This window comes from Alosa alosa, chromosome 2 (assembly GCF_017589495.1).
Source record: "Alosa alosa isolate M-15738 ecotype Scorff River chromosome 2, AALO_Geno_1.1, whole genome shotgun sequence".
NCBI lineage: Eukaryota > Metazoa > Chordata > Actinopteri > Clupeiformes > Clupeidae > Alosa > Alosa alosa.
Genome location: NC_063190.1, coordinates 30,933,091 through 31,077,269, shown reverse-complemented (window position 1 = coordinate 31,077,269; position 144,179 = coordinate 30,933,091). Strand labels below are relative to the sequence as shown.

Below are 144,179 nucleotides of genomic sequence, written 5' to 3'. Positions count from 1 at the left end.
ATGGTATGGATCAGAGGCTTTACTATGCATGCAAAGAGTAACAACTCCACCAAGCCATGACTTTCTTCCTCCTTTACTCTCTATCTCTCTCTCTCCCCTCCCTCTCTCTCTCCTCCCTCCCTCCCTCCCTCCCTCTCTCTCTCTCTCTCTCTCTCTCTCTCCTTTTCCCCTTTCCTCCTTTTTCCTATCCCTTTCATTCGTTGCTTCCAGTTGTAGGGTCGTATTTTATTTATAAATTCCACCCTAAAGATAGGAAATAATTGTTGTGTTGTATACTGTGTGATTCACTCTAAATGTCACCTGCCGTCTTTCATGTCTGTCTTTACGATGAGTGATGTGAAGGTTTCTATCATCCCCCTTGCCAAAACTCAAAATGGGGAATTCTGTTGGTCAGGTCATATTCTGTTCAACCACACAGAAATTGTTAGTCTGATTTCAGAACAAGGCAAAAATGACATCCCAAATCTCTCTCCGCCACGTGGAGTAGCTTCTATAGGGAGGTGATTTGGTCTCCCTTGTGTCCAAGAAGCACTGATATGCAATAATAGACAGCGGATCTGTTGCCGAAGCACAGATGTTTTGCCAGCCAAACCCATTTGTCTGTTTGTCTAGTTGCCCGTCAGCTATGGTCTCAGTGAGCACACACACACACACTCTCCCTCTGTCACTTGGTCTTCCTCTGCGTGTGTGCACTTAGTGGATATGTGAGTGTGCACTCGGCTCATGTGTGTTGTTACACTTAGACGGAGACATGCAAATAAGCACACACAAAATGAAAGCATGCACAGATGCCACATTCTCTGGCCCTACAGATGGGCTTGCCCAAGCTCTGACAGAAACATCTGCTTCTCTGTAGGATTGCTTTCGGAAATATTTGGAATGAGATCAACCTCTTTAAGTTAATATGGAACAATTTTACCAGATGATTCAACTCTTACTCCAATTTTCAGTTTGCTTAAATCTGGTAAACCCTAAACTCTACTCTGTGATGTCATTTTGAAAGCTGTACAGCACATACATAATGTTTCGGATTCCTGAAAGTCATTATTGATACATAATTCACACCCATATACAAATTCACCACAATTCAAAAAATGTCTTGCTGTGGCAAATATTTGCAAAATATTCAAATAGACTACTGTATCTGGTTTTAATGTATTTTCTCACACCCTTGAAATGGTTAGCTTTTATATGTCTAGAATCAATATTCCTGTTTACTCAACCCTATTTCATTTCATGAAGTAAAGCATTTTGTGTGGCCATCTCTCACTTCCACAATCTATGTTCACTCTGCACTTAATTTTTACAGGGCGAGCTGTAATGGTTTAATTGTCCCCCACGGCACATTCAGATGAAATGTGATAATGCCTCTTTATTTCCCTCGTGGCCCCGTCTGTGTCACGGCTCATGGAGAGAGAGATGGGGGTCTACCTACTGGGCCATTTCTTAAAAAGCCCTTAGCCTCTACACATATGTGTGTACAAACATGTGGCCAGAGTTCAATTGTGTGAATGAGTTATGGTTATAAAATGGCTCCCTTGTTGGTTGGTTGGTTATCTGTGGAGCGTTAAGTATATCGAACAGATTTACTGTGAAATATTCCCTGTTCCTGTCTCCTTTTACACATTAGGAGGAGTTATGGATAAACGATTATCAAGTTACTTCAGAGTTGTAAAGAAAAGGACATAGGAAGGACATGTTTAAAGCTTGGCATCCTTGAGTGGACACCCAATATTCAATAATTCAACAAGTGTAACTGTTTTCTGTCTAGTCTGCAAATGTCTTTATGTGGAAAAGAATGTTGACAGCTGATATCTCAAGGCTATATTGTTAAGTTCAAGTATTCATTATCTTATGCTGGTTCTTTATAGCCCACCCTCTGATGCGTTCTGTAATTGATGGAGCTCTCTGTCTCCATAGTTCAAGTGTAACACCTAATATGTGAACCTTTGTTTGCATGATAAAGAGACCAATTTGGTGATGTTGATTAAGTCAGTTCCGGTCAAACCTACAGCTTAGGTTAGCCTACTTTGACAAGGTTAATACAATCCTCTGGGGTTGACATGTTTAGATTAATTACATTTATTACATTTTACATTTTGTAAATATTCTTTATTTATTCAGAAAGCCTATTATTCCATCATTTTGCTTCACTGATTCCAACACATAAAGGCCAGGACACTTTAATATGTGTGTTCCTGTATTGTACATTAGAGGCCACTGGTAAATTATGCTAATTTACAAGCTATTATATTATTTGAGTGTAACCCACCAAAATAGACAGAAGGTGATAGCTGACCTGAAAAAACAAACATCGAAAGGTCAACTGTTTTACCTTATTAAGTAGGTTAATTGATTTGGTGACCCCACTGCTCCCCATCTCTGTATTTTCTGTCCCTTTCAAAATTACCCTTATTACCATTTTCCCAAAAGCCTCTTTCTCAATAGTTTTGTCATTAAAACACAAAACAGTCAAGGGATTTGGCTTACCCTTTCTCTGTTTTACATTAATATAAAATTCAGTAAGGCCTGTTGAAGATTAAATTATTATTTTCAGTCATGTAATGAACTGTGGTTTAATCACCTGAATTTTAACTTGAATACCGTGACAACGATAAAACACAATCACCATGTTGCCCCCTGTAGTCCGGTTTTACACCTAATAAGGCTTAGACCCCCTGACATTCTGTAGGTAGTCAAGAGTTACAACCTAAATATTGCCATTCTTTGTGATTATCTCGCTCAAAGGTTTATGAAAGTGTATTGAAATGTTGGGATTTATTGAGCCCTGTTTGATGTAGTTCCATTTCATATAACTCTTGCCCCCCTCCCCAGTTTACAGCAGTAATACTAATTCACAGGAACGCCAAGGGGTCTTCCATGTGGCCGGCATTTGTAATAGATTACTAAACACCACACTTTCCTCAGTAAATACTCCAGCACTGCACCATGGGTAATCTAACAAATGCCAAGGTCTCCCAAGAGTGATGGCTCCCGGTGTTTTGGTCAACAAAGAAGCATTCATTTTTCCTCACACTCCCTGCTTGGCCATTTGTAATCATTTGCTAGGACACTGAGGTAATGCTATAATATATTGCATCTCGCTGCCATTTGAAATACATAGTGTTTTTCTCGCACCCCCGCCGAGCCCCTGCTATAAGACGAATGTGAGTCATTTGCCACATTATTGATCTGGTGATTACGGCAAATGAAAATAAATTGTGGCGTGACTCAGGGAAGAACTGCTCATGATATAGAGTAAAGGGCCATGGAGAGACTAACAGTGATGTAACATGCATTGCCGCTGTCTCGTGGAAACTGTGTCTCTCCAATTTAAGAGGCCTGCATTTCTTCCCATAAATTACAAACTCTGTGACATCAGAATGCCAGCTCCATCACACACAAGTGAACAGCCATTAAAGCCAGAGTTGGAAATACATGTGAATATGAAAGTATGCTAAAAATTATGCATTATAAAGGCATACAATAACGATATACCTCAAGTTGCAGTGGTGTTACTCATTTCACTGCAGCATTGAAAGGTTTATAAAGATCACTCTGAATATACGTATCACAACATATTTACTCTGTGGGCCAAATAGTGTACCTTAAGGTATTTGACATCCTCAAATTCTGTGGGTGTATAGTAAATTCAGGCTGGCTTCCAGGCAAGGTTGAAACACACCCCATTATCAAATCCAAATGACATGTTACCAGGCTCAAATTCTGATGAGAATATTCTGATAGAGTTTGAGCCTGGCTATGCCAGGCTAATTGCTTACACTTGCAGTCCTCAATCCGTGAACATATATTGATAAATGAGCTCTTGAATTTCCTATCTATCTATCTATCTATCTATCTATCTATCTATCTATCTATCAATTGCCAAATACAACGTACCCTTCTATGCTAATGAGGCAACATTGTTGATTGTCTGGAAGTATTTATGGCTCTGTCTGCACTTTGTTTCCCATTCACAGAATTATTATAACAGGACTATAAATACCCCTTTTGAGTGACAGAATGGACAGCTAGACGAACCTGAGGAGAATTTCACCGTATTCAATGAAAAGTGTGATGGGTTACAAGGACTGTTCCTTTAATACCTCTTCTTGTGAAATGAAACAGGACTGACTTTTTGACACTGTTTTAATTAACAGTTTTGATGCACATTTTTGTTCATATGTTATTAATACCACTGTCATACATTTTACACTATCTTCCTACTTTATATCAAGGGCACAGAGTCTCAAACTTGTCAACCCTTACACAACAGGTTTGGCACTCATTCAACTCCCAACCTAGGCATTCATTTTGAGTTCGGCGATGGGTGAGTGGCTTGCTACATTCTATAAGAGTTCATTTAAGATCACACTTACTTATAAATCTGCAGCTCTCTGTTTTATCAGCAGAGTTGTAATTGGAATTGGCTTGTTATGCACATTTTATCACTTCCCTAATTCCGAAAGTAAAGTCTCATGTTCTGTCTTCCCCTTTTGCCGAGCAGGCAAGAAAATAAAAAGAAGAAGAAAGAAAGCTTCAAGCCTTTCAGCACATGAAATATAGCACCTCCATGTATTGAGTTTATTGCGGAGGACATTTGCCACATCCCACCAGGCCCATCTAACCTCTTCATCTGTGGCAAGATTGATATGGCTCTGCACCTTCTGCACCCTTCAGGGGACTCGGTAGCACAAGTTCACTTTATGCCTGAGAGGCAGCTGCTGTGTGTGTGTGTGTGTGTGTGTGTGTGTGTGTGTGTGTGTGTGTCTGTGCCTCGACCAGGCACTGAGAAGGAGACACAGTCAACACTGTTATCAATACCAGCCAACGCCTCTGTATGCCCAGAGAGACAGAGCAAGGCTTAACCAGAAGCCTAGTCTAGCACACCAGAAGGAGTTGCTACAACAAAGGTACTGGAGTTTGATCAATGTTTACACATAAAACATTCCTGAAAGAGAATGCAGAAATAAGATAGGACTTTATTTGAACCAGGTATTCACACAGAATTATGAACATGTTCATAAAGTATTCAGAATGCATTACAATGAGTGACAAATCCATAACTATTTGTACAAACTAATAACTGTACAGCAATATGATGTATTAGCCATTACAGCTTGAAGCATCAGAGTGTAGCTTCTTCTACCTCTTGATCATAGTATTAATGACATCTTTGCCTTATGTTTTATTCACCAAATTCTCTTTATAGCCCCATATGTGACTCTATACAAGCTCTCCTAATAATGTATATGATTCCTCAAGCTACAAAGGCTTATATTATAGGCTATACAATCATACTGCATTATCAGTGTTATCATCACCATTTCTATTGCTGTATAAACATGAGTTTATGATGCATTATGGAAATTGGGTTCAAGAAAAGTGTTACCTTGGTACCAAGGTATCTTGGTACCATCTTGGGTGCCTTGTTTCGTTTCAGAGGGTCTCGATTGATTGCACAGTAATACGGTGTGTCTCTAAAACTCTCAGCTGCAGTGCTGTTGTGATTTTGACGATCCTCCCATGCATCATTCATGTGTGGCAGGCAGGCAGCACAACATGGAGTGGTGAGTTTCAAAACATCCCTTTTAAGGCTGCTGCCATTTCATCTGGGTGCTAAGCAGTGGCGGGGGCTTAGAAAATCCTCACAGAACATTTGGTGGTTAAATGTGCCTGGGCGTCTTTCGTGAAGCATAGGCGTTATATAGTAAAAACAGCACGGCTCAAGTCACCAGATCCCGCTCGCTGCTCAGACTGGGGAGAGACTTTGATGAAACAAATGAGTCAGTCTGAACCATGCACAGAAGAGCCTGTCCTGAATACTTCATTCTGAGGTAGTCTCTGAGCGCTGTCATTTTGATCCACTCTGCATTCACGCAATACACAATATGGATGAGACAGGAAAGGGGGATTAAATGCACTATTTGATGTGCCATCTGGCAAAGGATACTGCCAGCTTATTTTAAACTGAACATAAACTTATTTGCTAAGTAGCAAGATTGTTTAAACATTGTTTGAGTTCAAATAATGAAGGCAAAAACCTTTACCAACCCCACAGATGAAGACCAGATCTGTTGTTTGTCTGTTTTGAGTGCATGGATTTATTGATTATAAAATATTCTGCAAGCACAAATCAAACTCCATAACTTTGATTTTCTTAACTTTTAACTGTAAAAAGCAACATGAAGAGCATATCAGTATTGACCAGATGGCATTGTAATGATGCCATGTTTTAGCCTGTGACACAGTCCCACACAAGACTCAAGATTGCAGCCTCAGGATGGCCAAGCTAGCATGGAGGACCCTTGGGTGTTAGCGAGCTAACTCATCTCTTAAGATATTGGAGAGTCGCCTATTTCACGCCGCCATTTTGAATATCGCTAGGGGGTATTCTCAATTCCGGTTAACAATAGTTTATGGAGAATCCAACGTAGGTTTACTCAGTGTTGTGAGCCTACTGGCTATCGTTACACATGCACATGTCATTCGCAAGCTGTGTGAGACGGCAAACTGTGTGTAATATACCTTTGTTAGTTTGTTTGTTTTGTTTGTTTGTTAGTAGGTAGCCTTGTGTACTTATTCCACCAAGCATCATTTTGTGAGTACTAATATAAGATCTTCATAAATATATGTATTTATGAGTACTCATAAGCTATTCAGTGCTTATGGATGTGTTAAAAAAGCCTAATGTGAGGCCACTGTAGATAGGGCTAAGTGTCTGGTGTATAGAGATATTTGTTGCTTTGGCCAAACGTGTCTGCTAAATACCATAACCATAGCCATATTAAATTGGCTATTGTATTTTGTCAAGTGGACATTTTTGTTCAAAAGTGTTTAGTCCTTTATATGATTAACTAGTGCCATAGGCCTGTTTTGTTTTGTTTTTTTCACCTCTGCCTAACCTGACTCCGCTAGATGGATTGCTTCGTATTTGCTCCGCATATCCATCTGAAACTTTCCGTTGGAGAACGTTTGGGAAGGGGCGAAAATATTGGTTAGCTGGAGTGGGGCCACTTTTCAGCCCGGGAGTTTCAGGGCCAAGACCGGCCCACTTTTTTAGTGGTGGTAGAAAATTGGCAACATTTCAGCTCTTATCCTGTAGTTTTTATTATAGGCTACCAATATTCCACTATTCCACAAGGATAGGTTGATAAGTTAACAAAAACAGGAAGGAAGAAATAAAGCATTTGAAATGTATCCCACAATTCCACTAAGAGGCATATTGAACTACTGTATTGTTTACATGTTTTTTTCTGCATGGGTCAGCTATCATGTTGTTGTTTGGTGATTTGCTCCTTTACTACACCCACTTCTGAGCAAACAAGGCATATACGTTGATCATGTAGCCTACTGCTGTCATATAGCCTACTGCTCTTTCTTACATAAAATAACTTTAATTCATATGGTTAACTATTATCTCACTTGTCCCAGTCTAATTTCGGGCTCATCATTTTCAGCGGGGGACTGGCTGATCTGCTGCTCAGAGGCTACTTTTGTTTTTATGCCTAGGCTATACACAGATCAAGCTTGAGTTGTGTTATCAATATTTGCATAATATTTGCAAAGTCTATGAATCGCCATATTGGAAGATACAAAAAGGCTAATATTTTAATTCATTTAATATGTTACTTGCGAATAGGTTGACAACGCTACAACGTCCAGTAGGTTATTAGCCCAATTACGCCGTTATAATCATGGTTATCTCTCTTTAGTTGCCACTTATGTCTGTCCTCTTCAAAAAAAAAATGGAAGTTTGGCACATTTGGCAGCATTTTCTTCCAATACTTTTCGTCTTTTTTTCCTGGCCTTTTCAGTCCCTCATGGCGTCTTTCTACCATCCATCCTCCCTGACACTTATCACTACGGTAGGGCCGGCCCGGCTGGTAGGCTATCTGAGAAAACTTTTTAGGAAAGACGGGCTATTATGGACCCAACCAGTTAACTTTTCTTGGGAGGGGAGAACAACCCATGCAGAGGCTGCGGTGTTAGGCATAGAATGCGAACGTGTGTAGCCAACTTTAAGAGAAGATAGATTAACGTGACAAATGTCAATATTCTCCCCTCGACCGGCCCAAAAGTGAAACGGCCCACCGGGAATTCTCCCGATTACCCACTCCGGGCCTGCTTAAAACCAACGCTGATTGGACGTTCGTTTGGCGAACTGCTCCAAATTTTCTCTATCTGAGAGATGCCAGACTGATCTGCAAGTGAAAATCTGAAGCTCGCGAGATCAGGATGGTCTCACAAGGCTAACCACCACTGCCCACTTCAACACACAAAAAAAAAGGAATAATCGGTATGGATTAGGGCTGGGCGATAAAAACGATAGCGATATCAATAAAAAATGCTTTCGATAAAACATTCGATAATTAAAAGCAACACACACCTCCCGCCTTACGTTGTCCATAAATAAATAGGCTAAATATATCTTGCATTGTAGCTAGTATGTGCAACTCTACCAGAACTCTACTACCTCAACACAGACTCTCAATGAGTCCTTGCCCTGTGAGCGCTCTCTCTCTCTCTCTCTCTCTCTCTCTCTCTCCTCTAGGTGCATCCCTCCTCAGCATGCGCATGTAATCCAAACATTCACAATCGTGCAAGACGACTGAATTGCATTTAAATCCGGTTAGCATCATTAGCACGCTGCACGAATTTGTTCAAAACTGTTGCATTCAAATTGACTGCTAAATTCTAATCAACTCAATCCCGATGCAAATGGAAAAGTATTTTCCAAGACTCAAATGGGCCTGTCCCAAGGAGAAAAAGTATTCATTTGAAACTTAAACACACGTGGGGAAACTGAACAGTCTAACCAGTAGACTTACTATAATAAACTAGCAAATTACTTTGTTTACAATATTTCCAGGCTTCAACCAGTGCTGCTCATTCAGACTTATGTGCACAATTATTTATTTGAGTGTTTTTCATGATTGTGTTGCTATTTCTTTCCCCTGTTTGCTTTGATTGATAAGTGATTCAAATCAGAGGTTAAGTTTAAAATACAAGTGTTTAAATTGAACTTTTTTCCCCTTCTGGTCCTTATCTGATCAATAATTGAAAAATCAATAATTATCGATATCGACTGATATGAAATACTTATATCGTGATACAGTTTTCAGCCATATCGCCCAGCCCTAGTATGGATATGCATCATGAGCATGTCAAATATTTAGTATTGTCCTGTAGTGATTTAAAAATGACAAAAAAGTCATTTGTTTACACAGTTTAAAATAAAAGACAATCCACATTCTGGAGCGAATGATGAGTTGTCTCTGAGGACAGACCCTGACTCAGTCTGAAACCCTTCTAGCCTCTGGCCAGCCCACAGGGCAGAGGGTGGTAGGGGCCAGCAGCAGAGCAGGCTGACAGCTGAGGTGGTTCAGAGTAATGGCAAAAGAACTGCGCTATGTGTCTATTGATGGCGCTGTGTTATGCTGGTCTAGTGGTTGGTTACTCGTGTTTTGGCTGGAGGGCAGTGGTCAATTGCTTGGGTTCGTGACATAAAGACATTGGTCATGCGATTATAGTTTGAGTCAGCTGGAAATGATCGATGACCTGGAGCACTTTGGAGGACCAACCAGGAGTGCCCTTACTGCAGCGCCCTGAGGAGCAGTGAAAGGTTAAACCGAAGACTGATAGAGTAGATTAAGATGAATCACGATCAGGCTAACATTATGTTGCATTCAAACACTAATAATTATTATTTGAAAGCAAAAGAAACTAAATTACAGGCTACTTCTTAAGAGGACTCATATGAGAGAGTCAGTGTATATAGAAGTTTAGGAAAAATATAAAACCCTTTTATGCAGAATTAACACTGAATTACATCTGATTTGATTTCACTGTTTATTTGATAAACCATTGTCATTTATGCATCAGAAGTGCTTTTTGAGTCTGAAAAAAACCAAACATATACATCACGATGGAAAATACTTAGTTTAAAGGACTATCTCAGATAACCTCAGACTTCAAGAAATACATACCAGCATCACAGGATTCAAATGGACTAATGGCACAAGGCAACAGACACTGCTCAACAAGATATGCTTTCAAGCATATTTTATACTATCTCCTCATCTAGAGAAGGCACATAGTTGTGCTCTTCCTCCTCCTCTGACACACCTTACTTTATGCCCCCATGCTGACCTCCTTGGCATGGGCATCCTTCCTGGGCAGCGCTGCCATCACATGGTGCCAGTGGTCAGTGGTGCTTCCTGCTGGTGGATGACAAATGATACTGTACCTGCCACAAGACAGTGGTCATCCTGAGACCAACAATCAACATGATGAGGCATTTTTGGCCTGAGGTCAGCAGATGCATCTCAGATTATGCCAGAACTTGCTTTCAGTGCATATGCATTTTATGTTCAGATTGTTGTAAAGATTAAATAGTTACTATACTTTGTCATTTTTTTCCTTTTAATCATAATATTAGTAGCTCACAAAATGTAGGAAGTGCTCTAGAGAAGATCTGATTATTAATATTATCCTTCTGTTGGGCAAAACTTTGAGAAGTAATGCCCATCAATTCTGATGTAATTTGCCCTTTATCAGTGATACAATCTAAACATTATCATAGTTGTTCCAGGCTTTTTAAATGCTGAATTCACACCAGTGTCTTTAGTGTAAATGAAATGAGGGAAAGCGTTAAAAATCTGATGGCCATGATGATATGACAGTGGGAAACTGTTTCAGTGTCAGTTATCATGGCCGCCGCGCTAGTGTTTCGTTTTTTTCTTCTGGATTTTTATTTTTATTTTTTCTCCGGTAATTTTGTGTCAATGATTCCTGGGACACTGAACGACCGGGCTGCACGAAACTTGGTGGGCATATAGCCCCACAAGGATGACATGGAAACATTGTTTTTCGTTTTGATCCATCCCCGAAAGGAGGGTAGCCGGACACAGTTTTCTGTAAATATATCTCGAGAACCGTAGGGCCTAGGATGACCAAATTATTTTAGTATGTCGGTCTCTAGGGGCCATGTCAACACATCCTATATCCACTCATGGGAATGGATATAGGATGTCCGGTATCTTTGGCTGACAGATTCAAAACTGCACAAAATGTAAAATGTAGGATCATTATGACACCCTCATTATGACACCCTCACCCTCAAGCACACAAAAACAAACACACACGCACCCATTTACAAACACAAAAGTTGCAACAGGGGCTGGAGTAGGAGATGGAGTCAAATTTACAAGTGTGATTTATTTTTGCGGAGAGAATGTGCAGGACTGAGCAACGATCATATGTCGTACTGTTTTGCGGTACATCTAGTTTATGCTTGAGTAGTCAAGCAACACTCTTGGGGAAATCACATAAACTTTGTCGCTTGTGCCTTTGACATGCCTGGCCCTTTCATGCACAGCGTCCACTACAGTGGACAGATATTCAAACATAGCTTTAAACCACATTAAACTCCTAAGCATATTGTTACATGATAGATATCTTTACTAGCCTGTCATATTACATGATTCATTTTAAAATGGTTGATGTCAGTGGACATGACTTGTGACCTCTGGAATATGTTATATAATTGTATTCTACAAAAACATATATAAAGACAAATATATTTTCTGATTAACTAAGTTAGAAGGGCATTTATCAATACGGCATATTATATATATGGCATATTATGGCATATCATATATTTAAATACCATGTGTCAGTAATTAATATTATGATTTATTTATTATTTAAATACTTGAATGTGAATGAACATATATTGTATGGTCACAAATATGTAACATTTTCGAATTTTGGCATAATTGATTTTATACCAGTGGTGTCCACTGCAGTGGACAGTTGTGTATCTTGTTTGAGGTAAATAAATCATTTTTCCTATTCAGTTATCTAATTATTCATGCATGAAGTGCTATTTTTCACACAAACGTCAGCTCACTCACATGAGTGTTTGCAGGCACAACAAAAAAAAAATATGGAGGAGTTGGCAGAGTGAGTCAACAGAAAGAAAAAGAACAGAAAACAGACACTCTCAAAACATGGTTGATCACTTAGCTTATCATAATTCATACTCAGACTTCTAAAGCTAAAATAGATGGGAGAATTGCTTTTCCCTTTTGAAACTTTTGAAACAGACGTACTGTGTGTATATGCTGGAGAACTTTTCCTCTGAGTGATCTGTGATCCGTGCCAAGTGCAGGAAACACTGTGGTGCCCTCTCTGTATGTGCCACTTCACAGTGTCTAGATAGAGATGCCTTGCAGTTCCTCTCTGCTGTCGCTGGATGGACTTCAGATAGACCAAGACAGATGGTGGGGAACAAAACCGGCAAAACGTCCTTTGGATTTCCAAACAAAAGATCTAGACTGTACCCTTTCAAGTCCTTCCATCTGAAGACCACTCTCAAACAATGATCCTGTCCTCTAGCACACACATAAGCTTTCGCAGTCATAGAGAGAAGGCAGAAAACAATTGGTGGTTACACTTTACTTATCTTATCTTATCTTATACTTATATCTACAGTATATAATAGTGACATGACATTGTCATGAGCGTGTCATAAACATTATAAACAAGTCATAAACGTTTATACTGTATGACATAACGCTTGTTCTGTACTGTTCTGTAAGTGTCATTCGGTTTTTGTCATGACAAGTTAGGGTTAGGTTTCATGTGTCATGACAGTGTCATGTCACTCTTATGTAGATACCTTTAAGTAAAGTGTTAGCCAATTGGCTAATTTTGATATAATTGAAATCGCAAATGAATAAAGCATCTGACAGGATCCAGAGTTTAAAAAAGGCTCATGCTGCTATCTGGGAGACGGAGTCGGCTTCTTAGTGTGACGCAATAAAACGCTGGGTGTAGGGAACATGATAAAAGAGTGTAATAAAAAGCTGACTGATGATTGAGCACACGGCCTACAAGGTTTCTGTGCAGGTTTGAGCAAATTTATGTTGGTTAAGAAGAAGATTGCGATACCAAGGGTAGATCCAAAGCATTAGATTCAGAGCATTTTTTTTTAGTCTTTTTCCTTTTTTCAAAAGGTTGGTCTAAAGCATCTATGCAAACAAACATTACTGTGGAGATTTGTGGCTTGGATCCTTCACTTCTGTGTTGACGGTGATGACTTAACTTCGATGGAGATTTTTTGTGTGTATTCTATATGCATATTACACCAATCTCATCTGCCGTCAGCTAAACTGTCCAAGTAGCCCGTGCATTTCTTTTTTTCCTATGCCTTTTCCCCTTCTCGTCCCTCTGTGGTGTGGCCCCCTGCCGCTGCTGCTGCCACTGCTGTTCCCCCACAGGACACTGTGCGCGACGCGCGGGTCCAGCGCCCTTTTTCACGGCGCACTCATGCATGATGCATTGCACACGGTGCGTAGCCTGCGAGCAATCCCCACAAATACACGTCCAACAACGAGGAAGCCACCCCTCCCCCCTCCCATCCCCCCTTTCCCAGTGGCAAATTCAATCACTGGATCCAATCACTGGCAGCAGAGCACAAGGTAGTATTTGTTTGCCAGAAAATGTATTTGTCAGTGTGCCCTGGCTTTAATGAGAGAGGAGACTCAGTAGGCTGAGCTGAGAGAGAGACTGGATCTACAGTATATGACAGGCTGCTAGTTTCCTGGGCAATAACAACCATACGCAACAATGAAGGAATTTTTAACACAATTGTATGTGTTTTTTTTATTTTGGTCTTCTATTTTCTATCTACACACACACACACACACACACACACACACACACACACACACACACAAATTGCCGTCGTCCAGAATTAGGCCAGAAGAGCTGAACTAACCTGAACACACGGTTCATTACCCCCTTTGGAGCTTTGCAAAGTCCTCTCCAGGGAGGCCTGGGTAGTCTCAGAGTGAGTCCTCCTTGGGGAGACCCTTGAGTGGGCAGATCGCAGACACCCCTGGGTCCAGGGGGACTGAGACGATAAGGTGGGTGGAAGCCTCTAAGTGTAAGAACTGTGGTTAACCCTTTACAGTGCATCCACTGCGCCAGCACTCGCCTAAATGATCTGTGGCACATTAGGCCTTTTTTTCTGAGGGTCAGGAGACGCCCACACATGCAAGTGATGGGTGGATGTGCATTTCATCCACACTAAGGCACTAAGACAGAAAAGACATTAAGGAAAAACACTGCAGTGAAATGTGTTGGCTGTGTAGGGTCTACTGATTATCTGCTGGATGAGAGTGGGCCTTGGTCTGACACTGCCAGCCTACGCTCAATACTCTTTCTTTGAGGTTGGGAAACTTCCTACTGTATTCCAATTGGGCTGTGGGCAGGAGCTATGAACACAGAGCCAGATGGTATTGAGAGAGGTCGAATCGGCCACGAGTTCCCATCATATACACTTATAGTGTGAGGCTAGATGGAGACACACTTGTTAAATCAACACTGTTGAACACTGTAGTTAGAGGAATCGAGGCATCTTTCCTTAGAGAAGAAAATACCTTCTGCTTAGTTTTGCATGGTTTAGTCCACAGAACTTCTGACAAAACAGAACCAATTTTAAATGGTTTTAAAAAATCGTTGATTCGAGTCATATACTGTACTACCATGGTCAGATTTCAAAGGAACATTTGTTATCACTCAAACCACTCTCCACAGCTCATTGGTTGATAGTCCAAAAATCAGGTCTGAAAAGCTCTTCTCAACAAACTTAAATCTCCAAAAAGCAAAAGTGAACTGAGATGTAATTTGTAGAGTTTGAGTTTGGCTGAAATTGACAGGGCCTGAAGAGGTGCCGGGTTACAAGTCCCAAAACTGTAATTCCTCTGTGTGGATCCTCCGCAGTATCGAAAAGCCCCGCCAGAAGAGTCATGTGAGAGGGACGAGAACGAATGATTAGATGAATGATGAATAAATGATGAGAATGAGGAGAGACTGGAATAAAATCATGTGAATTAGGAAGTCAATAATTCAGTAAATAAATGCTAGTACCAGTAAAAAAAAATATACAATGAGTTGTCTTTTGTAAACATATGAGTATAAACACCCTCTTATCAAATACATATGGTTGGCATATTTACAATCTCACTAAATGTGATTGACCTGAATGGAATTAAATCACTCAGTGGAGGCTGTGCCTGTATTAAAATAGCAAAGCTATTACATTTGTGGAAGGGCTGTCTGTGATTTTAATTTTGCGATTTTCCAGTGGATTCATAGTGAGTCATATCCTCACACCCCCCCCCCCCCCCCCCCCCCCACACACACACACACCACCACCACTACATTCTCTCTGTATCTTTTTAAATGCTCTGACACCTGCTTGCACCACCAGCCAAAGAGTACTTCTACAGCTGTTTCAGGGCCCGGCACCCCTTCGGGAGACAAGACTGCCATGCTCACACGCTCACATTCAAGACACGCCGGCGGTGCCGTGGGTGGTGTTTCTGTGGACAGCAGTGTGCAGCCGCCGGCAGGCATGACTCACGGGCACCACGCTGGAGTGGACTGGACTGGAGCGGAGCGGAGCGGAACGCGGAACGCGGAACGCGGCTCGGGCCGCAGGCATCAGATGGGCCTTAACTCAGGGAATGTGCTGAACATGATTAGAGGCCTGAAGGAAGGGGGAGAGAGGAATCAAATTAAAGAGACCAGAAGTAGTTGAGGAACATGAAATGCTAATTTTTATGGAGCAAGATACAGCGGAGAGTGTGTGGTGGTGAGTGTATCCTCAAGAGTGATTCGACCTCATGAGTAACTGTCTAAATGGCTGCTTACGTTTCCATGAACAACCACCCCCCAATCCCCTTCACACACACACACACACACACACACCCCTCTCTTTTGGTAGCTTTTAAGCATTTTCCCCAATCAGGGGATCCCACAGAAAGGCTTAGAGTGGTGTGCCGACGCGGTGTAATTCTCTAAATGCAAATCTCGAAGCAGTTCTCATCCTACCAAATGTGGGACACAATAAATGTGAGTTCGGAGCATTTATATCTGGATACACTAATTTAAGGATAATCCCTTTTAAAACCCTTAACTGATTCAGTTAACGTTATTTCTTTTTTTTTTTTTTTTTTTTTTGTCACTGTAATGATCATATAAAAATGTTGAGAAAAATATTTTTCAACTCTTTCTTGTTTTATGCATCTCCTTCTCCAGAAGAAACAAACACGTCAACAAATATGTACACTGCACCGAAGGGGACCACTTTTTCCGCTTTGCAAGTCTTTCCCAAGCTCCAGCACACTAAAGGCTTGCGCGGAGAACGCCCTTGTAGTGCTCTTTGTGCTGCTCTTAAAAATACATGAGAGTTCCAAGGTCCCTGCTCATGAAATAGTAAAGGGCATGTACAACCTGTTTACTCCCTTTGTTTCTGTTTTCCTGCCTGCTGCACTGAGGTCATCCTGGCGCTGGTGCTGGTGCTGGTAGTAGTAGCGGCGATGGTCGTCGTGGTGATGGCACTGGTGGAGTCTCCTCTCATTTGTCACTTTCACATCTGAGCATCAATCTAGAAAGCACCAAGCCACCTCTAGATGTCCATGTATGTATGCATTTATCAGCCTGACAACATGCCCTATCAGCTGGCACTGTAAAATGAAAGTTACATGTTAATATAAATGCATCTCATGCGACTCAGACCAGTTTATTTTCATGTGACTCAAACCCAATTGAAGGATGACAAACAGCCCAGTAGTCACTGTCTGTCATTCCCATTGCTTTAATAATAAATTGTTGTTTTTCCAACATGTTTGGAAACCCTCCAGAGCCGCATTATGCGTGAGACCAACCTGACTGCAGAAATAAACAAGCAGCCTCATATCCCTCTGTATGTCATTATTACGGCTGAATACAGACCTGAATTCACCTCAGCTGACAATCTCGTTGCCTTGTCATGCAACAACTCTGTTGCATAGCCACATATTGTATTTTTTGCAGTTTACATGAACTGTTGGTTTCTGTACATTCCAGAAAATGTCATTACATCTAGATGATAGAGAAGCTGTGCTGTTATGACTGTCTTTTATGAGACAGGGTGTACTGTGACATGCATACAAAAGATATTCTTAAGATATAAAAGCTGGAGCTGAAGTTATAAAATTAATAAAAAAGGACAGTCCATTATATACTCTACCAAGGCACTGCCTATTCATGTGACATCAGTGAAAAGATGGAGAACACAAACTAGTTTTTATTGTTGTTTGCTTTTATGTACATTGTACATGACCATAAATATAGTTCAACACTGTAGGCTGTGGAATATTGATTTATAGATATTGCTCTATGTTGTGTCTAAGATGTAATATGAAACTATTCCATGTTATTAGAAACCCTTTGCAGAGGTTCACCATTACTATATCTTAATAGGGATCTTTGCACAGAGCAATAAACTGTCAGATTCCAGAAGCATTGGACTTCACTCATCATGCTGGCCGTAATGGTAAGTGAATTATCTCTTTGTAAACGTCAGCCACTGGAGAGATGAGTTGTGTTTCTCCAGCCTATTAGAAGCCACTGTGATATACTGCCCTTTCACCCTGTCAGTTTGCACAGAGAGAGAATGGCAGAGGCAACATAAATGTACATGTAGTTCTTAAGCACACACACACACACACACACACAGTAATGAATGCCTCTGTCACACTACAGAGGATCCATGGCACATTACAGTGTGGAATACCCTCAGCAGTCATTTTCTGCTGGTGAGAGCTACGTAAAAGAAAGAAAGAAAGAAAAAACACTTCGCATTTGCATCCCTCCAAGTGCTCCCCCAGGACGCTCGCACGGGTGGAGCTGAAAATGAGCCGGTGTATGAGAAGTGCCACGTGTAAATGATATTACAATCACAGGTCCCTTTGAAGAGCATCCATCCGTGAAGGACGCTCTGCTCGACCATGCTTCCGTGGGAGTGGAACGGCGAATCTGTCATAGTGTTGTCTCTATGGCGCTGTGTGACACCTCTCTCAGCTTGATTACATAGCCAACCTGCGGCTACTGGCTTCAAAATTCCCCCCCTTTCCCCTTGGCGTTGCATGGGAAATGAAGTGAGAGTGGAGGGAGGTGGGGCGCACAACTGTTAAAAAGCATTAAGTCAGTTGGTGTGCAGAAACCAGGGGCCCTGAATGCATGAGAAAGACGTAGCATTTTTATTGACAGCACGGCCCCTAATCAGAGCAGAGAGATTTGCTTAAGCGCAAGTAGTCAGCCTGGCTTAACAGTGCACACTATGAACACTCTCACATGTCCGTATGTACAACCCCCATCACACTCACACACACACACACACACACACACACACACACACACACACACACACACACACACACACACACACACACACACATACATACATGCTTTACCATGGACCCCATCCACCAAACACTCTCACACAAACAACTACCATCACACACACACCATGTATTACCATGGACCCCCCTCCAACAAACACTCTCATACATAACACATACACCCCTATCTCTCTCTCTGTCTCTCTCTCACACACACACACACACCATCACATCACACACACACACACACACACACACTCACACACACACACACACACACACACACACACACACCATCACATCACACATACACACACACACACACACACACACTCACACACACACACACACACACACACACACACACACACACACACACAAACACACATCACAGCCTCTCCCCTTCTATTCACTCTTCCCTGCCCCGGATAATTACCCTGTCATGCATTGCTATAGTGATGATCAGCTGTGATTAGCGGAGACAGATTTAATTATAGGGGGGTCTTGAAACCCGTAATGGGGCTTTGGACATCTCCTTTGCCCCCCTCAGAGTGACAGAGGACCAGGGGGTTCTCTCCAATGAGGTGTCTGGTACAGTAGCGCCATCTTCCCTCACCTCGCCTCGCCTTCGCTGAAGAGAAGAGGGCCTGAGAAAGGGACAATTACACCATAACGAGGGACGCTGTCAGCGTCAGGACAGAGACGCCTTGAACCAGACAACACAATGTAAAAAGTATATTACAACCCAATGAAGATCAGTTTGTGTGTGTTTCACATTGATGCTGATTGTCTATTGTCTATGTGTGAAGATACCGGAGGCACCTGTTTCTGTGAGAGTTGTGAGAGCTTATTAACCATTAAATATATACATATATATTAGGGCTGTCAATCGATTAAAAAAAATAATCGAATTAATTACATACTCTGTGATTAATTAATCTAAATTAATCGCACATATATTTTTTGCTGTGAAAGTATTTTAAATATTTAAATTCAAATGAATCATTGAATAATCAGCATTAGTGACATTAAAGTTCAAAAACTCCTTTTATTATTGTTTTCACTGTTCAAATAATGGCCATAATAATCTACGATATGACCTGAGGAAATAAATTCAAAAGTGCTTCGGAAGTTTCATTGCATTTCAGGCCACAGATATAACCTAGGGGACACAATGAAAATAAATTAACACTCCCCTCAATGTCAACACTATTTCTTTGCATTGATGTGCGACTTTAGAGTTGACAAAATCCGGTGATATACAAATTCCTTGCTAGAGACATTGCAGAGGACTTTATTTTAATCAACACCATCAGGCCGTTTTTTAAAAGTAAATGTTCCAATCAATGATCTAGGCAGTACATTTTTTTCTCTCTCCTTCATTTTACAGTCTAATGGTTACTGACTAGAATGGCTTAGGGTCAAAGGTCATACGGAATCGATTAATCTGCGCTATTTTTTTTAATCAGTTATTTTTTCTCAAATTAATTCATCGAAACTAATCAGTTATTTTGACAGCCCTAATATATATATTTGCCTTTCATGTCTCCATTCATTCATTTATTCAGTCATTTTATTTGTGGGTCATTCCGTGTCAAATCAGATAAAGTTGTTGCTACACCGTCTCAGATTTTGTTCAAACCTTGTCTATATGTTTTCATATCTTTTTTCACTCCTTGAAATTCTTTCATTTTCACCCCTTGAAAAACGCATGCCATGTTTGGGCATTAATATCTTCCCTAGCTAAGCTTCCCATAGCTAAGTATATGTAGCCTGGCTAACGTCAGACCTCATCTCATTGAAATGGGGTCTGGGAACTACACGTTGATTTTCTCGTATTTGAAACGTGGTTTACGAATGCCCAGAGCCGTTTATTGGGCGCTAGGAATGTCTATCAAATGCGTCTGTACGTAGCTCATAACCGCTTCGGTGTGTCGTCATTGTCTTGCTGTCCCCCCTCCTTTCTGTGATTAAGTCCATGGAATCCAGGCTGCCTAGCAGCATGAATCAAATTGTGCGCAAGGCAGCATGGGAAAACCCAGACTTAAGTATATGGATATTTAGTGTGTAAAGTACCAATATTGTACCAAGTCCCATTCACAGAATAAATGTGTGTAGTTACAGGTGTTTTGGGAACACCAAAATAAGGTGAAACACAGTCAATGCATTGTAAAAGGAGTTAAAATGCTATGCTGTGTTTCACATGAGGGGCGCTAAAATCTATTTGTGATTGTATAAATGTTTATTTTGGTGTTTTCAGTTGCATGAAAATGACAGGATTTTGTCTGATTTGACAGGGAATGACCCATGTTGTATTTTTCACATTTATGCCAGAGAAGCCAATGCAGTGCAATACATACCATATAAAAACAGCTATACAAGGCAGTGACACTCAATCTATCTCAACTATAAAAACGACATCTTACACCATCTTTTTGGTGCTGATGGTGATGCATCATTCTTTCAAATGTTCAGCAAATATAGCTGTACTACATTCAGTTCTTCGTGACATATGACAAGCACACTGTTCGATATATTTTCTGTGACTAGGGGTTTCACATGATCCATTTCTGCACCACACTATGCACGTCAGTTCCATCTGTTATGTGAAGGGGATCAGGAATGAATGGACTCCTGCTCTGGAACTGATGAAAAACATAGCACACATTTCTGCAGCTCTATTATCTCTCTCTCTCTCTCTGACTAGCACGATAGGGCTATGGATCATTACCATACTGATCACAAATGTACCAGTTCTCTACAATTACATATTAAAATCTCAGCAATGGAGCTGAGTCATCTTCCCCAATTACCAGCTCAGGAATCTCTCTCTCACTCTCTCTCAGTCTCTCTCTCTCACTCTCTCTCTCTCTCCCTCCCCCACCCTCTCTCTCTAAGGGTACCTGCAGTCTAAGAGCCTCTGGAGCTGGATGGCAATATCAGCAGCCCGATCAGCTGCTCTGGTGTCATGCACAGAGCCGCACAGTTCCAGATGAGAGGTGGCAGTGCAGTGGTCAGCTGAAGGATTGGGCTGCTTATGGCCTCCAGTATCACCTGCTCTCTCTCCTCCTCTCTCTCCTCCTCTCTCTCTCTCTCTCCTCCTCTCTCTCTCCTCCTCTCTCTATCCTCCTCTCTCTCTCCTCATCTCTCTCTCCTCCTCTCTCTCTCTCCTATCTCTCTCCTCCTCTCTTCCTTCCCCATCTTCTGTCTGTGCAAGATTACGAACAATGTAGTGTGTGTTTGTGTGTGTGTGTGTGTGTGTTGTGTGTGTGTGTGTGTGTGTGTGTGTGTGTGTGTGTGTGTGTGTGTGTGTGTGTGCGTGCGTGCGTGCGTGCATGCGTCTGTCTGTCTGTGTGTGTGTTTGTGTGTGTGTGTGTGTGTGTGTGTATTGTTTTGCGAGACCTGTAAAGGAGTGAAAATGAATGTGGTTTAATGCTGGCAACATGTTTGGTGCTCATTAATTCTCCTCTGGAAACCATGCCTTCCTTAATCTTTGTCACATAAAATGTGCAAAGATATTTATACAAATACAAAGAGTGGAGTGTTTATGGGCGAAAGTGCCGGTTAGTCTATGAACATAAACAGTCAATCCAATACGTAACTTTTAGGGTACTTATGGAAAGCTAGCAATGTCAGTAAACTCTATTCCATTTCAGATCAGGTGTATGACACTGAGGCTTTGTAGAATCAGAGGCTTTCATTTTTATGTCAGCAGCTTGCAGAAAACAACTTTATTTTGTTTCTGTGCTGGTATCTAAGAGGATGATGCTGAGAGAGAGAGAGAGAGAGAGAGAGAGAAGGCAACACAAACCAAGGGAGAGAGAAAGATATGTAAATATGTCTATGTATACTATCCTATGCGACAGAGCTGGTTTGACATTGATGTCTTATCGTGTACTAGCAGAGGCACAAGAAGGTGGGGTAATTCAAACCTTGAGTGTGTATGTTTATTTCATTCAGAACCTGAGTATAATACTCTCTCACTTTCCCCTCTGCTCTCTTTCCTCTAGTAAATGTGCACAGTACAAAGGAAGGCGACACAAGGCCGAAGAAAGCACAACACACAAAAAAGAATAATATAAGCAGTAACGGCAAAATGATCATATCAGCAAGATTGTGTGTGTGTGTGTTCTCACAAAATTGTAGTAATCAGGGCTTGATGACTGGAGGCACACAATAATTTTTTTCTTTTTTCCTGGCATACAGGAGCGCAGTTTTAAAAGCATTCTGGAATGCCTGGTAAATTATCACATCAGCTGCGTTGATTATACACTTCCATTAAAAATGAAACAATCATATTTTGTTTGGGCAAATTGAAGCCTTAAAGGAGAAATCCAATGATTTTTCACATAGATCTCCGTTTCTCCGAGTCACGTATTGTCGGTACGAAAACCCCCCCGAAAAACAATTGTTTTCACCTAGCTGGAGTTGCTAGTTCCAACAGCTAAAGTAGCCAGGCAGCTACAGCGCTACACTCTCGGGGCATGTTTGTAAGCCCCCATGTTAATGCCCCCAGAGTGTAGCGCTGTCACTGCCTGGCTGCTTTAGCTGTTGGGCAGTTCCAGCGTTATGGATGTGACAGTTGGACTCATATTCGTAAACAAAATGCCTTAAAGCATGGACAAAATTAGTGTATCAGTGAATTAATTTGCATAACTTTTGATGTAACCTCTGTCCTGAATACTGACAAACCCTCAAATTTCATATAATCCTGTACATCCTAAGCATACATGGCATTTTATCAGCGTTATGGATCTGACATGAAATAGACACACTTTTATGAGAGATTACAGGTTTTCTACAAACTCTTTTAAGGAAACTGCCGAAACCATGATATATGTAACATAAAGGAGACTTGAATGAACACAAAAAGTGTGTTTTTGAAACTATGCGTCATTTTTGTAATGCATAATGTGGGAAAACTGGTGTTATGGATGTGACGTTTTCACGTTATGGATGTTTACGTGTCTAAACCAGTCCTGCACAAACTACATAAAACACATGCTTAAGTAGTGAATTTTGATATGAAACGATTGAAATAGTAATTATGAAAAACTAGCAATAAAATGATTGCATCCTCAGTGCCCACTAAGATCCAGAGGAAGAATCAGGACAAGTAATTTAAAATATATGAAAAATATACATTTTGGTCAATGATTCCTGGGTTACTGAAACACCAGGGAACATGAAACTTAGTGGCCACTCCCCCGCCGCACTAGGCCCATTTTTTTGCTAAATAAGTACCTGAACCTTTGCACCCAAGATGACAAAACGTTTATGGTATGTTAGTCTCAAGAGCCCGCATCAACCTAGCCCATTTGTGATTTGCACACGTGCATGCACGGACACACACACACACACACACACATACACACACATACACACACACACACACACATACACACACACACACACACACACACACACACACACACACACACACACACACACACACACACACACACACACACATACACACACACACACACACACACACACACACACACACACACATACACACACACACACACACACACACACACACATACACCATTAGCCCTCTAACACACACACACACACACACATACACACACACACACACACACACACACACACACACACACACACTCTTATGCACAAATGCAACCTCACACATGCACACTCATTTACAGGCACATGAGTTGCAAGAGTAAGAGATAAATTGACAAGCGTGATATATTTTTGCAGAGAAAATGTGCAGGACTGAGCCACTGGTGATATTGTAAAACCGCTATGCGGTACATCTAGTTTATTGCTGGGGTTACTCATGTTACTCTGTGGGTATTACAGTTTTTCTCAATTGCTTTGACCTGCTTAAAGAAACTGGGATCCACTTGGTCCTCATGAACATCTTTGCACAGAAGTCAGAACAGCACTCTTAGCACTCAGGTTAGCACTCTGGACTTGTAACCGGACGGTTGCCGTTTCGAGCCCCGACCAGTGGGCCGCGGCTGAAGTGCCCTTGAGCAAGGCACCTAACCCCTCACTGCCCCCCCCGAAAGTGCCGCGTTGTAGCAGGCAGCTCACTGCGCCGGGATTAGTGTGTGCTTCACCTCACTGTGTGTTCACTGTGTGCTGTTTGTGTTTCACTAATTCACCGATTGGGTTAAATGCAGACCAAATTTCCCTCACGGGATCAAAAAAGTATATATACTATACTAGAAATCATCTCTTGCAAATGTGTCCACACCTTTTCATTGGGTTCACATGTTTCTCACACCCTTTTGCAAAACAGTGAACACAGAATGTCATTCAAAGACTCCAAACTCTATTGGTTTCCCTGTGCTAAACAAAAGGAAAACATCTATCAGTAATCATTCATTATCCATAAGAGATACCATGTTTGTTCTGTGTTGCTATTTGCAAGTATGGATCTAGGGCACATTTAGAAAAAGTACTGTATGAATGACATCTGTGTTAACTGTTTTGCAAAAGGGTGTGAAAAATGTGTGAACCCAATGAAAACGTGTGAACACATTCACAAGAGATAACTTCTGCTGTACAAAGAAGGTGTTCATGAAGACCAAGTGGATCCCAGTTTCTTTACGTGTAAGCAGGTCAAAGGATTCAAGAAAAACTGTAAATGTGTTGACAATGTGATGTCAGAGTTAACGCAAGCATTACAGTGAAGCGATGGAGAAAAACTGTAGCTACAGAGGATCTGACACAAATACTGGCATATCGTGTTGTAAACCTTTGTAAATAGTAGAGCACATTTCAAATTACAGATTTTCTCAGATCAGAATTGAAATTCTCAAAACTACCTGTTCAGTCTTTACATCATTGTGTCACTTGTGCACATCAAAAAAGCAGTTTCTTTTTTCTTTGAACAAGTGGCAAATGCTTTGGTACATCCATGCAAATGATTACAATTCTCTGCTGTTTCCTACATTATCAATTATGTCATGTTGATCAAAATGTATTATAATGGGTCTCTGTTGAATAGCCTCACCCCCCACAACATTTAGGCATTAGTTCATAGCACAAGTCTTTACATGCAAAATTGTTGAACAGGTCATATATGTCAAGCAAGATGATGATGATGTGGATGAGAATTTGTGGCCCAACAGGCAGGAACATCAGGAGGTGTAGGAAGACTGCACAGTACTGTAATTCCTACAGCACTGCATGCACAGTTTTCTCCTAAGGAGATTGTGCTATGTTCACATTTCTATTTTCTACTTTCTGTTTTCTGTGCTGTCTTTTTTTTCTGTATCGCAATGACATGGTCTGTCAACAAATGACAGTACAAACAGTAAAAGCGTAATTGTGAATCTTGTCCAGTCACTTGCAATCAAACTCCCATAAGGTGTAACCTACAATTTACAATAATTGTCATCAAAACTTTAGCCATAGTTCACATCAGAACATCCCTCCAGAGTATATTGACAACATGACTAAGCAATTTTACTTATTCGTACACAATGACATGAGGATTTGTCATTCTGATGGCACTGACATGTTCATTGACACAGATATTTACTTTTGAGAGATAAACTGAGGATTTTGAGCAAGAAAGTGGCTTTTGCAGGTAATCCATTGTGTTTTGCTATTTGTAAAAATTGTTTTGAGAAATGCACTTACTATTTTGCAAATGTCCAGGATGATTCGAGAAATGTACCAAAGCAACTGAGAAAAACTGTAAACTATGTTAAACCGACACGAACGGCAGGCTGAACATATCATACAACAGAACAGATCAGTTACAAACAATATAATATAGACCTAAATGACCATTTTCACAACAGTTCTATTTGTGCGTGCACAACATTTTTTCCATGGTAAGGATGACCTTTGCATGGAATTGCCCTGTTGGAACTAACAGCTCCAGCTAGGTAAAACTGAATATTTTCGTTTTGCTTTTCATACTGACTCGGTACTTGGTGACCTCGAGAGATGGAGGTCTATGTGAAAAATCGCTGGATTGCTCCTTAAAGGTAGCCTGGGTACCATTCTGAACTTAGTAAGTTCGGTCTGGCATTGTTCCATTGTGGTGGAAGTATGCTCGCCCTATATTGGGCGGACCAATCAAATCAGGCTTTCCCAGCTGTTTAACATGTTTGTAGCATATCACTGTTCAACAGAATTATTTTTAAAAATGGAGGGGATATAGGAGAAAAAGGATGGTTCATGTGTTTTCTTCCTACACCTCACGGTAAGCTATTTTGTTGCTCTGATTGGTTAGGTCTATCCATTCCCCCCCTGTATCGGTTGAAACAAGCCCCATAATTACGTCCCAATGGAGCAGTATCAGACTCATATTCTGACTAGAATTGAGTATAACTACATCAGGCTACCTTAAAGGCCATGCGAGTTTTGAATCTGAATTCTGAACATTCAGCAAAACAGATAGCAGTCAATCCAACAACTTTGAGACACATGCAGGTAGGCTATGAAATTTCTTCTATGTGGATATGAATACTGTGATTTGAATCTCATCCTTATCTCTCAGCATGACTTCAGGGATTTCTTTCGGTCTGTCTTTCCAGTATCAATATATTGATGGCAGACAGTGTAAATAGATTAACTGATTGCTGCTGCTTGTAAGGGATGCCGTTGGTGTTAAACACTACACATGCACTTAAAAAGACTATATGAATAACATCACTATTACTGAGGTAGGTGACACAGGCTGCTTTAAGAAGATGTGAAATCATACCCCACAAGTTATCTGCTGTGCAAATACGATACAACTCTAAAGTAGACTTTTGTACACAACAAAACAGGCTTCATGTGGACAAAAATTGTACTGATCAAAATCTTCCAAATGAATTATAGATAGTATTGTGCAGCCTACAAGCTCAGAGAAGTTTTGGGGAACTGCTCCTCCCAGATGGAGCACTTTTGTGTTGTTGGGTACACTTTCCTCAAGGAGGCCTTGAGCTGTTCTACCACCGACTGTTAAAAAAGAAGGGCCTGGTGAGCTCCAATCTAAAATTTATTAGATGCTACTCTTTATCCTTCCAAAAGTGTCCCTTGACAAATACCTCTGTATGCTCCTAAATGGACCCTGATGACCCCTAAGAACTGTCTGACGTGGTTGATATCCCTCTATAATTTATGGCGGAATGATGTGTCACCGCACAGAGGCTGGGAAATTGTTTCTTTTGCTTATTTTATCTATTTGTTGGACCCTTTGATGGATGAGTCACAAGAAGCTGCATTGAGACTTACTCATGGTAAATCAGCGTTGCTTCCTCATTAGGCTGTGGATCGTTCTCGGCGCAGCACTTTGTGGATCTGTGTGTTTTATTTCCCACGGGGTTGAGTCTGATTGTTTCCTCTTGCCCTCTAATGTAATTTCTGTTACCGAGCGCATCCACCAGTGTGTTTGTGTTGATATTGTCACTTTCACAACAACATCACAAACACAAGTGTACACTGCATTTTATTCATGAAGTATAATTCATGAAGTAAACACGTTCAAAAATATAAACAGTAAACACGTAAAGTAATAGAGATACAACCAATTGTAGTTAGTGTAAGGATTATTATGATATCGGTTGTATATGGTATTTTTTATGTCAAAGTTTTTTTTTTTTCCTTTTTCCTGTCATCTACTTCCTGAATTTTTGACCAACGATACCCGGGACACCGAAACACCGGGGCACATGAAACTTGGTGGGCATGTAGCCCTACTAGACTTTTACGGAAACATTTTGTTTGCCCCCTGCCCCCAAAATGCAAATTCCTAAATAGCTACCTGAACCGTGGCACTGCATGAAGACATTTGTATGGTGTGTTGGTCTCACATCAACCTGGCCCATAACCACTCATTTGTGATTTGCACCCCTGGTAAGAAATGAAAATGCAATATTATTATACAACAATTGGGTTCTATGGAACTATTTATTTGTTTCTGATTGGCCGAGAGACGTTCCATGAGTTGGAATATCCCTGGACATTTCAACTCAGACTTTGCACAGCTAATAATAAATCACTCCGCGATACAATGCGAAGATTTGACACAATGTTCTCATCCCAGCTCTCCACGATTTCAAGCAATGGGTTACTCCTTAGCAAACCATAACGAAACAGTACTTCACCACATCTGTGGATTAAGCCACACAGTCAACTCAATGTAAGTAAGATAAACGAGGATGCTAATTGTTCTTAGCATTGCCAGCATTGTGTATAATATGATTGTCACTTGAGGAGACTAACGTTAGCATAATTAGCTAACCGCTGCTAACGTGCTAGCATCGCCACGCCAGGCTGTGCACAGTAATATAACATTTATTCACCATAAATTAGTAAAGTTGAGTGGTTCTGCAATGTAGACAATGTTTCCCTTTTTTGCAGTACCATGTCCCTTACATGACATGGCCCATTGTCCTTGTAACATGCATTCAGCAAACCTAGATATGAATGTGATTTCAGCCCGACTTTCAACATTTCTTTCAAAAAGACATGTAAACCACCAAGACCAGAACGAGGGATCTGGAATGTTGGTTACCTAGCAACCAAGATGTTGTCTATTGAAAAGGGAACTATTTTTTGATGCGTAAGAACCATGTCGAAATTAACATTTTTAAACAATAATGGGGTGTTTTTTCGATTATTTAGTTTGTTGTAGAATTGTTGTATAAAAAGCAATATAGCACTTTCGGATCGTGGGATTGTCATGGATATTCCCCACTGTTGTTGCGCCTCCAGCCTCTATTGGCTCGGCCGAACAATACCCGTGGGAATATCCATGACCAACCCCACTCTCACTCGTGCTATATTGCTTAATTAATTCATGTGTATGATTAACCTGACATCCTCTGGATAAATTACTCTGGATGTAATTTATGTGTACATTTAGTGACTGTACAGCCATCGGCCTGTAGATGGTGGTGTTGAGAGAAGGGTTGCTGGTAAAGGATGATGAGGAGAGGAGCTACAAGGCAGCTCTCTCTCTCTCTCACACACACACACACACACACACACACACACACAAACACACACACAAACACATATACACATATTCGCACACACACACATGCACACACACACACACATCCACATGCACAGACATGCACAGACACGCACACACACACACATAAACACACACACATACACACACACAGGCATGCACATACAAGCGCACATACTATCGGTATCAGCAATTATAACGGCCGATAGATGATTTTAAATTGGGTGAGGCTATTTACACCCCTGGTACAATTAGCAGTGTATGCTATTTATACCCTGGTGCAATTAGAAGTGAATGCTATTTGTACCCCGGTGCACACAATAATGTGTTCTGTAAGGGATAATGTATAGAATGCCGGTCATTATTGGGAAAATAAGTCCTTTACACCAAAGAGTTTTTTAAACCTTAAAATAATGTTTCCAAAATCGTTTAAGTGGTTCATCAACTCGTAACAGGGTGAACGGCAATTCTGCATCCGCCCTCTATCGGCTATAACCGCACTATGTAAGTTTGCCAGATCGGGTAGCGGATCTGTAGTTCGATGGAATGAGACATACGAAACTACAAATTTGACTTGCATGATGTCGCAATACATCATACTTTCGTAAAATCATGCAACATATTCTACCTTGTCTGTGGACATTGTTATTTGCAAAGCCGGAGCTGGATAAACAAATGGTGTGCGTGCGACAAAGGAAAAGTTCTTTGGTGTTGCTTTAACTTGGTTCCACTTCACTTCTGAAAACGATGACGCAATGGTAGCTTTAGGGTTTCACAGCATGTGTATTCATGGTAGGATGATTTTCATTTCCATTTCTTCTTGAAGCCGAAATAAACCTGAGAATGTTTATCAGACATTTTCTGCAGGTACGTTAATCTTGCCCCATGTAGTACCCCATGCCAATGTCTATAGGTATGGTGAAGGGTATGTGATGATGTGGGGCTATTTTAATTCCAAAGATCAAGGGATCTTTATCAGGATGCATAGTATCCTGGATCCATGAAATAACTGGCCTTTAAAAATAAAAACCTGCCTGCCCTTATGGGAATTCAACATAGGGGGTACTTACTTATGTCTTTTTTAATTAAGGCATTAAGATTCATTTCCAAAAGATGATTTTGTATTCCTCTTTTTAGTCCACTTTAGCATGGGTGTGCTAACTTTGTAATGTGACTGTACAAGCATACACAAAAGTGGCAAGAGTAGAGTAGGGGATGGGGACAAATTGACAAGCGGGATTTATTTTCGTGGAGAGGATGTACAGAACTGAGCGGCAGTCATATTTTGTCTAGTTTTATGTTATGTTAATGTTAATGTTACTGAGTGTACTATGGATACTGTGATTTGAAGTTCTCTTTTAGCGCCTAATGAAAAACATAAGATGTAAAGTTCACCCCCACTCCAGGTTTCTTCTTTTACAGGCAAATGGATTGAGTAGGGCCTAAATTGGGTTGTTTCTCTATTATTAAAGCAGTATTGTATTGTTACAGTAAGAAGTAGATATGCACTGCTCAAATCACTCTGAGGATATTTCTCTGCCTGCCAGGGATTCATATGTTGGCTGTGTGTGTGTGTATGTTGGCTGTGTGTGTGTGTGTGTGTGTGTGTGTGTGTGTGTGTGTGTGTGTGTGTGTTCATTTGCCACGTCTCCTCCTCACCTCTCTGCTGTGCAGTGATGCATGTGGTGAATTTTGGTTATGGCTTTTATAAAACTTAATCTCTCTTGATAGTCTAGGCCTACATTAAGGCTGCATTCTCAGCCGTAGAGGGACCCATCTTTGGGTGCTTGTTGCCATGGTTACCACTTCCTTGTCTCCTTCCCTCCGAAGAGAGCCCAGCAATTTCCCTTATTTACTAATGGCAACTGGGTTTCCTCAAAACAAAAAAGACTCAGGGTTCACTCACTCCTACAATTTGCACACCTGGCAACATAGATTAATCACATTAATATGCACCTACGCACAAAATGACATTTCAAATAAATGCTGTTTAGAGAAAGAGCAAATTAACTTTTTGAAAGAAAAAAATCACTTGCATTGACCTAATTTGAAGCTGTATTAGTATCGGTTCATCTGGCAGATACCTTTGATTTAAAGGGCCATATGCAAATATATTTTGAAGTGGCATACGAACACACACACACACACACACACACAAAGTGTCACTTGAGTTGTTTTATACTGTGTAGAGCTAACACTTCCAGTTTACAGCTAACAATTCAAAGCAATTATAAACGGCATGGATTATTATTGCTTCACTTTTGTGAAACATCAAAAGTAGGGCTTTAATCAGATTCATAGTAACATTACATTTTAAAGGACTGGTATTTTACATATTTAAAAAAAAATCATATTCACATATTTTAGTAATTGAGAAATCATCTCTCTCTCTCTCTCTCTCTATCAGATCAGACACACACACACACACACACACAAACACAGAGAGAGAGAGAGAGAGAGAGATTTCAGAACTAATGCTGACCCCTTTCCTCTTTGCATTTTGAGTATTAAGTCTTCTGCTCTGCTCTGTTCCTTGTCAGCTTACTGTCTTGAGAAGAGCAATCTCCATTCCTCTCAGAGGAAGTTTTCACCTTCTGTCAAACTCAAAGCCACGTCTCAAGGCAAAACATGGAAGCCAACAGGCCCCGTTCAGAGGGACATTTCCATATTTTCAATCATTAAAAACATATTACATTCACCAGTATAAACATACTGAGTTTGATTTGAGCCCTGCAGGACGGAAAATGATGCACGGAAATGATGCACACTAATGCATAAATTAACCCAAGAAAATTATTCCAAGCACTTTTTGGATAGTTGTCTTGCCTTTTTCCCAAACAAGTGTAACATCACCAAACATCACTTATTTTGCAGTGGTGAAAGAGTGGAGAAACACAAATTCGATTCACTGAGATACACGTCAGTCTTTAAAATCATTGTATTGTGCATACTCTTCTGGATATGTTAAAGAGTTTTTTTTTTCACTGCTATGTGAAATTGAAATTGATTCACAAAACCTTGAGCTTTCAAGTCACACAGTTATTGAAAATCTTATCCCTACCTTAACTGTGGCTTAGTTGAGTGTATAATTTTAAACAAGTGGCATTTCACAACCTTTTGTAAAATATAGTCCGTTTTAGAGTGGTCAGTGCTGGGGGACAATGTGCCCTACTAAATAATGAGCAACAGAAAATAATTATGTCTCGTCTGAAAATGCCAAATCCCTTTATGTCTGCGTTTGGGCCTTCTGCTGAACAGGGAGAAGGTTATAAGCATTTAGGCAGGAGTGAATTAATCTTCATAACCTCTCACTCTCTTTGTCTCTCTCTCCCTCTCTGTCTGTATGCCTCTCTCTCTTTCTCTCTATCTCTCTGTCTGTCTTTCCCCCCTCAGGTTGAAAGTATCTATTGTTCAAATAAATTCAATACTTGAGGCAGAATTCCAGGGGCTAAACACCATATTAAGTCAACCCGCCACCTCCCCACCCCTTCTGGTTTGTATGCAGATACTCAATCACTGTCATCTTACGCTCTCTCCCTCTCTCTCCCTCTCTCTCTCTCTCTCTCTCTCACACACACACAAAGGACAGACAGCGATAGAAGCATTTTCGCAGTTTACAATGCACCCAGAGATCAGATAAAAGTATAACTATGCCATTAGTTATTTAAAACCCTTTTGGAGATGGAGAAAAAGCCAGCACAGAGCCCTGGCTCATGGCCATCTCTGACAGTGGAGTGAGATGTGGGACTGCACTGCAGAGTCGGAGGATTTTCCTCCTTATGTCGTCTACCTCTCTCCTCTGCATGCCTTCCTGTTCTGTAAAACAGGATTTGGGCTCGATGGTGGCTTCAGTAACAACAACAACAACAACAACAACAACAACAACAACAGCAACAACACATTGCATTTATGTAGCGCTTTTCTTGACACTCAAAGCGCGTCACATGGAACATGGGGGGACCTCACAAGTAACCACCACCAATGTGTAACACCCACCTGGGTGATGCACGGCAGCCATTATGCGCCAGAACGCTCACCACACACCAGTAGTCTGGATGTTTGTGATCAGTTTGTGTACGATGTTGCAGAGAGAACGTGCTGAACACAGGAGAGTAGTGTAACTGATGCCAGCTAGCTTAGCTGTTCTTGTGGAACGTTGGTAAACCTCACTCCCCGACGCCTCAAGAGTGCCGCTGGCATGCGAGCCAGTAGCCTGGGCTATTGGCTCAATTGTTAGCCGCTTCTCAGCCCTCCGATCCGAGGTGCTGCTGTTACTGCGGGTTCGAGTCCGGGCGTGTGCAGGGCTGAATCGCGCAGGTTCAACACAACGCAGGTTACAGTAGCACGACACGCACGGGTTGCAGTCCAAACGCTCTGATCTGGACCGAGGCATGTGAGTGTAACAAGAGCTGATGTGAGATAGATATAATTCTCTCGTCTTGGTTTCCCTCGCTGCCATTCCAGCAAGCAATGCCAGTGTCAAATGATGACTTTTTATGAGACAGTGAAATGAGATTCATACAATATGGAGAATCTTTAATAAAGGAGGCCATTACTGTATTGTAAAGATCATAATGTCTATGTGCTTTTGAAAATGAGCAAATTATGGAAAAAAGCCCATTGTTTTATGGCAAGTTTTACAATCTAGTGATTTACTTCCCAGTGAGTCTCTTAGTGCCCTTAACACTATCCAATTTCCTTCCCTGAGAGCCTCTGTGTGAATTCATAGAGGAACATAATAAGGTTAATGCATTGCCATCAAACTCTATGACAACACTACTAAGAAGGTAATATAAATATATACACTAATAATGTATTGAAACATATTAACAGTGTCTGCTTCATCCTTGCCTGTCTTGACCACAAAGCAACAGAAAAGTGATAACTATGCAACAGTCTGAAACTATGATTTAATATCTATCTTGACCACAGCGCAATAGAAAACTGGTAACTATATCTTCATAACAACAAAACAACATACATTTTGAAGAAAATAAAACAGCCAATGAAATTGTAACTTGCTGAAAAAACTGCAGATGAACGTCCGTGAATAGAGTCTGGTAATTTTTGTGAGAGATCTTTTTATTCGTGCATTTGTTGGTGTGTGGACCTCTGGGCAGGTTTATGAAGAGCAGCAGCATCCTCAATTACTTTTCATGATGTTATCATCATTGATTGAAAATGACCCCTTAGCGTTGCCCGTGATTGGAACTCCATTCACTCGGCACAATAAACGTCAAACTGCTTTTTAATTGGCCAGACAGCCCATATTATAGACCGTTGCATTCCACGCATCTCTTGTGTGCCAATCAATAGTATTTTGCTGCAGACGGCAGCCAGGAGCATCTGAGAGGTTGCCGTGTGTCTGGGCCATTGTTTCATCCATCTGGGCCATAATTTCATCTAAAAGACCACCAGAAGCAGCCAATGTGGTGCCCGCTCACACACACAGTCTCACAGAAGGAGACAAGTGGAGCAATGGAGAGAGAGCGATAGAGAGAGAGAGAGAGAGAGAGAGAGAGAGAGAGAGATAGGGGGTTGGGGGGGGGTGGGGAGAGTTGTTACATATCCCACAGAACTGGAGAGGTGCTACATATGCCAGCAACTGGGCTAATGATGACCCAAACATACTGCGCTGGCATGTCGACAGCAAGGGTGAGGGATGCACTAGAGACAACTCTCAACAAGGGACTGTTGGTCTACTTAAATGCCACATCCACACTATCCTGTTTTCAGTTTAAAATGCCATTTTAAACCAAATACTATCTCCGCTCAGACCCATGCTTGCCATTCCAGCACCGAAACAATCTTTTTCACACTGGACGCCCGAAATGTGGATCCCATGACCATTCCCACAAATGACTTGACCATTATAGTGTGGAGTGTAGACATGGCCTAAGTGACCCTTAAGGGATATCTGTCAGGTCAGAGAGGTGAAGAGAATATTCCAGAACAAGCTACAGGGCATCTCCACTCTTTTATCAGGTGTTTACTTCACAGCTTCTTGTCTCGTGGGAGTGTTTGACCCACAGCACATGGGTTTGCACGCTGCTTTGTTGATTTCAGGGGGTTTTTACAGTGGTGGAAAGAGCTGCTGGACTTTCAATGTGGTAAACCAGGTCAGACCGTCAAAATTCACGGTGTGCTAGTAATGATCAGATGCTGGCTGTTCAATCTGGCACTTGGGGAAGCACAATCTTGGGAAACCACAACTAATGACAGAGATACACTGGAGACTGCTCCTCTCTTAGCCTGCCTCGTCTGCCCTGTGTGTGTGTGTGTGTGTGTGTGTGTGTGTGTGTGTGTGTGTCCCTTGGGAACCTCTTTGTCACAAAACCAAAAAACTCTGTCATGTAAGCTGCCAAGCGCATGTCACTCATCAATTCCCTGTAAGCAAACTGAAATGTCAGTGTTTTCAATACTTTTGTTGTTTTTCCTGCTGCAACATGATCTCGGCCTGGCATGATCCAACAGTCAGGGAAACATGCCCTAACAAAGACAGACAGAGGCATGCCTGTGATAGGTGTGACATAAAAAGTGATGGATTGAGAGGTGTCAACATGACAAGCACATTCTGCACACCATGCTCCAAAACCAGTGAGTTTGATAACACTCTGCAGTGATTAACAGAAGAGAATGCTAACGCTAGTGATTTACAGAAGAGAACGCTAATGCTAGTGATTTACAGAAAAGAACGCTAACGCTAGTGATTAACAGAAGAGAACGCTAGTGATTTACAGAAGAGAAAGCTAACGCTAGAGATTTACAGAAGAGAACGCTAACGCTAGTGATTAACAGAAGAGAACGCTAGTGATTTACAGAAGAGAACGCTAACGCTAGTGATTACAAGAGAACGCTATTTTCACAGTGAGGTGAAGGAACCTCTAGGCCTCATGCACTCCACAGTCGATGAGCACATCGTATGACCTGTGAAGTGGCTGTTCAATACGCTTACTAACTGGGTGACCTCTTCTCTTTTACAGTCGTAGATTGGCCATCATCAACTTAGACCTCAGGGAGATTTGGGTAAGACCGGTAAGACTACCACATAATTATTTACATAATTATACATATATAATTGTATATTTACATATAATATTTACATAATTATTTACATATATAATTATTTATGCATAATATAGTAATAGTAGTTGTTATAATGCCTTATTAATGCTTTATTAGCATATAAATGTGTTCATATTGCACTGTTGGTACTAAGTTTAAGTGAACTGTGCTGAAACTTGCTGTTAATACAGACCAAACCCCCTTATCAGTGATAATCCCCATGAAAATGCCCTAGGTGGAATTATTCTAAGTGTAACAATTAAAGCTCAATACCTGATAGAGAATTTATTTAAACTTTTCATCCATTTGTCTTTTGTTGATGGGTTATCTGTGTAGCCAGAGAAATCCATTACGTTTTAATTTTCCATCGCATGAATCTTTAAGTGATGCGTAAATTTAACATGTAACATGCTGTATGTTTAACATGTAACAGATCCCAAGCTGGTTTCAAATGCAAAATCAGTGCAACTTGTGCCTACACAAGTCAGAGAATGGGGCAAATAACATAAGCTTTGAATGCAATATGCTGAGGGAATTGCCTTTACAGAATGATATAACATGGTGTTCATAGAAGGGTAAAAATGAGCTTACTGAAATATTTAAGGCCTGGGTAATGATGATGTCATGGGGAGCTCTCTGCTCCATATCTCTATAATTATGTTCACTGCTGAACTTAACCTGAAACCCCCATTTCATTCACAGATTCAGCTCTCAGATCTCACCGGTGGTCTATTTGCTGTTTATAGTACTCTCACGTGTGGATCTCATTTGACCTCCATGTGAAGCACACATCCTCTTTGGACCAGTGCGCATCAGTCATGTATGTGTTGCACGAGGAGTGCCATTTATCTAAATGACATAATCTGGACTGCTCTGCTCTGCTCTGTGCGGCTCTGCTGTGAGTCTGGCTGCACTTGCTGGCAGGAGCTTGACTTGTTTTTCCAAGTGCAGGTGTTCCTGAGGCAGGAGAGTGGAGTGACTCTCCTCCTTCCTGTCTGCGTGCCTCTCCACGGTGCTCATGGCAACTGGCAGCGTAGGCTAAATGTCAAATGACTAGCGTACCACATTCATCCCCGACTGTCTCTGGAGATGCGAATGTTGTTACCCCCCCCCACACACACTCACACACACACACACACACACACACACACACACACACACACTACCCCCTTCCAAGTATGAAACAATGTGCCGCTAGTCCTGTAATTATGCCATCCACCATATCACTGAGGATCTTATGATTATGTGTTTCCAATGTTTCTAATGTTCACCATCTGGTGTTTCCCTTTAAGGATTCGATTGAATGAGCCAATCACTCATTTTCTCAGTCTTTGTGGAGTATAATGCCTTTTATTATATGCCATTGTTCAAGATAGCAAAAGGCCATTTGTAGTGAATATTGATTGTACAATTGCTGACACTATAGGAATTCAATTCTTTTTTGTTTGTGATACTTAGGGAACTCAGTGTTGTGAACTCAGAATTATGCAATGAGCTAGCATAATTTGCGTTACTCTTTTTCACCGTGCCATCAGGTGTTTTTGGCCTTCACTTTGTATTCTAAGCAGCTGATCATGGGAAGCCGCTGCCATCTGTGCAGAACCGTGTCGCGCGTCTAAATAAAAACGTGGGAAAGCCATCGGAACGTCTCCGCAGCCTCTCCTATATCCGCCTGTCCCTGATCCTGATATATATAGAGCGCCGCACTGCATTGAACCTTCTGCTCGGTACTGATTCAGCGAGGCTGCATGCGCGCCTCTCAATCTGCTCTTTTCTCCTCTGCTCTCTTTGCTCATCTTTTCTCTTGACAGTCTTGCAGAGGGCTGACGATAAGGAACTGTCATACTGTCAGCACATGTTCCATTTCCTGTTGTGTTCCCCGCGTTTCTAACTCCATCAAAGGGTTGGCGATGGGGGTGACAGGATGATGAGTGCCCCTTGTAAAAAAAACACAAAAAAAACACACACACACACTACTACAGTACTCCCTGTGAATCGATCTATTTATGAAGTAAGGAAATGGGGAGTCAATGCTAGAGATTTCATGCTCCATAAAGATTATTGATCGTGGAACATGCATGGCCGCCTACAAGACTGCACTTTTGTATTTCAGAAGGTAATGTGCCAAAACAAAACATTACAGTCCACAAACGTTTCACATTTTTAACGTAGCTGGTCAGCCGAAACCTTTGCGTGGTGGAAATGGCTGTGGATTGTTAAGAGAGAGGAGTACATGTTCAGGCATGCTTTCATGTTTGGATTGCGATGGTGGGCATTTTTCTCCCGTAGGTGTTCCGTGCGCTGAATGGTGTCTCAGTGGGGTTGTAGCAGAGTGGCATTTTGCAGGTGGGGCACTTTGTTGCATGGGAAGGAAAATGCTTTCAACAACACTTCCTCGATTACACTTTCCCCCATTCCATCAAAAAGAGCTTGGGGTGGGGATGGCTGGAGGGGGGGGTTGGAGAACACACACATGCACACACATCACTTTTGCTCTGCCTCAAAAAATGCGAATGAAGCTTTGGACCAAGGCCGCTTCATGGTCCATGGAGTATAAAAAAAAAAAAAAAACAGTGTGCAATCACAAATGACATAGAGGGTCTCTAAAGTGCACCATTTTCGTATAACATACCATTTCAGTCACGTGTGTTCTAAAAGTGTGGAACCAGAATGGTGTGCTTTGATTATGACTGACATGAATTTAAAAGGCTGCATATTTGTTGCACCTCACACCTCCACCAAAGTCATACATCAGTTTTAAGTGGCATGTTGAGAACACTTCCGTGTAAAGAATGGGAAACAATGCCCACCCACCAGAATGGGATGAAAGTAACCAACGGAGGGTTCAGGATTTGATTTGTTGGTTAGGAAAATGCCACGAGCGACTCTCTGCCAGCGCCCACATATATTCACACAAAGGGAAAAATAATCCCAGGAAAAATATTGCTGTGAACAAAATAAATAAGTAAACAATAAATAAATAAACAGTCTAAAATGTGACAGCCATAAAGCATGTGTAATAACAACATCTGGTTGCGAGGCTTTTCGCACTTGCTTCATGGTGAGGTCTGACTCACCGTTAAAATAACCGCCCGGCTTTGTAGCCATGTGCACCGCTGGTAAACCCTGGTTGTCTCCCATGCAACAGTAACCTCATCTGACTGCGGAGGGGAGGAAAGTGAAGCCCTCTGGCAGAACTCTGGCAGAACTCTCGCGACGGAAAAAGTTTAGAATCTGCTCCGAGGTAGAATAATCACCCCAGGCACATCCACAACACGGCAAGCCGCCACGCTTGAGTTTTTCTGCTTCCTCCGAGCGGAGTGTGTGTGTGTGTGTGTGTGTGTGTGTGAGGACTTCTGTCACCGTAGATGATCAGCAGCACTTGTGCAGAGGATATATGAATAATGATATAACCTCCCCATAACAATTGTAGCTTAGTTTTGTTTTGTTTTGTTAAGAAATTAATGAAGATGAGATTTTTGTTTGAAGTGTGATTCCTTTCAAAGACATTCAGCTGTATGCTTTCCAAATACACATCAGATGGTAGACCATACAACTTCCAAATAGCACCTTAGGTGTAAGAAGTTGATTTTGGAGCATATAGTGTGTTCTTGCATATTTAACTGTATGCCTCCATATGTATGGAAAAGAGTAAGATGCCTTTTACTGGATATCCATGTATTAGCATATTTTCATTTCACTCTCCTCATAAATAGGTCTCTTTTGTTCTACCCATGTTGAGGGGGGTTTCAGCACCATGGACAGCGAAACTGCAAGCCTAGCAGTAGGAGCCACTTTCAAGTCCATGGGCAGAGCCCTCAGCTCTGTGCTGGCTGCAACGCACTCACTAATTTGGGGTTTGGGGGATCAGCTCCCCGACTCGTCGTTGCCTTACCAGAGAGAGCCTTTGAAAAAGCAAGCAAGCAAGAATTTAGATGTGGGTAGGGGGGGAAACTGTAGGAGAAAGGCCAAAACAGGCACAGTGCCTGATTATCATTATCTTTCATTATCTTTTACACCTGCCCTCTGAGTGACAGGACAGATTATATGTGATGCAACAAAAACTGATGCCTTATGCCACTGATTCAATTTATGGATTTTTAAATAAACTAATTGCTTTAGAAAGATTACCATCTGGTTGTATTTAAAAAAGTGACCCTCAATAGTCTGTGTATCTGTGCCGGTGTTTTGCAATAAGCAGTTGATTTCATTTGGCTGCTGCAGAACACTTTCTCATCCCAACTGGTTTCCTCTCTGTCTTAATGAGTTTCATAGAGATCATATTTCCTACTGACTCTCCTATGGCATGTGATATAACTGCTTTCACAGGCATGTTTGGGTTTTAATTTAAGACAGTCTTTGTGGGATTTGCTAAACAGTGGTTTCAAAAAGTTTGCCAAACAATAGTTTTCTCAAAGGCATTTTTTAAAAGTATCATGAGTTTGTCAGTGTATAAGAGAACAACAGGGCCAGATGAGCCGTACACTTGTGAGGTCCTTATTGACCCAGGCTGTTAATGGTGCTAATGCTAGTCCGGGAAAGGCAGTGCCTATGAATCATATTTTGTTTTGCAAAGCGCAGATGAGCAGTGAAGGGGAATGTCTCTAGTGTTCAAGCTCCCTCCCTTAAACAGTGGGTTTCAAGACACCCCAGACTGTTGCACGAGCACCCTTTTGAGTGATTTCTTCACCTTGAGTTAAACAGCTGTTTCCTGAACCACCGTGCGTTAGGCAGAACAGAAAATCAGCCATTTTCTGTCCAACCCCTCCCATTGTTCTCACATTTGCCATTTTCTCCAATATGCATGCCAGTTACCCCACATTCCATTCATGCCTGAATTGAATACGTTTAATTCCTGATTTAACGGCTCGAGGTGGCATGTTTACACCAGACCTGATGCTTGCGGTGTTTAAAATGGAGCTCAGGATGAGGACCCAAATCATGGCTGCTTCATTTGCGTCTCCAAAACTCCTGGCGTACGACACCTTTGTAGTTGGGTTTGTTGTTGCGAGTGACTGATGTTGGTCACCTCAGGGATTTGAAACGATGGCATTAGCAAGTCAAATGAAATCATTTGAATGAGTTAGTACAGTATATTAATGAAGTGACAAGGTGTTTGTCAGGGAAACTAAACACGCTCAATAGCACTTGTGTGTGTAGGGTTTAGAATATGGCATCCAGACATAGCGATGTCAAAATACCCTCTTATTTTATGGTAAATTGACACTATCCCCCTGTCCATATTGAGTATATGGTGCTCATTCCCATGCTGTTTCCACTGATGATTGATATCATTAATTTCACCCTGGCTTTGTGTACTCGGTGAGAGTGCTTATTTCTTTGAGGTGCATTTTCCAGGTCAGTAAAGCGGGGTAATGAACGTTTTGGCTTTGTGTGCTTTCACAGATCAACACGCTAATTTCAAAGCTACAACACTCAGGGCTGACTGCAGCAGTGCTTCTCACTATGAACAAAGTGTGAGTATTAGTCTTCTGTAAACCAGCTACGTGCATTTGGAGCTCGATGGTGTTTTAAGCCCCCACCGTCGACTTCAAGGCAGTGCTGCGACCATCGACTTCCAGGCACCTAACCCTAATGCAGCGCTGCCTGGAAGACGACATTGGGGGCTTAAAACACCATTGAGTCTTTTTGGACAAGCTCCTTTTAAAATGTCTGGATACATAATCACTTCATCATGCCCTTTTAAGGTGGGCGATGTCAAAAACACTTTAGGGCATGTCCTATCCTGTCCGCTTGTCATGACCAGCTACTTGAAGGTTATCGTGTTACCATTATGGATAATTGTCTTGACATCTCAGAATTGTACATGTCATAGCTGCTAGTCAAATGTTAGTAAGTTGTCACAACCTCATTTTTAGAGTTGTCACGCCAACTATCTATGATGATAGCATGGCACTGTTATGTCACCAGGCACCAACTGTCATACTGTAACTGCTTATCACATGCTTTCATGTATTCTGTGTAATGCTTATGGGTTATGGCATATGGCATCTCATTTACCATGACATTTTTACAATGTGCTTATTAGTCTTATAAGGGAGGGTTCAACTTAATGTGATGTGTGACTATCAATAACTCCTACCCCAAGGCCTTAATGGTAGGCTATAACATGGACACGCTTTATCTCTCTTAAATACTTTGTTTTGGACAAAGGCGTCTGCCAAATCCATAACCATAACTAACTATATGCATGTGACATAACTAACATAAGTAACTATATGCATGTGACAATAAACTTCCTTGTAACCATAACCATAACCAAATACACACAAGGGAAACACTTCATTTCAAAGTACCCTTGTTACAGAGAGGGTTGAAGCTGGTCAGTAAGGATATTTGCTTGTTACAGTGCAATACACTTAGTGCTTAATAGCACATTTGTGATCTGATTACAGGATCCCAGTGCTCTTTACCTAACATAACTACAACTGATGCACTGATCACTTCATTATTAATTGTGTAATAACAATGAAATGAATGAAATTAAATCAGATGTTACCCACTGCAACATAGTAACATTGATGACTAATCTACTGTGACTAATCTACTGTTCACTGTGTAAGAGAGCTGTAACAGATGATTCAAGGAGTCTCCATGAACAGAGCGAAGCTTCAGTCTGAGGCAAAGAGCTTGTTAAGCAGATAGTTTCTCAGCTGTGCTGCAACTCTGCTGCATGGAATTGTGCTGGAGCATAGCAGGGTCAGAAGAGATTATTCATGAGGCAAGGCTAGCCTATGGTTACAGCTTTCTCACTCCTTCCCACTCCGCTTTCATTAACAATGTAGATTCCCGTTAATGATTTTTCCAGTAGCACTTGATTACTTACTATCGACTGTTTTTGAAGCATAAAAAACATATTGGATGGCCTCAGCGAGATATAGCATTTGGTAATTCAGGCCAAAACATTCTCAACTAGCTTTGATGTTGAGTGGGGGTGGGAGGACTATGGCAATGACGATATCATTCCAGAGTTTACAAAATGGCCTTGTTAGCCCCTCTTATATATGCATCAACAACACAGGTGAACAGATTTGGCTTTTTATCTGGGAAACATCTCTCAGGGTCGGACATCAAAATCCCAAAGTTTTAGTCTTCGGATAGTAATAATAATGTTTGACTCTAGACTCTAGTTTCTTTAGTTCAGTTCAGTTCTGTTTGTCAACACCTTCAGATGTTGCTGAGAGATGCTTCTTGTGTCCTATCCACTGTGCAAGTGCTACCTAGTGCAAGGAACACGTGATGCACTCATGTCTATTTGCGACATGAAAAACAGTAGCAAAACTGAGAGAAAAGACTGAGACCCATCATAAAGGCTTGCAACTTTCTCAAAGCAACAACAACAACAAGAGGAGCGAGAGGGGCTTTTACCCTCTTTCTCTCCATTTTATGTATAGCTTAATCCAATTTGCATGCTCAGCTGTGCATGAGCGAACAGGGTGCGGAAAGCAACCACACAACATAAGCTTTCTTGTTCTTTAATTTATTTAAGCTTTCTGCTTTTTCTTTTCCTTCTCTACCCCAGCGCTGACGAAAAAACGCTACAGGCAGCCCCTTCTTCTCTCTGAACTTTGACAAGGGAGGGGTAGAGGCAGCAGCAACTCAACCCTCCCTGTCTCCTGATCTGCGATGATCCGGCCCTGATTCTCAAAGGAGAATGCCTCTGCATAAAGAAGCAGTGGAGAGAGCAGCTTGAATTACTGGGCTGGGAACAGTCGTCAAAAGCTTGCAACAGTATAAACAATGTCAAATCCTGGTGTCAAACACTAGACAATGGTTTCTGAGATAAAATAAAATAAAAAGCTAGGAGAGAAGACAGGGGAAAGGACACCATTATTTTGGTGATGGTTCAGTGAAATGCGATGCCTTAACACTCTGACAGAGAGGAGGCTTTTCAAGCGCGATAGAATTGCATTACAATGCCCCAGACCCCCATCACCATTCAATTATTTACTGCAACCGAAAAGGGGCGATGAGTGAGTTGTAATTGCACATGACCGGGGCTGGGTATAAACGTTTTGTAGACCTTCTTCTCACAATTGACTCCCAGCAAATTACAGGTGAAATGATACTGTGTTGCGCTAGAATAAAAAGCACTGTGGCTTCTCTCCTGCACACACTTCTCTCTGACACCCAATCATTTTCTCTCTCACATTTTTTTATCACTGGAATCATACTTAATAAAGAACATCTCTGGTGTAATAATGTGGTGTCCAGGCAAAGTGGCTAAATGTTTAGCCAATCCCAGCACCCTTTCTTTCCCAGAAGAGATCTAAAGATCCAGTCCCAGTTCTCCGCGCTGTGGAGCTTTGACTCCGCAGCTACTGTAATTATGCATCAATGAGCAATGGATTTGCCTCTTTTATTAGTAAAGCAGCTGCAAATCCTTGACTTGAAGGCCAGAACGAATGCAAGATGTGGAAACCACATCAAATATGAAACACCTTAATGAGTTTATAAATAACGTACCATTTTGTTTCATGTGGCAGTTCTCTAATCGGTATTACAAGTAATGATTTTACCTTTTTACCTTTAAATGCATTAATTGTTGGCAACAAGAATGGCCCTTGCTCAGGAAAAGCATTGAGCTCTATTTTCCAGACAAATCACAAGGACTGGCGCAACAGCATGCAAGAACATTTCTATTGTCACACTGCACACATGGTTGTTTACCACACATGGTACATTGGTGCAGTCACTTGACGGATGCTATATTTGTAGCATCACATTGAGTGCATGGTAAACTTGTTCCCCCCATACATCATATATGTCATGTTGGTGGGAGTCTTCATGCGTCAGTTCTCAGATCAGTGCTTAGATCAGTGCTCAGATCAGTGCTCAGATCAGTGCTCAGATCAGTTCTCAGATCAGTGCTTAGATCAGTTCTCAGATCAGTGCTTAGACCAGTTCTCAGATCAGTGCTCAGATCAGTGCTCAGATCAGTGCTCAGATCAGTGCTCAGATCAGTTCTCAGTGCTCAGATCAGTGCTCAGATCAGTTCTCAGATCAGTGCTCAGATCAGTTCTCAGATCAGTGCTCAGATCAGTGCTCAGATCAGTGTCTGATGAAAATGCTGGGCACTGTCAAGGGGCAGCATGATTGCTATGCAGATGACATCCAATTATACTTATCCATGAGGCCAGATGAAACTATACAACTAGACAAGGCTGCCTTAAAGCCATGAGGGTGCTGGTGACTCATATCATCTTGCTCTAGAGTACAGATAAAACTGAGGTTAGGCTAACAGGCCTTAAGTATCTGACAGACACACTGGCTCCCAGTTTTTTAAATTTAATGACAATAGCGACTGTTATTAAACATGTTTGTCTTCTTGACGTTTTCACATGTGAATGTATACTAACACGCACCCATTCAGATGCTTATCCTGTGTCCCTTGAGTCTCTTCCTTTCCCTGTGCTACGTTTGCCCCTCACTGTCCTCATTACGCCAGTATTCTCTCTCAATAGACCCCCCCACCACACACACACACACACACATAAAACACTTTTCTCTCTCAGTAAAATTCAGATTCAGTAGGAGTTTAATGCACCAATTTCAGTTCCATTTCACTGCTGGTTTAACTCTGTGTTTAGCCCTTGCCCTCCTCCCCTCCCCCCTCCTGTTGCCGTGCAGCCCATCACACTCTGTAGGAGCTGTCACTCGCCTCATCGCTAGTGCCCTGTCTGAGGAATCTCATGTCACGGCGTCTGGCTGAGTGACAGCTGAACATCATCGCAGTACGAGCGCATGCAGCACCAACGCTGGCACCGGAGGCTGCCACGGCACGACACGACGCGGCACGGCACAGTACGCCGCTCAGCAGTTGCTCTCTGGCCTCCTCACACCCACAGGAGCAGCGTGGCACCACAACCCTCGTCTATGATATGTGGAGCTTCTCCAGGCACTTGCTCTTGTTTGTGTCAAATCTCACGCTGGTTATCAGGGACAGCAGTGGAGGAAAGTTGAGTGTCAGCAGGCCAATGGAGTTCCATCTACTGTAACTAGGAACTGGGAACATTCCCATGCAAAAGTGTCTATATTATCTGAAACACACAATCAAGAGTACAACTGTTTGTCCCATGGTCTCTGTTTCTGTTTCTATGTGGAGTTTCTCCAGACACATGTTCATCTTCAAAAGAACGTTGAGTTTCAGCAGGTGATTGGACTACCACACTGAGTGTTCTCAGATCAGTGCTTGAATCAGTGCTCAATCAGTGCTCAGATCAGTGCTCAGATCAGTTCTCAGATCAGTGCTTAGATGATTTCTCAGATCAGTGCCAGAGCCAGTTCTCAGATCAGTGCTCAGATCAGTGCTCGATCAGTGCTCCAGATCCAGTGCTCAGATCAGTTCTCAGTGCAGATCAGTGCTCAGATCCCGGTTCTCAGATCAGTGCTCAGATCCAGTTCTCAGATCAGTGCTCAGATCAGTGCTCAGATCAGTGCTCAGATCAGTGCTCAGATCAAGTTTACTCAGATCAGTGCTCAGATCAGTGCTCAGATCAGTTCTCAGATCAGTGCTCAGATCAGTTCTCAGATCAGTGCTTAGATCAGTGCTCAGATCAGTGCTCAGATCAGTGCTCAGATCAGTGCTCAGATCAGTTCTCAGATCAGTGCTTAGATCAGTGCTCAGATCAGTTCTCAGATCAGTGCTTAGATCAGTGCTCAGATCAGTTCTCAGAAGTGATTAGAGCCTCATGTAAAGCATGCGTACATTTCACAACACTGACTAGTGAGCCTTCTCCCTTTCCAGCTCTCCGGAGATCGGTTGAGGGGATGGAATCATCATCATCATCATCATCATATATGAAGCAGGCTCTCAAGACCCTCTCCTAGGAGGGAGGAAGGGGAGCACCGTAGACCCTATATGCTTGGATGCCTCTCCATCACACCTCTGCCACTCGACAGACACCCACACACCCACCCGGAGAGACCAATGTGCACACTTTCATCTCGCAGGTTTTTGCCAGCCCAAGGAGAAACTAAATGATTAAATAAGCCCTTCGGTGTGCCTAATCAGAATAATTGGAGCATGTGTTGTATAATCAAGTCATTAATCCTATAGATCAGCTGTCCGCTGGCTCCCGTCTCCCAATCATATTCGGCGTCCTAATCTCTCCATCCTCAGCACTTTTGCACTGATAGTTTTGCATGCCGGGGAGTTCCTCATTAACCCTCATTAGCTATCTAACGTTGACTCTAATTACTATTTCAGCGATCTGCATAGCTAACATCCTCCTTCTGTATTTTGTTCTGTAAACACGTATGCGTCTGTCGGCCGTGATTGACGTGCAGTGACTGGGACTGTATAGTGGAGTTGTTTACATTTATCTGCCACAACAAAAAAATGTATGACATCTTCATAATTGTTTGCGTGTTTGATGATATCGGTGCACAATAAAGAAACTAATTCCACCATGTTAACAAGCCTCTATCTGAAGGTTTCTGTGAGAAAAAGTTAATTTTACTTAATGCATTCTTTGCAAATAATTATTATCATGCAACCAGTTTTCTGTGTACTACATCCTGTAAACAAGCATGTATGATTCTTGATATAGGCAATAGCACTGTCAGAATGTTGGCCAATTAGTTTTGTATTCGCCAGATTAGCTATTGGTGGTCTTATCAGTCAATTATCTAGTTTCAGAGTTTCTTACTGAGTTGACTGCCACTCATTTGGGCACCAAAACATAATATAAACAGCCAGATGTACACAAATGTGCACATAGAACAATGTGTAATACAGAACAAACATGGAAACAGCCTACATCCATTTATGTTCTTACAGATATAACTGAACAAATATAGCATCCTCTTTCTACCTGTGAAACTACCTTTCTCACTCTGTGTGTGTGTGTGTGTGTGTGTGTGTGTGTGTGTGTGAGAGAGAGAGAGAGAGAGAGAGAGAGAGAGAGAGAGAGTGAGAAAGAGAGAGTTTTGTATTTTCAGTCAATTATCTAGTTTCAGAGTTTCTTACTGGGTTGACTGCCACTCATTTGGGCACCAAAACAAGATATCAACAGCCAGATGTACACAAATGTGCACATAGAACAATGTGTAATACAGAACAAACATGGAAACAGCCTACATCCATTTATGTTCTTACAGATATAACAGAACAAATGTAGCATCCTTTTTCTACCTGTGAAACTACCTTTCTCACTCTGTGTGTGTGCTGTGTGTGTGTGTGTGTGTGTGTGTGTGAGAGAGAGAGAGAGAGAGAGAGAGAGAGAGAGAGTGAGAAAGAGAGAGTTTTGTATTTTCAGTCAATTATCTAGTTTCAGAGTTTCTTACTGGGTTGACTGCCACTCATTTGGGCACCAAAACAAGATATCAACAGCCAGATGTACACAAATGTGCACATAGAACCATGTGTAATACAGAACAAACATGGAAACAGCCTACATCCATTTATGTTCTTACAGATATAACAGAACAAATGTAGCATCCTCTTTCTACCTGTGAAACCTTTCTCACTGTGTGTGTGTGTGTGTGTGTGTGTGTGTGTGTGTGTGTGTGTGTGTGTGTGTGTGTGTGTGTGTGTGTGTGTGAGAGAGAGAGAGAGTGTGTGTGTGTGTGTGTGTGTGTGTGTGTGTGTGTGTGTGTGTGTGTATGTATGCACATATGTGTATGTGTGTGCCCATATATGTATGTGTGTGTGTATTGACAGAGTGGTCATGTATCAATTGTAATGCCTCACACACTTCTCCATTTGACCACATCGTTTCACCTCACCTCCCCATGCATCAGTCAAATTTGATTTATTTCTCCTGACCTTAAACAGCTTGCTTTTTACCCCAGTATTTTTCCAAATATCATCTGTGATGGGAGCCCTTTTACTTCAAGTCTGGCAAAGCGTTTGTGCACTGAAAGTTGATGTTTCTTTGGGTTTGTATCGGGCACAAACTTCACCCTCCAATTATCGCTCAGCACGTAGCGCTGGCAGCGATATGTGGAGGAGAAAAGGGAGAGGAGAGAGGGGAGAGGGGAGAGGAGAGAGGGGAGGGAGGAGAGGAGAGGGAGGAGAGAGGAGAGAGAGGAGAAAGGAGAGAGGAGAGAGGAGAAGAGAGGGAGGAGAGAGGAGAGAGAGGAGAAAGGAGAGAGGAGAGAGAGGAGAAGAGAGGGAGGAGAGAGGAGAGAGAGAGAGAGGAGAGAGAGGAGAGAGGGGAGAGGAGAGGGAGGGAGAGGGCTAAAGTGGGTCTGTCGCCTACTGCGTTCCTCTTCCTGTCTCCCTGTTAGTGGAGGAGCGGGCTGGGGCACTGCTGAGAACCTCCAGGAGGGGCCCAGGGGTGAGCAGACGCGCCTCCCAGCTGAGACCCCTGGGGGCTGGGGAGCAGAAGGAACGCAGAGGCCCTTCTCTCCTCTCCATTTCTCCTCTGATTTCGCTATGGGAGAACATCCTGTGCTTTTTGCTCTCAGCAGAATCTGAGAATGTCTACATCTAAATCTAAACATGATACATATGATACAATACAGCAACAGTTTTATATTCATAAGACAATGGAAATTATTCAGTCATGTGTGTGTGTGTGTGTGTGTGTGTGTGTGTGTGTGTGTGTGTGTGTGTGTGTGTGTGTGTGTGTGTGTGTGTGTGTGTGTGTGTGTGCTCTGTGTGTCTGTGTGTCTGTGTGTGTGCATGTCATAAATGCCTGTGTGGGGACACAAGGTGTAAGACTTGTTATCTTGTTACTGTAACTTCACTATTTACTTAAATGTCAACACTTGGTCTAATGACCAGGGTTGCCTCTGAATAGTCTTGAGTGAAGTCATTTCTACTTGGATTTGATCTTGCGGCATTTAAAGCCCTTATCCTCATAGCTCTTCATTATTTTAGAGTCTCCTCAGTGCGGTCAAAGTGAAAGTAGAGAAGAACAGGAAAAAAAGGAATGAAATTGTATATTATGCATGTCATATCGTGTATATGCCATGACAGGGAAAGAAGACACATTCTGCATTCTCAACACACACTCCTCTCATGTTATGTTGCATTTTTCATAGTTCATTAATATGAAGTAGATGTGTGAGCATGACAAATGTGTGGGATTGCGAATGTGTGAAATGTAATCTATGGGGATCCCAAGAATGATAAAATAAAAGGCTAATCACTGCTTGAAAAATTGCCTGCCTAAATGTTGATCATATTAATGCTTGTGAGATAGTGTAGGTGTCATGAGCTCTCTCTCTGCCTGGTAACACGCGCTGATTGAAGTCTGATGACCTCCACCTGTTCCTGCTCTGCTCTGCCTCACCCTCGTTTACCTACCAGCTGCACTGCATTCACCACTCATCATGCCCTGTATATAAAGCCTTGCTTTTCAGTCCACACTTGTCAGATCGTCTGCAACCAGCACCAGTTACCTGCCTGTTTTGGAAAACGCCTCTGACTCTTTGCCTGTGATCCCGGACCATTTCGACTACTTCTGTGTTCTCCAGCCCCGGTAATCTTGACCTGCCTTCCGTCCCTCTTTCTGAATACCGCCTAGTCCTTGACTGTACTGCTGCTTCGTTTCAATTGCTGTTGTGTGTGTGTTTCCCCCAGGACTTCCTGGATCATCCAGCTCCTGCCATTGCTGTTCGGCTACTGGGGGAACACACACACACGCAGACTCTTGGAACTCCTGTACCCGCCCCCCTGAAACCCCCTTAACCCCCAACCCTTAAATAAACTTTTGAACGTGACGCTTTTGTGGTCCTCGTCCTGTTTGGTGTCTGACAGTAGGCCCTGTGTTTGACATCTCAGCTTATGGCATATGTCATTGTAAAGCACTCCATCTAAATTCATTTCAGCTTAATCATCTTGCCCAGTGAAAAGTGTTATTTTCACAAGAGGAGTAGTGACTTGGTATGCAAAATATGCAGCACTTCACTTCAAAAGCAAAAATTCAATTGTAGGAAAAAACACAGAGCAATGGTAAATGGTCAAAAAATAAAACACTGTCCGCTAAAGCAGCTAAAACACTCCGCTAAAACAGTCATGATGACGCAAGTCTGAGGTAACAGCTAAAGTAATTCAGTCTTGATTCTTTGCCAGAGGTGTTTTAATGCACGTAATGCACAAGGAACTGAAAATGTAAACAACACTAATAAAATCCCCGAAATGAAGAAAAAAACAATTTACTGCACAGGAATATTAAACAGAATCCCTTTAAATTTAAATCACCATCATCAGGAGATGCTTTTTAAATTATGAGATGGAAAAAAGTAGATATGTTTTACAAACAAAATCCAAAAGCAGCAACAAGAATTCACTGCTCTCCTCTTAAAAATGTACTTGTAGCCCCCACCACACAACTATCACAACACCTCATTCTCCTCCATTTCTGCTTATAGGGGCACACAGCAGCCATAACCACCATCCAGCCGCATGGAGAAGAGCATGTTGTTTTGGTCTTCACTGGGAAGACCCAGTGCCCAGCCTAGGCTCCAGAGCGTCTGCTGCTAAGGCATGTGGGATTACGTCTCTCTCTGTGTGTGTGTGTGTGTGTGTGTGTGTGTGTATGCGTGTGTGCGTGTGTGTGCATGTGTGTGTGTGTATGTGTATGTGTGTTGCTGAGTGGGCTGCAGCCGCACACGGCCTGCTGCGGCAATGATTCACCCGAGTCGCCCGGCCGTGCCAGAAACATCGCCCTATCTCTCGCGCGCAGCACCTCTTCCAGCACGCAGGGCCCGTGGTGAAGTTAGAGCAGGCAGGATGTCAATGCCACAGTGGAACCTGTTCCTGAAAATGGCATTTCTGTCAGAGGAGGTCCACTTTGGGGAATTCCAGCTGATGTGATGTGTTTAAAGCCAACCGGTAAATTGCTTGAAGCCAAGGGTTGGAGTGCTGTCCTGGTTTGTTTATTCATTATTTGTTTGTTTGAGGGTTTAATTGTTGTGTGTTTTTTGAGCACTGTGGTGTCCCAAGTGTACTGATTTTTGACAGCAACAGCAAACATCCATAAACCTGTAAATGGTTATTTTCTAGCCCACTTGTTTTACATTCATAAGAACAATTGCCATTACCCTATCCCTTTTACTTGTATTTCTGTGGAATGGGAGTTCAAGAAAATGTCTTTGCCAGGTAAGAATACTTGAAGATGTATATGCTTGTAGATGCTTGTTTTGTTTGTATTATTTTCTTTATGTAAATTAATAGAAACAGCATGTGAAACAAAAGCGACTGCGACAACTTACTTTAATGCATCACAGCTGACATTCACATCCCTCTGATGATGGAAGATCTCACTGATTTAGCTTAGCGCAGCCCTGCAACGGAGGGCCATGTCCCAGTTCACAGCCCTAGTCAGTCTTCCAAGGGATACACCTCTGTTGTTATTAGATCAAAGGCATGTATACATTGCCCTGTGGGATTTGTAGGTGGCAGTCCTGCTTTGATCCCCTACTTCAGTCTCAAGCATCAGCTGCCTTGCTTTCTTATGCGCAGGCTTAGCCGCATTGAGACAAATACATTGTGAGCAGATATGGAAAAGAGGATGGAATCAAGCTGCTGTGAAATTGTTTAGAGAGAGCAGCCATCTCTGAAAGACAATGTATTCGACATGACCCTTTGAGCACTCAAAAGCAAACAGCTCAGAGCACATAACACACGTGTGTGTTAACTTCATGTTCAGATTTCAAGTTCAAGCTGGTTCAGTATCAATGACATTTATTTGAATTGAACTAATTGAATTAATCTTTTTCATTAATCTCTCAATAACTCTCCACATCTAACACATGTGCCTGAGTTATTTAATCAATTAAAACATCATTATGACAGACTGTCATGAAACACTTAACTGTAGAACTGCCATATAAAAGCTAAGCACCATTATCACTGGAACATTTAGTGCACACTCATTTAAAAAGACCTGCCAGCAGTGTATCTAAGCCACATTCAATGGCTTTATAATCTACTGAACTTTCTAAATCTAGCATCTCATAAAAGACTAAGTACAGCAATACCACAAGGGACCTGATATTGATTCAAATACATCATACCTTGAAAGTCAATTTAATGGAAAAACCAAAACCGTGTGGCATTTGTGTGTGTGTGTGTGTGTGTGTGTGTGTGTGTGTGTGTGTGTGTGTGTGTGTGTGTGTGTGTACATTCCAACAAGTAAGTTCTGGCCTGGTAAAAAGCATTGATCAAATTCTTGAGAGAAAAAAAAAGATCAGTTTCTCTTTTTTCTTTCTCTGTTTTTTGGTTTGGTGTTAAAGCACAGCACAGGTGATGCCGGGGAGCAGGTGATGATGGCCTGGATAGCTGACATTTTAACCTGATTGTCTGGAAAGATGAATGAGTTCTTGCTCTCTCTCTCTCCCTTCCCCCTCCAGTGCTCTGCCTTATTGCCCCCGGACGTGGTGAGATCATGCGAGTGCTTATGCCGACCACTCTCGTGGGGGCTTTCGCAGGGCAGCCACTTCCAAAGGCACAGACTGCAGTTGAGGGAGCAGATCCTGTCTGCCATATGCAGGGCCGTGCATGCTCAGTAGACTGGAAAAAGAGGAAGGTTTCTGGCAGAGAAAACAGCCGCGCTCTCCAGCTCCGTGTAAACATTGCAATTAGTTACCTTTTGAGTTCCATGTCACCGTTGCGAGTGGCAATGAAAAAAAGACAAAAGACAAAAGAAAAGGTAAATAAAAGAAGAGCTCTGTTTTATCCCAGGGCAGATCAAAGCTGCATTATCTCCTTCTCCCCTCCTCCCTCCCAATCACATTCAGGGGCTCCTATGCTGTAGAAGGAGACACTTCCAAGTGACAGATGTGAGGTGTGATCCAATTTGGTTCTGATGGGCGGTAATGTCACTCCTTTGTACTGTAGGCAGGGGAGTCTCATTGGGTGTCTGGTGAGCCCTAACAGGTGTCTCCTCAGTATGCCTCTGGAAGAAAACGTCTTCCTGTGATTTGTGATTGGAGGTTTTGTCACGCTGCATACTCTGTGCCAAGTCTGTTGGGTGGAGAGAAGTGAGGGCTCTTTTTTACGCTTTATCTGCTATGAGTCAGGGATTCAAAATCATGTTTTGCTTCTAAATACTTATTAGTAGGGACGCTTGACTTGACTTGACTCGACTGTAAAGTATGAATATCGCACACAATGAATAGGCATGGGCTGGTTTTCAGGACATTTTGAAATAGGTGTTATTAGGTGCTTAGTAGGCATTCATTATCCTATTCAGATATATATATTCAGATCCTTTTCTCTGCACAACTGTCCTGTGATTAAATTATTATCACTGATAAATCTCACTGTAAGGACTGCCTGTGAGGTAATTACAGTGTTCAATATTGCAAAGGTTTCGAGAGGACATGATATTTTCTTAATTATTCAGCAGCTGTAGAAATACAGGCTGGAAAAGGAAAGAAATATACTGTCAGCCCTTCATCCATGCCAAAGGTTTTGATCTTACAACCTGATGCAAACCTGCAGTGGGAGTAGAGTAGGTGTCTGAGCTATTTTGTTTTCACCTGTAATTAGAAGCAGAAGAATCCGTCTGTGATATGATAGATCAGGCAGTCCGACTAACTTCATCTCTAAAGTGAACAATAGCTCTTCTGTATAAGCCTTTAATGTTATCAATCCATGAATTTCTGCTTAGACATAAAACAATAAATAACTCTGAAATATTATACAGGATATATCCTAGGAAACAAAGAGTTTAGAAACTGAGTGTGTATTTTGCATTATATGTTGCTTAAAATTACATTTGTAATGCATCACCTGATGCCTAAAACCTATTTAAACATTCAAATAGGATAGAGGGCAGGGTACCCTGTATGCACATCTAAAGTAGCTCTAAAATAACATCTAAAAGAGCTGATTTGTCTACATGGCACTTTCACGATATATACAACATTTGTTTTTTTAACCCGAGGGAACATATATGTTTGTTGAGTAATGCTTCCATTTAGTCTGTCTGCAAAAGGAGGTCAGATGTCAAGGTCAAATGACAAACTTCTTTTTCTCATTGATCGTGACAAACTGGGGATCTGAGAACTGTCTATGGACACCAAAGTTGCATGGTCAAAAGCTCAGCATGAACCTCAAGACCTCAGGGATTCACCTTTCTGTACAGTTTGTTCCCTTTCTGCTCTGCCACTGTTCTTTTCCTTCCAGCACCTTCATAGTTAGAAGAATAAAATGCTTTCATTTCAAAGATGGCCAGGCAATTTGCCATTTGTCAGTACTGAAAGCAAGCAATTTTGGAGTTATTCAAGACAATCGTTCACATCCTCTTACTGTCCAATAAAATCCCATTCAATTGAGCTTATGTTGCAGAGGGTTGTGCACTCTCACTTTTACTCTATAGAAGTTTGTTCTGCAAATGCTCACATAATTCTTTTAAATGTTAATGAGGGGTCCATTGGTGGAGTCCACCTGCAAGTCCCTATTCAAGGTTTTATCCAAAACATTACTGTCCTTTTGCTCTAATGTGGAATGGCAAACAAAGAACACATTTTAAATATTCATCCACCGATGTAGTTTAATGTTTGATGCCCCCTAACTAGAGCTAAATGTGCACTTCAAACAGGCCACCCCAGCTGACCGCCCAAGCCCCCCAGCCCTAATGGAGCCGGCCATAAATAATTTTTGCATAAATGTGTGAGTGCTTCCAGTAAATACGAAGCTATGAAGCCCAAACCAATTAAGTCTTGCGATGATTGTTATGCTTTTGAGTACGGAAACCAAGATGTGACTTGTGACATCATATTGTATGCACTTAGAAAATATATGTTTATTGTTTATGTATGGCTATGTTTTCTTCAATTATTATTTCATTGTTCAGGTAAGCTTGCCCCCACACACACACACACGCACTCACTCTGTTACATTGTGTATGTCATACTACTTTTTATTTACCAAGAAGATGGAAACATATTAAAATATTCTGCCTGTATTGCAGTTTTAAGATACTAGGTACATGTGGAGGCAAATCCAAGGCAAGTAGATGCAGTAGAGAGCCCCCCCTCTCTCTCACACACACACACACACACACACACACACACACACACACACACACACACACACATACACACACTGTATTTGAGTATTTGACAGTTGTTTGACTAGTTTTCCTCCACCTGTAAAACTTTCTTGCTGATTTCCTGCTCTTTTATTTCATTTAGTTCTGTGTCAAGGTGTGCTCTTTAAGTGTCTGAATGAAGCAGCATTAAAAAAACATCTGCATAACAGTGTGTTTATTCCCCCGGTTTCAGCAGGGAACCCTCCAACACATTACTAATTGTCATATTACAAATAATTCATTGCATTATTTCATGCATAATGCATCAGTGTGCAACCACAGCAGAAGCCTACGGTGTATGTGTGTGTGTGTGTGTGTGTGTGTGTGTGTGTGTGTGTGTGTGTGTGTGTGTGTGTGGCAGTGACTGGGTCTGCCTCTCCAATATGGCCAGATTTCTGACAGCTCAAGCAAAGAGCGATCTTCAATTTATCTTTTTTTTGGATATGGAAAATGGTCATAAACTACTCATAAACAACTCTGATTCATCCACCATGACTGTGCCCTCTCTTCTAGTTCTGCTTATCTTGATATATACGCATAACTTGGTGAGTTTTTTGAAACTGCAACCCTAAGCATCTTCTCTTCTGGATTTACACCGCACCACTAGTGACTGGTGGGAGGGGATCAAAGTGATGATTGTCTTGCCAAAGACGTTTCACTATCTTTTTGCAAGAAACATTCACATTTAGTTAATTGGGCAAAATGACAAGATACATGAAAAATGCTGACTTGATTATTGTGTTAATTGGACACCAGTGTGCCTGGACAACACTCATTCAGGCTGCCAGATCTGCTTTTCACTTTGCTCAAGGTAAACAATTCCATCACTCTGCCTTGCCGTACTGTGTGTGTGTGAAGGTTTCAGTGATGCTTCTGTTTGCAAAACTGTGCGTCTTCTATCCTTTCATCACTGTGATAAACGAGTCCTCCCACGAGGTGTCTACCCCACCACTCCGTCTAATTTTCAGCTCTTTCTCATTCCTTCTGCACCCCTCCTGCCCCCCTTCCCTATCCCCACACCCCCAACACTACTACACGCGCCACAGCTCTTTGTGGTGTCTTTGTGCCCTGGGTGTGTGTGGTGTGTGTGCGGTGTGTGTGTGTGGTGTGTGGTGTTTACGGTCTGCTGCAGTACAGTCTGTTTGTGGAGCTCTAAAGCTGAGAGCCATTGCCCCCCCGGAGAAACCATAAAACGGCTTCAAAGAGTTCCACAGTTGCTATGACAACTGAAATAAAAGCAATTAGGCATGATTTAAGGGGGAGGGATGGGGGGGGGGGGGGTTGATGAGCCATAATTTTCATCTGGCCTGATAGAGTCCTCAGAAAACCTGCAGCGATGCTTTCCTCTCCTAATCTGTCTTGCGTGTTGTTTTTGAAGAAGAGTTAACATGCAGGCAAATGGAACATACGCTGTCATCTATCCAGTCGATAAGTCAGGAAAAAAAGCAGGATGACACGGAATAATGGCATCATGTGAAACACAGTTCAGACTGTACCGCATCAGCAGAAAACTTGGAAAGGAGGAAGTTTGCCCAGATGACAAAGTGCTGTGCTTATCATGATTATGTCCAAAACGTATGAAAGGAAAGCATCATGGAAAGAGAAAAATTAGACAGGCGCCTGTGGCACTCAGTCAGTCATCTCCACCTTTGCAGCAGATACACGGTTGGTCCACTTGGGGATGACTGGTGTGCTCATGGCCAGTCTCTCCCGTGAAGGTGCTGCCGCCACGCGAGTCCATCTCAATCAAATGGACGGCTTGACATCCTCACTGTGGCACCGGAACCACACACACACACACACACACACACACACACACACTCTTATCCTCTGCAGTCTCTCACACAAGGGCAAGGGTCTGTGTTTGCAGTGAGATGTCTGTCTATGTGTGTGTGTGTGTGTGTGTGTGTGTGTGTGTTTGTGTGTGTGTTCATGGTTCAATGATAGAGGGTCTGTGTTTGCAGTGTGTGTGTGTGTGTGTGTGTGTGTGTGTGTGTGTGTGTGTGAGTGTGTGTGTGTGTGTGTGTGTGTGTGAGTGTCTGTGTGTCCCTGTGTATGTGTGATCGCAGCTGAATGATAGAGGATCTGTGTTTGCAGAGAGAAGTGTGTGTGTGTGTGTGTGTGTGTGTGTGTGGTCACGGCTCAATGACAGAAGATCTGTGTTTGTAGTGTGAATGTCTGTGTGTGTGTGTGTGTGTGTGTGTGTGTGTGTGTGTGTGTGTGTGTGCCCGTGTGTGGTAATGGCCCAATGATAGTCGCCCCTTTGGCGCTGGCACCATCATGTCATTTTCATGAGGCTAAGAGCTAACATTCACCGAGTCTTTGATGCCATGCCTTTGACCTTTCCAGTCCCCCCTCTCAGGTGTGAAGGCGATTTGATGTGTGTGACTAAATGATGTCCCCCCTCTCCTCAAAGAAAAAAAACAACAAAACCTTTCATCTTAATGCACTGTACACATGGGACCAGGTGACATAGATCAAGTATCTAAAGGACTACAGACTAGTCTTGTTACTGCGGAAGAGCATAAATTGCATTAGCTTTAGCTGGATGCATTGTGATGTACTATAATGGACTGCGCAGACTCTAAATTCAACAGTATGTAAGTAATGTATGTTTGTGTAGCAAAACAAAGATGTCTTGCCATGCAGAGGCGTATAATATGTTAATATCTTTGGCAACTGTCTTGGAAAACAAACATGAAATGAGCATTGAGAAATGAATTGACTCACAGGGTGGTCAAATAACTTAAACGTTTATGTCACTTAATCTGTACTTAGGCACAATGCTTCCCTCGATTAATTTCAGTGTTGGATTCATACATTCTCACTATCGAGCCGTTGCACATTCTTTTCAGAAAGCTTTATGAGATTAGCCCAGCCAACCGCTTTTTCCTGTACTCTAGATGAGTTGTGTAAATTAGAATTACGATAATTGCCTCTTTACACGTCCCTCTCTGTCTCCATGCATCAGGAAAGCCGGTGCACACAGCAATTTTCAGTCAAATTTGACAGTCTGATTTTTGACCTCATCATTCCTTCTCAGTCTGTGTGTGTGTGTGTGTGTGTGTGTGTCTCTGTGTGTGTGTGTAGATGTGTGTGTGTGTGTGAGTGTGGGTGTGTGTGTGTGTAGATATGTGTGTGTGTGTCGGTGAGGTGGGGGTGGGGTGGAGTGGTGGGGCTTCATTTTGAAACAAACACTTGCCTCCTGCCTCTAGCAATAACAAGATATGACAGTTGAGATGCGGTGGCAAAATTAATATGAAAGGAGGCTGAGCTTTTTTGAATCACATGCTAGCCTAATGACGGTAATGGCCTTCCCTGTCTGAGAAGCCAGTCAGACCTCCTGTCTTACTGTCTGCCATTCAAAGGTAGAAAGAAACACAGGAGGTGCAAATGGTACGTCGGAAAAGGCAATGAATCAGCCCTGCACCATTACCTTTCACCAAGAAGCCAAGAAGAAACCATCGGCTTGGTTAGGAAGGATGGGGAGGGGAGGATTGAAATCCCCTCCTTTGTGATTGCATTGCACTGCACAACAGCACAAAAACACATAATCTACCCTTTGGAACTAGCACTTGTAAAAGAATGGATGTTGGCCAGTTGGGGCTGGTTGGGTGGGTGGGGGGGGGGGTGTTCCATTATTTATCTGTTTAATATTTAATTTATCAGCCTCTTTACATAAATGTGAGTGGCATGAAACATGTCGCTCCCCAGCATTTGACAAATTACTGCACATGATGTACCGAGTAGAGGCGCACCCCTAGACTATTTGTCCTTGCAGTTGGCACCTTGATTCTGCCCTCTTTGCATACGAGATCAATTGGGTGCTAGGGAATGATGAATTTCTTCACAGAGTTTACTGGGATGGCTCTCTACATATAATTAAGCTTTTTACTGAGTCAAGTCATGAAAAAAGAGAGTTGTTGCTTAATCAAAACTGATTGCCATAATCAATGTTGACTCTATGGTAAACAATCATCTTGCAATATTTCATTCCTAAATACTGATGTGTTTTTTAGTGCATTAGCCCATCGACCCATAAATATTTTTGAGCAGAGGAGTCAAAACTGGAGATATTCAGGAAAGGTGTTAAATTCCTTGTGCTATAGGTAAGGAATTTCCCACAATGGCTGATTAACAACCATTACATTATATTTATTCAATACATTTATTACAACCAAGCCTATTTAACATGACACAAAATACAACAGGAATTTGCATTGCATTGCAAGATTAAAGGCAAGTCACATGTCCAATTCATCCTCTCAACTAATCAGTCATCATCATCATCATCATCATCACTGTCCTCTTCCTCATCATCATCCTCAGTTTACGGCACTTGTTCAGCTTTTTCTGTTCCACTGTTCATGTGCTCCCTCCTTTCCCTTTATTCCTGTTCCGGTACACTGATGTCTGACTATTTAAAAATTCAAATTATCAGGCCATCCTCAGTCTCGGTCCTGTCCTGCTATCTGGGAGGCAGCGTCTCTTCCCCTCTGACTTCTCTCTGGGTGTGCTCTACTCACAGTGCAGGTCATTTTGACACTTCATGCAGGGCTGGTGGTGCACCATGGGCTTTGCAGTTGTACGGAAATAAACTAGTCACATTTTTTTTTACCAATTCTCAGCTCCTTGGTCTTCATTGCAGAGCTACTTAACACATAAATGCACTAAAATAGGTATGCTAATTCACTTAAAGGTCATGCAGTGTAATTAATGGTATTCCAGTAACAGGGCTCACACTCTTCTCCTGTTTCAGGTCCAGTCACCGAAAAATGAATTGCATTGTGAATCCAGAGGCCACCATACACACCCCATCACAATTTGATTGCTTACCCTGAGGCGAATCTCAATTATTTAATTTGGAGTATTCATGCTTTATTTATGGTAATTTAATAATTTATTCATTTTATGTTTCAACTAACTTGCAGCAACTCCTGAAGTCACGTCGCATAAGGGCATCATTTTGGCGCTTGTAAGCATAACCTATTTACCATGGGGAGAGTTGGTGTATTCCCTTCTAAACATCGCCATGCATGCAGGACTGTGGAGCTCACAGACTAATTAGCCCGTGCGGTGGTGAGCGTTCATCTCGTCACGTGTCAACAACTCCCACAAGGGTACAACCTGATAAGGCTTCGTTTATCACCAACCAAAAACACCAAAGCAAAAGATTTTCCCTTACACTTCATGTCAAAGCCCCAGTGGACAAAGCTTGCGTACTACACCCTATCTCTTAATGACTTTTTAAGCATTTGAGTGTTTTGCATTCGGTCTGTTGAATTAACATGAAAGCAAGTTGTTTGCTTTCCAGGAAATGACAGGATAGCATTAATGGCTGAGTGCACTCGTATGGGAAGACATTCCAGTGCTGCGCCTGATAACTCTCTATTTTATTTCTATTTGTGACTCAACATGAGGACATTGGAGACAACATGTGTGTTTTGTGTGTGTGTGTGTGTGTGTGTGTGTGTGTGTGTGTGTGTGTGGTTCTGCTGACAGGGCTTATTACTACATTCATGGTACTAAAATGTTTGAAAATGTTGAAGTCAGAGGTGCAATACATGAAATATGCATGTGTATGTACCATGTATTAATATATTAATGTGTCATGTTTGAAATGGGAAGAGGTAGAATGGGGATATTCCACCTAATAGTCACTACAGGAGTATCTGAGTTGAGGGAATTTAAATCCCAATAACGTGTGTGTGTGTGTGTGTGTGTGTGCGTGCGCGCGCGTGCGTGTGAGTGTGTGTATGCAGTCACAAAGGCATGATATTACCAAAGATCCTTGATTACTAAACACTCCGCCTCAACCCTCACCAGTATTACAGTATTTCTGTATTGTAGCCTAAAGTATAATTTAAAGTTGGGAATCAGCACCCAACTTCAGCCTGCCACAGTGATTGTGTCTGCCCTTCCATGTGTCATCTAAATCCATTTAGATATCTGTAATGAACCCATTATCACGCTCATCGGCCAATCATGGCCCATGTGGAGCACATTTATTGCCAGTGCTCAGTTAACACCATGAGCTCATTTTCTGAGTTAGGCTGAGAGGGATCAAGATTTGAGAGTATTTAAGAGATGCAAAGCATCTTTTGTAAACAAAGGGGGGAAATAATAAACACCTCTTTACTTCAGTAGCCTACTCCTTCGAATGTTGAATTCATTAGCATCATCATGATAATTGCAGTTGTAGTGTACAATTATTATTATTATTATTATTATTATTATTATTATTATATCGTTGTTGTTGTTGTCGTTGTTGTTGCTCTCTTTCTTTTCAAACTGAAGTAGCACAGCGCGTCGTCATCAAATCGTTAGGCTAAGGATAAAAGAGTAAATGGTACAGTCTGCGGAGGGGCTTACATATTTGGAATCACATCCAACTGTAGACTTCCACGCTTCTGAGTGTGAATAGAGGACAACGAAAAATGCGCTGACTGTTAAGAAAGCAATCGTGACCCCTTTTCTGACACTATTGAGTCGTTTCATTTGTTGGTAGGGTGCGAGGTATCACGGTTCCTCAGTTGCCACGGTTATTACCTCAAGCGCAGCGCTTGCAGCGGGGAGAGGAGAGACTTGTGTAGAGCTCTGCGAATTCAGTTAGTCTGTACTATGGGCACATTGTGTGGGAACTGACGGATGCGCGTCAGAATATCTGCTTGGAATTTGGCTCTCTTTGCGTCGCCAATGCAAACGGAAATATGCAGCGAAGCTTCGCCTTTCTCCTCACTAGTGTTGTCGGCTTTTGTTTAGGTTCAAGTTTTCCAAGTAATATTAATATAGGTAAGTATTTTTAGTCAATAACTGTAAACCCACTCAGCATTGTCTTCATTCGAAGTAAGATTGACATGAACTTCCTAAATTCACATCAGGCAGGAATAGAGATGGGCTGTTTACTCACAATCGTCGTATTTAAAACGTTGTAGTGATTTCAACATTAATGTTTTCAATGGTTTTGGTTTTTGGTAACAGGAGGATTGTTCCCCACCGGTTCCCACGAATATGAGGTTTTTCGATTTGCGCTTTCTCGACATCAGGATATCCCTAAACTGGTACCACAAGTGGACATGGTTGATACAGGGAGCAGCTTTGCCATGACATACGCATGTAAGTTGCTCCTGTTTTTTATGTTTTTGATTGTGGAAGGTGAGTGCCTTGAAGCAACATAATCATCCTATCGCATCAACGTTGATGCTATGCGTGGGAGAGACCATAACAAAAGAGTTGTCATCTATCTGTTGCTGTAAACCCTAAAACTAAACATGTACTAGAAGTGAACCAAGTAAAACAGACGTCCAACTGTATTTGAAATTGTTGCAGCTGAAAAAAAACCCTACAGTGTCTAATCTTTGTAGTTTGACATCCAAATTCGAGAAATGATTTAGCTGGTTTGGGAATGTCACGGTCAGGCAGATTTGGCATTGGCTAGATTATGGTTACAATAAAACAAAAACATTGCGTTTATTTTGGTGTTTATGGCAATAAGTTTAATTTGGGATTCATTGTATGCGTCAGCAGGATCTTTGAACTTTTTGTCTGTGGAAATGATAAGGTAAAGCCACTGCCTAGTGAAAACCAGTGAGACAGCAGGAGATGAGTTATTCATTAAAGCAGGCAGGTTGACAGGAAAGACAGAAGTGTGTACACTGACTGAAAGAGACAGAGAAAGATAAGAAAAGAAAAAGAAAGACATGTGTGCTTTGAATGACTGGGAACATAACTGCACTGTAGTTGATATGTAAACAGATGAGACAGCACAGATGACATCCTCATCGCACTGTGTCTAGCTGACATATTTGTGACTACTGTTGGTAGAATGTAGTGTAATATGGAGCCTTCCGGAGTCTAACGTTTATCATTTTCTCTCACACATGTTTAGCATGCTGTTCTTTTTCAGTCCAGATATCATATAGGTAATTGAGACACTATTGAAGACAGTGCTTTATCAGTGCTTTGAAAAAGGCTTTGCTGTGCTGTGTGATGACGGGTTGCCAGGTAAATCTTACAAGTTAGATGAACCCTCTTAAAGGACAGATGTAAAGCTACCTGCTGTTCACTGACTGTGTGTGTGTGTGTGTGTGTGTGTGTGTGTGTGTGAGAGAGAGAGAGAGAGAGAGAGAGAGAGAGAGGGGAGATAAACCCTTTTGTTCTGAATCATAGTGGCACTACCACAGTGCTGATTTCATTGAGTAGGTTTATCCTTTGTATTCACCTCTCTGCTGCAACACATCTTCTGAAATGTCTTGCAAAGCTCTTGTTCATCCACAGTGTGTGATGGAAATGCACCACAAGTGTAGTTAACCAACCCAGTAAAAGGCATTTATTACATGCCAGTAAAAGGCATTTATTTGTGCAGAACAAAGTAGTTCCATCCTGTCATCTGTTCTTTATACCCATCTCGGCCTGTAGTTTCTCTTCCACTACAACACACACCTCCCAGCTCCCCATTAAGTGTGAATGACTTGAGGAAAGATTCTTCTAATCTGAGAGGCCAAGGTGTAAATTAGTTTCTGGTTTGTGCTGGCCACATCAGCAGAATTTTAAAAAGTTCACACTGTCACTCAGCTAAACTCTCCTGCTATATTGCCTCCTAGAAAAACATGGTCAAGTTGGTGTACAACATTACTTTAGCCCAGAAGAGGGCAGCACCACGGTCCAGTTAGAACTGACATTAGTTGCCTGTTATATGAAGGCCCTGTCATTTTCTTTGCACTTCAACGTGGCCTGCTAAAAGATGTTTAATTTAACTAAACATCTAGATTTGGCTGAACACAGATTGAAATGAATAATTGATAATTCTTCTAAAGAAGGTCTATTAGATTGAGAAGAACATGTCCATTTGGCACTATTGCAGACCATGAATGCATGATGGGTCTTGCCATTTCAATTGATTTTTTCCTGATTGTCAAATAATGGAATGTCAGTGCTGTGCACGACTCTTTGAATTAATCATTTTGTGCCATTTACGCATTACACAAAATGTGCATTTTATATTTTGTATGCAAGCAGAATATTCCACATATGCAAGCATCCAAGTCATTAGTGACCCCCCATAAAACAAAATGTATCCATTTTAAATAACAGGGTTATTTGGAGCGCAACGGGAGAGTGAGTCTTAAATATTCATCTTTTGTTATTAGGAGTCATTGCATTGCATCTACTTTAGCTTGTTTATTCATTGTTTCTCTATTTGTTTATCAGTTGTTGTCCTTTCACAACTCCATTCCCCAGCATGGATTAAGTTGTAAATACAAATGGCATTGGATTCATTATGCAAATGGAGGTGTTAGTCGCAATGGCCTCCAGTGGAAATGCATTATAGTAAGCTGATGTCGAGGATGGTGAAAATAGCGCAAGGCATTCATACAATCTCAGCTCCTCTTTCTGTACATACTTGTTTGAAGGACTTCATTTGTGCAGCTAATGTGGTTCTCGCCCACTTGCAATTCAACTCTATTCACATGTGCATGTGGAGCTCCTTATCAGCAAATGACTCACCGGGAAAGAGGTACGGAGGAACGCAATTGGTTGATTATCTCGGGGTGTTTTTTTGCTGCTGCTGCATTAGAATTGTCCTGTTGTGTCAGAGCATCAGAAGAGTGTTGGACCTCCATAAGCAGATACAGTATGTTCAGTTCTTTATTTTCCTGTGACAGATGCCTCAGTCCTAATGAAGTGTTTGCTAGTAGACTTCAGAAGATCTCCTTTTTTTCTTTTCTTTTTTCAAATTCCAGGACTCGTTTCATTCATCACCACTAAAAGTTATGTAAGAGGCAACTACTTTCTTTGTTTCCTCCACCTGTGTGTGTGTGTGTGTGTGTGTGTGTGTGTGTGTGTGTGTGTGTGTTTATATGTGTATGAATGACTATGTTTGTGCGAAACCTCAAACTGTTTAAAATTGCACAGAGATGCCTGCTAGCCATGTTTGGTCCAATAGGAACAGTTAGCGGTCGCCAAGTGGCTCTCCCATCTCTATGGATCCCTGGCTAATCGTTTAGCAGGGAACTGCCACTGCAAACCCATTTAATCTATTATTCATTCATAGCAACATAGCTAAACTGATTAGTCTCTGGTGTTCAGATTTGAGAATTACTATATCGGCTCAGAGTGCACCACACATCAGCTCAATGAAGAGTAGGGCAGAGAGGTAAAGCTAAAAAATCCATTTAAGTGGGAGGGGATTGACAATCTTTAGCTGGAGTGAGACAGGTGCTCTCGAGGGGGGGCAAGTCGGTGTTTGAAATTACCATTTCAAGGGAAACTCGGAGTATTCAGATGATAGCGCACCTTGATAGGCTGTGGCAAGATGTTGTCTGAACAAGCAATGTCGATACAGAGACACAGGAGATCAGTTTGGTCAGTTTTAAGTGCTCAGACATGCTGTGGTACTTTGTCAGGGATGCCCCAACTCTGACCCCTTTCATGGTTATGTCCTCACTTGGAAACCCTGCATGTGGAAATAAACCTTTAGAGGAGCACTGAATATCAGTTCATTTACATGGCTGAGAACTAGAGGGCCACTTAGAAAGTGCAGACCTCTGCTAAGGCCAAATGCACTGATCTCTATTCTTTAGAAATCAGTGGCCAAATGTCATGAAAATGAAAGTGAAACTAAACTCCACGAGCCTCCTGGTGAGTTGGCACCACTGTAAGATTGTATGGATTCTCTCTGGGTCCATAATCCTACACAAACTGACAATAACATAGACAGGCAAACCACACCAGAAACCAGTTTATTATTAGCTATTTATGCCAATTTTAAGTGAAGTTGAGACACATGCGTAGGTTATGTGCAGACAGTTATCTGCGTACATTTGTGTTTAAGTTAAATAAGAGAAGTGTTGCCTTATGTGAAAAGACAAGGGCACTACTGCAGGTACACTACTTCCTCCTCTCTTAACTTTTCTACGCGCAGTGCATTGCTGTATGTGTTGAGATAGCTGTGCTGACCTTAGCCAGAACACGGATGGCGTGGCAGACATGTCACGGAACCTTTACAGCCTTTCCCGGCCTGACAGCCTGTCCGCTGCATTTGATTTGTTAGTCAGAGACGGCTCTGGGTCCCCCCCTCCCCGGCAGAGGATCAGTCCTGAGATCACTGCGACACGCAGCCAGACCCCAGCGTACGCAGCATGCCAATCAGCTAAGGTCCAAAGGGCTCCATTGAGGTGGCAGAGATGAAAGTAATGGGGTTTAAGACAAACCCAGCTTTATGTGTCGCCTCCAGTCGGCTGCCCGCATTCTCGCGCATCCCTGATCAGATCCCCCCCTCCAACGGCAGCCCTGAACCCAAACTGAGGCGTGCGCAGTCGGGAGAAGAAGACGGACAGTCGACTGATATGTGAGGGAACACGACCTGTCCCCTTGTAACAGCCCCTTGCTGCAGTGCATTTGTCTTGGAGAGGTAGTGCTCTGCATTGATGATTATACGTCTCTCTCGGTGGGTGAGATCAGCTGTGAAGGACCAGCTGTGGTGTAGCGTTGCAGTGAGACTGCCAGCTCTGGGCAACAAGAAGCAAAAAAAAAAAAAAAATATCTGTTTAAAAATAAAGTACTTGTCAGACATGCACTGTCTCATAGCATCCTACATGATGATATAGGTCAGTTAAGGGGGCCTTCAGTGTTGATTGCTGTTGACAGGTATCTCATTAGCCTGATATGAAATGCCACCAGGACCAGGGCTGAGGGCAACGGGGAAACAAGTAGGGCACCAGGGCTCATACAGTGTCAGGGATCGGACATGTTTATCTAATGCCTCATGGCTGTGAGTGCATGCGTGTGTGTGTGTGTGTGTGTGTGTGTGTGTGTGTGTGTGGGGGGGGGGTGAACCCTGACCTTCTCCCTTATGTCTGTGTAGTAATAGTGGATGAGAGACCCAGGGCAGCCCAGGGTTGAAAGGAATGCCAGTGCCAGGGCCCCTAATGCACACTGACTAGGACTCGTCTCAGCCACTGTGGACAGAAACACTGGAAAGCTGCTGGTGATTTGGAGGCAAATAGAACATGACCAGTGATATCTTGGACATTTCTCCAAGAGTCTGATGATTTCATCATTACTCAGCTGAGCCACAACCCACCTCCTCTCCTGGGTTTGAAGAGTACTTCACCTTGTCCTCCTACAAGAACCCTTAAAGGAGCTCTGTAAAACTACTACAGGGGTGTCACATTACAAAGCGATGTTACATCAATACGCTGTCAAGTGCCCCATTGCAAATATTTAGAACAGTTAACCCTATTGTCAAATACACGAATAACCTTGCATGCAACCTTAAATGGGCTTTGCAACACAGGGAAAAAGTATAGAGTCTGCAGCATGGTAGATGCAGCTCCCAAACTAATGTAATGGTCTTTGCAAATGTGACATTTTTGGTCCAAACTCTTCCTTAGACATGAACCCTTTGACTGGTACATACTCCACAACACAGTGCTCTGCCCATCCGATGGAACCTGCACTCTCTTCACAGTCAGGAGCTCACCACAAAAGCCACATTTCAGGCCATTGACAAGCCTCTTTCTGTTTTGATATACAGCGCGGCTTCAGTTAAGCCTGGTCCCCGTAAGCCCTTTTTAAAGGCGCCAGGCTTGAAAGTAAGCCCAGCGAAGGACACTTGGGTCGTTATTAATTATCACCGCTGTCAGGCCTTGGTGCTTCACTCCAAAAGGAGCTCCAGTGAGCCGGACAGGCCTTTATGGCATATAGAGCATGGGGAAGCTTGGGGACGTTGGTATGGATCTCTGTAGCGGGGACCTTCAGATCTGTGCTGGGGATCAGGGATGATCACTCACCTCTGGGCCCCCGTAGCGACCAGAAGTACGGTATCGCTGCCAAGAGCCCCTCAGGCAACAGAGAAACAGCCCTCCCTTCCTCCCTCTCTCCCTCCTTCCCCAAGGCAAAGCATATGACACAGCATCATGGCTGACCTTATGTGGGCTAATTTACACCTCATTGAGATTCATTTGTGGCATATGAAGAACCAACAGCCTGAAGTGCAATGTATTAAACAAAGTGGCTGATCTGTGTGTTGGATTCCTAGAATAATCATGTTTTTTTCACAGCAGATACGAGTACTATGCACATAAGCATGCTGGGACTTGTTACATAATAACTGGCAATACTGTAACACTTGTCAGTATCTATTGTGTTGTGATCACTGCCTGGCATTAATAGTGGATACGCCTACAGCATTGCTCTGGCATAAGTTTCTGAAGAGCCACATACTGTACCCACTTTATTAATTGTTTGTTATTGATGCATGAGCCATGGTTATGTTCATTATTTATTTTCGTTAATTAAGACTGAGTCCAAAAGGCCTAGACCACTTTAGGAAGCAGACAGAGCGTGACACTCTGGACCAATTAAAAATCATTAATCTAAGGAACGAAATATAACAAGTTGACGCCAGGCTGAGGTGAACAAGGCTTGCAGGCAAGTCCTTTTGGAGCCTCAGCTCTCTCTGGCAGATCTGCTACACTGCTTCAATTTTTAATGACCAAAATAGCCAAGTTATGCTTCTCCCCTCTTGCATGTGTTAATGATCTTGCCTAACTCACTTCCTCTCTTCTCTTCTCCCTTGCCAGTTTGTTCGCAGTTTTCCAAAGGAGTCTATGCCATCATTGGACTATATGACAAGAAGACCATGAACATGCTCATGTCCTTCTGTGGCGCGCTGCATGTCTGCTTCGTCACGCCGAGTTTCCCCATCGACACCAACAACCAGTTTGTCATCCAGCTTCGGCCGGAGCTGCAGGATGCTCTAATAGACCTCGTGGAGTACTACAAGTGGAAGAAGTTTGTCTATATGTACAGCTCGGATTCAGGTAGGTCTCCCTTCTGTTTGAGTGGATATGAGGACTTTGCATGTCAAAGTCCTCTGTGTCCTGAGTGTCCTCTGTGTCCTGAGTCTGAGTCCTATGTGGATACTGTTTTTAGAAGTGATTTAGATTAAGTGTTAGTATAATTTGTATTTTAGTATATTTAGCATATTCTTTATCTTCTACTGTCCTTACTGCTTAGTTGTGTTTTTATATTATATACTTTAATTACTCTTTCTGCTGTTAAAGAATGTGTTTGTGTTGTATGTATGCTGCTGCTGAGACCTTGAATTTCCCCTGGGGATCAATAAAGTATCTATCTATCTATCTATCTATCTATCTATCTATCTATCTATCTATCTATCTAAGTCCCATCTTATATGTGCACATGCTAAATTAGCATGCATTATTAAGAGTATTACTGGAAGGCAGGTTGAGGACAATGAGGATGTGGTATGTCTCAATGTATTCTGTTCAACTTAAACTGCTGAGGGTGTTGGAAATTCTAGCCCTTCATCTCTGTGTCTTTGTGAACTTGTGAGGATACGACAGGGTAAGAAATGCTATTGTGTATTCAGAGTATTTCTGAATCCTTTCATTTGTAGTGGCAGTTCCAGACCTAGTTTGTCAAGCTCTGGGGATGCAGTGCTGCTTCATGATCTGCTTGTAACACTGGAAAACATTTGTGATGCATGTTTTGTGCATGGGTGGGCATCCACAACTTTTGTAGTCTTCCACTCGTCTCATCTCTGTGAAGCAGGCCATATTTATCTGGTGCTCGTCCACCCATTTCCAACCAATAATCTTGTGACACCTCATCAGCGTGTGTCATCGTGAACCAAGGCATCAAGTTCAGTTTCAGGACTGTACAGAGACAACAACAAATGAAGTAATGAGCACAAGGTCTCAGATGACCAGTTGAGTTATATAATCCAGCATGTAATGTTACCACAGTGGCTTCTCTGTAGTCATACGCGCTGTCATCCTTGAAGATGGCTCTTGGTATTTGTCTAATTGACTTGCTTTTGGATGGGCTGTTCATACAGTGAGATAAGCATGTCTTTGATTTGTCTGTCTTACTCATGTGGGCCACCACTGAGCTGCGAAGTCAAGGTCATTGACGCTTCCATGCCATCCTTATACCACTGGAATCCCCACTGCCCTTCTCCTGTTGCCTGGATACCGTATTGCAAGGTTATTTTAAACCCCTTTATGGAGGAGCGTGTTTTTGTGTGTGTGTGTGTGTGTGTGTGTGTGTGTGTGCGCGCATGCACGCTTAAATTAATGAATACGTTCCTCATTATTGGAATGTATAATCCAATCCAATGTCACTGATTAGTAGGTCTCTCAGTGGTGGGGACTGGGTGATTATTTTTCATAAATTTCATACCTTTACAGGACAATCAGCTTTCTGTTGTGTTTGCAAACTAACTAACTAACTAAAAGTTTGACTGCTTCACAATGTATTTTGTTCGATTTACGCATCCTGGATAAAGTCAGGCATGGAAACGTGTCTTATTGAGCTGGTATTGCTGATGAATGTTTAAAAAAAAAGGTAAATTAGGGTCAAATGGCGATGGGTGGAAATTCAATCCGTTGTTGTGTGACATTTGGAGAATGTGTGACGGGCAGGTGAGTGAAAGCATTAGAGTGAGCGGAAGAGGAGTCGACTGGGGCCAAGCTTGTTTCTCTGTGCCAATCCCAAACGCTCATCTTCTCCGTCTCGCATCCTTATCTGCACTGGTGCAGTAGTATGGGGAAACAGTAATGCGAAACAGATAGGACTCTCTCTCTCTCTCTCTCTCTCTCTCTCTCTCTCTCTCTCTCTCTCTCCCCATCTCACTCTGTTTCCCCCTCTCTCTGTTTCTTGTGCTCTCTCTCACTGCCCAGTTTATCTGCAGGTTAGTGCTGCTCAGTGGGCGATAAAGCTGGTTTGCTCTGCGGTGCGAGACAATTTCACAGCTGCCGAGACAAGCTCAAACGCGCCCGCACACACACACACACACACACACACACACACACATGCAGACTACAGGAGAGCATCAACGCTGCAAAAAAGGCTGGAGAGGCATTTCAAAATTCGATCCGACACAGTCTTTTAATGAACACAAAATACGCTGGCCAGCTCACCGCTTTTTCACTGACAAACCTAGTTTTGGCATCTGTTGCATAACCCAAGAATTGGCTATAATTAGCAAATCTCCACTTAATCTGTTACTATATGTAGCTCGGAAAATGCAAAGGGATTTGTAATGTATTCAATGTCTTTGTGCGCTGGAAGAATCCTACTCCTACCTTAAATGGAGGTGAACTGTATAGGAAATTGTGAGAGTGAGACCTGGAAAAGCTACTAGGCACACCGGTATTGACGATATCAGGCAGTGGTTTTAGTTAACATTATGACTGCTCAAATATGACTATTAAACCATATAGGCGAATTGCATCTATCTCCATAGTTCCTTTTTAGATGTGAATGTGTATCTTTGCAGTAGTTAACTTCAGTAGTGCAGTAAAAGTTATTCCTGAATTCCCCATCCATCAAAGCAAGGCTTTTGTCCCTAATAATAGTCATGGTGTCATGGTATCAGCCTACCCCATTGATTATGAGGGCTAAATAGCACTAAGTACTAGGAGTGGGAAAAAAACACTTTACATCATAGTACAGTTCATCATGCTGAATGTAATGTTTGGTTTCAGTCAAATTCTCCTCATCTGTGACATCTTATATCTTTTATTTACAAGGAATCAGCCATCTTTTTAACTCAAGCCTGTCTGTCAAAATATCGACTAGTCAAGTCTAGCTAAGGTTTCAGTCGCTGCTCATTCTGTATTCCAGCCGTTCTCTCGGTTGGACCTTTCTGACTGCTTACAGATGCTGTTTTGCTGCTACTGTAGGTGTTTGGAGTTGATCAAAATGTGCTTTGAAGCCGCTTGCTTACCGCCTGAGGTTGAGTTTACAATTTAGTGTCTTTGAAGTTGAAATTATGCGTAGATCCATATGCATGTCCTTCATGTTGACCACCAAGCTTATCATTGAAATACACTTGTCAGCGATCAGAGAGGTGCCAAGGTTTGAACTGAAATGAAAAAAATATACCCTTGGAGCATACCTCACCACCATACCAGCACAACTAAATAAAAACTATGTCAGTGAGATTTTAAAAAAACACACACTCAGACTACAACTTTTTAAAACGGGAATTGTTCTAAATAAAACTCTAAACTTGCAAAGTAGAGGCATTCCAGTTTAGATTATGTCAAATGTTACATTTTCCTTTTGTTTATCCTGCATTCAATTTATCCCTTACCTTTTTAAAACAAGGCCCTGCAACCCTCGGTCCTCATCTTAGTAAACACATCTTTCAAATCCTCATTAACAATACATTGCTAAAATTGGCTGGAAATTGGAAAGCTGGGGAAATAAAAACGTCCCTCACATCCAACAAATAATTTGTGTGTATTTTGGTCCTCAGGATGCAGTAGCAGTCTAATTTGATACGCTTTCGCCCTCAAGAGTCCTCACCTAATGACAAACCCCCACTAGGCCAATGTAAGAGAGATGTGCTCCGTAATAAACCCAATTATATCAGCTTGCTTTTGATACTGATGACGGACTGTCAGGACGCGTTGAGCAGGAATGTGGTCGAAGAATTATGACTAACGGCCCCGATATGCATCCTGCTCAGCTGTAGGTATGAGCCAAGGGAGCTTTACATGGCTCACAGAAACCACCACCAATGAGGAATAAACACCAACCGGCAATCAAGAAAATGAGAGCTCCAGTTTCGCTGTACCATGACGTGCCAGTGTAGGAGAAAGCAGGAGTTGAGCTGCATGTGGTCGTATGACTTAAGAGGACCACAACAAGGAATGGCTGAAAGATACAGGCTTGTTTTTAGTTTAGCCTTTTATTAGTGATGCACAATCTTGAAGTTATCCAGCTGGGTTTTGTTAGGAATTGTATGTGCTGCTCCCATTGTGTTTATGGAAACTTTGACGAGAAAGACTTGATTGTCGTCTGTGTACAGTACAAGGTTCAAGGTTTAGGATGGTAAAAAAATAAAACACCATCCATCTGGGTATAAAACATTTCTTTTGAAAGGCAGTTTGGTGCCAAGTGCAGTGCAAAAGTCTGGAAAGCGGAAGAAGCATAACGGTGTGTGAACTTTCTGTGCTCAGAGACAGTGCTTTGTTGAGCTGAGGCTTCTCACTTCTGCTCATCCCGTCTTGTTAGTAGGCCTAGTAGCCTATTCTTCAAGGGTTTGCAGAGGCATGAATGGATGATGGGAAGGCTGAAGACCAGCGTGGGGGGGGGGATTGAGAAACTTTCCCCCACTTCATAGAAAGCCCTTGCTGTGATCAATCCAGACTCTGCATAATGTGTTCGGACTAGCTGGCTTCAAACATATGCCTCCACATCCTTATCATGCAAAGAACTTATTCTCTCTCTCTCTCTCTCTCTCTCTCTCTCTTGACAGAACTTAGGGAACATTTTTAAATTCTGCATTTGGTTGAATTCAGAACTCAAGCGAAATGACACACATTTGCTGTGTGGTTTTGAATAGTCCAACATGAAGCAGGCTTGCATGCTGTTTGCTAATGTGATGTGAAGCTCTGGCCAACATACAGTTGCTGAAGCTTCTTTTCTGCTCACTTCTCGACCAGTCCAAGAAACTCGAGCTGATTTGAATGGTGTTTTTGTAAACAAAAAGAGAAGTTCAAAGTTTGTTTAGCGTGGAGTAGCCCAGGTGTTCCCAAACTTTTCCACGACAAGGCCCCCCAAATACCACTAGGTTCTGTTCAAGGACCCCCTTGATATGTTATTAAACCCATCTATCACTAGAGCTATCACTCTACTATTATTCCCAGTCATTATCATCATATATGTTGTTCAGATATGCAACAAATTATTATAATGGCATTGTATAACAACCCTCATAGTAATAGGTATATTTTACATTTTTTAAATGTATTTATTTGTTGCTTTTATGTTTCCTCACAACTTGCTGAGGCCCCCCTGACACCTCCTTGCGGCCCCCCAGGGGGCCCCGGCCCCCACTTTGAAAACCACTGGAGTAGCCTACTGGGTATCAAATGGGTATTTAAAATGCTGACAACAAGAGCTAGCTGCTAACTTGCCGGTGGCGCACGCCGCTATTGTCTTTTCTCTGATAGGTCTTACAGTTCTGCAGAAGATCCTGGACACGTCGGCCGAAAAGACGTGGAAGGTGACCTCGGTAAACTTGGACAGTCTGACAGAGACGGCCTTTCTGAAGGTCATCCAGGACCTGGACATTAAGAAGGACTACCGCATCATTCTAGACTGCGAGCTTGAGAGGCTCAACTCCATCCTCAACTTGGTAATTATGTCAGGACTGACATCACCACGTCAATACGTCAATAGCAGTCTGTAATTGCAGACTTGAGGAGTACAAGCTGCAGCGGTGGGTCTCTCGATTTGTGGAGTGAATGCTTAGCCAGCTAGGGCTTATTTCATCTGAATGTTCAGCAGACGTGAATCTAAAGAGTGAAAGGGTGCATTCAGAGCACCTCGGAATGACAAGGACCGCCCCCATGGCTACTTTGTTTTTCCGACAGCAAGTGTTCAAGTGCTTTGCCATCGAATGTGTGACAAACACGGATGCCACAACAAAGGTTAAAACATACACTCACTAATCCTAAACAAACAACTGTATTTGCTTAAAATATAGTGTAAAATGCTCGTGAAAGAAATATATGCAGCTTTTCAAGTGATAAAAACGGCAAATTCCCAAGTTCACATTAAAACTGTTGGACATGAAAGGCCACATGGACTACAAACGAACTACAACGTGACGACAAAAGTGATGACGAGCCCCTAACTGGGCAACTCTGTTAGCAAAATCATAGAATGTCTAATAGACCTCTCCAGAATAAGTCCCGCCTCCGTAACTTCCGTATCCATCCAACTTCCTGGCGTCGATTGTCTATGGGAAATAACATGGCGTTTCGAAATATCATACCGGTAAAACATCTGTAGGTAGCGAAGTAGAAAAAGCTGGTGATTGGCCTACACACTTCTGCCATTTAAGTAGTATACTATAGACTATACTACTTAAACGGCACCGAAAATCAAAAAATCCAGTGGAAACTAGATGGCAGAAGTGTGTAGGCCAATCTGCCCAGCAGCTTTTTCTACTTTGTCACCTACAGAGTTTGACAGGTACGATCTTTCAAAACGCCATGTTATTCCCCATAGACAATCGACGGAGCTGTACCCCTCAAAAGCCATTTTTTTCCATCCATTTTGCGAAAAATAAAATAAAATCTGAGGGTTTCAGTTGTTAAATAGGTGAAAACAATAAATGTAGCCATGTAGCTCCATAGGACCCCATGTATTTTGGACTCGCCCGCGATCGCCATCTAGGTGAACTCTGGTGAACTGCAGCCAAATTCGGTTTGTATGGGATTAATAGAGAGTGGGGAGGCTCTCCGTAGACGGGCTCTGGCAAAATCTAGCCCCAGTTTCCGACCTTTGACTCACACATTAAGTGACGTGAATGACGTGGAATTATGATGTTTTCACTCGGAGAAAGGTTTTTCCGAAGCCCATGAACGTGAGGAAAGAACACAACAATGTGTCCAATTTTTGTCATTATTTATACAATAATTCAAACTTTGGTTTGAACTTCTTTTTGAATTCACTCAGATACTTTTTGACGTATTTGTTAGTTGTTAATGCATTACGTGCACTATTTTAAAACTAAATTGATATTCTTGTGGCAATTTGCCTTGCTAGATTTATCACCCACTTGCAGGAGTGATAGATCTAACGTTTGCCACACTTTTAACTTTTAACCCAGGAGAGCTTGCCAGGGTGTGCTGATCGCAGGTGTATATGCAATTATAATGCAGGGTGTGCACATGTAGTCATTAAGCCCATAATTGGCCCTCCCACAGTGACAGATGGCACACCCCCCCCCCCCCCCCCCAACCTATCACCCCCTCCCCTCCATGTTGTTGCAGCTGCCCCCTCTCTGCCGATAACAGACATTCCTCACATGCGGAGCGCGAGGGAAGGTGTGCAATTAGAGAGATGGGTCTGATTAGCTTCTATGTGGAGTAGCCGAAGCAGAGGCAGAACCCAGCCTCAGAGCCTTTAATCTCTATTGCTGATAAACGAGTCGCCAATTCAGTCAATAAAATGGCGGAAGTTCTTGACAGTATTTTAAGAAGGAAAAAAAAGTGTTTCAATGTGCATTTATCTTCACAGATTGCAGCCCAGAAGAAAAACCTCAAAACATACCACTTCATCCTAGCAAACCTGGTGAGTACCAGTAAATATGCTACCTTTCTCTCACCCCAAACTGAACCTTCATGCTTAAGGCAAAGAGCTTGCATGTCAATCGACCACTTGCCTTACACACAGTCTTTTGTGTGCGGCCAAAAGTTGAACGAAATCAATAGTGGCATTGTTCCATGTAGTGGTGCTAATTCATCCTCTTTGTATCAGGCCGAAAGAAGCGTCACAGCTTTTAAATGCAGAGCACAATGCAGACAGATTGCTGATTACCCGCTGAGCAAGGGAATTATCATTTCTGCTCCTTCAAGGCATCATAGTCTTGTCTTCCTCTCTCTTTTCATGTGTGGGTGTGTGTGTGTGTGTGTGTGTGTGTGTGTTTGTGTGTTTGTGGTGTGTGTGCCTGACTGAGAGAGTATGGATTTGCAAGTGTGTTTATCTGTGTGCCTGCACATATGACTCAGTTTGCATGTGTGTGTGTGTGTGTGTGTGTGTGTGTGTGTGTGTGTGTGTGTGTGTATGTGTGCGCGTGTGCGTGTGCATGCATCATGTATGCATATGTGAGTGTGATTATTCTTCAAAATGGACCTTGAACCACTGAAAAGACACATTTCAGAGATTATTAAAGGTTGTATCAGTGATTTCAGGCCCAAAAATAATGATCACATTCATCTAATCTTTCCTAACGACTCACTAGCTGCCTGCCCCATAAGCAAAAAAACGCCATCAAAAAAACTCGTCTCTGTAGGCAGCCTAGGCTCCAAGATCTGTAAACAAAAACAATTGCTATCAACAAGGGTTGGCAACCACTCAAAGGCAAAATAAAGTGTTTCAATAACCGACGAGATGCGCGTTTAGGAGAGTTTTAATTGCACGGGAGGGAGGGGGGGGGGGAGGGAGCTAGCTCTCTGTTTTGTTTGAACATCAACAGAAGTGACGTATCCCCGCTATCGCTGATACAACCTTTAAGATGCTTGTAAGAACATAGCAGATTTGAAATTTAGATCTTTTAACAGAGAATGCATAGTGGCATATACCATATGCACTGTTTCATATTTCTAGTGTGGATGTATGTAAATGAACATGGGGTACTACTGGGCTTATTTGTCTATATTTATGTAGGCCTACATATAAAAATGAGGAGTAAAAGAAATGTCACAATTTTTTATTTAATGTATTATAATTAGCCATGAACGGTTGTATGAACGCTTGTTGAGCTGAGCTATGACTTCATTGAACTTTGTATTGTTAGGTTCATAATGGGATCCTCTACCATCAAATTGCAATTTAAGAAGTATACACTTAGGCACATAATTGGATTGTGGAATAATGAAAAAACATGTCAAGTTATAAATAATGATGACAATAAAGGCTGCATGAATGCTGCCACACTTCTGGAGAGGGAGGCCCCATGGGTTCCATATCTGTGTGAGAAATCGCCTTAAATGAGAACTCACAAATGTGCGCACACACACAGAAGAGAGAGAGATCACACAGCATTCTCTCCGATATACACACATACATAAACATATATATCCCCCTGGTAAATTTCAGTAAAGTAAAAAAAGAGGTATAAAAATCATCAATTTATTTTAATAAATTGCAAAAGACAATGCATGATAAATAAATGAATATTTTTAGCAAAACACATCTTCTGTGTTCCTCTGTTTGACTCTAGCAGTGGTGGTAATAAATGCAGAGGGTGCTGTAGACAGGATCAGAGGTTTGTGCTGGTTGTTAATCGCAACATAAAGAGAAGACTTCGACTGTTAAATAAACTAAAGCACTTAACCAGCATTTACTGATTTAACAACAATCTATCTGAGAGATAAAATCTCTAAATGAATAGTTGAAAGGTTAATCCCTCTGTAAGACTGTGATTCTGTAGCCTGAATGTCTTGTTTTTAGCTTCTGATTCTGCTGATGTTTAGCAGTAAATGGATCTTCCTTTGTCTTCCTGACTTCTATGTAATATCAGCATTTACGTTACCTCCAGAATGTGTGTTCTTGTTAAGCATGTTGTATTGCAATGGCAAGAATGTTCTTGCCTGTTTTGGGGTCAACATGATCTTGACATTTAAAGGGCAATCTATACATTGATGTGGTGACAAGAATAGACGGAGTTCTTCTTATAAGAATAAAATGGCAAATGTAGAGGCTTCATGCATTAGTGTTTGAATCGAGAGCCTACTTCAGACTGATGCAGAGATGTTGCTTTTCACAAGAGATTTAGCCCTTTTATAGGCCTTATTTACAACTGATAATAGGCAACATGGAATGCGGCGCTCCGTTCCTCAGTTACTCATAACATGGCTTTATTATGCATCGGAATGCATCAGGCATGTTATAAACAGCTACAGTTGAACAATCTCCAATCTAATTAGATTGTATTCCTTGTTGACCTGTATCACCACAACAGGACTTCAGGATCATGCAGCTGCCATTTTACAACATCCCAGCATTGACAGTATTGCAGAGTACAACTGTTCAGTTTCATTCAGCATCATGCAGGATGACTGTATCTGGAAATGACAGTCTGTTACGTACTCGGTAGACAGAATGACCAACTATGGGAAGTAAATGCTATGCATTCACCTCTTATCTGTAATTGGTTCTATATAAATAAAACTGAATTGAATTGATTTGAATTAAATTAAGATACCGACATCCGCATTGGAATTTTATGCATCCTTAAGCACCCATCTTACATGAAGTTTCAGATTCTAGTACTGACATCCACATGTGGTCATTATCTTGCTCTTGGTGTGTTTGAGTTGCTGTTCAGTTGATGTTCATGACCTTTCCTGCCTTTCAGGGTTTCATGGATCTGAACCTGACGGAGTTCAAGAAGGTAGGCGCCAACGTGACGGGCTTCCAGCTGATGAACTACACGGCGCCCCTCGTCAGCAGCACCATACAGGACTGGCTGGAGTTTGACAGCAAAGACCTTAAGATTCTCAAAAGAAGACTGAAGGTATATGTGAAAAAAGGAACAGCTTTACATGGAGGCTGTTGAACGGTTAAATGAAATCAGATAGACCTATCAAAAAATGAAATCAAATAAAGGTGAAAGTCCTTCTGAGGATTTTACTCTGCCTGTTCCTCTGCTTTCCAAAATGAGATCTGTGGATTATGCATGTCTTATTTAATAAGCTGTCAACGCTGTAACCGTTGGACCGTCCTCCTTATCTGCAGTACACCGGAGCACTTACCTACGACGGGGTGACGGTGATGGCCACTGCTTTCCAAAACCTCCGGCGGCAGCGCATTGACATTTCGCGGCGAGGGAACGCCGGGGAGTGCCTGGCCAATCCTCCGGCACCCTGGGGCCAGGGCATCGACATCCAGAGGGCCCTGCAGCAGGTAGGCTAAGCCCAGCAAGCGGCCACCACGCTGGGGAGAGTCAGTGGCTGAGACCCCCTGCGGCTCAGGGCCCCACCATACTGCATTTTAAAAGAGCAACCGCACAAACAAGCAAGGGGCTTTTTTGTATTATTTAGCATAGTGATTTTTTTGCTTTTCCTCTGGGACTCCTGTTGTGAAAATTTTAATAATTTCAAATGCCGTGTTTATTCCGTTTATTTTAGATATTTACAAATTCAAATTGTCTTTCTCTTATGACTCGAGAAATTGATCTCATTCATATTTTTCTCCTTCTGCAGTGTGTGTATACTGACTGTTTGGGATACACTGTGTTGTCACAGTGTCTGTGTCTGTTCCTGTCAGTCTTTAGTCCCTGGGCTTGGGCCTTGGAATGACATGGCTGCTGTGACTCACTTTCAGCCAGTCTTATTTTTGGATCTCTCTGTGTAGGTTCAGTTTGAGGGAATCACGGGTCACGTCCAGTTCAATGACAAAGGCCATCGGACTAACTTCACAGTGGACGTGATGGAGCTCCGACTGACCGGACCCAAAAAGGTAGAGAGATAATGCCACCTCGCTCATTGTGGATTTATCTCTTTGTCAATGTAGGACAGGTAGAACCATAAAGCAGTGTCATTACTAAATGTATGCATTCAGGTAATTAATGGCATTTAGAATTTATAAATGAGGTATATGTAATAGTGTAACAACCATCAGTGGCAGAAGTGTTCACAGCAAAGAAATACTGATAAATAAAAATAATTGTGAAAAGGTGTTAGCAGGTTTGAAATCAGTGATGTCATATTTCAAAATGGTACCAAGAAGATGCATTAGTATGTCACTGTACAAAGAATAGACTCACTGCACATAGTCATCCATTGTTTGTGGCCTACTTTACTGTACATTGCCATTTACAAGGAAAGTAAATGGAAGCAGAAATGTTGTGTGTTGTTGGTTCAGCTTGGAGAACATGCAGCAAAGCCATACAACCCAAGTCAGTATTGCAGCACTTTCAAAAATGTCATTGTGGAAGGCAGAAGCTGTAAGTCTTGACACGGAGCCGTTATCAGCTGCGAGAGTGTGCTAGGAGAGGAGTGTTAGTCACAGGAGTGAAAGGGCTGTGCCTGCATTTCAAGTGATTGCGCTCCTTCTTAAGCCTTCTGAATGAATATTTATTAAACTATAAATAGCGGAACAGAAAAATGCCTGTGCACACCATGCCGATGCGTTCCCCCATATTTCTGGCTGCAGGTGGGCTACTGGAACGAGAAATATGTCAACACGGCAACGTACTCCCCGGCCAACGAGACGCAGCTCCTCAACAGGACGTACGTCGTCACCACCATCCTTGTAAGTCCAGCCACGTGAGAAGATGCCTACAAACTGTGTGAGCGCAAAAAAAAAAAAACATACATCATGCATATGGATGTGTTTGGGTTTTGAAAATGAACACCCAAATAGGATAGCCCAGGGCACAGCAAAGTTTATCGTACCTCTGCCTCCTCAATTAGCGCGAGAGGACACGAGGCGAAGGAAGGCCGCTTGCTTTTCCCCCAGCGCCAGCAGCTGGCAGAGTCCGCCCCAGCAGCAGCAGCAGCAGCAGCAGCTTAGCAGACAGACAACAGCTTATAGGCGAGGAGCAGCGCTCGCAAATGAATTCATTTGACAGAGCTGCTCTGGCAACGGGGAGCTCTTCCAAAGGTTCTTTTGACTGCCCTGCCTATGAAGTCCCCATCAGAGAGAAAGATGAATTTAAATGTGATTTTCTCTGCCTCTCTCTCTCTCTCTCTCTCTGCCATTCCTGTCACTCCTCTCTCCTATCTCTTTCTGACTCTCCCTCCCTCCCCTCCCCTACCCTCTTATCCCCTTCCCCTCTCTCTCTCTTTCTCTCTCCTTTTACTGTAAAGACTTTGTAGGCTTGTCCACATTGTAGGCTTGTCAGATCGACACCTCCGAATAGTTCCAGTCAGGACTGATTGTTATTGATGAGCTTGGTTTCTGAAGTCAACTCCTCGCACAGCTGCCTGTGGCTATGGGCTCAGGGTAGTGAGACTGGTGGGATATTCTGGAGATGAATGACCTTTGTTGGGTGGGATTCACTGCACATGTGCACAGGTGGCCATAGTCCCCCAGGCCCTCCCCTGGGAGATGCCAGTGTTGCTTTTGCTTTCCCAGCTGACGGGGAAAGAATAGTAGCAGATACGCTTATTTTGGATTCACCAAGAAAAAAACAGTCCTTTACATATCACACTGAGCAGAGGAAACGACTTCTCTTTTTGACAAATTGAAAAAAAAAAAACACATTTTCACATATGTTTACATATAGTAGAACTGCTTGTGAACCTTTATTGTTGTGGAGAATTTCTCAGACAGGGCTATTCCACTATAAAAACATTGTTTGTCTCTATTGTGTGGGCTTTTTCTCTCTGTTTTTTTTTTGTCTACGTTTGTGTGTATGTGCGTGCTTGTGTGTGTGTGTGTGTGTGTGTTCTCCACTCTCTGACTCACCCGCACACAGGAGACAGAGGCGGAGGCTCTTTAGTTGTAGCCAGGGGCGTTTGCTGGAGCTTCCTGTTGTAAATAACACAGTTGGAAAGCCCTGGGCCGACAGAGAGAAATGATCCACGTCTGTTCACAGCCCATTATTTGTGTTTTCCCATTATTGCTTACTTATTAACGACTCATAATAACTCTAAAAATGTTACGCGTTTAGAGGTAACACTAAGACACTCTTGCTAAGCTAGAACAGCGTTGCCTCAAAATGGCCGACAACCAACATTGTGTTATTGTCTGATATGCCATTAAAGATTCAATTACTGTATATTTCCAAATGCAGGAGTCTCCTTATGTGATGCTCAAGAAGAACCATGAAAACTTTGAGGGAAATGACAAGTATGAGGGCTACTGTGTGGAGCTGGCCGCCGAGATCGCTAAACACGCCGGCTATAACTACACGCTGGAAATCGTGGGAGACGGAAAATATGGGGCCAAAGACGCAGAGACCAAGATGTGGAACGGGATGGTGGGCGAGCTGGTCTACGGCGTGAGTAGCCTAAACATTTATTTAGACCGCAGGTTCTAATTCCGTGACTTTATTTGCCTTCCGTGTTTAGCGGATTGAATATATTGTACTGCGTGTACCGTCTTCTGTGTTTCGTGTGCTCAAGTGGTGGAGCTTTATGTAAATACCAATTTCATATGTCCATATTTTTGAATAGAGATAGTGTACTTGCAAGGATACATACACATGAATCATACATATAGTCTCCATTTCTGCCTTCCACAAATATACATGTGACTATTGACACAAATACTTTGTGAATAGAAGACCAATGTCCTGGCAGAGTGTAGTCCATCTCAGCCCTGTGCAGAGCACACTCTGTCCAAACCGTGCAGCCATGAGTTTGACAAAGGCTTATGCTCCTCCTATTTATATGTTCAGTAGCTTTGCCTCTGCCACAACACATTAGGGCAGAATGGATTCATCTTGATTTACTGCCAATTTGATAACAGTGAATCCGTAAACAGTAGGGAAAGAACACATTGGGATTCGAGACAAAAAGGACAATTAGTAGAATTAGAATCGCACCGGGGTACTAAAATGTCCCGCGACGAGTCATCATCTGTTAGTTTCTTGGACCATTTTGCCCCCAGGACATTCAAATGGCTGAATTAATGGTATAAGAAAATGGCAGAGAATTCTACATTATCTGCCTCGACTAGGCCACGTGCAGTTTTTTCTCTCTTCACTGCTCTAACCCAATCAAGTGTGGCTTTGTGGATTTGTGTCTCTTTTTCTCCCAAGAAGTAATCTTAAAATTACTTGAAAGCATCTTATTATTATTCAGCCCTAGAAAACAGAATTATACGAAACATTCTCTAGAGAGAAATTCTCCAGTGGAGTTCTTTAGGGAGGAGATTTTAGTAATACTCGCATACATAACAATCTTTCTGAATCTGAAGGTTATTTACATTTGTTACTACAGCTCCTCTAGGAAAAAGGATTGTTTTTGTGGTCTACAGTTATTGATTCGTTGTTCATTTACGGGAAGCGAGCCCTAAGCACACAGTGGCTTATGTTAGGTTTTTTTGTTGATGTTCTGCTCGGACAATTTCAAAAACCTTTTAGACCAATGCACTTACTCATCTGATTGTGTGTGTCCAAGGGAATGTGAAATGGCCATTCTCTCTGATAAAAACAGATACTCTCTGGCCATGCAAGCCTCTGTAATCATGTTATGTCACCAGGGTGGTTCATTTTGAAAACCTGTGTTTTCTTCCATCTGCCAGAAAGCTGATGTTGCCGTGGCCCCACTCACCATTACCCTGGTCCGAGAAGAGGTCATCGACTTCACCAAGCCCTTCATGAGCCTGGGCATCTCCATCATGATCAAGAAGCCGACCAAGTCCAAGCCGGGGGTCTTCTCCTTCCTGGACCCGCTGGCCTACGAGATCTGGATGTGCATCGTGTTCGCCTACATCGGCGTGAGCGTGGTGCTGTTCCTGGTCAGCCGCTTCAGCCCGTACGAGTGGCACGGGGACGACGAGGGCGAGGGCGGCGAGGGTCAGGGCCAGCAGACGCAGTCGTCCTCCCCGCAGGCCAGTCAGTCGCAGGGCCAGCAGACCCAGCAGCAGCAGCAGCCTGAGCACACCAACGAGTTTGGGATTTTTAACAGCCTGTGGTTCTCGCTCGGGGCCTTCATGCAGCAGGGATGCGATATCTCACCAAGGTGAAGCATGACTCTTCCTCTACAGTTGTCCCAGACAGTACATTATGACTACATGGTCTTCTTTTGCCTTCGCTTCTTTGGTTACATATAGGGTTACATATAACATTATACAACCATGACTAAGCTCTCATCATTGCCAGCCATAACACTACACTGTTATCATCTATGTTACCCTATCAGAAGTGTTACAATCTGTAAGCAAATATTAGCACTATTGTACTACTGTATCACCTGTTGTGTAATGTGATGGAAATGGCTGTGAGTCGCTGACAGGTTTCATACCCCAGGCTTATGGGGGTAACAGCACATCTGTGCAGTGTAGCATCAAGGCTCCTACAGAATTCACCTTCACCCTTCACTGTTCTGTTCGGCTATCAAAATCGGACTTGAATTTGATTACACAGTATGTGATGAAATTAGATGTGATGCAGGCTGTTATGCCAGTAATGTTTCAGTGCCAGCGAGGTTGTTTTGGAAACGTGATGATGGGGAAAGAGGTTGTGGTGAAACCGGTGAATCGCATCTCAGGGATGTACTGTTTGCTCTCCTATGCATGAGTACACTGTATCAGAGGAAAGTGTCTCGGCCTGGGAGGTACTGGGCTGCTATTGCAATGGCGTGACACCACACTAACACAGTGATGGCACAGCATGTCCTAAACGAGACCAGATTTCACACTTTGGTGTCAGAGGAATCTCAGATTGGACTCTCGCAGGGCTTAGAACTACACGCTGAAGAGATTTTAAAATCCCAGAGGAGGCTGCTCGAATGTGTGGTTGTGTTGTTTGCTTTTGTTTTATTTGTTCGTTTGTTTTTGGGGGGGGGACTCCAGCTCAGCTGGCTATGAGAAGGCCGATGGTCCTTCACGTCAATCTTCAGTCAAAGCAGTTTGCAAGTCAAGTATTTTGCTTGAATTGAACAAACTGGAAGGACACTTGCTCTAAGGTGGAGTCGTACCCTCAGTGGCTTTGGAAAGAAAGACCATATTTTTTCTTGCATGCTTTGTGGTGTGTAAGCACAACATGTAGTCACACATCATATTTTATTACTGTTAATTTTTATTGGGTAACACTTTATTTTAATGTGTCGTTGTTACAGTGTACCTACCTAATTAGGTACAGTGGTACAACCTGTATAACAACATGTACTATCAGGTACTATCATTGTACTTGCATTATGTATTTGTGGGTACCTACATATAGTTGTTACATTGTAATACTGAGTGCTTTTACAAAACTTTGCCAATTTGCCTAAATTTTCATCAGAGGCAAAGAGCTGACCTGAGACCTGCTGGATGGGGTAAATCTGGTCATGATAGATTTGATATACAAAGACAATAAGGCCTTGACTGGAGCTAAGAATGGTTTGTCTATCAAATCTATCATGACCAGATTTACCCCATCCAGCAGGTCTCAGGTCAGCTCTTTGCCTCTGATGAAAATTTAGGCAAATTGGCAAAGTTTTGTAAAAGCACTCAGTATTACAATGTAACAACTATATGTAGGTACCCACAAATACATAATGCAAGTACAATGATATTACCCTGATATTACATGTTGTTACACAGGTTGTACCACTGTACCTAATTAGGTAGGTACACTGTAACAGCGACACATTAAAATAAAGTGTTACCTTTTATTGTTTATATATACGGTCACTCTGGGATTATAATAGTGGGAGCGCTTGGCTGGTGTTTTGTTTTATTATGAGGGTCTTGGCATGGATCTCTATGACCTGGATGCAAGGAGATGTTATCCGTCCTGATCTGCTCCTGTTGTGTGATCCGGAGACAATCCTCCGTGTGACAAATCACCCCGATGCTTCCTCCCCTTCAGTGCTCTTCTTCTCTCTGTTCTGTTTTCTGCCCGTTCCCTGGAGCAACCAATCTCCTGACCTTTCCCTGCCCAGTCCCCCCCATTTTTATTTAATAGAACCACTGCCCGAGCTCTCGCCTAGCGCTGTCCCTTTGACGTCGGGAGGTTTTTGGAGCGATGACTGGTCCCCCCCGCTCATTAAGCACACACCTCTGAGCTGCGGACCCGGTGATCGGCTGTCTGCAGCTGGTGACCGATGTGTGTAGGTCGAGGATGCATATGCAATTAAACCTTTGTCTCCGGCAAATAGGCAAATGGCGTTTTACTGTGTCACAGGGGGCCGCATCTGTTGGTTTTGGGCCAATGGAGATGTGACCAGGCCCTCTTGTATGGAGGAGGGGGAAGACCAATGCTAAAAGTGGATGTGGGCTCTTTTGTATTCCCTCCGGTTAATTGGTAACAATGGATGTGGTGAACTTTAAAAGAGTGATTGCTTTTAAATAAATCATTCCGAGCCGCTTTGATCCACTATTTTGTGGTGGTTTATATAATGAAGTTAGCTTGGTTGTTTTTTTTTTTCCCCTCCACTGAGCCCAATGATAGTATGACTGTTTTCAGTTTATCACGAGAGAGGGAACTGTTTTTAGTTTATCGGGAAATGGAAGAGCAAGGGTTGCTTGTTCCTCTTTCTCTCTCTCTCTCTCTCTCTCTCTCTCTCTCTCTCTCTCTCTCTCTCTCTCTCTCTCTACTCCTTCTCTTTCTCTTGTTGAGCAGGAGCACCAAAACAATTGTGACTCAGCCATTGTCACCTCAGGACAGTGATATGTGGAATGGAAGATGACATGAATCTTTGCTGACGTTTAATGAGTGATTCATTTGAGTCTCAAAATTGGTCTCGTTTTGGAGGAGCTGCAGTGCAGTGGTAGCGTCGGCGTCCAGCACTGCATATGAGCCCAGTGCCCAGGAGACCCAGTTTAGACCTGTGGTCATTTCCCGACCCCCCCACACACTAATTTCCTGCCCACTCTTCACTGTCCTGCCAATTAGGGCTGCACAATTAATCGATTTTTAATTGGTATCACAATTTGAACTAAAGCAATTAACTAATCGCAAAGGCTGCAATTATTCATGCTGCTCGCAACTCTTGAGTAATCTTCTCACATCAATGATTTTTATATTCATGTCATCCTCCTTGTGTGACAGACAGTGAAGCTCACCTGACAGGATTGCTGTGCTTCTCATGCACTAGGCACGCTCACCGCTAACAAGTGGCCCAACATCTGACATCTGAACTGAAGATTGACTTTCAAAAATGATATCACAAAGCAAATTGCAATCGGAATAAATTAAAAAAAAAATATATATATATATAAAAAAATTAAATATATTTTTCCCCCAAATCCTGTCAATTAATGGCAAAAATGCCCCCAGAATAGAATAAAACAATATCTGTCTCATTGTTTGTTTTTCTGTGAAATTGCAAACATATCTTTATGCTTCATCGAAGCGTTTGGTATGTTTTACACCTACTGCTTTTTTAGGCAAACGCACGCTGGGCAGGAATTACCTCCTACTGTCCTGCTGTGCAGAAAGAACTCCACATTCATAGACACGTTGTGCTCTACCTGGCTGGGAAACAGCATAGACACGTTGTGCTCTACCTGGCTGGCATAGACAGCAGCCTACCTGGCTGAAACAGCATAGACACGTTGTGCTCTACCTGGCTGGGAAACAGCATAGAACCGTTGTGCTCTACCTGGCTGGAAACAGCATGAAGACACGTTATTGCTCTACCTGGCTGGGAAACAGCATGAACACCGTTCTACCTGGCTGGGAACAGCATGCTCTACCTGGCTGGAAACAGCATGGTGCGTTACGTGCTCTACCTGGCTGGGAAACAGCATGAACCGTTGTGCTCTACCTGGCTGGAAAACAGCATAGAGCATAGACACGCGTTGTGCTCTACCTGGCTGAAACAGCATAGACCGTTTATTAACTCTACCTGGCTGGGAAACAGCATAGACACGTTGTGCTCACCTGGCTGGGGAAACAGCATAGACACGTTATTGCTCTACCTGGCTGGGAAACAGCATAGACACGTTGTGCTCTACCTGGCTGGGAAACAGCATAGACGCGTTATTGCTCTACCTGGCTGGGAAACAGCATAGAGACGTTGTGCTCTACCTGGCTGGGAAGCAGCATAGACACGTTATTGCTCTACCTGGCTGGGAAACAGCATAGACACGTTGTGCTCTACCTGGCTGGGAAACAGCATAGACACGTTGTGCTCTACCTGGCTGGGAAACAGCATAGACACGTTGTGCTCTACCTGGCTGGGAAACAGCATAGACACGTTGTGCTCTACCTGGCTGGGAAACAGCATAGACACGTTGTGCTCTACCTGGCTGGGAAACAGCATAGACACGTTGTGCTCTACCTGGCTGGGAAACAGCATAGGTGCGTTATTGCTCTACCTGGCTGAAACAGCATAGACGTTATTGCTCTACCTGGCTGGGAAACAGCATAGACGTTGTGCTCTACCTGGCTGGGAAACAGCATGAACCGTTATGCTCTACCTGGCTGGGACGCAGCATAGAACCGTTGTGCTCTACCTGGCTGGGAAACAGCATAGACACGCGTTGCATAGCTCTACCTGGCTGGAAACAGCATAGACCGTTGTGCTCTACCTGGCTGGGAAACAGCATAGAACCGTTATTGCTCTACCTGGCTGGGAAACAGCATAGACGCGTTATTGCTCTACCTGGCTGGGGAAACAGCATAGACCGTTATTGCTCTACCTGGCTGGGAAACAGCATAGACACGTTGTGCTCTACCTGGCTGGGAAACAGCATGAACTGCGTTGTGCTCTACCTGGCTGGGAAACAGCATAGACCGTTGTGCTCTACCTGGCTGGAAACAGCATAGACGCGTTATTGCTCTACCTGGCTGGGAAACAGCATGACGCGTTGTGCTCTACCTGGCTGGGAAACAGCATAGACGCGTTACCATGCCAAACACCCGGCCAGACCGTTGTGCTCTACCTGGCTGGGAAACAGCATAGAACCGTTGTGCTCTACCTGGCTGAAACAGCATAGACGCGTTGTGCTCTACCTGGCTGGGAAACAGCATAACCGCGTTGTGCTCTACCTGGCTGGGAAACAGCATGGAACACGTTATTAGCTCTACCTGGCTGGGAAACAGCATAGACACGTTGTGCTCTACCTGGCTGGGAAACAGCATAGACACGTTGTGCTCTACCTGGCTGGGAAACAGCATTTACTAAGTATAGATCTGGTCATTGTCACTTTTTAAGAGTACCTTTTCTCGGCGGGCACATTCAGATGTGAGAATTCTTCGCAAGCAGGAGGGGGAAGAGGTGGGGAGTGTGTAAGAAGGTGTGATAAGAAGAATTATTATTCCAGCGTCAAGATGTGTACTATGGATTTACTGAGCGAGCATTAATGTGGGGGGTGCAGGGGAGGGCATTTGGAGAAACACACCAGGTGATAAAGAAAAGTGTTTGTTCTTGATAAATGTCAGAGCCGTCAATCAGGGCTGCCTCATCACATTGTAATTCAACTGGGCGTCTGTCTCCACATTCACTGTAGTGTCGGAAGGAAAGTCAATAGCGTCCACTTTTCTTGCAGCACTCTTGTTGATTTCTGGAATTTGCCAGAACACCACTGAAACATTACAGCTCTGAACGCAGACGAGAGCCAGCACGGCGAGAGCTTTGGAGAGAGACGCTCTGGCTGATAGCTGTGTGGCTTTGAGCTCTGGCACAAAGCCATAATCTCCTGCTTGTTCAGGTTCTCTATGGCTCCCCTCTCCTCCTCCTCTCCTCCTGCTCTCGTCCCCACTCCTCAACTCTCCTCTTTTCTCCCTGCCCCCTCCTATCGTCCACTACACTATCCTCTACTCCTCTCCCTCTATCTCCCTTTTTCTTCACTTCTCCCCCCAGCCCCCTCTCTTCTCCTACCTCTCTCCCTTCTTTCCTCTCCTCCCTTCTCCCCTCCTCCCTCTCCCCTCCTCCCTTCTCCCCTCCTCCCTTCTCTCTCTCCCTCTCCTCCCTCCTCTCCCCTCCTCCCTTCTCTCCTCTCCCTCCCCCTCCCTCCCTCCCTCCCCCTCTCCCTCCTCCTCCTCACCCTCCCTCCCCTCCCCTCCCCTCCTCCCCCTCCCTCCTCCCCTCCCTCCTCCCCTCCTCCCTCCTCCCTCTCCTCCCTCCTCCCTTCTCCTCTCCTCTCCTCCTCCTCCCTCCCTCTCCTCCTCCCTCTCCTCCTCCCCTGCCTCTCCTCCCCTCCTCCCTTCTCCCCTCCCTCCTCCTCTCCTCCCTCTCCCCTCCTCCCTTCTCCCTTCTCCTCCCTTCCTCCCCTCCCCTCCCCTCTCCTCTCCTCCACTGCTGCGCTGGGGCCTGTAATGCAGAATAATGAGAGGAGGAAGGAGTGGAGCGTTGCAGAGTGGCTGACTGCAGATATCCGCGCTCCATCCCTGCCGCGCGCCGCACTGTGCCTCTGACTGACACGCCGCTGATAGCGCCTGACTCGCCCCGCTCGCTCCTGGAGGATGGCAGCCTGTTCCTCCACCTGAGGGGGATCTCTCTCTCTCTCTCTCTCTCTCTAACACCCTATCACACTCCCACTCCTCTTCTTCTTCTTCTTCTCTCTCTATGTGCCTTTCTTTCTCTTGTGTGCAAACGCAGCTCATCTGCTTGGCCCCGTTTAAGCATGCATGCTGTCGTCGGCAATTTTCGCGTTTTATGCAGGGCTGTATCAGATGCCTGCTAGGAACGTGGGTGTGTGTGAGGTGTGTGTGCGTGTGTGTGAGGTGTGTGTGTGTGTATAAAGGGGGGCGGGTGCTGTTTCAGATAAGGGTTTACAGCTGAGCAGAAGAAGTTGGGGTCATGGGCCGTCTACGCTGAGCTTCTGTAGGCGGCGATGCAGAGTAGACACTGTGCCTTCCGAGGGTATCACAGGTGAAGTGCAGTGGGTATGCAGAAGGGCTTAGCGTTTCAAACGTATCAGTTACTACATAAATTATATTTGCAGCAAACAGTTAGCGAAGAATTGTTGCAGCAAGGAAGCAGGATAGCAAAGAAGCAGGTTCGAAGTTGTGTTATGCGCTCATGCAGTTAATCTTTCTCAGATATCCTTAGTGTTAATTCATATACAGTACTGGCAGGCTTTTTAAAAAAACATTAGTGTTTGTGTCAAAAGGTTAAGCCCCTTGAAAGACTCAGGTGTTTGGGAAGAGGCAGGCTAGTTTGTCCAACTTATGTTCAGACAACAATAAATGACTGTTATCCATGTTGTAGATACCCAATAATGACATTTCTACACAACATAAACAAAAACCAGGGTAGAACCGTAACCACTTAATCTACACACTACCTCTAGATGTTGTACATCACTTGGACGTATGTCCTAAGTGTGTGTGAATGTGTGTAATTGTGCTAGATTGGTAGAACCCAGTGAGTGAAATTGTACCTTTGGTTCCCACTGCCCAGTGGCTCTTTCTACCACCTCAAATGTTAGTTTCTGTGTAGGTCAGGTTTTCTTAGTCGGGTGGTGGGCGGTTAGTACTTCAAACTAAATATTACAGATGAGGGGATCTCGGCTTTGTCCATGCTCACGTACACACAAACCTCCCATAACTTACACATTGCCCATTCATGTAGGCTACTGGTCATTGCTGCTCTGGCATTTGAAGGTAAAAACAAAAGAGAATGTCCGCACACCAGAGTAGCATCCAGAGCTTAATTAAAAGAGTTCAACGTTTCGACTCGACGGAGTCTTCTTCAGGCACAATGTCCTTACCTGCACCTGGCCTAGATATAGGTGGGGTGTGCACGCATCCACTCTTCATGCAGACTTCATGCTCTGGCATTTTACTCATCAGGTTCGTGTCCTGTCTCTGGGATATCCCATATTGCCTGTTTACTCCCATTGATAGTCCGCAGTAGCCTTGTGTTATGCAAATGAATATCTTTATTTGTCCGATCTCCTCTATTGATCCAGTGTGCAGCTGTGCAGGCTCTCACTCTTCTGTTCAGCTCTGCTGGGGTGCTGGATGCATCGACTGCACCAAAATAGCCCACAGTTTGTTCCCAGAATAATTCTCAAAAGAAAGCATGTAACAGAGAAAATGTCAATCTAATTAACGTTCCATTTGAAAACATTTATTTCCAAAGAAAATAGACCTCTCCTGCTCCCACACATTACAACTGTGGCAAGTGCAAGAATGTCTGCTGAAAAATGTCACTTTTCAACAAAATTGTAAATCACATACCCTGATTAACAGTACAAAACTCAATTCAAAAGGCTATGATAATTTTAAAACAGGGGGTATTCCAAGTACGTGGTTTAGTGACAAACCTGGGTTAGTTAACTCAGTAAGGGGTAAACCTCCTAATAGAAGAGCTGTATGGCTTCATTCTCCTAACAAAACAATACCATAGGGCTCTTGTTGTAGGAGGTTTACCACTTACTCTGAGTTACCTTACCTAGGTTTATCATTAAACCACGTACTTGGAATACCCCCCAGGTCTAACAAGGCTACACATATGTGTAAACAAATGTCATTGTTTTGAGCAACAGAAGAAGCACTACGGTAAGCAGTCTTGGCACACACTGTCTAGAACCCGCGGTGATATTGTCATCTTCTTACATTGTAATCTCATCTGACACATCTGGTTTAATCAGATCCCACGTCCATTGGAATGGACATGACATATTTTTGGGTCTAGACCAATGAAAATCTGTGATTTCACCATTTTAATTATGCTTTGTAACTGATTGGATCCTAATGACCCAATCAGAATGCAGTTAGGATCTGTAACTTGATCTGAGAGCACTTCAGACATCAGACAAGACAAGCATGGCTCTGAAGCTAGATAGGAACAGAAGTAAACACATTTTTCCCCTCATAAATATGAATTTATGTTTATGATAGCCTAACCAATTTGCACTCAGTATAATTCTAACCATTGCAGGTGATGATATTTGAAGTTAGTTTGAATATATTTCATAACAGTGTAGTACAGGATTTTTTCAAAGTTTAATGTCCATCCCAATGGACATCAGGTGTTGGGAGATGTTAGCCAACACTCATTTAGGCACTCACCAGGCAAGGTTCAGACGTATCCTCAAGACCGAAGCTCTACTTTTGAATCTGATTTATTTCAGCTATTTTGGATGAATGTGCACTCATTTTACTAAAATGTGTCGTCATTTTTACTAAATCGTGCTCTCATTTTATTAGATTGTGCACTGAATTCAGTCAAATGTGTGCTCGGTTTACTAAATAGTGTGTGCATTTTGCTAAATGGTGGGCTCATTTAGTCAAATTGTGCTATTTTTTTGTAAAATGAGTGCACATTTTTGTACAATGAGTGCACTATTTACTAAAAAGGATTATTCAGTAGACGAGCACACTATGTAGGAAAACGAGATTTTAATATATTGTGTGCACGTTTTACTAAATTGTGCGTATGTTTACTAAATTTAGTAAAACGAGTGCACTATTTAGTATAACAAGCTCATGATTTAGCAATATGTGCACACAATTTAGTAAAATGAGCATACGTTTTCTGGATATATACCAAAAAATATCTTGCAATGACTGCTCTAGGGTTCCGTACTAACCATATTACAATCTATTCTTGTTAGTATAACAGTACCCAAAGTACGCTCTGGATGCTCTGAGAGTGTGACACTTTGAATAAACGAACGATAATTCCACCCACGGTCCAAATTTACGAACGGTTAAAAGTTTCAGAGTTGGCTCAGAGCGCTTGGAGTGGCAATTTACAAACACACTCTTAGTAAAATAAGTGTATAATTCAGTAAAACGAGTGTATATTATCTTGATATACAAAAACAATCTTGCAATGACATCTCCTGGGGGGTGTCATTGCAAGATTTTCTATGTATTGAGAAAACATACTAAATTGTGCGCTCGTTATACTAGATTGTGCACACATTTTTGTGTATTGTGCGCTTGTTTAACTACAGTACATAGTGTGTTCATTTTACTAAATCGTGCTCTCGTTTTATTAAAAAGTACACTTATTTTACTAAATTGTGTGCTCTTTTTCCAAAAATTAAAATAAGAATGTGATGAAATAAAATGAGTGCAATTTAGCAAATGAGCCCACAATGTAGTAAATTAAACACACTGTTTAGTAAAACAAGCACACGATTTACAAAGGTGAGCGCACAATTTAGTAAAATGAGCACACACAATTTAGTAAAGCACATTCCCTCCATATACACAAGCAAATATGCTGCAGACATACCCCCGGTGTTCCGTATTGGAACATGTAATTAAACTAGAAATGCAATTCCAAGGAATTACCAGTGCATGAAAATGCAAAAGTTGTGATGTAAAATATCATGTATAGTTAAAATAGATAATACAGAGATGGTAACTACGGTGATGCTAGGATAGACATAGTGGTTGCATAGCTTAATAAAAGTTGATAGTTTAAAAGTAGACCATTTAAAAGTTGAATGTAGATAGTTTAAAAGTTGTTTATAGACAGTTAGTTTAATAGATAGATAGTTTAATGATAGTTTAAGAGTAGACTGTTTAAAAGTTGAATGTAAATAGTCTAAAAGTTGTTGACAGACTGAAAGTTTAATGAATGTTGATATTCAAAAAGTTTAATGGCTGTGTATAGGTAGATATTTGACGATAACTAAAAGTCGGAATGGCTCTAATGTTTGCTAGGAGTTATGCTAACAATTTTAACCATGCTAACAATGTTAACCATGCTACTTAGTTAACTTAAATAATGTTTTCTATCAGTTTTGTTAAAAATGTTAACTATGTTAGCAATGTTAAAATGCTAACCATGCTACTTAGCTAATGTTTTCTAGCAGTTTTGTTTAACATGCTAACCATGTTACTTAGCTAACTTAGCTAATGTTTTCTAGCAGTTTTGTTAAACATGCTAATTAGTTTAGCAATGCTGAAATGCTACTTAGCTAATGTTTTCTAGCAGTTTTGTTAAAAATGTTAGCAATGCTAACATGCTAGCCATGCTACTTAGCTAACTTAGCTAATGTTTTCTAGCAGTTTTGCTAAAAATGCTAACTATGCTAGCAATGCTAACCATGCTACTTAGCTAATGTTTTCTAGTAGTTTTGCTAAAAATGCTAACTATGTTAACAATGTTAACCATACTACTTAGCTAACGTTTTCTAGCAGTTTTGCTAAACATGCTAACTATGCTAGCAATGCTAACTTTGCTAACCATGCTACTTAGCTAACTTAGCTAATGTTTTCTAGCAGTTTTGCTAAAAATGTTAAAATGCTAACTATGCTAACAATGCTAACTAGCTACAGTGGGTAGTGTTGACATAGTTGATGACAAGTTAAAAGTGTTTGATAGACAGCTAGTTTAATCGATAGATAGTTTAATGGTAGTTTAAAAGTAGACTGTTTAAAAGTTGAATGTAAAAAGTTCAGTAGTTTAATGGGTTAAATTGTTTAACAGTGGATTATTGTAGTGAGGACTATATTTTGAAACAGTTTTGGGCAGAGGAAACAGTTGAATAGGATGTGTAGTCTTAATTGACCCAGATTGTATGCTTAAAGCCTGAGGCTGCAGGTGGCCTGAACACCTGACATAGGATTCTAATTGCTTAATGGCTGTATTATGATGTCACAATCGGCAATGTTAAGTCTATGGGGATTTTTCAAAAGTTTTTCTTTAATAGTTTAAAAAGTATAAAAGTTTCAAAGTTGAAAAGACATAGCAGCTTGGTCCGTTTGAAGACCCACGAACAAAGTTTGAATGAAGTTTCTAAGTTTAACTGTTCAAAGCAAGCGGAAAATGGTAAAGCACGAATAATAAAAAAGTTGGTACAGTGCATTTTCATGCACTGAATAATAATAAGAAGAAGTTGCCTTCTTAGTACAGTGCATTTTCATGCACTGTAATAATAATAAGTTGTTGTTGCCTAGGAAGAACAGTACAGTGCATTTTCATGCACTGTAAAAATTCAATTTAACAGTTCAGTTCACAAGACTGTTTGTTTTTTGCAACAGTGCAAAATGCAAAAAACAAACAAAGTCCTCATGTCATTTTACACCTATTTAGTTGAGGCGTCCATTGTAATGGACATTAAAAACAGTAATAAAGACATGATTTATCAAATAATTATTTTTTCCCCTTTATTTCTACATTGGAGAGGAGAAAAATCAGCTGAACAAATTTTTTTTGCTCAACAGAAAAAAAACAGGTCTGAAGGGGTTAAAGGAAATGCTCAACAATTCTATTAATGAAATCTTTCTTAGATTTCTAGACTGTCTAGACTTACTGGATGGCACATCTGTATTATTCTTACTGACAGATCACCAGTAATAAGTTATTGGAACAAACATATTTACTGGAGTGTATTTTCATATATTTGTGTGTGTGTGTGTGTGTGTGTGTGTGTGTGTGTGTGTGTGTTTGTGTCTGTATATTTGTGTGTGTGTGTGTGTGTGTTTGTGTCTGTATATTTCAGCGCGTGTGTGTGTGTGTGTGTGTGTGTTGTGTCTGTATATTTGTGTGTATTTGTGTCTGTATATTTTGTGTGTGTGTGTGTGTGTGTGTGTGTGTGTAGTAGTTCATAATGTATCTGAGTGTAGGGTTAAATCATGATATTCTTGTTCACTGGCCTTTCTGTGGCGTGATGGCAGGTGGTGGCTGGAGGTGATATTCACAGATCTGTGTTAGTGTGTGTGTGTTTGAGTCAGAGCGAGGAGGAGGAGGAGGAGAAGCAGTGGGAGGCCAGGAGAGAGGTGGGGGGGTGGGAGGTGTTCCCCTGAGGAGGTGCTCGGCGGTGTCCGTGTGGGAGTGGCGGCGGTGGAGATGGAGAGTTAAGGGTCAAACAGTGGGCTCCCTGGGGCCACGTGTGACCATTCTGGTCAGGCGCCTTGGCGGCTCCACTCTGCCCTTGGGGCCTGGCCTGTCACTTCCGTTTGGGTGCCCTGTGGCGTTATTCCTGAAACACATATACACGTGCACGCGTACATGCATGCACACACACACACACACACACACACACACACACACACACACACACTCATCTGACCTCACACACAGACTGTGCTACTATATATATCATTTATGTACTAGTGCTGTCTAATATAGTCTTTAGGCATTGATGTAAGAGTCTTACTGGGTCATAGATAAATACAATTGTTTTGCATTGTTTTGTCATTTTGTGCCTTTATCTTATTAATCTTTGGGGCAAATAATCTCACATTTCTAATTAAAAGTTCAACTGCATCCAGACATTATTGCATAAATGCTTATTGTAGTGTAAACTCAGACCCAGAAGGGCCCGCAGCCATCTTACAGTGTAAAGGTGACCCTGGCGCCATGGAGCCCTGATGACATGCTCGACAGTATTTAACACAATAACATGCCTGTCGTAGGGCCACATAGTCACCGCAGCTGAGCTATTTCACAAAACCATCAAACTCTGTGGAACAGAAAGATCGCACCTCGTGATAATATTAGATCTGGCAGGAACGCCGAGACCTGGTGCCTCGCACAACGGGCAAAAGCAGCAGTGGGAGAGAGGGGATGTTTACCGTGTGACTGCAAGGGGCAGTGTGCCATCTGTGTCTGTGCAAGAGTACTTAACAGAGCCCTGTCATAACACTGAATAATGGAGAAGGACAAGCTAACATGTGTATAATAGACGGAAACTCAGTCATTACAGACTTGACAGAAACTCACAGCCAGCAGTAATGCCCTTTTCTATTGTAATTATGTGACATTGAGTGAGATATAAATTGCTCATGACTCACATGAAGTTATAATTCAGAATGTATTTCTGTCATAGCATAGTTGTTGAAATAACAAAGAAATATGGCAAACATAGTAATTTAGTGTATAGAGTACGTGCAAGAGGCCTTAGTGCAATTAGACCGTGGAAGATGACAGAATGAGCCTACTGAAGGAGATGCCATGTAGCCTACTGCATCTCATGGCTGAGAAGCCCAAATTGAGGCCAAAAGCATATAAGGCTTTTGAAACACAAATCTGGTTGGAACTGGAAGTGTTCTTGATTTGCCCATTTTGTCGTGAACGCCTGTTGCCTATTTCCAGGTCTGGTAACAGACTTGCTGGCGACCCTGTGCGAGGTTGACAGACAGCCCACTACATGGCCCAGTGATGTAAACGGCATGGAAATGGCACTCGCCCTCCATGAACCGAAATTCTGAAAGGAGAAAAAATAGGAGGCCTGCTAGCTGTCACAAAGGGAAGTGGTCAAGTGAGGATATGGCTGTGTCTCTCTCTCTCTCTCTCCTCTCCCTTTCTCTCTTCCTCTCATGTCTTTCTTCGCTGGCTCTGTAAGTATAGCCTTGGCATGGAAGCTCTTCACCGTCGTCGCCCCCCTCCCCCTGTGTCTCTGGCTGTTTTTTGAGATTCTCTCTGAGCCCCTTCTTTGCCGCATTGTGCGGAGAGGATTCTGGGTGGTAAAAAAGAAGGGTTTTTTTTTGTCAGCAGTACTTTCCAAAGGAATGATTGCCATGGAGTCTAGATTTGGAAACAGGTCTGTGGGTGAGGGATGTTCTCTGCGAATGTCGACTTTTTTGGGGGAGGAGGGAGTGAATATAAAAAGAAGCAGCCGGGGCCAGCTTATCTGCTACTTAGTACAAAAACAACAGTTTGCTATTTTTATTTGTAGGATTTGTCTCCTCTCATTCGTCCCCCTCTGCTCTACCCCTGAGCTGAGAGCAGCCTTTGAAATACCTGCGTTGGACTTATTGGTTTTTAGCACCATTTGCCACAACCACATCAATATTTCATCAGCCTCTTTTCAACTCACACTGCCGTTTCATAATTTCCTCTCTCTTCATCTTGACTTGCGTAATCCGACCCGGCCCTGCATTGAAATTCTAATTGGGCAAAACAGACTAGCATGGGAAGAGAAAGACTCCTGCAGTATGCTTCCACTTGGCACATGATCCTTTCACTCAGGGATGCGTTTGATGGTTAAATCAGCCCTTCAATTTCTCTCTTTCTCTTTCTCTCTCTCTCTCTCACTCTCTCTCTCTGTCTCTCTCTCTCTAGCAGCAGATTCATCCACAGTGCATCTGGATTCAGCCCCTTCCTAAGTCTTAATTATTTAGTGAACTTTATAGGCACATTTTAATGAATTGCTTAATTTACAGATCTGTGCTCATGGTGTTTGTTTTAGAGCCACTACGGTCTTTCTTGGCTCTGTTTACTGTCTTCTACTTTGGTGGTGTTTTTTTTCCCAGGCTAGATAACTCCTGTGTTGTGTCTTGTTTCCCCTGCAGATCTCTCTCAGGCCGTATCGTTGGGGGTGTGTGGTGGTTCTTCACCCTTATTATCATCTCTTCCTACACTGCCAACCTGGCAGCCTTCCTCACCGTGGAGAGGATGGTCTCCCCCATTGAGAGTGCTGAAGACTTGGCCAAACAGACAGAGATTGCCTATGGTACATTGGACGGTGGCTCCACCAAGGAATTCTTCAGGGTGAATACTTGCAATTACATTCTCCTGCCTGCCAAAATATACATTACAGATTTGTGATATAAACTGCACAGGATGAGTTGGGATTCTACCAACATTAAAAATGAACTGCCGTGCTTTAACTTATGTAAGATAATTGTCTTGTGTTAGAATCACATTAGAATCACATTAGAATCAAGTCAGTGACAAAACAATCAGAGGAGCAAAATAGGAAGTGCAAACCCTGCGATGAGTGTGTCAGCTTTTCCCACTCAACTCCTAATGAACAGCCCCACACTGTTGACCCTGTAGGCCGAAAGACAATGACATGGCAAATTGTGTGATCGTAATACATTTATAGTTTACTCTCTGTATGCTAGATTATAGTTTACTCTCTGTATGCTAGATTCAGACTTAGCTTGCCTTTTTCTGCCGCTCCCACTCTGTTTTCCAGTCAAAACAAAATGCATGACTGCAGAGCTCAGGATTTCTAGTGTTTCACAACATATCATTTAGTTGCATGAATCATCCAGCACATCTGTGTTAATTGCCATGGTGTCAATCAGCCGTTTGAAGAAGTAAAATTAATCTTAGCGTTGATTCTGCTGTACACCTGCAATAACGATTTTTGGAATGCAACTTTGACAATGTGATAGTATGACTATGAAGGATGTGAGGGCAAGTTAATCAGTGATCACACACAATGTGTCTCCATTATTATTATGTTACACTGGGACAAGTGTTTCACTGCTTTTAGTTGTATTTCAATTACAGTATTCAGTAGATTTACCTTTTGCAGCAGCAATTCACATAATTGTTTGGAAATATGTGTACTGTACATTCAAGTGTGTACATGGATGTGGATTAATGTTCTCTTATATTTGTTTCTGTAGAGATCCAAGATAGCCGTGTTTGAGAAGATGTGGTCGTACATGAAGTCGGCCGATCCTTCAGTGTTTGTGAAGACTACTGATGAGGGGGTGGCCCGAGTCAGGAAATCTAAGGGGAAGTATGCATACTTGCTGGAATCTACCATGAATGAGTATATCGAGCAACGCAAGCCCTGCGATACCATGAAAGTGGGGGGCAACCTGGATTCCAAGGGCTACGGAGTAGCCACACCCAAAGGATCACCCTTAAGGTAATGTTCTTTCTCATAACCTTCCCACCATGGCAGTCCTTTGTTGATGGCTTATCTAATTGTGAATGCAAAGGCTTACCTGAGGCAGGAGAGGATATTTACCACAATGTGCTCCCTCATCTTAAATGTAAGGGGAATAGTCATTCTTAGAATCATCTCAACTAGCTCAGAAGTTATTAGTATTTGAATTTAAAATCAGTATGCCTTTAAAACATTTTTATTTTGAGAGTATAGTATTATCTCAGGCTAGATTGCCCTTCTCTAGCAGTTCCATGTTAATTGTAAACAGAACATAGACCTCTCTTGCCTCATAGCTCCCTGGAATGTGTGTGATGTCCCCTTCTCTTGTCCTGTTCACATCTCATTGTGCTTTTATTCCCTATACTCTCCACACTCACATGCTCACAATCCTCTTCTTCTCCTGCCTGAAAGTCATCGTTATTAAGTACATACATGAATAACAGTGTTTCATTCATCCTTATATATCACAGGATATATTTCAACATTCACTGTCATTTTTGCATTTTATGTGCCTTTGCAAAGTACTCATTATGTGATATTACAGTTATGAGGCCTTTAAAGTCAGCTGGAGGACGTGCCTAATTGCTTTTCAGGGACTAACACTTATAGGTAGGCGTAGGTTTGGTCTGAGCTTTGGTGGGGACACACAATATGTATAGATATGTAGGCTATATTTAACATTTAACATTTATTTTCTATTTGGTCTGTTATGAAATCATTGACCCATTTAAGCACAGCTCAGTTTTAAGAACCTTAAATACATGCACGCTTAGCATTTTGTGAACAAAATCATTAAGGCTACATTGACAAACTCTGAACCATGAGCTGCCTGTATATTCTCTGATTCTAATATTTACAGATATCTAGGCGATATAAGCGCAGCTCAGTTTTAAGAAATGCTTAAAGCCGAAAGACCATGTTGAATTTTGCTACAATTTATTTCAAAACCGGATTACTCTGGAACAGCTAACTATACACGAGAATGCATTACACCGTTGTGTTCGATAAGGTCTGCTGTTTATTCTGATATATGGTTTGTCATGTGTTGCGTGAAGAGTGTGCAGGCCTACGATATTCCACCGACACAAATGGATGTGGAGATGGGCGCAGAGAATAATTATTAAATCTAGAAGTTATTTTTCTCGCAAACTGTTTATCACAGCAAATAGTGGCTATAGCACCGTTTAAAAGCTGAGAAAAGGCTCTTTCATGTGACACATGTGTGATGAGTAGCCTACTTCTCAAGGAGTTCAACAGAGAAGAATGAGTGAATTTGGCACACTTCATATGCCTTGTAGTGAAGTGAAGCTGAAGCGCTGCGCCATGCTGCCCAGGAGACTGCGGCTCACTGGTAGTTATTATAGGTAACTTCAAATCAGCGCGATTTACCCTTATAGGCTACTGCACATTACAAGATCTGTACGAGATGATCCGCAGCACTGAAGTGAGAAATTATTTAACTCTTTGTGTAGCGCATGTGAGCGCTTTTCCCCCCATTTCAACCTGAATATTGGTGGGGACATTTCAGTCGTAATTTGACATTGGTGTGGACACGTCCTTCGGTCCCCACGCAAATCTACGCCCATGCATAAGCTGTATTGTGCCTTAAGTATCAAGGGCACATGCCTTTAAAGACATACTGTAGTCCTGATCCCTCATCATATAACAGATTATGGTAACACAGTGCAAGAAAAGCACTTAGGGCTTGCAGTAAAAGTTCCCACATGTACCCATATAAGACGTCAATACAAAACTCTATAATGTAGACCTGTCAGTAGGCTATGTAAGTTGTCACGGCTTCTCCGAACTGACTTTATCTACTTCACCCGTGAGTAATATTACCCTGAGTACTTTCCGAAGGTTTCTGCTAAGACAAGTGATGTGTCACTTCATTCGCATGAGATTGATTGTGTGGGCTTATAAAGGAAACTCATCATGATCTTGTTTACCTATTGGGCTATATATATTGTAGGTGCGCAAAGACTGTTGCAAGGAGCGAGAACTAATGACAGCCTATTAATAAAAAAATTTTTTTGTAAATTTCCGTGTAGATTTTTTTTAGCTGTCTTCTACATTTGTCTTGGTTGGTGGTATTATATTGTAATGAGTGATCAGCAGTGGAATAACTGAAATGTTCTTTTCTGTTCTTGATATTTAAATAACTAGGTGATAAACATCTGTTAAGCTGTTTCAAAGTATCTAATATCAGCTTTCAAATCTAGGTGTATTCATAGTTTGTGAGCAAATTTGAGCTTTGAAAAGGCAGTTGCTCTGAAGAGTATAGTCAGGCCAATAGCCTTAGCTTTTAAGTATCCTACTAAGTACCCTAAGTAGGGTAGTTAAAGTTCAGTATTAATATTAATCCACAAAAGCACAGATATGCATTTTCAGTATATCTCTGCAGAGAGGAGTCGTATCTACAGTAAATATCTTTACATGTTCTTTTAAGAACATGGAGACATGTCGGTATCAGTGTCTCTGATAACAGATCAGATGCAACAACCCAAAAATAATTGCAGCCCATGAACTTCATCTCACCTACCTTGTTAACCACAGGGGGGGCATCATGCCATGATAACTTGATTAATGCAGCGTCTCCATCACCACTGAGGTGTGTTGGTATTGTGCTATTGACAATTTTGTTGTCCACTTGGTGCGTTCCAAGTGCAGAATGTGCCTAAAGGTGACATTAAAGCACAGCTTAGTTTCAAACTTTGAAGGTTTGATACTACAAGTGCGTTTTTGGATGAAAATATTTTATTTAGTGTATTATACTGCTACACAGTATATTTGTTTTATAAGTGAGTAAACAGCTTTAGATGTCTTCCCAAGTGCAAAATTCAAGGTGAACTCTTTATCGCCACCCCTCCTCTATTTTGCGTATCAGAACACTTGAGTGGCTGTTACATCTCGAAGCACCACGTCCTTGTGATCGTGTTTGCGCCCTGCACCATACACAATTAACATGCAAACATATAAATGTTTATCAGAACTTTTTAAAAATGTCATGTAGTGTAAATACTACTTTGATAAAGCTCTCTTTTTATCTTTTTATAGTTAGTATGGTATTGGACTATTGGTTGCATGGTTAGAACTATCAAAGCAACTTTATAATGTTTATAATAAAATAATGTTCTCTTTCTTCTGTTTATCTACTGGTATCTACTATGGTTTTCTATGCATTATTTACATACATTTATGATATCCATTGCCATCAATTGTTAATGTTGCAACTACCTGGAATGTTACTGTAAGTGTAGCACTTCAAACCATTTGCATTTGAGTTTGAAATGTTTACTCTCTCACGTCTCTTCCGCACCTCATTCCACATTTCTCATTTCTGTTTTGGGTCAATCACGTCTCGATGAATCCCGCCTTTCTTTGTGATGGCTCATATGCAAGATGCATCTTTACTCTGTCCAGCATCCATTAGCACACTGAGCTCTTTCAGGCCCGTGCTCACGGCACCTGAAGCAACTCAGGGGTTTTACTGAGAAAGACACTTTACAGCACTTAGGCCAGAGGGCTCGACCCACCGTAGGTATGTTTATCCATTGCTGCTTGGCACGTCTCCCTGCAATGCAGAGAAAAGGGTTATCCATACCAGTGAAGATACCAACAAAGATAAAGACGAGGAGTGGGGTGTGTGAGGTGTTACAAATGCTCTGGATTGTGCCCTGATTTTGAAGGGGGAAAAGATTAATGGGGAAACCAGTAATTGGATCACAGTAGTGATTTGCCACAGCGGCCTCCCAAAATGTAACCTTTAGTTAATGTGTAACTGCAGTGAAGTAGTAAACTAATTTGAATATTAGCATGATAATGACCCGACTAAGCTTTCTGCAGTTTTCTGCAGTGTGTGTGTGTGTGTGTGGGGGGGGGGGGGGTTGGTGATGGGTGTGTGTGTGCTCCGAGTTCAAATCCAGAGCATTGGTAATCCTTATATTTCTCTTCCAAAAGTTCTTGTCTTGCTTGGTAAAATCTGCCACAGTTTGGTCACACAGCATTATTACACATTACCAGAACCAAAAATACCAGTGCAGTTGCTTTACTGTTTTTACACACAGAGCCAGTGCAGTTGCTTTTCTGTTTTTACACACAGAGCCAGGTACATAAATCAGATATTTATTACTTTTCCTTTTTACTTCTCTTTTCCAAAATTTGAGTTCCTACTAATAACACCTCTGCCTCGCCATTATCACATCTCCATTTATGCTGACCAAGAATTATTTTATTATCATTTCAAGAAACGCAGTAAACCTGGCAGTACTTAAACTGAACGAGCAGGGCCTGTTGGACAAATTGAAAAACAAATGGTGGTACGACAAGGGAGAGTGCGGCAGCGGGGGCGGGGACTCCAAGGTCAGACCCAGTATGAGTGAACCAGCGGGTAACCACCACCAGCAGGGGGTAACCGGCAACTACCGCTAGCAAACACATCGGCTGCATCCCCCAAATTCCTGAGCGCTATCCCCACGTGGAGAAACGTGCTTTCCCCACAACGTTCATGGGTTGATTAGAGCTCATTTGGATTTCCCTTTATTTTTTCAGCAAATTGGGTGAATTAATGCGTGTAAAAAGGAAATAGGGATTATGAAGTTGGCACGTGTTGTGTTTCACAAAGTGGCCACATAGATTTTGACCAAAAAAAAAAAAAGTGCATAACTGAGTGTTTTCAAATCTTGCCGGTTACCCAAAGTGATATTGTAATACACATCTTGCAGTAGGGAGAAAGCAAGCCAAGCTAGATGGAGTATTAACGCATATCACTTTGGCAGTGACAACTTTCAAAATGTGTTTGTGATTTTCTTTTCTATCTGTAGACTATCTGTAGAACACATCAATACATTATTATGGGTGTATGCTTACTACTATGTTCTGAATAACATAAGATAACATGCTTAATGTTATTTATGTTATTTCCCTGGTTGAAGAATCCCTGTAAACCTAGCGGTGTTGAAACTCAATGAGCAAGCCGTCTTAGACAAAATGAAAAACAAATGGTGGTACGATAAAGGGGAATGTGGAAGCAAGGACTCCGGAAGAAAGGTCAGTCCTCACGTTGGTCCTCTACTTAACACCAAGACTCCAGCATTAATGCCTCGTCAAAGGTCTCTCTTCCTCTCCCCTGCCACTCAGCTCTCTCTTCAAGCGCTTTGTCTCCAATCTGCCATTTGCCCACTTTGCTCTGGTGTCAACAACTTGTGAGAATCTTCTAGAAAAAGCCTCGTGAGCCATCTAAAAGGGCCATTTAGGGCCCTACACAGTGCTAGCCTTCGCTATGCAGCTCGGCAGCTAAAGCTTAGATGAGAAAAGAAATTAAAAAAATTGTTGGTCCATTTGAAATGAGTCAGTTTTATTCATTACGAAACATTAAAACAGACAAAGAGCCAAGAATGAAACGGCTCAGTGTGATGTTTTCAGAGATCCATATATTCAATTAAATATTTAAACTAAGCAAATACCTCAGGGAAAATGCCTAATGTGCATACAGTAAAGATTACTTCAAAGGCCTGTACAAAAAATATCTATCCTCTTCAAACATTTTCCTCTTCAATCACGTTGTATCTCATGGCGTGGTTTGTTTTTTTCCCCCACCTGATAAGCCTGTGTTGCCTTTTGTTCTGAAAGGCTTGCCGGTGTAGAAATCGGCCCTTTCTAAGAGGCCAGAGCAAATGACCGTTTGGAGATAAAGGGCAGTGAGATGAAAATACCCCCCACCTCTCACCCCCACCCCCTTCTTATAACTGGTTTGCTTCCCCAAAGAGCCCCCCTCCAGTGGTGTTCACCCTGTATCCTGTCCCAAGACAATGTGCATGCTGGATGAGACCTCAAAGGGGGTCACCAGGCTGATGCATGACACTGATGCCCAGAGCCCTTCATGTGGTGATGCCTAACCCCCAGGGTTAGCTACAGGATTAGCCTCTCCCAGTGGCCTCCCCCTAGACTCTATATGTTCTCCAGCTCTAAATAATTAAGCGTGTATGCCCGGAGGCTTTTTACGACAACAATCCAACTCTGGATCCATATACTGCATGGCCCCCCCAATATATGCACTTATATATAAACTATTTCAACCGTTTAATGAAGGATCCTTTAAAGATATTGGGGAGTTCAATCACCATAGAATATCCTTTTTTCTTATCATTGTTATATTCATATTTTTCATTAATTATGCATACCTGTTCTGTACATACAGAGTAGTATTAGTCAGTCAGATTGATGGAAATCCAAGTGATCTGTGCATGGACCTGCATGTTTTTGTGAATTCTGTCTTAGTTACCGTTGCTATCTAGCATTAAAAGTAAATTGTGCTTGCTATATTATGTTATATATGCTGTGTTATGTTATATTTTTAAAGTAATGCAAATGTCAGTGTGTATGTAAGAATGAGTGGAATTTATTAGAGTGAGTGTGTTTTTTATTGTCTTTGAGGTGCCTTGTTGTGTGTAATTTGGGTCTGCATCCATTTCATGAAAAGCTAAAGATGACTGTGTGTTATCTAGGATAAGACCAGCGCTCTGAGCCTCAGTAATGTGGCTGGAGTCTTCTACATCCTCATCGGAGGCCTGGGTCTGGCCATGCTCGTGGCCCTGGTCGAGTTCTGTTACAAATCCAGAATCGAGTCGCAGCGGATGAAGGTGTTGCACTTAATACACAGATGCACTGAGACACACACGCACGGACACACACACAGTGTGAGAGAGTGTGTATATGTGTTAGTGAAAGAGCGAGAGAGACATCCCTTCCTACTCTGACACATGCATGCATGCACCACTATACAAGGAGGTGCCATACATTTGCTTAACTGACTTGTCGCTGAAGCGCTTTAGTTTGATAAGTTCATAAGTGGCTTTTGAAGCTGTCTGTTCCATTACATCATCTTAAGAACACACACAAGAGTCGCCTGTTTAGTAACAGTCCAGTAATGTAGTCACAGGCAGTTTAACCTCCCAGGAGCTGCTTTCAGACCCAAATGGCAGCGCTCTTGAAAGTGTTTACAAGATTCATTGGGTCGACATCACAATCATGTGACTGCCAAATTTAAAGTATCACAGCCACAAATCACTGCCCTGAACAGTCTGATTAGGCTACGTCGTCAGCCCAAGAAGATAATCTTCCGGATCCATTGAAGTGCACTGGATTTAAATCATTTATTCAGAAAGGATGTTCAAGCCAACATCCAGATCATTAGCTACAGTTTCAAGCCTACAGGGTTTCATTATGTTAAACTAATGTGATAGAGAGTGGGCTCCAAGCAAGCACACTACTGCTTTCATTATTGTTATGGCAAAGGACTATTATTTTTTCATTGCAGGAGTTTTTTCCTTAAAGCCCAGTGTCAGGGCAAGAGAGGAGAAATCTTCAGATGTAGCTATTCTTCCATTAGTACAAATTCCCCATGGACATAAAAAGTGGTTGTTTTCCTGTGAGGTACTATCAATACTCTGCCAGTAACAAGCTGTTGTTGTTATTGTTGTTTATGATATATATTTTAAGTGTTCATAATTGACTTAGGGCTCCAAGACCCTTTTAAAGTAAGTCTTCCCCTTTAATTATTCGGATTAGATGTTTACCAACAAGGCAAGTTTTTGAAGGATGAAAAGGGTTCTGGAGTAGTGAGCGGGGTAGAACACAAACTCAGCAGAACTTTTTACTTTTTGGACTCTGGAATGTTCCACCACACCCTGTAGAAACGGTTTCATCACACACTGTCGGGAGAACTTATTGTCAGCAGTATTCATATCATATTATTGTTATTATGAATTATAATTAGGCTCATCTTATTATCGAATTTTCACAATCACGGAGTTGACCAGGTTTACATTTCACTTAGTTATGGTTATGGTTATGGAATTTAGCAGACGCTTTTGTCCAAAGTGACTTACAAAAAAAAACCAATACATTAGTTACAGATTAACAGGAAACAGTTGGTAAGATTACATTAAGGAAAATAGCAACAATAGCATAAATATACTGTATATACTGTAACTGTATAAATGTGACAAATTAATCTCTTGAATCTTGTGACTAACTGACCGTGTGTTTTTGTTCCCTCTCTCCTCGTAGCAAATCATTGACGCAGCCATGCTGAGCTCCACGCTGAGCCGAATCAGTGGCACGGGCAGCGGCGGCGAGAACGGCCGCGTGGTCACCCACGACTTCCCCAAAGCCTCACAGACTCTCCCCTGCATGAGCCAAGCCGCCAGCATGGGCCTGAGCACCACGGGCATGTGACGGGCACCGTAGGCCAGCCAGCAGCACGCATCAGGCCACACCGAGAGGGAGAGAGAGAGAGAATGGGAGAAAGAGAGAGAGAGAGAGAGAGAGAGAGAGAGGAGGAGGAAGGGAGGAAGAAAAAAGAAGAAAAACGTTGCACTGCGGTGTTCCGCTCACCCGCCACTGAACTACTGCCAAATGGATTCACTGACTGCTCTCTCTGGATTCCTACAGGAAAGGCGAAGGGAAGATCTTAATTTTCTAAAAAAAATAATAACAAAAACAGGAGTTTGGTCATTTTTGGGACTCATCTGCTGCAATAAAGAAGCTGTTTGGAGGTTTTTTAAAAGGCATACTTTTGTGGGGAAATAGGAAAACAAAAAAGGGGAGCTTGCCCAAAATAGTGACTCTTGCACTACATGCCAGATATGATTCTCTTCTCTCCTTTGCTATTTTAAATAGTTATGTGCAAATACTCTGCGTTGTCTGCCTTACCTTTTACTCTGTTATTACCCGATCACTTGGGCCTAGAGTCCCGGGTCCCTATTTATTTAGCTTTTCCACCATGTTAAGCCTAATTGTTTTGCAGGGTCACGTGCAATGGAAAGGAATTGTACAATGAGTTGTTTAATTTCTGAGTAAATTTTTGAGATCAGGTGATGAAGGCTAGTTTGGCCTGGTTCCATTGCTTACAATCAATGTTATAATGTCTTCCATCTTAATATGATTTCTGTGTTATTTTGCATCCCTTCACAGGACAAAAATCTGGACAATGTGCAGCCTTGTCGTTCCTTAAGCTTTGACTCTCCTTTTCTAATAACCTGATAACATGATTTGTTTGTTTTTAATTATGAAGGAGGTCATTATTAAGAAAGAATAGATTAATTACTTTATGTCGCACATTGGTAGATGTTTCCCATCTGACTGTATTGAAAGGAATTGTCGCTTTGAGGATTCTCACCAACTGTCTGGCTTTTGTGTGCTACCCAGCAGCCATGGGGCACACAGGGAGCCAGAAAACACTACAGAGACAGCAAGCCATAAAGGACAGACAGAGCAGACTTACGAGTCAGAGCCATGTTATTTATTCGCAATTGTTTTTACAAGAACAATTGCAAACAATTTTACAAAGAAATCACAAAATTGTTTCACAAGTCATATTATCTGTTCTTCCAGTCTGTCTGTTTTAAATGGTTGGCAATGGAATTATTACGTAGTTTTATTAGTTTGATATTGAGTATTTTCAGTGTGTGTGGGAACAGCACACATTTTTGAGTTTTGAACATGGTTTACATTGAGTTGATTATTTGATAGGATAGTATAGGAAGACATGTGCACAAAGAGGAATATGGCATTAAATCAACTAGTTTATGGTGTTTGTTTTCGCCTGCTCTGCAAACCCTATACACAATATGATATACCCCACACAATATATCAAATTGTTAGCCTCTAAACTCGGAGCATATTTAAATATTTACAGTGAATCAGCAATGACAAGATGGTTGCTCGCTAATCAGCAGCTCACAGGAGCTATGTCGGCAAATATGTCAAACCATCATTAATCACTTCCTGTCTCATTTTATCCCACCCACCACCCCACACATAACAGTGTGGTTCAGGCAGCATCTGAGGCACCCAATCAAAGCTTCTGACTGCTGAGATGACAAGGCCCACAATGGGAGACAGTTCCACTTCAGTGCCAATCTGCCCAAACGTCTTGCTTCATGTTTTTGAAACTATTAGTTAAGAGCACAAAGATTACATTCTTAAACACAATGTGTTGTCTTACCATACCACATTATTATACTTTACCATTTAGAATCATTAGCATATGTGTTGAATTGATTCAGAGAGTGGTTTATTTCGGTACGTTTTTCCTAATTGAAGTAATTCGGCATAGCACAATTGTAGAGAGAGTGTCACAATTTACAAAGGCTTTTTCATACATGAATGGATTTGTATTAACAATAATAATGACTGAAAATAACTGATATAAATAATAAATACCTGTATGATATATTTGTGCAGATAAACTGATTATTTTGTTGAAGTGGTGTTTGAGTCAGTTCTGAGTATTTGGTTTTAGTCCTGTATTTGTAGTGGAATTCTGTTGAAATTGTCCCTCTTTGATTTGAAGCTTACTTTTTTCCTTTCCTGTTGAAATACAAGTCCTTAATTTTTGTGTTGGCATCAGACTCACGAAAATAACCTTTTAGAAAAATGACAGCAAGATGTGCTTGGCATTGTGATGGGGAAATGTTGATGAGGAGTGATCAAAAATAAAATATGAACTCTTTTCTAAACACACCACTGGATGATGGTCTGAATATCTTTTTTTTGTTCGTAGCAAACAGATGAAAGCCATATGGAGAGTGAGCACCATGGTGGGTTGAGGCACGTGAGAGATTGAAAAGGAGAATTGTTTTACAATTGCCTCTTGCAATCCCCCATACAAGTCTAGGCTGTATGTGGAGAGTCAGAGGTGAGCCAGTGCACACAATCTCATTTGCTCACCATAGAGATAATAAGCGCGGTGAGGTACAGGATGTTTTTTTCACCTCTTTTCTATTCACTAAACTGAATGGAAGAATATATGAATTTATCCCCTTCGCTGACTGCAGATATAATATGCCTATTCACAGGGACCACCATTGTGCTTAGGTGGCTGGCCTTGGAGGATGGTATTGATCTCAATAAATGACACATTTGCTCTCGCGTTTCTTCCTCCATAGGTCTGGCCTTTTTACTGACAAACCGAGTGAAAAACAACTCTCTCCCTGTCTTTCGCTCTCTCTCTTCCTCTCTCTCTTTCTTCCTCTCTCTTCCTCTCTCTCTTTCTTTCTTCCTCTCTCTTCCTCTCTTTCTTTCTTCCTCTCTCTTCCTCTCTCTCTTTCTCAGATGCACGTTACACGTGTATCAAGAAGAAGTGGTTGTTTCTGTAACCCCAGCCCTAACTAACATCTGCTCGCAAGCAAAACTCGTCCCTTAATCTAATAATGACTTTGATGTGTGTTATACCAGCAGATTGTCCTCTGCTGTCGTCAGATCAGACTGCTCAATCAAGCCTGACTGTACTCTCCAATCTACACAACTCATTTGTTTCATTTCACTGTTATCTCTGTGTAGCACTAATTAATTGCGGTGGTGTGTGTGTGTGTTTGTGTGTGAGTGCATTTGTGTGTGTATGTTTGTGGGCGTGTGTGTTTGTGTGTGTATGTGCACGGGTGCGTGTGCATGTGTGTGTGTCTGTGTGTTTGTACGCATGTTTTGTGTGTGTGTGTGTGTATGCATGAGGGTGTTTTCTTCGCGAGCAGTTAAAGCTGACAGAGACACATGCTTTGAACTGAGCTTTAGCGGAGGCTTTACCGACAGGCCAATATCACCTTGGATTTTAAATTGCAAATGTACTCTCCCCCCACATTTGCATTTGCACAGAAACACTGGGCTTGGCCCACAGTGGAAGAGTAAAACTAAACAAAGCACATCTCTATAACTCTCTGAACTCCAATTCACATCGACATCACCCTTTCCCTTTTTTTAAAGTGTCTGTATGGGTAAAGTTCTAGAACTGGAACAGCCACTATCTGGATGTACAGCTTAGCGTTCCAGCTTCCCGGGGCTCTGTCCAGATCAGATAAGAGAGTCTTGTAGCACACTTTATGATGTAGTGAGACAAGGTAAATAGAAGCCAGTGCTGTACAGATAGGGTGGTGATGACTGTATCTAATCATTAAACACAGCTGTTTTATCACCTCCAGAGATGCGCTGTTTGTGTCAGTGGGTTCGACCCAGGCCGGTCCGAAAGGCAAATCACTCGTGGGATTTGTCAGAACACAGGATGCGTTAGGCGAAAGGACTCCCACAAATTACTCCCAGGGCAGCTAAACTACCCCATAGTGCACTGCAGCTGCACAACAATGTGTGAAACGTAAAGTGAAAATCTGATCTGATGCAAAGATTTCCCTATTTTAAGACATTTTTAAGACCCCACGGTACCCTGAGGGGATATGCATATTCCTAAACCATATATGGTGCTTCCAATATTAAGACTGAGCAGGTGTGCACATTCTGAAACCATGAGCCCTGATCAGTATTCCAGTGTCATTCCTTCCAAACAAAAGGGAGATGTATTGGTGAGACATGAGCTGGAGAGACCATAAATTTACCCCATGGGATCCAGCCCTCACACAGATATAATGAAAAAATGAAGCTGTGAGCACTGCTGCTCTCCTCTGCTGCAGAGGAGCCTGAAATCATGTTTTCTGACTTTTATCAAGATGTTTTCAATGAAATCAATGAGCAGGAGGATAAAGGATCCGAAACGAGCCCAGAAACGTGTGTGTCCTGATTCCGGAAGCTGCACCTTTGGAACGCCACACTGGTGCAGTGCGCAGAGAGCAGGGCCTTCAGTGATCCACATGCCAATCATTTCAGCCTTTGAAAATGAGAGCACATAGCCTATCACTTTGTTACGCTGGTCATTTCTCTATCTCACCGACTGATCACCGCAACTTGCGTTATTGTGGTCCGAGACGCAGCGCGGCAATGTTAACCTTTTGGCCGAGCTGTGTTAGCGAAGCCTCAAAGAGCTTCAGAATGGCTTTGATATTTTTTTGCTTTGAGACCTCAGGCGTTTCCAGCCAACCGCCACAAAATAAAGTTTTTCTTCTGAGTCCAGTTCTGTGAACTCTTGCAGGGAGGAGTATTATTGATTCTCTTATCGTTTCAATCCAGCTTTCCATCTGAAAGACCTAAGCCCATCAGGGTCTGCTGACCCTGCAAACTAAAGAAACATAAGCTTCCTGGAGGAAAAACCTTCCAGTTAGCACCACTTACAGCCATTTTGGTATGGTGCCCGTGCTTACTTTATCACCAAGACCACTAGCATATATATATATAAAAAACACAACTAAGCAATAAGGACAGTAGAAGATAAAGAATATACTAAATATGCTAAAATACAAATTATACTAAATAACACTTAATCTAAATCAATTCTAAAAACAGTATCCACATAGTGGGTGATTAATCAAGAGGCACTTGCAATGACTGAGGCAGGGACTGAGCCTGTGATTCTCTGTGCATAGTAAGGTAAGGCAAGGTGCTCTGTGTGAGTGAGTGTCATGGTGATGGTGCAAATGAGTAAGTCAACAGTGCAACAGTGCAAGAATAAAGTCTAGAGACCAGCATAAAATAAATATGGACATATCAGCCCAGTAGGCAAGGTAATATAAAAAAAAACTATAGAAAAACAATATATCTATATATATATATCTATAGATATAGATATATATATATATATATAACTATATTAAGAAAAGTGTGACCACAATTTGGCTGTGGCATAGAGGGAGGGGTTATGCATATGTGCTAATATAGCACGCAAACAGTGAGGCAGAAAGATAGTGGTAAAGAGTGGCTAGTGGACAGACAGTATCCAAACATGGAGGGGGTAAAGAGGCAGACAGACTATGCGGAGAAGTCTATCTCTCCTCTTCCCTTAAGTGAAGCATTGAACAGTTCAATGGCCCTGGGGACAAATGACTTCCTCAGTCTGTCTGTTGGCAGTGAGCGAAGTCTCCAGCTGATCAGGCTCTTCTGCTTTACAATAGTGCTGTGGAGTGAATGACATTTATTGTCCAAGATGTTGATCAGTTTGTTCAGGGTCCTTTTGTCAGATAGTGAAGTGATGCACTCCAGTTCAGCTCCCACTACAGAGCCAGCTTTCCTTACCAGCCTGTCAAGTCGCCCCGCATCCTTCTTCTTTGTGCTTCCTCTCCAGCATACCACTGCATAGAAGAGGATGCTGGCAACAACAGACTGGCCGACCAGTCCAGTACAGATCCAGGGTGCATCTGGGATCTGTGTGTCTGATGGCTGTTGACTGAGGTCGCTGTCACCTCATTGTTCATGATCGCCATGTGGGGGAGGGGTGCAATATCCAGTGATGGTGGGGGTACGATAGCCTGTGATGATGGAGGTGAGTGTTGCACTGGTATTGAGGGGAGGTGGGGGCCGGGGGATGACCACCTCCTTGATGTCCCTGTCAAGGCTGCCAGAGTCGTGGACACCTCAACAGGCACAGGCAAGGAGGCGTAGGGCGGGGGCAGGGCGTGAGGTGATGGTGGCTTAGGTCGTTGGGTGTCACTGGGATGCAGAGCTGGAGAGACTGGGAGGCTGGGAGGTGGTTGTAGGGCAGGCACTCAAACAAGAGCAGTGTCTGAGTCAGCCGGGGGTGGTGGACAGACCACTACCATTGGAGCTGGAGCAGGGCAGTCAAACCTGTTGTAGAAGTGGTTCAACTGGTTCGCCCTGTCCAGGTCCCCCTCCACAGAGCTGCTGCTCTTCTTCAGGCCAGTGATAGTCTTCATGCTGTCCCATGCCTCCTTCATGTTGTTTTCCTGCAACTTCTGTTCCACCTCCCTTCTGTAATCCTCCTTAGCCTCTTTCAGCTTGACTTTGAGTTCCCCTTGCACGTGCCATGTCCCCCTCTCCGAACGCCATCTTTTTCCTATTAACCCTTAGAACCCGATTGATGCAAAGTGCATCAAAAAACACACCCTTTCTTCTCTGTTACATTGCTCTGGAACTGTTCATCGCAGCAAGATGAAACCTGTATTGCGTGACAGAGCAGAAGCGGGGCTTTCCAACGATACTACACACTTGTCTGTACGATCAAGTATGAAAAGTATGAAAATTATGAATCAAGAATCAACTATGAAAATTTTAAAAATCATGAAATTAAATCAAATTGCACCATATCTCTCATAGAAGTCTATACTTCTCTGCGTTCACCTGCGCACCCATTACTCTCGTTTGAATTACTCGGGAACCCATGATTGCATAGATATGGCAAGCATATCAGATGAAAGAGGAGACACAGGGCTATCATTTGATACCAAGTAAAACAGGTTATAAAACAGACAAAGTGACAGCAAAATAATAACTTCATATAGCTGGACTTACCCCACGTTTTTGTCTGTTTTTGTGGCAAAGCATGTTTATAATCCAACGCTATCGTGTGTTTCTCTATGGCAAAGCATGTTCATAATCCGGTTTTGAGATCCTAGCAAATTCCTGCATAGCATCCAATTCAAGGCTCACATTGCATCCCAATTTGTTCAACAAAGAAACACCTTTTTTGCCTTTACTTTGTTCATGGCAATGCAGTAAAAAAAGTTGATAATCATTATGAGTAAAAAACATACACCATAGGCACACACATGAAATGCATGTAGAGCTAGAGCTTGCTAACACGCAACGTCCACATATATAATGAAATGATCTGATGTAGTGTGGCACTGAAAAAAAAACAATATATAATATGTGTGTGTGGCACTTACAATGACCAGAATAAATCCTTATGAATGACATTCTAAATCATTTGTATGCACCATATGCTATGTAGCATAGTAGTGTTTGTAGCAGTAGAAGAGGGGAGATTTACAATATGAAGATGTGATCTGGGACTTTACAATATGAAGAATCAGAATCATAATTTACTATTAAAAGACTTTTAGTCATATAACTGCTTAAATCCAGCTTGCTCTAAAACAAATAAAAATGTGCAAATGTGGCAAGATAATGATAGACAACCAGTGTGAAACAAATTAGACTTATAATGTTTAAAAACTTAGAAGCTTAGAATTGGAGTGTGTTTTCTTAATTAAAAACATAAATTGTTTTTGCTAGAATAACCTGTTATGATTTTGCTTAAATGTAGAGAGTGTTTTTCTCGAACATATAAGAAAGTTTGCTTATAAAATTAAATTGTGTTATAGAATTAAAGTGTGTTATGCTAAATGAGAATGTAAAGACAGAATGTAAGAACATGATGTACCAGCTGTAAGAAACTGTTTGTCAGCAAAACAAAAAGCTGACTGACAACTAAGCAAAACAAAAAAGCAGAACCAATATTTCATGATGAGACATAATACCAAACTTGGACATGTTCTGCCTGACCGACCGACTTTGAACCGAGCATTTAGCCTTTAGACTTAGACAGTTTTCATTCCTTGTATTTTTTGTTTGTATTTAATAAAAGTCAAAATCCTAACCTTTGATTAGGAGTTTGTAAAAAGACCGTCTAGCATTTTTTTTCTCGTATTTTTCTGCCTCTCCTGTGTTGCTAAGAACCCCGGATGCCTTGCAATAGGGCCTCCTGCTCCAAAGATTTGACATCGCTCCGGGTAAGTAAGGCGTCCGTTTGAGGGCTACTTTCTAAGACACTGTATATGGGCAAAAAACATACTGCACTGACGTACACAGGAGTAGCGAACTCAGCCAGGCATTTGGGAAGGAAAGTCCCATGCTCCAGGGCAGACAAAAAAACAAAAAGGCTTTGTTAGCAAATTTATTTGGCGAGACAAATTGTTTGTGAAGCTAAAGTCTAGGACCCGTTGTGGTCTAAATGCACATCACACACCCAAGCGAGGATACGGAAATCTGCCTGATAAATACAAGTGTATTTATAGATAGAATCTAAATTGTTATAGATCCGTTGTGGTCAATTGAAGTTCTTTTATGTTACAAGAACTGTCATTTAAAAAGGAATTTAATTTTGACAAGAATCCCCAAATAATAGGGTAGTTGATTTTCTCTCAAATCTGGAAGGCCAGATGAACGTCCGTAGTGAGTTTCTGACCTCTCTCAGATTTTGAAGACAAACAACATTTGCAAATACAGCTCTGAACTACAGCTTCCTCTTTTAGTGAAGTTAACCACATTTTGAAGTACAAACCAAGGGAATAGGGAACAGCGACTTAAGAGATAGAAAGTGACTCTGAAGTAGTCCACCTTCCTTAGCCCCCAAACCCCAAATTAGGGATTTTGATTCAGATAGGGAGAGCCTCTCCATCAAGTCAATCCTCTTGTACAGCCTAAACCCATCGAAAAGGGGCCCCCGCACCAGACACACACACTGAAAGATACTTCCTCTTTTACCCTGTGATATTATCACAGTCCGAAGATGAACACCAACAGGAGTAGCGATCTCAACTGTGTTAAAGGGAATCCCTTTGGACACCAGAGTAGTCACAAAACGCACACCTCCTCTTTTACCCTGTGAAATCCTCACAGTCCGAAGACGAGCGCACCCACACCTACAGGAGTAGCGATCTCTACTGTGTTACGGGAGCCCCATAGACACCAGAGTGGACACAAAACGCAACATGTTACACACCAGCGTTGACTCTTGGGAATCCAAAAATGACAACTTTTTTCATGTACAATCTGTATAGTGCTTTACATTGTCAGATTAATCTTACTATGTCTCAATTAAAATTAATCCAAAATGCTCCCCCCCTTTGGTGCTACCCTACCTTCTAACTTCTAAGGTCAAACATTTGATGGTAGGCCCCAAAAGAGGTGGAAACAATGCACTTGTAAGTAGTCACAGTGCAATTTCAGGCAAAAACTTGAAATTTGTATTGGGAATCATGTGGTTAAATCATGTTATCAACAGGAGAGAAGAAATATTCTTTTCTGGGGACGAGACCGCCTATGCCGAGTCCGAGTCAAGAACAAGTCTTTGAATGGTCGAGTCGAGACCGTTGATTCCGTTGGTTTTCAAACACAGTCGAGTCCGAGTCAAGACCAAATCTTTGAGGAAGCAAGTCCGAGTCAAGACCGAGTCCTTTAGGAGTCGAGACAGTCGAGACCAAGATCATAAAAACATGTCAGTTTTCATATTCATGATTAATATCACCCTAGTTAATAATCAACAGTTAGGCCTACAGACTAAGCTAGATTGGGAATTGTTTAGCAGTCTTAACGTCTTAATATGGACTATGCTTTTACTATCATTAAAAAAATCCCTACCACATGCATCATCTTCTGCCTATTTTTCTAAACTGCTTCAACTGTGTCATCAACATGTTAAGCCCACCCTGACTTTTTTAGTTAGGACATACAAATTGTCTAGTGGTATGTCTAAATTAGTAGGCTTAGCTACTTTATAACATTTTCCAATATTTCCCAATTTTAAACATTTTGACAATACACTAGAATTCAGTATCTTTTAAAACTTTATTCCCCATAACACACACAAACATTACACAACACAATTTCCATTGCACCATGGGATGTAATTTTCGAGGACTCAGCCTGAAAATACGAGTCCTTCTCCTCCCACTGTGGGCCGAGACCGAGTCAAGACCGAGTCTTTGAAGGAACAAGTCCGAGACGAGTCCGAGAAAGCATAAAGCGGTCTCGAGACCGGACTCGAGTACTACATCACTACTTTTCTGATTTGCTGGTGGGTGGCTGAATAACAGGACATGTATATAGTATAAGTATATAAGTATATATACTTTTTTGATTCCGTGAGGGAAATTTTGGTCTCTGCATTTAACCCAATCGGTGAATTAGTGAAACACACAGCACACAGTGAACACACAGTGAGGTGAAGCACACACTAATCCCGGCGCAGTGAGCTGCCTGCTTCAACGGCGGCGCTCGGGGAGCAGTGAGGAGTTAGGTGCCTTGCTCAAGGGCACTTCTGCCGCGGCCCACCGGTCGGGGCTCAAACCGGCAACCCTCCGGTTACAAGTCCAGAGTGCTAACCGGTGGGCCACGGCTGCCCATGAAGTAGATGTATGTAGTAGAAAAGAAATTTTAATCACTGTTCCATATCAATGCTTATGAATGGTAACTATACTGCTAAAAGAAATTAAGGAAACACTTACAGTTTTCCACAATTGTTAAAACACATTTTTTGAAACCTTCCAGCCTTTTCTCCATTCTCAAACTACATTCACAGAATGTCTGACAGTTCTTGCAAAATAAAAGTTTTCGCCTCAAAAGTTTTACTTGTGCACAGAACCACCAAACAGTGTTAGAGTACCGATCCAGTGTATGATTGAAGTGTTCCCTTAATTTTTTTGAGCAGTATATAAGAACCATAGCAGGACAATGGTTGAGCCTGGAAGCAGGCCTCACAACAAAGGAATCACCAACAAGCTAACTGTCCACCGCTATCACTGTACAACAAACTGAACAAGTTGGCTCCTGAACAAGGTGTCCGTTATACACTGATGCGTCGGGGAGTTCTTTGCCGCCGCCTCGTCCATTTCTATAATAATGCTAGACAGCACCTCGGCGGCCATTGTCCCTTACTATTACTATGACTTTGGTCAAGAAGTGTCTGCTAAATGCAATGTAATGTATAACACTATTGTTAGGACAGGTGGGCCACACGGTAGGGAACGCACAGACTGACCTGGGGCTTCAGTGATTAGTCACTACCTGTGGCTAATTGGTCAAATGGGGTCAACCCTATGTTCCCCGGGTCCTATGTTCCCCGGGGGGGTTAGAGTTAGTGTTAGGGTTATGGTTATGGTTAGGGTTTTAAAAAAGGGTCCTATGTTCCCCGGTCTCATACAAAGCGGGGAACATAGGACCCGGGAACATAGGACCAGGGGAACATAGGACCCGGGGAACATAGGTACGCTCCCGGTCAAATCACCAAATGATCCTCTCAATCGAGAGTCAGGCCTAGTTTTTCTCCCTCTTTGTAGCCACATTTGGACATCCCGTGGCATTTGGACATCATGCTTTTCTGTTGGATTTTACACCACTGAACACACTAGAATAAAAACTTGAGCGTAAAACAAACAAAGACGCTTTCGTTGGTCCAGCAACTACAAGGAGTACCGGGCAGGGAGTGCCAGCATGCCACAGGTATGCTGACCCCTCACTGAGGCTCTTGCCCAGCTGAAACACACATGGTTAGGACCTACTACCCAGTTTTGCACCACACGTATGGCTAGCCTGTAGCCTGTTTGATGTTGTGTTTCGGGAGGCCTTAGTTTAGTTAACTCCTTGACGAGTGTAAAGCTGTAGCTGTCCCACCTCGTAACACCATTCACTCATGAATTCTGTTTACAACCTGTAGGCCTGTATGAATCTCACCTGACAGTTCACACATACTGTGTGAAGGATCTCTGCACTGATAGCTTTGAAGTACAGCAGCATCTCTCACCCCCACGCCCCTGCTCATACACTTCAGTCAGACTGGCAACTATCCAACCCCTTGTACCTAATTGCATGTCCACTCTCGACAGTTTTGCTCATTAAGAGTTCTTACTTCATTACGACCAGGGTGAACGCTGTGTGAGCTACGCTAAGACCCTGGAAGCAGACTAAAAGATGTACAAATTATGATAGGATGTCGAGGCCTTGGCAACATGTCTCAGTGCGGTGCTGGGGGGGGGGTCTCAGAAGGACCAGAGGTATATTGGGGTTCTGCGGTATGTCAACTGCTTGCTGTGAACTTCATTGTTCACAGCGTAAAACATCCGTGGCACTCGATTTCGCAGTTCTCAAATCTGTTACCATGCCAACCATACAATTCCGCTGCCTAGTGTCTTGCTTGAGAATCTACCTTTTCTGCTGCAAACCCTGCAGTATGTCACATTATTTTTCTCTCCATTAGCCCCCATCTTTTATTTATATATTACACAATAAAAAAGCAAAAAGAGCTGAATAGCAAAAGCATCTGGGTTCTTCAAGTTTAAATCCGTTTAAATGTTTAGATTGTACTAGTAGGCTATCTGTCTCCTGCCAGTCTCTAAACTCTTGTTAGTTTGAGAACTTGCTTTTAATATAAACAAGTACTCACTTTCTCTCTCTCTCTCTCTCTCTCTGACACACACACACACACACACACACACAGGCGCACTAAAAGCTCAGTGGGTCATCCACTCTCATAACACTAATGACAGCCGAATAGGGGCGAAGGCACCATTATGGCTGCATAGCAACAGCTGCAGGAGAGGCAGCATGGTGGGGGGAGTACACCCGCCTCCCACTGACATGGCACACGCGTGTGTGCTGTTCTGTGAAGTAAGCGCAGTGTGGATCCGTACCACAGAAACAACAGAGAGAAACAGCAGGGCCCACTTTCAGCAGGGCACACTATTACAGTAGCCTAACAACTCTCCCTACAGTGGATATTTACTGCAGTCTTGGGATGGGTGTGGAAGGTGTTGAAGAGCACTTTGGACACCACAGTAGCTAATGGGGCATTAACACTGTGCATAAACTATGGGGGATTCAATGGAGGGATCAATAGCAATCTGTTGTGCGGCTGTAGCAAAAGTCTAGGATGCTGTTTAAAAATCTGCTTGGAGTGCTGTTTGTCACTGAAGCCGCTCACAGGAAGCGATAAAGTGTTTGTGTTCCATATCATTGTGTTTGTCTGACAGTTTTGCAATTGTTCCTCTCCTAAACAACTTCCCTTAGTTATACTGGTAAACTTGGGATTGAACTTCCACCGTCATGATTTAACTCTTAGCAGCCATCTAAGAGAAGGACGTAATCCTTTCCACCATCAAAGCATCATCATGACACTTCAAGAGCAGCTCCGTAGATGACGTCACTAACTCAGCCAGATGAAGACAGCAGTTCAGCCAGATGCAGAATCCGTTGCTTTTATCCTCATCGGTCAGGCTTTATGTGACACGCTCCTTGCCAGGACCCTCACAGTAACTGGAGCTGTCAGATGCTTGAGAACATTCTAGAGCTGGCAAAGGAGAGGCCTGTAGAGGTCTCAACAATAGAAAACAGGAAATGGCAGAATGCCAGAGCGTGTTATACAGTTGCATGTAGAGCAGGCAGATTACACATTAAGACTGTGAAGGGCTTTGCATTGTTGCTGCTGTAAAAGGCTATACACATCACTGAAAGGTAAACTGCATATGTGCAGATGTTACGTTTCAAAGTTGCTCTCATTCCTTTGGTTTAAGAGGTGTTCTGGTGTGTGTGTGTGTGTGTGTGTGTGTGTGTGTGTGTGTGTGTGTGTGTGTGTCTGTGTGTGTGTGTGTGTGTGTGTGTGTGTGTGTGTGTGTGTGTGTGTGTGTGTGTGTGTGTAGAGTATGTGAGAGAGAGAAAGAGAGAGAGAGAGAATCTGACTGTGAGTTTTGAGAAATTAAAGGGACACCAGGCAACGTTTTCGTGTTGATTACTCATCTTCGTAAGTCGGTATATGGTTAAATGACTCATTACAGGGCTAATGAAGACTCTCTCGCCCGCCCCTACTGCCTGTAGGAAGAATATCCCACTTGCAAGTTCAGTGTATCCTACCCGCCGACCGAAGCAGGATCAGTTTATATCCTGCATACAGCACAGAGGCAGGCTAACGAAACGCTAGCGATTGTTGCAGACGTGTGTATAATGGCAGAGCCAGCGAAGACGCAGCGAAAATCCTTGACAGAAGACGCAAAGAAAAGGAAAAGAGCTACAGACCGAGCGAGGGGGAGTTTCGTAGAGAAAAAGCATCAAGCTTGCCTGGTGTCCCTTTAAATTCTACAGCATTGATTTCCAGTATTTGGGGATGCATAGAATGAACCTAAATCAGAGTAGGGCTGTTCTGAGTCTAAGATGTTATTAATGTGTTTTTTTTTTTATAATGAGCCAAAATGGAAAAACTGGTGCCAGGTCAACATTATGAATTTAACATCACCTATATGTACCATGGGCCTATAGTCTATATTGCACTGTGATCTATTAAAGGATCTTGGCAGAGTTAGGTGGGGTTCCAAGATACACATGACTTATGAAGAAAATCTATGCTAGGATGTTGGCCCTGAACTACATGTGTGATTGTGATACAGAGACAGAGTATGAAAAGATCCATACAATACTATGTATTGAATGACCTCATAATTCCTTTTGCATTGCATCCTGGGAAATGTGTTATATGGCCTTTAGAAACTCTTGACACAACAGAATGAAAGGTGACAGGATATCGTAATGGCACAAGAAGACTGACGGTAATCCTTGGTACCTCTTGGTTGCTATTATAATTTCTGTCTTCATTTATTTTAGCACAAGGGATGCTATTATATGACAAAGGTTTTAATGGACTGTATCTCTTGAATAATTTGAATTTTCCGCTAAGCTGATATATTCAAATATTGTATTTTGTCATGATTATTCTCTAACTCTAGTAAAAAAAATATACAAACTAAGCCAATCACAAACACCCTTGTTGGTTTTAAAACCAAGAATCATCTAAAAGGACTGTGCCTCATCAAAGAATAATTGACAGAGCATGGGCAACATTTCATGGGCTTGGAGCACAGGCGTATTTTATTGTGAAATGTTCCACATATTAAATTTGGCACAATCAAAAGAGTTTTGTTCAATCCTGCAAATTGCTCCTCATGGACCTCTAACTGCATACAAAACAAAATCTTCTGTTTTCCTACACAGCCCTAGGTACTATGCACATGACTAACACATCTGGAAACCAAGCCATGTACTATTCCAGCCAATCATACCTCAACACATCCCACGGAACATGGGAGGGGTGTAATTTGATTGCCTGTCAAGCTCAAATATCTACCAACCATCTTCCAAAGACTGCCTGAAGTCACTCCAACAATACTAATGTTAGAAGTGTCTGAAGAACATCACACTGGTTATGAAAAAGGTATATTTGGGCTCATTTTATGATGTCAACCAGAGGAACTTTACTTTCACCTAAGGACATTTATAACCCTTGGCACCTACTACAGTTTATCACAGGTTGAATTTGAATACTGCTCTTAATAGCAGCTCTGAGGTCCAACATTATTAGGACTACTGCTTATATTACTACGCTGCTAATGTCTCTACCACTGCTGCTGCTGCTGCTGCTGCTGTTACTAACTGTACTGTCTTCCAAGCCACAGACAAAAACGAGCCTAAAAGCTGTCAGCACCAGCATGTTTTTTCTCCCAGTGCACATGCCAACTGGAATTAAAGGTCTAAAGCAGGACTTGAGTTTGAGTGATCATGGCAATTAATTTAACACATGCGATGAACAAAGGGCGTTTCAAAAATAGAAAATGAGCACTGTATTTACTGTGTGATGAAGCCTGCTTATCTCATTCGCTGACACTTGCTGCTAATAGCATGTTGCTCTCATTCCATAGAAGCGCTGTGGGGGTGAAGAGGGTTGGCGAGGAGGAGGACAATCAAATGGGTTGCAGCAAGAGAGAGCGAGAGAGAGGGGGTCTATGGCCATGCTGCTGCAGACCAACTTCATATTACATGACCATGCACCCCATCAGTACTGCTGTATGTCAGGAAATATACTGCTCCAAAAAATAAGGGAACACTTCAATCATACACTGGTAGTAAAAAGTAAAACTTTTGAGGCAAGTGTTTTATTTTGCAAGAACTGTCAGACATTCTGTGATTGTAGTTTGAGAATGGAGAGAAGGGTGGAAGGTTTCAAAAAATGTGTTTTAACAATTGTGGAAAACTGTAAGTGTTCCCTAATTTTTTTGAGCAGTACTGCTCAAAAAAATTAAGGGAACCCTTCAATCATACACTGGATCGGTACTCTGACACTGTTTGGTTCTGAGCATGAGTAAAACTTTTGAGGCGAGTGTTTTATTTTGCAAGAACTGTCAGACATTCTGTGAATGAAGTTTGAGAATGGAGAAAAGGGTGGAAGGTTTCAAAAAATGTGTTTTAACAATTGTGGAAAACTGTCAGTGTTCCCTTAATTTTTTTGAGCAGTGTAGTAAGAAGTGTCTCTGATTGATAACCTCTATGAAGATTTGTTAAAAGGCAACCCTTCTCACATGCATATAAGTGGACAGTAACTAAGTACATTTACTTGATTACTGTACTTAAGTATGATTTTTAAGTATCTGTACTTTACTTGAGTATTAATATTTTTGGAAACTTGTGACTTTTACTCCACCACATTTAAAAGACAAATAATGTACTTTTGACTCCACTACATTTGAAATATGAGCATTTCAGTAGTTCAATTTGAACTTGGCTGAATTGGCTGTGGTAATGATGGTGACAACAGATTCTTCATCAGAACATCTTCCATGTAGCCTGGGAGAACCCAGACGAACCTGTTAGCAATTAATATTTGAGAAGTGGTCTGGTGTAAACCAGGCTATCCTCCATGATCATTGAAATTGGAATGAAATTCCACACCACATAGCTTTACCCTACATTATTAAGCGATACATAATGTACTTATAATTGAGTTTTCTGGTTTTGTATTTGTCAGTGAACATGTTTTTAGATTTGTGAACAGAGAATAAATAATGATTTCAATTATATTATTGTACATATTATATATATAATTATCTATTTGAACAGTTGCAAAGTTATGAAAATAGGTCAAATGTTTTTGTCAGATGTAAGGAACTAAAGGTTTCTTCAAGTCCTATGACTGACCAAAGGATGTATACCCTATTAATAACCAAATAAACATTACATTACAATAGATCAAAAGGGAAAAATACTTGTACTGCTGAATACTTAAGTATTTTTAAAAAAGGTACTTCTGTACTTCAACTTAAGTAAAAATCTGACTTAGCAACTTTCACTTAAGTAAAGGAATTGTGTGCTTTGTCCACCTCTGTTCACATGGAATCCAGGCAGTCCCACATCAACTGAGTTAAAAACTACTTAGTAATCATTTGTGTAAACCTTTCATACTTCAGAGGGACATTGCAATTGGAGGTAAAAGAAAATGACAGTAAAAGGGCCAAGCTAAATGAAAATGTCCCTGCTATCACTCCCATGACAGCAGAGGGTACAGAGAGATAAGTTTGACAACAGAGATAACATTTGGTCCCATAGATACCAGACTCACTAATGTAGGCTTGAATTGTCAAGTCAAAATACAAAGATCTGCTTTGTTTATTTAATAATACTCGTATTCAAAATTAATGTTGGCTTTATACTGAGTTTGCTTGTCTGCTGGGAAAGAGACTATACACGGAGTCCCTCAAATAATAATTATACACATGGCACATCAGACAAGGAGAGAAATGGTTTCATCCCCCGATTAATTCCATTTTTGGCAAATGAAACACACTGCTGTTCGGTTGAAAACCCAGTGTGAATTTGAGGCTCAGTTCCAACAGATGTGCGTTGGTTAAGCTCAACAAACTCTTTGGAAATGAGGTATACCAGTAAAGCTACCACTATAAAGACTCCCTGAACTCTGGTCATATACATCATATAGAGTTTAATGTGGTACACATACAAATAGTCAACAGCACGGAAAAGACCTAGACCTACCAGATACATCATGAATAAAACATGCAAGAAAACAATGCACCATAATTCTTCACTCGGGCCTTTTTGGATACAGTGTCTGGAGTGCATTTATGCCAAATGCCCCCTTTAATAATTCAATCACTGTGTATCTGGGGAGGATGGGGGCTTCCAGATGCATGCACCCTTCGCCTGAGGAGCTTCATTTCCATGCAGGCCCAGATAACCACCACTACGCCTAAGGTTGCTATGCTCGGTGAAGATGTCTGAAGTGAGATGGCGAGGATTCATGCTTTGAAGCAAATGCATCTAGTCCAGGAAACAAGGCCCATGCTAAGAAATCGCTGAGACACCCAAGAGCAAACAGCAGTGCCTTGGTCAGTGAACCTTTCGCACAGTATGACTTCTCCTGTTTCTTCCATGCTTTTTAATTAATCACTCAGTTTCACCACAGAGAGTATCAATGTACCCCAACTTCCTCACAGACTATTAAAATAGCCGTGTCCTCTCTAGCATCCATGAACTTACCTTCACTCCCACCCCCTGCCATTCTCTGTCCACAAAGACCCAGTTGGCAAACACTAGGTCAAGGTTGTAGACCAGACAAGCCCAGGGCTCAGCGAAGACTGTGGCTTTGGTTGATCTGTCCACAAAAGGCCCTCAGCAACTTGGCAGGGTTTCCATCGCACAGCGCCGCTGGTGGCTGGTAGTTGATACCCACCTGGACGCCTGCTGGGCTTCAGGCCATTTACTGTAGTCTGTGCTTTGATGCTGGCACTGGAGGTGTTGACTTGTTGGGCACCATGTTGACACCGTGCTGCGGGCCGCGGGCCACGTACTTCTATTGGAGAATGTGTGCAAACTAACAGACCTGAGAGCAATGGCTCAATGTCATTGAAATAAATATATATGATTTGCATGGCGGAAACCATTTCCACAAGCAAGTTTTTTTTTTTTTAACTCATTGGTGTTTGTATAATCTTGTTTTCTAAAATCGTCTTGTATTACTGTAGATGTGGGAATAAGCTACTATTTTCTTCCTTTGTGGTGATGTAAAACCTGATTACCAGTCATGATTCCCCTCAGTGCTTATATTTGATTTCTTAGCACATTCGCTGAGGATCTCCCCTCTAGGCATATGGATTGATGCCAATATTCTGTAAAGCTTATCCAAGGTAGACGCATGAAAGAATACTCTTGTAAGAGGTGCAAGCATTGAATCTCATGGGGGTCTGATGGTGGAGATCAAGACTGCCACTGCTGCTGCTGTTGCTGGAGACTGAAGCTGGATCTCCTCTTCTTCCTCGTTCTCACTGTTTGTTAACCAGCCAGGATCACATGAATGGAATGATGTGTGAGCATGAATAATGGCATGACATAAAAGGTAATTATTTGGGTTTTATGTTCTTTTCCACATCAAATATCTATCACATAAAATATGTGTTTTTATTATGGAGTGAATGATTTCATTAGCAATCATTTGGTCTGCAATTCTGGCGAGTGCTTGATGGTATTTGAGCTCAACTCTATACATATATATATGCTATCAAAAAAATGACTTGAAATATATATATCAAGTCATTTTTTTGATAGCATGTTTTGCTATAACATCATTATAAAAATGTTATGAGTTGAAGTGAGGACTGTGTCCATAGACACATGTCATCTTTTACTTGCCCATACATGCTGATTTGGAAAGGTGGCTGAGAGGGACTGGCTACAATAGGGTTAGGATAACACCTTCAGCAGATACCACTGAAGTCAAGATGGAATGAAAGAGTTTGGACTGCTCTGTGTTTCTGATCAATAAGAGCACGGCAGGCTACCCAGTCTAGGTTCTTTGTTCAATAAAGTTGTCCTTCAGCTCCAGCAGAGAGCTTCTCCACAGTGCACATGAGGAGATTTATCAGAATAGGGGGTGGGGAAGAAAGCCTCTTTTACTGTGAGAAGAGGTTGTAACAGAGACTCCCAGACAGTGCTGATGTCCTTCCAGACTGCTTTAAATGTCACAGCTATGAACAAAACATACGACCCACTGTGACTTTAGGAAGATTATTGAAAAGAGTAAAACAAAGTAATCCCTCAAAATGACACTGTGTAATTTTTTGAATAAAATTCAGGCTGACCCCAAAAGTAAAAGAGATTATTACCATATTACACACAAAAAAACTTTGAATCAGTGTTCAGTGTTGCTGAAAGCGCAGTGAAGTCTGAAAATGAAGATATTGCATGAATAATACTGGCACTTCTATGCTTGCTTTGTGGGGAAATTAACCGTTTGTGTTGTGTTCACCAATAGCATCTCCTCCAGATGATGTTTAAAAAAGGCCAAGAATCTATACATTTCTTCTGCATTCAAAGAGTAGGTGTTTGATAGTTAGGCTGCACAAGGTCTTTAAATATAAATGTAAGTATGACCAAAAATTTGATTCACATCTAGTATTTGAGGATATTTCTGTAAATAGTCTATATTAAAGGTTGAATTTTAGCGACAATATCTATATCATTACTTTAACTACACCCTGGTATCTTTTACGAGAGCCAGTGACAATGTGTGAAATCAGAGGCAGAAAAAAAAGTGCATGTTGAGTTTCTAGGTGTATGTCTCCATCTGCTGGACATAATAGGAAATGGCATAATGTTTTCATGAGGAAGCAAGCACTCTTTCTATCAATAAAAGAATTTCAAACCAGTCAGTGTGTTTACGTATTTTATGGTAGCCTATTTTTCTCAAACAAAATACAAGATATTTACAGCTGTTGTGTTATATGGCTATTTGAAATGAGGACATTTCAAACAAAATGGATGATTGCTTTCCCAAAGGGCAAACGTTTCTCAAACATGGCCTGAGTACAGGTTATCTCTGTGTGGATTTGTGAGAAAGATGGCTATTAACCTGCCGGGTGGCACAGGAAGTTACAGGCAGTTCCTTTTCACCACCCACAAACAGTTAGGTCTACCTTACATTTACTCACTCTGAGAATTGATATAACCTACTTTTTCTCAGAACAGTACACAATAACACAATACCTTAATGGTTCCAATGTAATAGCTTCTGCGTGTCAACATCCTTGGATTGTTGGATGGCTGTGAAATGAATGGCTAACAAAGGCCCTGTTTTAGTCACCTGGTTACATATCTCCCAGTTCTCAGTCCCTGTGTGTGTTTGTTTTTCCTTCCTTTCCTTCATCCCGGTGGAGAACTTGCCGCAACCAAACCAGCTTGGCACACCACCAGTCATCTGACACCTCACAGCTGAAACATCACAGTCAATCCCCCTGAAAAGCCGGAAAACCTGTCTGACTCATAATGGCACTTAATGAAATAAAATTGCATAATGCAATTGTACAGCTCTGTGGAAGGCCATAAGTGGTGGTCTTCAGTGCAGTTATTGTTACCCACATCCTCAATTATACTTGCCTTTTATATTAATCTCCCCCTGAGATCATCCACTCTGACCAAATTAACAACATTATTATATTTTGTATACTTTAATGTCCATTCTATGCTCTACCCTGGTCTCATTTTCTTTTTTTCTTTTTTGGGGGTGGGGTGGGGGTTGTCTCCCACAAAGCAACAACTACTCCAAGATTATGAAATAATATGACGTGTTTGTGGCTAACGGGCCCTCACTATTCAACCAGTATAGACATGAATGGCTTTTCATTCCTCTTCAATTTAGGGTGTGCCGCGCAGTTCACCCTAAACAAATGTTTGTTTGATGTGTAAACCGCCACGCCCTCGGGAACTGAGCAGAAAACTGTGGACGCTCAGCACAGATACTGTGAACCAAATCGTGCTGTGTCCATTCTTTTTTGTTGAAAATCTAACGTGGTAGCCTAATACATTTCTGATAGTGTAGCAATGCTAAAGATTCAAGTAGCCTATAGGCCCTACCACTGACATATTCATAACCAATAGTAACCAGGAGACTATAGACAGTAACATTATGAGCCGAACCTATGAGGACACACATGGGCGGGGCAGACAAAGTAGCCTACCTGAGCAGGTTGTTTGTCTGCTCACCCCATCCAGGAGAAAGCCACTTGATTTTGGAACATTCATCACATCGACAACGAACTGATAAAATATCATCCGAAATATCTACAGAAACCGAAACCGAGGATTAATGTAGGCCTAGCACATGAAGATTGCCAGGCCATGACCAACGTTGTCTTATAGCCAAAAAATCTTTCCGGACAATAGGCGACATGATGCAAGATGTACATTTATCTGATGATATATGCCAAAATGGTAAGTAGTAATAATACCGCTGTTGCTTTTTTCGTAGGTAGTTTAGGTATTGTATGGGAAGCATACATAGGCTATAAAGTTTGAGAAAGGAACTTGGTGAATTATGAGTCTCGTTAATTACCTGTATGTGATGTAGTAGAGCTATCTGTAGTTGTATGCCTTTCTTGTGCTAGTTTTTGTCAACCCATTTGAAATTGAAAATGTTATCCTGTCACTGAAACAGATGTAGTTGTAATAGAAATGCTGTAGTTTGTTCAAAGTGCAGGTGCGTTCAAAGTGCCTATGCACTCGTGAATGCTGCTCACTGATCAAACACCTTTATTGACACAGCAAACATTTCATGACACTGCTGACATACATAGTGGGGGCTGTGTGGGGGTTTGTATCCTGTAGGGATGTTTCATCCAATTACTGGTTTTAAAATTATAACAAGGGAGCAAAGAGTATTATCACAGCTGGAGACCTGCCTTCTAGTAAAAATGTGTTGCTTGCTAACATGTGTCTCTTGATAATGATGCCTTATTTTCTGAAGAAAAAAAAATCTTCAACAGATATATTGTCTTATACTGTGTACTCAACAAAACCAATATATTCTACTGTATCTGACTGATCATTATAAAATTTATGGAAACATTAACATACACGTGTTGTGGTGAAATTGTGCATGCAAATACAGATATCTAGCCAAGTGCAGTTCTCACAATGGGGAACTGCTTGACTCCTGTTCTCCAAATTGGTTATGGGGTATCTTGTTCGTGGACAGACATTCAGATGTATTCGTTTTATCCCAGCTCAACTTCTGCCAGGCATGTCCACCGACAAGTTTCACTCATCCTCTGTTTTCACTCTTTGTCTCCTTTGTTCCTCTTCTAGTGACTGCTGTCAGGTTACTGTGTCCAGCTCGAACTTCCACCTGTGTAATAAACACAGAGACTTCCTTAATCAACGCCACACTTTATGACAACAGCAACTCCACAACTGATGCACTCTCCGCTGATAAATGGAGCAACTACAACTTCTGGATTGGCCTGAGCCTTGCCGTGCTATCGGCCTTCTTGATTGGAGGAAGTGTAATTCTGAAGAAGAAATCTTTGCTGCGTCTTGCCAGCAATGGACAGACAAGAGCAGGTATGTTACATCTTAGCATCTTTTTATCTCTCAAGATTCTGATGGTTTCACTAGATTCATTTGATACTGTATGACAGTTCTAATATGAAACATGTTGTATGTGTGTGTCAAATGTCTCACTGCTTTATACCCCATTTGCTCCATTGAGACAAATACATTGAAAATCTAATAGAAAATCAATCCAATTCAAATCCAATCCAATTACGGTGACATTTGAACATTTTGTTTGCAGTAAAAATATTGTAAAATATATTGTATTGATTGTAGAACATTGTAATGTGAATGTTTTATGAACAGTGCGTAATGTAAGGTCCTGTGTAAAGTAGCTAGCCTTCAGTTAAAGAGCATCTGTTGAAATCACAAAGGGGGCTAGAAAGGGGACATGGAGTTGCCTGCTTCTTTCTTGGAAGACAGGGCTCTCATACCACCACAGCCCCAAGGGTTGGCTGCTAAGGCAATTACCTCTGAGTATCATCTCCTCCAAGACCCACCATTGGTTCCCTCACCACCAGTTGTTCTTTAACTTCTAATTTGTTTAGCCCTTACCCCTTTAGCCCATAAGTTGTTCTTAATGCCTTGCCTAGTTTAAAAAGCACTTCAGTAAACACCATACTATTTTACTTTAAACAGGTGAGGGTGGACATGGGTACCTGAAAGACTGGGTTTGGTGGGGTGGACTCCTTACAAGTAAGTTTCAAATGATGATGGTTAAAATAAAATAATTATTAAAGATACAATACAGTACAATACAATAATACACTTAGTTCCTTCCTCCAATTATTAAAAATACAATACAATACAGTACAATACAATAATACACGTTGGCCATTTTAATTAGAGGTAAATTTCCCATACATGGATTAAGCCTTGTTCCACATTAAAAGAAATATTCAGCGGAGATCTTCATTGAACTCCAGTTCCAGAACTAGGCTTTAATGTACAGGAAACTGGCCCACGGCCCATTGTAATAGCACAGTGTAGTGTGTTAAGATGTGTCATGTATCTGTCATCATTAGATGGTATTACATTCTGGAGTGAGTATTGCATATATGTGTGTGTGTCTTTTCAGTGGGAGTAGGTGAAGTCGCTAACTTTGCTGCATACATGTTCGCGGCCGCTACTGTGGTCACTCCACTGGGAGCCCTGAGTGTTCTTATCAGGTTGGTGATCAGCACCTCTTGGCACCATTAACACGTTTCAGCAGATGATTGTATAAAGTGAAACTCGGCATCTGCAAGTCAGCATGAAAACAGAAAATGTATAAAACGTAACAGAAATCTTCCTGTACTGTTGAATGAATGACTGCTAGAATTAAAGAAGCTTTCAAGACAAGAAGCTTTTAAGACCAGTCTCGACATGGTTTCATGCCTCACAATACACTGATATTGTAACTGAAATAGGAAAATGCATTTTACCTTACTTTGGAAGAAAAGAAAGACAAATGATGATATGTATAGTTGAATTGCTAATCATTTGCTGTTCATTTTTGTTTTTGTCGTAAATGAATGCACTTCCAGTGCTGTTCTGTCTTCCTACCTGCTGGGGGAGTCCATGAACCTGCTGGGGAAGATGGGATGTCTGCTCAGCCTACTAGGCAGCACCATAATGGTTATCCATGCCCCAGAAGAGGAAGAGGTGACGACCTTAAGGGAAATGACAGAGAAATTACTGGACCCTGGTGAGTTCATATTAGTGGTGACTACTACAATCCCACATTATACTACTACTAGTGCTATTAATACTGCTACTACTACCACCACTACTACTACTATTTATACTACTACTACTTCTATACTACTAGTACTACTATGGCTACTACTACTACTACTTACTACTACTACAATTACTACTACTACTACCTCTACACTACTAGTACTACTACTATTACCACTATTATTTATACTACTACCTCTACACTACTAGTACTACTACTACTACCACTATTATTTATACTACTACCTCTACACTACTAGTACTACTACTACTACTACTACTGCTGCTACTACTACTACTACTACTTTTACACTACTAGTACTACTACTACTACTACTACTGCTGCTACTACTACTACTACTACTACTACTTTTACACTACTAGTACTACTACTACTGCTACTACTACTTCTACTACTATTGCCCTTGTATCAGCTACTCCTATAGCTCTTTTAGCTACGTATTGCGATTATACATAAAAATACTATATAACAGTACAAATAATAGAAGAATACTATATAATAGTACCACTACTACTACTACCACCACTACTGATAATAATAATAATAATAATAATAATAATAATAATGATAATACATATTTTTGTAATATCCAACATGACTATTAATGTAGTTATATAATGAGGTCATGACTTATGTTTAATTAGGTAATTTAAAGGACATCATGAGAAATGATATTGAATGGCTTATTTAGCATTCCCACAGTATTGCGTCCACTCCCTCAGGTTTTCTGGTGTACGCCACCATCCTGCTGGTGGCCTGTGTGGTGCTTGTGTTCTACGCGTCCCCACGCTGGGGCTCCTCCAACATCCTGGTCTACATCAGTATCTGCTCCCTGCTCGGAGCCTTCACCGTGTCCTCGGTCAAGGGCCTGGGCATCGCCATCCGCACCGTCTTCTCCGACCCGTCCGTCCTGCGCAACCCTCTCACCTGGATCCTGCTCCTGACGCTGGTGGGCTCCGTCGTCACGCAGGTGAACTACCTGAACAAGTCGCTGGACACCTTCAACACGCTGCTGGTCTACCCTGTTTACTACGTGTTCTTCACCACCGTGGTCCTCTCCACCTCCATCGTCCTCTTCAAAGAGTGGTGGGCCATGACCGGCGTGGACATTGTGGGCACCCTAGGGGGCTTCTTGGTCATCGTGCTCGGCGTGAGCATGCTGCACCTGTTCAAGGACGTGCCCGTGACGCTGATGGGGCTCCGGAGTAGCCTGTGCCAACCGGTGGGCACGCCCAAGAGGGAGGACAAGCACATCCTCATCGAGAACATCGAGTGTCTTCCGCCCATGAGCTACTACTACTACTACTACTACTACTACTACTACTACTACTACTACTACTACTACTACTACTACTACTACTACTACTACTACTACTACTACTACTACTACTACTACTACTGCTACTACTACTACTACTACTACTACTACTACTACTACTACTACTACTGCTACTACTACTACTACTACTACTACTACTACTGCTACTACTACTACTACTACTACTACTACTACTACTACTACTACTACTGCTACTACTACTACTACTACTACTACTACTGCTACTACTACTACTACTACTACTGCTACTACTACTACTACTACTACTACTACTACTACTACTGCTACTACTACTACTACTACTACTACTACTACTACTACTACTACTACTGCTACTACTACTACTACTACTACTACTACTACTACTACTGCTACTACTACTACTACTACTACTGCTACTACTACTACTACTACTACTACTACTACTACTACTACTACTACTACTACTACTACTACTACTACTACTACTACTACTACTACTACTACTACTACTACTACTACTACTACTGCTACTACTACTACTACTACTACTACTACTACTACTACTACTGCTACTACTACTACTACTACTACTACTACTACTACTACTACTACTACTACTACTACTACTACTACTACTACTACTACTACTACTACTACTACTACTACTACTACTACTACTACTACTACTACTACTACTACTACTACTACTACTACTACTACTACTACTACTACTACTACTACTACTACTACTGCTACTACTACTACTACTACTACTACTACTACTACTACTACTACTACTACTACTACTACTACTACTACTACTACTACTACTACTACTACTACTACTACTACTACTACTACTACTACTACTACTACTACTACTACTACTACTACTACTACTACTACTACTACTACTACTACTACTACTACTACTACTACTACTACTACTACTACTACTACTACTACTACAGAGAGGAGGGTCCTCGAGTGTTTATCATTAGCTAAGAGGCTGCGGCACACACATGTCACTGTGTTTATATATGAGCCTCTCTAAAAAAGTCCATTTTAGTGTCTGCTTAGTGACTTTGTCGTTTCGTCTGCCGATGACTCAACAAGATGACGCAGTAGGCTGTGCGAAACAGGCCACTGCTGAAATTAAGTCTGTGACGCAGAATTAAAGTTTGCCAGTCGATTTGGCAGTAGATTGTGAAATGGTGGGTGGTATGGACCCCCTTTCAACAATCTTAAAGAATCAGCTGTATCTCTGTAAATAGCAACCCACAGTTCCTAAAACATTTTTCTATGAATTATTTTTAATTTATTTCTGCCAAAAGTCCAACTCTCTGGCTTTTCATCCTCAAGGCTCTCCCACTCTTGTAAAGAACTGATGTGTGCATAGATAAATTGGCACTTTGCATGTGTCATTCATCTTCCACTGGGGGGCACTCATTCACTTCCAGCTGTTTCCCTTTTAAGCAGTCTCAGTATGAGGGTGGGGATGGTGAGGAATTTAAAGAGGGGCGGATTAGGTGTGAGGTGGATTGATGCATATTTAAGTCATTTATGGGCTGAATTCTCATGAGCAATCAGTACACAGAGGTAAGACACCATACATTGGAAACAGTATATGACACCAAAAAGGCACCGATAGAAAATAATATTCAGATATTAGGATGTTGCAGGGCTGAATGTAAGTGCTCAGTGTTTCTCATTATGGTAAGCACTCTAAAGAAGACAATAAGATAACCACTTTAACCACCATAATGTAACATAGCAGCGTGCTAGCGTGGTAAAGTAAAGTAAGATGTTAAGTGCATAAAAACGCAAGAGATGGCCAGTCTGAAGGTGTTTCGAGAGTTTCGCTGTGTTTCAGACTCTTCAACATCATTAATGCACTCTTTTTTTACCTGTCCACCTTCTCCATTGTACATGGCTTCAAGTGCCCCCTGACAGTATGTGGCCTGAGGCACTTCTTCATGCACTTGAAAGCAATTAAAATGTTCCAACACACTGTAATGGCAAAGAGTAATTACATTTCAGTATAGGCAGCCAGCGCAGCATTCATTACTGCTATTTACTGCCTTCCATTTTCTTTGAGCTAAAAGCTTTTCTTAATATCGTAGCGTTTTTGCAAGCATAAATACCTTGCCCCGTCATAAGGCTAAATGAAGCTGTGAGAGGAAAACTCAGGGAGTGTGTTGAGATCATGGTTAAAAGTGATGAAGGAGTAGAGGTCCTGCTCACAAGAATAGAAGCACACCATCAGAGATCCTCATTACAGTTATTACACTGGGTGTTCACCAAGGGTTCATTATACCGGAAAGCACCCGAGATGCATGCATATCATTACATGCCTATTTTAGCATATTTATCCAAATACAGCCACCGGGAAGGTTTATTGTGTATGTATAAAGGCAGTTATGTACTCATCCACCAAGTATGCTGGTGTTATGCATTTTGTCTTACACAAAAACTAGTCTAAAGAATTCCAAGTATATGGAGATGGATCAATGATAAAATCTATACATCAGTGGAAAACACAGTGAGACATGTAAAGATTTTGTGAATCTTTTCCCTGATATCCTATTATGCGGGTAAATGGCAAATCTAGGTCAGGCCAGGCATGTGTGAATAGCACCCAAGCTGCAGTTCAATATCTAACCACAAGATGGCCCTCTTTGATTTTAGAGGATAATGCCATTCCCCCTGTATAACTTGCTCAGCGACAACAATATTATACTAAACAAATATGTGTCCATTATACTATACAAATATGTAAAACCATTATACTATACAAATATGTGTCCATTGACTGAACAAATCAGCACTGGATCTATGACACATGAACATTGACAAAAAAGCCTTTGAGAACTTTTGTACATAGATGAACGCTATTATATGGCATTTTGTCTTCAGTCATCCTTTATGGCCTCATAGTTTGACCTTGAATGACGCTTACGTTGGATATCGCTTGTGAGTGCTGTACCTTTCAGACACTGAGGTGGGTTTGGGTCCAGAGGGTCCATCCATAGAGGAGAGGGTCAAATAGTGGTCCAGAGGATGTAACAGGTTTTTGGGGAGAACGGTGAGAACTAGTTCTGAACTAGTGAGAACAAATGATTTCAAAATAATTTAAAAATGAACAGAACTGGCAATGCAATTGAGATGTGAGGGGTTGTCAATTTGTAGCTGAGCAGTGAGAAGCTAATTAAGCACTCCAGTCTATCCAATGATTAATGGCATGTTTAAGGAACGAATTGATTGTGATAGCTATTCTTATACAGAAGCATAATTATTACCCCAGTCTCTCGAGTGTCAATGCTGGGGTAATGATACAAATCATGCAGTCTGAAGTGTATTTAATAATGACTACGTTTCAGGTGTCGAGGCTGCTACACTCAACTTGTCACACACTAAGGTTAGGGGAGGGAACCTCTGCTCTCAGTGCGCACACTCTCTACCAATCAATCAAAGATGCAAAAAGCAAATGTTATTGTAAATTGTAATGTTCACTTCACTCCCCAGCTTAAAGGTGCTCTAAGCGATGCTGGGTAACGTCACTTCTGTTTACTTTCAAACAAAACAGAGAGCTAGCTCGCTACTTCATTCCTCCTCCCTCCTGTGCTGCTCCCGTGCAATTGAAACTGTCCTAAACGTCTGTGATTTGCTGGAACAGTTTGTTATGTTTTTATGGGCTAGGGGCCCGTTGCACAAAACTAGGATAAGGGATTAAGCCAGGATATCTTGGTTATCCTGGCTCAATTTATCCGTGATCCGGTTGCACAAAAGCGGGATAGGGGGCAGCAGGATATGTTATGGTATAAGTGACCATGGTGATTTATTCTGTGGAGCTAGCCTGCTCCAGACCAGGCTAAATTCCAGGATATATTTAATCTCATCCCTTATCTCAGTCAGCTGTCACCACAAACGGAAACCAACAGTTATTCTACTGCCCACTACACATTGTTCACCACATTTAACTAGACCCACTGTCATTATTTAAACGTTTGTGATCATTAATTTCAATCATTTTGGATGATGTTGCGATCATTAGATAAGTTATAGTTTCCCATAGACTATGAGGCTATAAATAAAATGATGGAATATTAGGGCCACAGAGAAAGAATAATCCAAATTCCTCTGCCACTGCAGGACATATTTAACTAATTTAACACATATTGGTCCCTCACCAGCCGACCACTGTCGTCATCAGGGAAGATAGCTTTGCTTTCTCACTGTGACAGTGTTGCCTTTCTTTCTTTTTAATTATGTCTTTTACATACTCGCCATTCCCGACCTGTAGTGCAACAATGTGGCGTCATGGGAGTGCCGTAACCATTTATACTCGCACTTGTGGTCGCGACACTAGTCGCAATATTCTCCTAAACAGAGGTGTTGCTGTTCTGAAAAGGCTATCGCTACCTACTTTACACCGTAAAGAGAAGCAATGAAGCCGCTCTACTTGCCATGGTGCATCAGTGAATCTGTGATCGGTGGCGGGGGTCTATTTGAGGGAGCCGTGAGCGCGCACTACTTATCCAGGATCGGTTTCACTTGGCTTGATGAACCCGTGTCTGCTCATCCTGGCTTGGTCTTTGTGCAACCAATTAAGCCTGGACGCTCTTGTTTTGGATTCATTGAGCTCAGCTCAGTCACTTATCCTGGGGGTATTCCATCAACCTCCCTAAAGGCCAAACCTGGCTTATTTCGATATGTCTCACTAATTTTAGTGAGAGTTCTGTTCCATTAGTGAGGTTAACGTTAATCCCAGCTTGGTAACTATGGGAATTTATGCCACAGAACTAACGTGGTCCGTAGCAGGTTAACTTTCAAGCTAAATTAAGCTGTGTTGCAAAAAAAACCCATCAGTCGGAAAACGAGTCCAAAAAGATGGTTCCGTCAACCTGTGCTTTCGTCACCTGTAGCCTACAACTTCAAAAATAGAAGAATTTTTTTTCCCAACAGTGTCACCAAGCATGGATTTACACATTCACTAGCTCCAAAGAATTTCTGAAGCTTATGCGACTTAAAATGTTTTCACTTGACATGCGTGTGGTTCTAGGAATCTCGCTACTCTGTGTCATTTACGTTCTGTGATGGTATAACGCGTAGCAAGACAGCATTGGAAAGGAATTATATTCTTGCGTGTTCACAGATTCACTTCCCATACAAAGTATTTAGACTACATAGCTTATCACCTTAAAAATGGCATATTTCGCATACTCTTTAATGAAAGACATGTCCTACTGTTGATAAAGGGTCATGCACATTTGGTAGGCTGTTCAGTGAAAGTTATGCTTTGCCTGTGGGCTATACTATCTGATGCAAGCCAAAGGATAATGCTGTAGCCTGTAGGCCTATAGGCAGCTAATAATTAAAACTGCTTCATGTGTCGACGATTGTTCATGAATGTGAAATCAACTGTATGCTAGACAGATTAAATATTAGGCCTAAATGACAAATCAAAAGTCATTGCATTTCAGATAAATATATTTAAAACACTTTAGGCTATATTATGTTGATACTAGTTTATTTTATGACCACCTACACCTAAACAGTAATATGGAGTGAACCCTTTTAATCTAAGAACATATAGATAGTTTTGAATAGCCATATGCCAAAGTTGTTCTTGAGTTTATACTATTGATTCATTCACTCATTTTGTTCAAGAGTGAAGACAATCAAACTCGCAATTGATTTCAAACCATTAGCATTGTTGTTTTAAATGTATGCTTTCATTATTCTCCCATTTCTGTAGGCAACTATCTATTTTCTTCTCTCAATGTTAAATTTGATGACGTTCGATGAAAATCCTGTAGATGGTGCGTTTGCAAATCGAACAGAAATCGTCTAGGATTGTCTTAATTTTACGACATATATCCTATTTTCGTCAATCTACTTTTCTACCTTGTGCACGAGCAGAGATGAAGCTGACCTAAACCTCGCTTGAATAAACGAGGCCAAGATGCCGGTAACTTGAGTTAATGGAACAGCTTCAGCCCTAAGTTAAAGTCTACGCTAGTTCAAGCCAGGCTATTTCTGTTAAGTGCCGCCTTCATTAGCGAGGTTGATGGAATACCCCCCTGGATGTCTTGATCCTACTTTTGTGCAACAGGCTTCAGGTTTGCCCAGGTTGTTTTTGTTGTCGTTTTTGGAGCCTGGGCTGTCCATAGAGATCAAGTTTTTTTACAGTGTATTCAGGACACAGACAGCCAGCGGTTGGTTAGGTGATATTTGCAGTAAGTGACAAAATGTTTTAGCCTAAAAAACATGTGGCATCGCTTAGAGCACCTTTAAATGTCAACCCCACTAGTAGACTTCGCATTAGCAACAGTTAGGTGTGTTCATTTCATAGCACACTTTACCAACATATGCAGTATCAGAATGACTACCGTCACAGAAGAAATGTGAAAATGCACCATGAAAACCAACAGACTTCACATAAAAGCGTACTCAATATCTTTAAAGTAAATGTTATGGTGGCACAGTAATGCTATCATCACTTGAAATAGTGAAAATAGTGGATGCTAGCTCAAAACAACTACTCTGGGGGTCGTTTCTAGAAAGCATCGTTTGCTAACTTGCGTCGCAACCTTGGTAGTTCGCTGCATCGTTCTTGGATTTGGTGTTTCTAGAAAGGGTAGTTGAACTCTCAATCGCAAACAAGGGACTTAAAGTTTGGTCGTTTGAACTACTGCCCCTAGGCAGTCGCACTTGTGTCGTTCCTTGGTAGTTCCTGTTGGTGTCCGGAGCGCCTAACCAAAAATCACAACCGCCTAACCAAAATTTGCGAAGTGGATGTTTATTTCGTGACTCAATGATTAATCTATCCTGTAGCTTAATTTTGATGAAGACACTGCTCCCCTAATTGGCTCATTCTTGCTATGTATGTTAATTAAAGTATTGCCTTGCTTTTACTATTATAATCTTCACAGTCCCTAACAACAGCAGTGTTAAATGGTGTAGTGGCTAAAGCAGATGACTTATTATCCCAACGTTGTAGGTTTGATTTTCTTATGATGTGAGATTGTCCTCTTGCTTCTCGCTACCTGCAGGTGAACTAGTGTGACACGTAGATTCAATTGTTTTTGACTGATGTATACCTATTGTACTCTCGATGTAGAGTAACTATATACATAAATATGTATGGTCAAAACCTATTGTTGTGTCTCGTAGGCCTACTCAGAGATAAAAAAGAAGACCTAGGATCACGAACTCGGCCAAGTCGCAGTGCACCAGCAGCGCTGCCGTTAAGCCCAAGACAGTTGATAAACTATGGGATACCCAGATATTTGTCCAGGCTATATATTTTTTCCAACACATAGATATTTAACACAAATAACGACTCATATTGGTCTGCTTAAGTTAACTGTTTTAGATGCTTGCAATAGGTTTAGGTTTTGGCTGATGCCAATGACAATACCAGCATCAATCACTCGGTTTAGATTAGAAGCATGTCGACATAGGCCGTGACAGAACATTTCTAGGGGGTGGGGTATTACACGTTGCCACTGTTTCCACCAATGATATGTATCGCTGCATCATCAACAAGCGTTGTTGGAACTATGGTGTTCGAGCG

At 42.0% G+C, this 144,179-nt stretch overlaps 2 protein-coding genes across 4 annotated transcripts; both read left to right on the top strand.

Annotated features, from left to right (window-relative positions):
- Nucleotides 1-62,622: 62,622 nt before the first annotated feature.
- gria1b (glutamate receptor, ionotropic, AMPA 1b) lies at nt 62,623-112,451 on the top strand. 3 transcript variants are annotated; one of them, XM_048227902.1, is made up of 16 exons: nt 62,627-63,068; nt 63,258-63,392; nt 69,863-70,102; nt 75,272-75,456; nt 77,349-77,402; nt 80,191-80,349; nt 80,571-80,738; nt 81,189-81,293; nt 81,990-82,088; nt 83,575-83,781; nt 85,029-85,468; nt 100,588-100,786; nt 101,656-101,903; nt 106,859-106,973; nt 108,431-108,565; nt 109,995-112,451. In XM_048227902.1, exons 1-16 carry the CDS (start codon nt 62,987-62,989, stop codon nt 110,160-110,162), a joined length of 2,739 nt encoding a protein of 912 aa, XP_048083859.1. In that variant the 5' UTR covers nt 62,627-62,986; the 3' UTR covers nt 110,163-112,451. The 3 variants fall into 3 exon arrangements, with proteins under 3 accessions (XP_048083867.1, XP_048083859.1, XP_048083850.1); XM_048227893.1 differs by lacking the exon at nt 106,859-106,973 and adding an exon at nt 106,172-106,286 and having other exon boundaries at nt 62,628-63,068; XM_048227910.1 differs by lacking the exon at nt 109,995-112,451 and having other exon boundaries at nt 62,623-63,068; nt 106,859-108,559.
- A 19,762-nt stretch (nt 112,452-132,213) lies between these two features.
- Nucleotides 132,214-138,598, top strand: nipal4 (NIPA like domain containing 4). The gene is made up of 7 exons (XM_048237336.1): nt 132,214-132,416; nt 133,290-133,544; nt 134,175-134,231; nt 134,614-134,704; nt 135,062-135,222; nt 136,002-136,567; nt 137,570-138,598. Exons 1-7 carry the CDS (start codon nt 132,374-132,376, stop codon nt 137,603-137,605), a joined length of 1,209 nt encoding a protein of 402 aa, XP_048093293.1. The 5' UTR covers nt 132,214-132,373; the 3' UTR covers nt 137,606-138,598.
- The last annotated feature ends 5,581 nt before the right edge of the window (nt 138,599-144,179 follow it).

Excerpts from the sequence above, each read along its gene's own strand:
- gria1b (XM_048227902.1), top strand. The coding sequence starts at position 62,987 with ATGCAGCGAAGCTTCGCCTTTCTCCTCACTAGTGTTGTCGGCTTTTGT. Across the intron at positions 70,103-75,271 it reads TATGTACAGCTCGGATTCAG|GTCTTACAGTTCTGCAGAAG; the intron begins GTAGGTCTCCCT and ends TTTCTCTGATAG. Across the intron at positions 108,566-109,994 it reads TCGAGTCGCAGCGGATGAAG|CAAATCATTGACGCAGCCAT; the intron begins GTGTTGCACTTA and ends CTCTCCTCGTAG.
- nipal4 (XM_048237336.1), top strand. The coding sequence starts at position 132,374 with ATGATGCAAGATGTACATTTATCTGATGATATATGCCAAAATG. Across the intron at positions 132,417-133,289 it reads TGATGATATATGCCAAAATG|TGACTGCTGTCAGGTTACTG; the intron begins GTAAGTAGTAAT and ends TTCCTCTTCTAG. Across the intron at positions 134,705-135,061 it reads GCCCTGAGTGTTCTTATCAG|TGCTGTTCTGTCTTCCTACC; the intron begins GTTGGTGATCAG and ends ATGCACTTCCAG.